The following is a 138,555-nucleotide window of genomic DNA, read 5'->3' on the forward strand; positions in this document are numbered from 1 at the left end:
TGTGTGTGTGAGTGTGAGTGTGTGTGTGAGTGAGAGTATGTGTGTGAGTATGTGTGAGTGTATGCGTGTGTGGTATCTCCATTCTTTGCCCCTGGAAGGGAGCTGTATTTTGTACTTGGCTCGGGCTGTGGCCAAAGGAGCCACGCATGCACTGACTTCAGAGCCTAAGAAAACACAGGGTTTCCCAGCCCTGCTCCCTGCCTGGGACTCAGCCTGCTGCTGTCTGTCCCAGCCCAGCTCTTAATTACACATCATAATTGAGCTGTTAATTTAACTGCTGCTGTCAAGGGGCCACTCGCACATCTCTGCTAACGTCAGAAACGTGTTGCTGAATATGTGCCGATTGCCTAAAGGTTAAATTACCCTTTTCACACCTTTGTCTGGAGTGCATTAGAGTGCTGCTCCTTTGAACAGATGGCAGTCAAGCTCAAAGACAACTGATTCAAACACTCTGGCTCTTCACTAGGGTCCAGCTGCTGGTCAATGTCAGTATTTTCTTTTCCATTGAGGTTTTCAGCTCTGACTGTAGAGGATGCGAGTCCAAAGGAAATTTTGAGACAATATTGAGGAATAGATGGACCAGAATAAACATTGGTTTCTCCAAAATTTCTCCAAAATGCCTGTAGCTGAAGATGAAAACTCTTGGAAACTGGCAAGCTGTCATTGTGGTTGAGTTTGTATGTTTTCCCTTTTTCAGAGTTCATCCCCCCCAAAACCCTCAGATCTTGAGCCTCATTTTTATATATTTTTGCATTGTTTATGTCAACAAAAATCTTGTCTCAGGCATTATATGGTTCTATTATATGTTCTATGGTGTATGGAACAATCAAAGAATCCTACAGAAAACACATATAAAAACACAGTTGTGACAGTGTGCAGAACACTTTAACTGACTATGAGGGATTTTATTGGATATTGTCAGAATCCAATGTGTTCTCTCAGAATCCCAACTGTCAGAAAGAGATTGCATTATGTATGATTATTGTAAAATCCTCAGAGATACTGTAAGACTATATCTCATTTGTCATAACCTATAACAAAATATCTGGGGATGCCACAAGTTCTTATGGGATTCAGTGAAAGCTTCTTATAGGAATTTGCTTCGCATTTATCGAGGATTAGACTCACGCAGAGTCATGTCACAGTTTAGATTGATGCTCTATATCTTGTAACTCTGTGTTAGAGTGGGATGAGAAGTTTACTAGAAACATGTTTCCATTATACAGACACAAGCCCTTTAATCCACCCTCATAACATACAGTAAATGGTAAGTCCCGAGGATACAATGAAAAACTAGCTCATTCTTTAGTTCCCCCCCGTCCCCCCCAACCACCACACACACACACACACACACACACACACACACAAGAAAAAAGGTAGAAAGGCAGAGTTCTTGATTGGGAGAAAGGGTTCTCTTGTTGAACCTGTGTTAGTGTGTCAGGGTGGGTGTTGCTGTCTGACTCGGGAGGCTGGACTCAGAACTGGAGCTCTCAATGCACAGTGCACTCACCGCGTGCTCTCTCGGCCCTCCCTGCACGAGGCGCTCTGTCTGTCTGCCACCTCAGCAGTGACAAGACAAAGGAGGTGTGGGGGCACGATCACTGATAGACGGAGGGGCAGAAATGAGGTGGCACAGATATAGGCTCACATTTGTTTCAGCAACATTCAGCTATAGGTTTCATTAAAAAAAAAAAAGTTGATGATGGTTATGATAAAGATAGTAACAACATTGCAGTAGATAAACAGGATATTTTGAGAAAGAAATTCTTGGATTTTTATGATGACAAGTGGACAGTTTATAAATGTGTCAGTTTAGGCCCCAGTGAGGCCTGCACCCATGCCCTCTTCTACTAAAGCCCTTCCTCAGCTTGCCCAGGACCCCCTTGAGCTTGTTTATTCAGCAGAGGCCAGAGGGCTCACAGAAGGCTGGTATTTCCTGTTGGCCGGGCGCAGAAAGAGAGACATTCCACAGAGGGCCACCTCCGTCTTCCTGTCTCACTCCACGTTTCCTGTCTCGCACTCAATACTGTACCTCTCAGAGGAAGGAACACCTGTCTCACTAAGTGCTGACAAGCAAGCTGTCTTTATCTTCACTGATCTCCTTGTCTCACTGCTGTTCTACACTGTTGCGGCCTCTTTCCAAGCACAAGCAATACTGCAGGAATTACTGCTAATCCTGTTGAAGCCACTACATACCAAGGGTTAGGTCCAGAACATCATATTTCTCCTAGTGCTTTCTATTTACATTTACATTTAGAATTATTTATTTAGCAGCCGCTTTTATCCAAAGCGACATACAAAAGTGCATACAGTAAGTATAGCGACAGTATGGGGACAGGATGTGTACAGTTCCACAATGAGACAGTTCTCAGCTGAGAGCAAGGTCTGTTTGAGGACACAGTACTATCAGATTTGTACAACTACAGCGTATAGGGCAACTAATACGATACACCTTCAAACAGCAAACATCAACAACTTCAAACAGCGCAATGAGTGTCAGGGTAAAGGCGGCGACAAGAAACAATTTAAAAAGCACAGCAATTTACGACAGCACTGATTGGGGGGGGCATATTTCTGTGACGACTGATCTCTGTATTGCTCATCACTTTATTTTTTACCTGCATTGCACTGTACCTGCACTGTGTGGAATTGTTATTGTCATTGACATTTGCTAAACTTTGACTGATCTTGATCTTGAGTGGGCATGGGAGCATCTGCTGTCTGAAGTGTGCGAGCGTGAGAACAGTACTGCTTGCACTGCTAAGCAACAGGTCTGCTTCTGTCAGACGTGACAAAATGCCTCTGCAGTCCGATCCCACACACGAGCCCCAGTCTCAAGTGAGGCATCACTGATATCATGGATTTGTCACAGGGTTGTTGACTTATTTACCATTTCCCGCTTATTCTTGGCCTGTAAGAGAGGGGCAGGCAAACACCTCAGAAGATTCACACTTTTGTTGCATCTGAAACCCTAAACTACATAACTGCGATCAGCTTATTTCAAATGACTGCAGGTGGGCATGCAGTCAAGAGCATTTCCTCATTGAGTGTGACCTAGAAAATCTTCAGGACTGTGACAGGATGCCTACCCTGGTTGGTTATGTGGTTGAGCAGTTGTACTCATTCTATTTCTTTATCCTGGGCTCCCTCTAGTGGTTACTCCGGTGAACTGTCGTATTATTCCAAGCGAGCGTGTGGCAAGCGACACAAGTGATGTGGGAAGAATTGCGAGGAACAGAAGACCAGGAAAGTCAGATAAATAGGGGGTTAAAGATGAGTGTAAAAATGAAAAGAAAGATGCTAAATAAATGGCTTTTTCTGGCTTTACTTCTCTCTCTCTCTATTCTTTTTATTGAAAAATATAACATTTTCAACATGAACAATGAACAATGAAATACATCTTTTCAAAAACAAACAGTCAAAAACAATAGAAAGAGTATGACAACAGTTGTGTAAGGAGGATGGCTTCAGCTGTGTGGTCCTGGACAGTGGTTTACAGAAGGGTCTGCGAGGGTAGCGTGGCAGCCCCTGTCCTTTAGTCCTTACACAGGGAGTACAGCAGCTCTATCTGCTCAGGGTACTCAAAGCCTGGGCTACAGACAAGAAGGGACAATAATACAACAACCACAAACATAAATCAGTGAATCACATTGAACTGCACAATGCACAGCTGTGAAACAGTACTCAGTTCGCACAGGACTAAAATCATTGGCAGCCTTGGTTGTTATTCACACTGGTTTGACATCACTGAGACCCTTGGTTATCATTCACACTGGGTGTCAATTGCACTGGATTAAAATAACAGAGGGCCTGTTGGTTTTTGCCAAAGAAAACTGAGAATGTTGTGGTATGATATGAAAGATGTGAGAGAGATTTCACAGTCACAAAGACTTAAGTTATAGTGGGATAAAATTAATAGCCACAATAGAAAGAGCCTCATGGTGACCCTATGTAATTGAATCCGGTATTAAGAGCACTTAATGCCTCTGTACTTATCATAATCCCATAATGCACCATAATGTCAGATCACTTCCTAGTCAACCCACCGTCCTGGTGTCTCCAGAATCAGGGGGATGTTATCCAGTCGTGGTTCATTCACAATGTCCCGAAACGCCGAAAGCCCAATTTGGCCACGTCCGATGTCCTCATGCCGGTCCAAGTGGCAGCCAAGTTTTCCTATAAAGAGGAGCCAGGCAGGACAACAATCCTGTTTGGAAATTATTAAATATCAGGCTCTGGATTAGCTCAGTAGTTAAGGCGCTTGCCTTGAGCTCAAGCTGAGCTCTATGGCTCGGGTTCAAGCCCAGCCGTGTCATCGGCTGACGATAGCCAGGAACCCACAGCAGCGAAACAATGTGGCTTTGTTCGACTAGGGTTGAGACATAAGACATAAGACAGCTTTATTGTCACTGTTCAGGACAACGAAATTACAGCTGTCCTGAACAATGACAATAAAGCTCTCTTATGTCTTATGTCTCATCCCTGGGTGAGATAGGTAGGTCTGCAACAGTCTCCTCTGCTTCCCACTCTCAGGAGTTATGTACGCTGAATATCTGAATCTGTGCAGTGATGGAGAGAATAAGGAGAACGCAACTCACCTTTGGAGTCGTTGAGGTGCATGGCACGAAGATAGCGCAGCCCCACCACCTGGTCAAACTCATCCAGCATTGATTTCACCCCGCCTTTTGCAGACAAGTCATATCCTGGAGAAAGACAGGGGGAGAGTGCATCATGTTATTTCATAGTTTTGATGTCTTTACTATTATTCTAAAATGCGGAAAATACTAAAAATAAATAAAGAAAAGTGTGTCCAAACTTTTGACTAGTATTGTAAGTGCAAAGAGGTTAGCAAACAGCAAAAAAAAACAAAAAACAGATCAGACCATTCTTTGGTGTGAACATCCCCACTAGACCACCTTGGTCACTCACGCCCCAAATTCACCGGCTGCAAAGGCGTGGCAGGTGTCCAGACACACCCCGACCCGGCTCTGATCCTGCACCCTGTCGATGATGGCCCGCAGCTCGCTGAACTGACCCCCCACTGTGCTGCCCTGCCCGCACATGTTTTCCAGCACTGTCAACAGAAAGAAGAGACATGAAGCACTGGGTCAAAGGGAAAAGGCGATCAAAATGAGACTTTTGGCGGAGTCAGGGTTCATGGGAAGGGATCTAGCGTACCGGTGACGACGGAGGATGTTTGCCGGTGGGCGTGACTGATGGCCTGGGCGATCTTCTCCAGGCACTCCTCTGTGGTAATGGAGCCCAGAGACGCACCCGGGTGCAGGTTAAAATGGCAGAGGCCCAAGGCGCTGCAGCGCGTCAGCTCCTCCACCAGCAAGGCCTGGCTCTTCTCAAACACATCTGGAACAAGGCAGTGTTAGCAGCATGAGTGGTGTAGCTCTCCCAAAATATCCACCTCTGTAAGTGGAGGAGGAGAATGAGAATTCTCCGTCGCCAATGGAGCAGATTTGTTGAGGGACAAAGAGATGATGATGGATTCTTAGGTTTCAGAAGATACAAAACAATTATCCCTCGAATCTATCATTCACATTTCCACCACTAAGTGATAGCGTACCACACAGTGAAACTTCAAATGACAAAGTATTTTCTCCCGTTTTCAATTTGTGTCTCCCATTATTTCAGTGTCTCGCTACTGCTTTATAATTGACACAGTTCTGGATGTGCTTGTGATTTTTTGAGAATGACCTTCCTTAGGAGAGCCGCAGTTCATTAGGTAGGAGCCATGCGGCAATATATGGACTGGATCAAATCCGTTTTCAGCACAGGCATTCCGGAATTTCTCCGCCGCTGTGCTGTTGAGAGGCGGTCTTTTCCAGGAACGCTGGGAGCCCAAGAACATGGCAAAACTGCGCCCTCCCATGGCTAAACAGTCATCTACAGCTTTCCATATTCCACCTGAAAAATAGGGTTAATGCAATGACCATCATGGTATGTTTGTCAGAATGTGTTACTTCTGATGATTACAAAGCCAAGTTTATTACCCTGCTATCAAAGGACTTGTAATGTTTAATATGGGGCAGGGGTGGACAGAAACACTGTCCGAGAGAGGACGACTAAATACAGAAGGGGTCGAGAGGTATCTCAGGGACTACCTGATATGGAGACATGCGCTCCAATATATTTTTTTCCTCTTTTCTTGCTTTTTCTTCCCCTCCTCTTTTCGACCATCTCATCAAGTTCCTCTCCTGCAAGTTCCTCTTTCCCCTCCGCTTCTTTACTCTCTTCCTCCGCCTTCCTTTTCCTCACTCCTTTCTTTTTTGGACCCATGACTCCGTTTCAGTCTGTGGGCAAGAAGACACGGGTAGCTCACATACATTAATATTAAGGTGCATATGTGTGATCGTGAGAAGCAGAAACCAATTCTATTGTTAATTCTTGACAAGGAGCATGACATTTCGACATGAAATCTTTCGGCTTGTTATGAAGCCCTTTGATCGCGCTGCTGGATAAGCACAAGCTGTAGAGAGACTGTATTATCAGCCTACATTGAAGGCTATACTGTGTTGAGCGCTACGAAAAACTAACGTTGCAGACCGCGTTGAAGAAATCCAAGCAGTAAAACACTCCCCTTGCAACGCCCTAAAACGTAGTACTTAGGACCTTCCAACCGTCCAATTAGAGGCAACTGATTCGTTCCAGTCAGTATAAGGTAATATGCTAACGTTATCAAGCTGTGTAGAAAATTCGAAAAGCATTACTGGCTGGTAAGCAAAATCAGACATAATCGAGCCAACCTAACTTCAAGACATTAATACCACTGACTGTTCGGGTAGCATGTTAGCTATTTATCTCGTTCCAAAACGTATCTGTCATTAACTGTAAAATTAACTTTCAATTTTCACAATTTCGGCAATAAGCTACCAAGATAGCTAAGTAGCTAATTTTACTAATAGCCTGCTAACAAGCCGCCCGTCGGTTAGCACAATATCTTGCTTACAAACAGGTAGCAAATACTAACTGATTGCCACTAGAACTGCTAACCTGATGTCTAGCAGCTACCGTTTTAAAACTAGTTTGAGAAGTACTAGGGCCAGCAGGTATCTAACGGACGTCTTGTTGTCAGTGTTGTGTATGTGGCATGCAACGCCCGCTCAAAAACAGCGCCAAGAGTGCTGACTTCATTCAATTCGGAGGTAGAATTTTATCACAGCGCCGCGTGCAGCAATAATGGAAAAAGACAGGTTCTGTGAAGTTCTTCATTAGAACCCAGTGCACTTTTTTTTAGAACCCAATGTACTTAGAAGTGACGGCGTTGATAACCACCAATGAGACCACGAAAGTTGTAGCTAGTTTGTGATTAAATCTGGAGACTTTAAAAGCCAGATGGCAGATAACTGTTACATGAAAAACAATTAAAAGACAGTGCTTGGTCTAAAGTTAACTATACGTTTTTCGAAGGTTAAAGCAACTGTGAAAATTTCAAACCATTGATAAAATGATTCAAATCTCTCTCCCTTACATCTGCCACATTCAACGGATTAACATCATAGGTTGGCTACAGCTACACCAATAAGGACAACCATGCTCAATAACTACTATAGACGGCTTTCATGAGTACATTAACAGATATTAATCATATATAAGTGTGTAAAAATAAGTATGTAAAACTATAACTGTCACACTATAAGCTCATTTGAATTCTGCACTATGTTTTCTTAGAAAACAAAGAAATAGTATAGTGTAAGAAATAGTAAGTATAGTGTGGTCATTAAATTCTAAAGGAATTCTAAAAGTATCGTTTTTTGTTCTAGATATTGCATTTGTTTCATAAAATAATATTAATCAAATCAGTCTCTGTTGTAGTACATGGTATCCAGCTTGTGTAATAACTTTCCACCAATATTATGACATTTAAAAAGAGCGAATTTTTACAATGGCATTTTAGAGTATCTCATGTCATTGATGCTTAATTTAACTATCAGTAGACTTTTAATATTGAAGGTCAAAAAGCTCCCTCGCTGTCTCCCCCTCCCTCCCATCAGAGTTAGCTTGGTGGTTAGACACATACACCGAGCAGCAAAATGGCCGACCGTCAACCAACTGACTTTGTAGCGCTTTAAAAAAAACGAAAAGATTCTGCATATTTGGTTTACATCATCTTATGATATACATAAATTAGAGTTTCTAATGGTATTTTCGTCATTCTATAGTTATTCGCAATTTGGGGAGTACTATTTTGCCTCGAATGCCTCACAAAGCTAGAATTTCGCACTGAAGCACTTTATTTCATATGTAGCTAATTCCTGAGGTGAGTACTTCCAGCAAAGCATTTCGCTAGCGATCTCGGTAGCTTTTTATCTACCTGCCAATTACGACTTTTATCATTGTTACACGGTAACGGTAAGTAATCATGATGTAGTTTTATATATATATATATGCCAGTGTTTGTGACTATTCTCGATGCAACGAATGATCCGTCGACATCGACTGGAAAGGTAGCTAACGTAAGGTAGCTAGGTGGCTAAGCTTAGCTTGCGCGCTAGCTATCTGGCTAGCATTTTCAAAATGGCAAATGCATGCTAGCTAGTGAGCTGACGTTAAGTGTCTTGAGTTTACCTTGCGCGCAGTTGTTTAGCCCTGTTGTGGTTGCGTGCAATGTTTGTTGGCAAAGAGGCTGCGAGCAGCTTGTGAAAAATTACGCGAAGTTAACGTTATCTAGCAAGCTAGCTACACATTGTATGCGTGACCGTACAAACGTACTTTAGCCAGATAGCTGATTAGCTAGCCAGCTAATCTCCCCTGGCAGGTATTCATAGCATTGCTAACCTGCTCGGCTAGCTAACTTAAGACGATGTTTCTGGAGCGGTATCTCTGCCTACATGCATACTAGGTGGTTAGCTTGCTAATGTAGCTAGCGTAATCTCGCTGGGTGTAGCTGCCTACATATGTTTCAGTAGCCACAACAAACGCCAGCTATGTAAATGCATGCTGTTTTACGGTAGCGTTATGACTAACTAGTCAGATTGCTTTGGTCGCAAGGTACCTGTGTAAAAGACTTGCGCGGGTTGGAGAGCTAATCGCTCATAAAGATGAGCTGTGGGGATTAGCCAATACACTCCGGCTTGTCTGGTCAGGCCCCCGAGCTGCTACTCTGACCCGAGGCTTTCAGAAAGACGTTGTTATGGTGTGGGCCGAGGTGTTCCTTCTGGGGGTTGGATTGAATCAGAATGCTGACTGTATCATCACCTACATTATGCAGAAGACTACACAGCAGTCAGTTAGATAGATTTAATCATGTGTGGAAGTAACTAGCTATAAACCGTGATGTTTGTATCGACGTGGTTGTGCAAAGGTGCATCAGTAACTAACTAGCTAGTACCATTGAGAATCCCAAGCATTTTGACAGCATTGCAGACGATTGGATTTGGCTCGTTGGCAAAGGTTAGCGAGCTAACATACTGCAGAACAGTTGTGCCGAGAACTAAAGCAATAACTAAAGCCAGAAAGTAGACGTATAGTTAGCTAAAATGATTTACTCTCCTAACCCTCGCTTTGGATTAGCATTGAAACCAGTATAATAGCAGTCGTACTGGTACAGTGTTAGCTGGCTAGCTAGCTTGCTACGTACCTTGCTGTTGCACACCGTCTCATTTTGCGGAATTTTCTCTTAAGATAGAGCCGCTCTATTTTCACCGGTGCAGCGTGTGCATTGGAGATACAGGTGTGTTCAGTTTAAATGCAAATCAAGAAAGATGGGTTTAGTTACACGCTAATAGCGTGTTAAAATGATCGTTATTTTCATTAGTAGCTATTAGTATTTGATAGCGTTTACACTTAGTGGTTAACTCCATTTATGAGCTGTTCAAGTATGGCACTGTTGCCGTCTGTGCAGTATCGCCGTCTTCAAATGAGTCAGTGCCTCTGCAAATATAATGTAATGTGTGTTTTCCCCTCATGCATTTGAAACTAACAGTAGTATGTTTGGAGGGTACAAGAGCGTGGACATCACAGAGAACCAGGTTAATTGCACAGGGGCAGTCAAGATATCGCGTCACTTGCATTATTGTCTTCAGTGACATGACTGACAGATTTGAGAAGGAGTTCAGAGCCCTAGACCACACAGTACTGCGTTTTCTGGTTTAAACCTTTAAATCCTTTGCAGTAAGCTACTGACACGAAGCTGAGTAAATCACTGCAGGGGAGGACTTGAACTGAAGCGCCTGCACCCGAAAACATTAGATCATATGAGCAATGAAGAAAGAGTTGCTTTACCAGCAACTAATGATAGCTCATTAGTATGAGGTCATCATACAGGTTGGACAGAATATCAAGACACTGCGGAGCATTTGACCTTGTGGTATCTCTCGTCATGTTTTGTTTTTTTTCTTTCTAGAGAGGAGTGTCAGGAAAGGGAACAGCAGTTCATGGAAGACAAGAAAAGGAAGAAAGAAGATAAAAGGAAAAGGGAGGCTTCCCAGAAGGTATGAATATTGGGGTGATTTTCACTACTGATTTCCTTAGCAGGTGATCGAGGGCATAATTATTGACTTGCTTGCGTTTAACTTGTTTGATGATGTTAAGTCAGTCATTACCAGAGCTGTTTATCTGTCTTAACTCTGGGGGGGGGGGGGGGGTCAACCCAACAACCCAACAACCCAACAACCCAAGATCAACAGGTTTGCTGGTCCCTATAACGCAACACATGCCTGCCCCCTCCTCTTGGCCTCCTCACAAAAATGTGTTAATGCACTGTGGTGCGCTGCCACCAGGCTCGTCTGTTGATAACTTGCACTCCACTGAGGATGTAGAGCTGTCGTCTTCCTGTCCACACCATTTCTGTAGCCTCCTCCTCAATCTCAACCATACCAAAATATGCCTCTGTGGATGGCAGTCAAATGAAGGAATACCTACATCTTAAATCAAGATGTAGACACATATTCGCTGTTGAGCTGTTGGATTATGTTTTCAAGTATTTTCTGTTTTACTTTGGATCGGTACCTTCATTCTTCACTTCCAACATGTACTGTATGTGATTCACGCCTCTCATCTGATGACTGACCATCTTGTGTCTCCTTTCAGGTCGCAGAACAAAAAAACAAAGGTAAGCTGTTTATCTGTGTGTGAGTCTGTTGCGTAATTTACTCCCTTGCCAACTACAGTGGGCACGTCTAACTCACCGTTTCTTGCTCACCCTCTCTCTTTTGCCGTTATTTGCACGTCCGTGTCCATGTAGTTTTCTCTGATTTGTTGCGAGTTGTAATGCACACGGTCATATGCCGGGTTATGTATTAATTTTCTCGTCTCTGTCGGCAAAAGCGTTATTTTAATCTCTGCTTAGTGACCTCACTGCTTCAGTATGTGACTTGGTTTTACTTTCCCTTTACCCTTTTACGCAGTGCTTTAAGGCTGCGTGAGTGCAGCGGAAGCGCTCAGCCTTATGGAGTCTCTGTTCTCTGTTATGCACAGTGCCAGAGTTGACCAAGCCTACATCCACCCAGTCACTGGGCACCCCCAGCGCTGTGTCCCCCAACCCTGGCCCTGCTCCCTCTTCCTCCCCCTCCCCTGCCACCGCGGCTGCCGGCGCCCCCCCTCAGGGCGGGAACAATGGTAAGCGCTCGGCGGTGGCCAACGGACAGCCCCCCTCCGGCGCCCAGGCCCCCCAGCGCTACATGCCCCGCGAAGTGCCCCCTCGATTCCGCTGCCAGCAGGACCACAAAGTGCTACTGAAGAGGGGCCAGCCGCCACTGTCCTGCATGCTGCTGGGGGGAGGCAATGGGGGGGGAGGCGCCCCTCTCTCGCAGGGAGACAACCCTGGTGCAACAGCAGCTGCTGCCTCAGGTCAGTAGAGAGAGGGGGAGGGGGCGGGAGAGAGATATACACACACACACACACACACACACACACAGAGGGAGTGTTCACATATAGTGGCCATTGCTAGTGCACCTCTGAATCCAGTATCATTTGTGAACATCAGACCGAGGATCATTGTGGAGAGAAACGGAAAGAGCTTCTTTGACAAAAAAAGGTTTATTCTCCTGATACTGGACTCGGCATTCCGGGCTAGAGATGCTCCTTCATTGATTTACTCTGTTCTCTGTGTACCGTCAGTCGCGTATAGTGACATACTGAGTGTCTACTGTGTTTCCATCTGATTAAAAACTGTACTTTGTTGCTCTGGCAATGCTTCTATTACCCTGGAAGCTGAACTGCAGCCTGCTGGTGGTAGTACTGCCGGTAGTATTAGCTGGTTCTGTTGGATTGGCTTTGGTGATGAGTAATACCTGTTGCTGTGTGCTTTTGGAACAGACCATCTCACAGTAATGTTTATTGACTAGCAGAAGCATTGCTGAACTTATGACAAAGCAGTGAAATGATAAGGACAGATAGCAGTGCCACTTGCAGATAATATGCACAGTTCGGTTCACAAATAAGTGCAAGAGACTAATCTTTTTAATTGCTTCTTGAATCTGATGGAGAAAGTGTGTACTGAGGCCTAGTATGCATACATGTCTCCATTCTGGGATTGTGCAGTTCCTTGCTTCTCTTGTAATGTTAAGCGAACCTGACACAGTGTTACTAAGCTCTATGTGGATGTGATTATCCAGAAACCGTGCTCCTCTGTTTCTAAAATTGCACTCGTGCACACACCCCTCCTCTGTCTCTGAATGTACCGTTTGCAAAGTCTCCAAAAGAAGGGAGAGGAGGTCAGATGAGTAATAGGTGGTTCCTTGTTTGGTTTCCCTCCAGATTCCAGTCCCGGGTCTGCGGGCGCAGCGGCTCCCTCACTGCCCCACTCCTCCTCCTCTTCATCAATCGCTGCTTCTTCTACTACTACTTCTTCAAATTATGCAAATTCCACGTGGGGGGCGGGCTCTGGCAGCCAGCCCCCCTCTCAGGGCTGGGAGAAGGTGATAGTGGATGGGTCTGACCTGGAGGAGTGGCCCAGCATTGCGGGCGGAGCCGGGGCGGGGGCAGGGCCGGGGGACGGGGCGGGCGCCGGGGGGGCGGAGGCCGGCGGGACCCTGAGCAGCAGTGCCTCATGGAGTGACAGACACCTCCAGCAGCAGCAGAAGACGGCGGGGAGTGGAGCGGGGAGGGGCGGCGGCTCCGGCAGCCCGTCCCCGCCTTCCTCCTCCTGTTCGCCCAACGAATGTACGCAGCCCGGCTGCGGCGTGTGGGGCCCCTCGCCCCAAGCTGGCGGCGCAGCCGCGGGGTCCCTGCCCTCCAAATCCAAAGCCCCCCCTCTTGCTGGGACTCCAGACGGTTGTGCTGTTGTCAGCGGTGGGATTCCTGGTGCCAACTTCAACCCCAGCTCCAACCCTTCTGCCTGGCCGGCGCTGGTGCAGGACGGGGCGGCCGGGGCCGGTGCAGCTGCAGCCGAGGGGGCCCTGCCTCCCCTCCCGAACCCGTCATCCCTCAATCACCCTGCCCCTTCTGCCAGTCCAGCCGGTCATCAGCACCAGCTTCACCAAATGCAAGCCAGGGACAGGGATCACCTCTGTGGAGGGTGGGGCGGGGAGGGGCCGGAGCCAGGAACAGGACCAAAAAAAGCAGGGGTGGACGGAAGGACGGAGGACGAAACGGAATGCGGGGGTCCGGGAGGAGGGGACCTGCTGGCGTCCTCGTCCTCCTCCACGGCTTCTTCTTCATCTTCATCTTGGAGAGCCCAGCCTTTCTCCTCAGACCCCAAAACGGGTGCCTCAAGGACTGAGCCATGGGACGGTGCAGTGAGTGGGGGTGCAGCCCCCGGAGAGGGAGGGGATTCCTGGGGTTACGGCAGTCAGGAGGGGAAAGGGGGCGGCGGGGGGGCGGGCGGCAAAGCCTGGGGAGCGGGAAGCGGGGGCAGCTGTAAGCCCCCCGGGGTATCTCAGGGAGCGTGGGGCGGGGGTGGCGGGGCAGAGCTTTCAGTTGGGGACTGGGGCAAGAATGCGGGTGGGGTAGCTGGTGTGGGGGGGGCTAACAATCCGGCTGGGGGAGGCGGCTGCAGCAGCAACAGCAGCAGCAGTGAGGGTAGCGTCGGCAACCCTCCCACCGCCTCCTCTCCGACATCGACGACTATGACAAGAGCTTGGGACAATCAGAAAGGGGTTGGAGACGGAGGAGCTGGGGAGACAGGGGAGTGGAGAGGTCAAGGGAGGGGCGGGGGAGGCGCCTCGTCGTCCAGCGGCGGCGGGCACTCCAAAGCCGGGAGCGGCGCTCACAATCAACACCACGGCCACTCCCACCACCGCTCCTACCAGCCCCCTAACGCTGAAGTGGCCTTACAGAACCTGCTCAGCCGAACTGACCTGGATCCCAGAGTGCTGTCCAACACTGGCTGGGGGCAGACCCAGATCCGGCAGAACGTGGCGTGGGATTTAGAGGGAGGAGGAGGAGGAGGAAGTGGTCGAGGTGGAGGTTCCACCGCGTCGTCGTCCTCTGCCATGAATAACGCAAGCCTCGCTGGCCCGTACTCCGCTGCCACCAATTCGGCAACTACTGATCCATCGGCCTCTTCCCCTCTCCCCGGGGGGACTCCGAATGCCAGCCTGAACTCCAACGCTACCTTGACGACGGCGGCGGTCTGCGCGGGGGAGAGCTGGGAGAGCAACAGCAGCAGCGGCGGCAGTAACGCCTCCCTGCCGGTGCGGGGAGCGCCCCCGTCTGGCTCGAGCATGCGAAATCCTGGCGCTGTCCAATCCGGCCCTTTGGCCTCTGGAGGCGGCGTGGCAGGACTGGGGAACCCGGCTGGTGCGCAGGGAAAGAACTCTGGGGGTTGGGGCGGGACCAGCTCGGTGGAGAGCCAAGGGAAGGGGTGGGGAAGCGAGGGGCAGGACTGGCGGGAGCACGGAGCTGGAGGGTGGGGTGAATTCGGACAACAGGGTACCCCGGCGGGCGGCGGTGGCGGGAGCGGCTGGGGAGTTCAGGATGAGAAAGGGATGGGAGGCTGGAAGGACGCAGGGAGGGAGGGGGGCGGCTGGGGTCAGAGGGCGGGGGGAGACTGGGGAGAGCGCGAGCTTAAGTCCGGAACCGGGGGCTGGGGGGAGGGGAAGGGTAGCAGTGGAGGGGCGGGTGGGGACTCGGACGTGGGTACGTGGGGAAGCTGGGACGACGGGGCCCCCAGGAGAGGCTGGGGGGCGGGAGGGGGAGGAGGGGACTCGGGTGGCAAATCTCACCAGGGCTGGGGCGGCAAACCGCACCAGTCGCAGATACCAAACAGCCAGGCGGCCGGCCTGAAGGCCCCTGTGCAGCAGCAGCAGCAGCAGCAGCAATCACAGCCCCAGCAGCAGCCGGCGCTGGACCCAGGGGCCATGCAAGGGGGCTGGGGAAAGGCGGGGGGTCCTCTCTCCCAGAACCAGAACCAGAACCAGAACCAAAGCTCAGGCTGGACTTCGGGCCCCATACCTCGCGTGCCCAGCGGCCCCGCCGAGGGCCCGGAGCCGAGCGGCTGGGAGGAGCCCTCGCCCCAGTCCATCAGCCGCAAGATGGAGATCGACGACGGCACCTCCGCCTGGGGCGACCCCAGCCACTACAACTACAAGAGCGTCAACCTGTGGGACAAGAACGGCGCCCCCTCTGGCCAGCCGCAGCCGCTGCACGCTCAGGCTCCGTCTCAGCAGCCGCAGCAGCAGCAGGGGCCCGGCCCGGCCCAGCAGCAGCAGCCAGCGGGAAGGCCCGCCCACCAGCACACAGCCCCTGGCAACAGGGACGCGAACCCTGGACAAATGGCCGGCAAGGCCTCTGGGATGGGTAAGTCATGGGGAATGTGTCGTGGGGCTGGACTTGCTTTTTGGGTTATTTATCTGTGGTTGTTTTGACAATATAACAGAACTTATCTGTTGAGTGAGGGAACCCATGCATCTGTCTCTGGTGCTGCACATACAAAGGCCAAAGAAACCATAGGGGACCGATAGGATCTGAAATTGCCTTGTGCTCTTGCCTTCCAGTCATCACCTGGAATGTGGTATCAGAGGTTGTCTGTGAAAGCATAGTACTTAAACAGAAAAAGTCCTGAACAGTTAAAAAAAGTGTACACTTAATGGGAGATTTTCAGATACTTATTGGAGGGTAACAGAAGATAAGCCTCACAGACTGTACGCGTGAATTGAATAATCGTGCATGCATAATCATCCCAAACTGATGTTTTTTCAACGCTGCAGTGTGGGGAAGTGGCGGCACCCCCTCCAGCCCCTCCGTGGATAATGGCACAGCCGCCTGGGGGAAGCCCACCGACACGCCCACCGGCTGGGGCGACCCAGAGGATTCTGGGAAGGCCTCGGGCTGGGGGAACCTCTCCCCCAATCCCATTAAATCTGGTAAGATGTTACACATTCTTAGGTCTGTTTATTTAGTACTGCTGTGTAGCATTATAACCCCTAAAGCGTACCATTGAGGCTATGAGTGAGTCCCAGGTTTGCAAGATATGGAATGACATGACCACCAGTAAATCAAGAGTGCAGTTATTGGCATGGCCAAACTGTACTTATAAAACTATATATGATGAGGTTGTCAGTCCAAAACCACAAATGTATGTTTTGCAGTCTGTTTAGTTGTTAAGTGTAGATTAACTTGAACCCACAATTAACTACCAGCACGGACAGTGTAATTCATCATTAGGTATCTGTTTTTCGTCAGCATTCAGGAGTAACCAGATGGTGTTAAAATCATCTAAAAAGATGATTTTTATAAATAGTTGTTGGTGCTAATAGAGGTGCACACTGATATTTCTCCCATTGTTGGCGTACTGCAGACTGCGTTGGGTAGCCGTGTGGGTAGTGAGCTGTTTTATTGGGTCCCGGGGTCAGAAAGGTTAAGAGCCAGCGGCCTCGCGCCGTTTACACTGCGGCGTGTTGTGCTTGATCCGTCGTGTGCCTCTCCCCGACAGGTTCAAAGTCTATGCAAGACGGCTGGGGCGAGGGGGAGGGCTCGGTCAGCGCGTCCCGCCACTCCAGCTGGGAGGAGGAGGAGGAGGGGCCCGGGGTGTGGAGCAGCACGGGCTCCCAGGGGAGCAGCTCCTCCTACAACTCCGGGGGCTGGGGGCAGGGCCACGGGGGCAAGAAGGGCAGCAACAAGGTACACAGCAATGCGCAGCCTGGGGCTACTGCTGTTTGTGCTGGAGGCTTTTGATTCAATTTTCATTAATTCTATCAATTTACTGTCATTTAGCAGACACTCTGTAAGTTGCTCATTTACCCAGAGCGACATACAAAGGTTACAATTTATTGTCTTTTGACTTTAGCCGTTTATGCAGCTGGATATTAACCCTTTCGCGCGCACCGCCACACAGGTGTGATTAGCCATTTAGCGCGTATGCTAAAGCCGGCACAATTAGAATACTTCATTGGAAAAATTCTAGCTAATTTGAGCTTAGAGGAAACAGCAATTTAACAATTTAGCAAATGTGGCGGTGAAAACCATGAGAAGCTTAATAACGCTAATAAAAACATAACGAACCATGTAACGTAACACGTGCGCCACATAGCGTAAAAATAAGTTACGTATGAAAGGGATAACTGAGGGAATGGTGGGTTAAGTAACTTGCCCAAGGGTACAGCAGCAGTGTCCCAGCAGGCCTGTCTTTTTTTAAACAGTATCAAATTGATTGGTCCTTCAAATCGATCTTGTGCTTGTGTGGGCAGCAGGGTGGCATAGTGGTAAGGAGCAGGGTTCGTAACTGAAAGGTTGCTGGTTTGATTCCCTGCTGGGGCATTTCGGTTGTGCCCTTGGAAAAGGTACTTGACCCACAGTTGCCCCAGTAAGTATCCAGCTGTATAAATGGATAAAATTGTGACCTTGTGAACCTGTGCAAGTTGGTCTGGATAAGGGTGTTTGCTAAATGACAGTAATGTAAATGTAAGGTAATGTGCTGTTTTGCAGCGTCATTTTGTGAACATCCTGTTCTGCTTTTGGGTGGCATTTCAGATCACTCCAATTTGTGTTTTCAGTGAGAACCAAAAGAAGTCACATGTTGTGAATTGTTGAAATGTTTTTATGCCTCCATATGTTTTATCCCCATTTCAACATCTTTTCTGTTTTTCCTTATTGTTATTTGTGTTGAAGAAAAAAATGGTGGTCTGGGGGTAGGTTTGTGCTTGATTGTTGTTCCGTGTTTTATGTCTCTTTCTTAGGGTGCCCTCAAGGGTGGCGGTGGAGATTCCTGGATGAATCCCATGACCAGACAGTTCTCGAGCATGGGGCTGCTGGTAAGCACTGTTAAAGTGTATCAGGGAGTAGCTCTTCCCCATGCGAAGCCTTGCGGATGTGTTTGTAGCCTCCAGATGTGGTGATAATGATGGGAACTGTGCTGCCGTTGCCAGGGCGAGGACCCCAGCGGCAGGCCCTTGGACCTGGCCCCAGGTCCACCCCAGGACAAGAAGCTGGAAGGGGACAAGCGTGGAATGAACCTGAGCGACTACAACGGGGAGATTCGCAAAGGTGGCAGGGGAGGAGGTGGAGGGGCAGTCTTCCGTTCGCCCAGTTCCAAAGATGTGGGGCCTGGTGAGCCAGGGCCTTACTATGACAAGGTAGTGAAAACTAGTCGTCTTTTGGAGTGGGTTGTTAATGTGCAGGCTTAGCCTCCTGTCTGCCTGGTTCAGGCTCACACTGTCTACTCCCTTTTCCTTCCCTCTTCCACCTTTTATACCTTTTCCTCTCTGTTTTCATTTCTGTCATTTCCTTTCATTCTCCCCGTCTCCTCCCACGTATGTCCTCCTTTGGCACTGTTATTCCCTTATTTGGGCCTTGTCTTCTTCAGTTGGCTGTCGCTGTGATCAGCTGACCTTGTCTTTTACCAATCAGAGTGACTGCTTTGAGGAGGAGGGGCCTTGATTTCTGTTCTCTCCACCCCCTGGCTTTAAGCCTTTTCCCATGTACAACCACCCCGCCCCACCTACACAAGTAAGGCTTTATCGGCCTCAGTCTTTCACGGCTTGTCACTCTTTCACCACATCATCCTCAGCAAGTAACTAATCTTACTTTACCCCCTCTTCAGTTCCTTTCCCTCCATCATCACAAGGCAGTAACTCAAGCCCGTTTACCCCCTTGTTTTCATCTCTCTCTCCCTCTTTCGCCATCTCTTTTCCTGCTGATTTTTTTTGTATATCGTTGTGCAGGTATTTTAAGCCTCTCTGACCTTTCTCTTCCTCTGTCAGACGGGTGGCCATGGTGTGTTTGGTAGCAGTGGAGGAATGGCTCAGTCTCGTGGGGTGCACCAGCCTAGTGTGCCACCCATTAACCCGTCCCCAGGGATACGAGCGCAAGTGCCTCATCAGTTCCTGTCACCTCAGGTACTTTCTCACTGTCTCAAAGTCCAAGTTGTGGTAAGGCCTAGGAAGTTTTATGTTACTGTGAGCTGGTTTATAGTACATCTGTTGTGTTACTGTTTATGCATGTTTGAATGTATTCACCTGAGTGTCTGTGCTTAATAATGCGTATTATGCCAAAACCAAAGGTCTGTTTGACACACACACCATTGTCAAGGGAGGACAAGTCAGCTGGTTCAATAACATTGAGAGGGAACATTAAGTGGGATGTAGAATTGCCCTTTAATAGCAATTTCATAGGCACAGGATACACCTTTGGGCCAGAGATGATTAAAAAAACATGAAAATGAAGAAAATACATTGCTTGTTCCAGCTCATAGTAAACAGCAGCTCCATTCTGTAGCTGCTTCTTTCTCTCCTCACACCCTCTGTTCTCCGCATGTCTGCCCCGCTGGTATTCAGCAGCACAGCTCGTTGCCAGAGGGCTTTTTGAAGGAGAGCTGATCTGGGGACGTGAGCTGCAGGTGCTTGCGTTTTGCAGTTAAGGGGTGATAGTTTCAGTAAGTCAGTCCACCCCTTTTCCAGCAGATGGAGCCATTTGTATATAATGCAATCAATGACCTGGCCGCTGACCATGAATGAACGGGCCCCTAAAATGTCATATTAAAAGCAGCATCATATTCCGTTCACTTAAGTCATTTAGCCTGTTCAATACCAGAAACATTACAGTCCTCTAGCTGGGAGCAAACCGTAGTATTGAAGCACTGCACCCAGGGGGGAGGACTGAGTTGGAAAGAAAATTGGCACACATTGATGTGCTGTATATTGAGTAATGTGTTGACCCTTTTCAGTGTAATTCGAGCGCGGTGTTGTGTTGCAGCTGCCGGGCTCCATGCTGAAGCAGATGCCGCCCCCCAGCAGCAACATGGGGGGAGTGGGAGGCGTGGCCGGCGGGGTGTTCCCGCCCCAGCTCTCCCCCCAGCACATCGCCATGCTCAGCAACCTCTACCCTCCTCACATCCAGTTCCAGCTGGTAAATTTCACACGCCCTCCTGCACCCTCGCTTGGGGCAGAACTGCACACCTCTTTCCTCAAGGGCCGGTTTATGCAGCTGATTTTTCACCTTTGCGTACTGCTTGGATGAGCCGTGCTGAACTGCATCATGGACCTTTGAGTCTGTATCACACATACCAGCATGTACTCTGAGCAATTGCATGGTAGTTACATTCTCAGGTTTACTGTCTCCGTCATTGATACTTGTTATTTATGTATGGCTTTGCAGTTAGATAATATGTAACAGTGGTTGAGGTTTGGGACGGCAGTGTAGCATAGTGGTAAGGAGCAGGGCTTGTAACCAAAAGGTTGCCGGTTTGATTCTAGGCAGGGGCACTGCTGCTGTACCCTTGGGCAAGGTACTTAACCCAGAAGTGTCTCGGTGAATATCCAACTGTGTAAATGGATAAAACTGTAGCCTATGTAAGTCTGGATAAGAGCGTCTGCTAAATGACCATAATGTAATGTAATATGTAATGCTTGGAAATATAAATGTAATTCTTAAGATCCACTTACCTGTGTCCCCCCCCCCCACAGGCATGCCAGCTCCTTCTGCAGCAGCAACCGCAGCAGCAGCAGCAGCAGCAGCAGCAGCTCCTGCAGAATCAGAGGAAGTTCCCCCAGAACATACGGCAGCAGCCAGACCCCCAGCAGGTACCACCACCTGCCTTGTGTCTGCTCAGCCTAGCATGCCACGGTGGTGTCACTGATCCGTAACCATCGCCGGCTGTGTCCATAGGCGCCTCACACCCCCCCCTCCCTGCACACCCCCCCCCCCCCCCCCCCCCCAAGTTGAGCCTGATGGCATTAGCTTCATGCTCTGCTTCTCTGTCTCCAGCTGGCCAGGATCATGACAGTTCTTCAGCAGCAGAGGCAGCAGCAGCAGCAGCAGGGTGGAGGTGCGGGCGGGGGCTCAAAGCTGTCCCCCTCTCACTTGGGAGGGGGCGGCCCTAAACCGACAATGGCTGACCCCCTGTCCCATCCTGGCCTGGGTGGCTCCTTGGCTGACCTACATCCAAAAACACAGGCGGGGTACTCTGGTGAGCATCTGTTTCTGCTATCATTTTCGTATACAGTATATTAGCATGGTTGGTTGGATCACTCAGCAGAGGTTGTTGAAAAGCCAAGAACAATATGAATTGTAACAGATCCTGCTAGTAAGAAGTTGAAGTTATGGTTTAGTCATATCAGCCTTTTTACACTTAATACTAAGTGCTTAAATGATGAGCTTTGCAGTTTTTGAAAGTAGCTGTTTTCGTTGCACGCTGCGAGCTGTGTTCTGTGTTGCGGTTTGGGGACATCCGCTGAATGCCTCCTGTCTCTCGCAGGGTTTGGTTCGGGAGTGAACCTGTCCGGCTTGGAGATGGGCTCGATGGCAGGGGCTCCAGCGGGGATGAAGGATGCTGGAGGCCAGCAGTCCCGCTTCAAGTGGATTATGGAGGGGCATTCCCCCGCCCCCTCCCCTCCGGACAGCGCACTTCACAAGAACGGTGAGCGCTGATACGACTCGCTATAAGTAGGGGATTTGTATGCATTAGCAGATGCTGAAAAGCTCAACAAGTTGAAGGGGCATTTGATCATGTAAAGTCCTTAAATTTCTTTTAGCTTCACATTACCCATGCTGCAATATTTTTCTGTCTCAACTTCCTCCCTTCACCCACATTTCCGCTGCTGTCCTTCTCTTTGACCACTTCCTTCCCTCTTTTCCCCTGTCTTTTTCTCCCTCTCTCATTCTGCCTCTCTCTCAGGCCCAATCCCAGCCCCAGTGAAGCTGAGGGGTGGTTCCCCGTACTCCCAGTACGAGCTGCTCGGGGGTGAGGGTTTGGGGATGCCCCCTCAGGGTCCCTCTGACAACTGGCACAGGACGCCTGGCAACAAGATGGGAGCCAAGACCGGTTCCTCCAGCTGGCCACCCGGTAACCAGCTCTCACAGCACAGTAACACACAGTCACACAGTCAGAGTGCACTGTGCAGTACAATTCACACAGCACCACACAGCCGCGCCACACTTTGTAACACAGCTCTCACAGCACCTGCGCAGTAACACACAGAAACGCAGTACTAGCACACTATGCAACGTAATTCACGCAGCACCTGTACAGTAACATACAGCCACACCACACTGTAACACAGCTCTCACAGCACTGGCACAGTAGTGCACAATCACAGCACACTATACAACACAACTCACACAGTAATGCAGTCACACGGCCACGTCATACCGTGCAACACATAACCTTACATTACGTTACGTGTACATCTTATCCAGAGCGACTTCCAGCACATTAGAACATAACTGTACCCATTCAAGTCGAATGAGCAACGGTGTCAGAGCAGGCTAACAGCACTCACAGACCAGTGAGCCTGAGCATAACACAGGAGAAAGTCTGCTGTAATGCCTGCATGTTCAGGACCAGGCGTGACACATTCGAGACTGCAGGGAGAACGGTGAGCTTAGCCGAGCTGAATGGCCTGTTCTCATCTGTAAACTGCTTAAGTTCTTAAGTTCTGGGAGGAGCTCACCCAGTGACCGTCTCAGTTCAGCAGAATGCAGCTCCACAGGGTTTTCAGTGCACCTGAGGCCATATTGAATGTGTTATTTTTTGCTACTGAGGCAGGGGGAAAGAACAATTGCAAAGAAAAAGATCAATTTTCAGTTGAAACCCAGCTACCCTCATCTTTTAGTTGCGGGGAGAGTCATTGTGATTGAATCCGGGTATTGACAGCCCTCCTCTCTAAGGCGGTGGCGTGAGCCATAAGCCTAAGAGTTATAATCTCCCTTGTCCAGTGAATACAAAAAACAAATACAGAATTTAATACAAAGTCTCTGTGTTTTTTTAGTAGACCTCATATTAATGATATGCTGCTGTGAAACTAATAAGAATGGGTCAGGGTCAGTCACTGTTTGTCTGTTTGTGGTGACAGAGTTCCAACCTGGAGTGCCCTGGAAAGGAATTCAGAGTGCTGACCCGGAGTCTGACCCCTACATGACCCCGGGCAGTGTGCTGGGCTCCTCTGCGACGTCCAGCCTCAATGACACTGAGCACCAGTTACTGAGAGACAACACAGGTACTGAACACACACTGCTGACTGATACTCAGCACACGCAGAGCGTAACATCTCTTTTGCTGCACAGCCAATTTTGGGTGCACTGGGTGGGGTGGAATCTCCACTCAGTCTTCTCTACCTGGGGCATCCTGCTAATTCAACGTAAATGAATATGCATTACAGCTCACAGGTTGTAACACGTTGAGTTGAATGGCTTTGTCAAAGGGCGGCGTTGCACAGAAAAAGCAGGTGACACACCCTTTGTCTCTGTTTCAGAGTCCAACCCCGCCCTCAACACCTTGCTGCCTTCACCTGGTGCCTGGCCCTACAGTGCCTCAGACAGCCCCCTCAGCAACGCACACAACTCAGGTAAGTTACACTCATGAAAGTGTCTTTGCTACAAGAACATTCTCAGGGAAATACATTCACTTCACATCACTGTCTTAAAAATGTAAGATTCATTTTCAGGAGCTTTCTCTTTAAATGATAAACACTTTTGTCTGTCTAGTGGTTGACAAGTTGACAGATCCAATATTTTTTCTTAATAATTATCTGCAGATGCTGTCACACAGCTTGTATACATATATTATCCTTTAACAGCTGCATGTTTACTGAAGCCAGTCAACCTAAGTACCATTCAGAGGTGCAGCTAAAAAGTCCAGTTTTTGAATCACAGCACTACAGTCATTTACAAACTGGGAGAGCTGTAGCAAAGTTCTTGCATGCATAATTTTTTATGTTCTTCAGAGAGAATTCCTTTTTGCAGCGAATCTCTGCTGGTACAGTGGGCTCTATACTGTTACAGCTCATTGTAGTCTGAACATTCCTGTTTCGGTTTAACAAATGTGTTCTCTCCATATAAACGGCGGTGTAAAGAATTCAAATTTATTTCTTTTCACTTCAGCAAAGTACAATGAGTACAAGCCCAGCTGGCCTCCCGATCCAATTGGACACAACAAGCTGTGGAAGGCAAATCGGAACAGCTCCCAGCTGCCACGCCCACCGCCTGGACTCACACATCAGAAACAGCCCTCCCTTTCTCCTTGGACAGGGGGAGGCCCCCGATTGGCTAGGGGCTGGGGAGGGTCAGGCAACAGCCAAGAAACAAGATATGGGCCAGGTAATAAGTTACATCCTGTTAGCATGTCCCTCACTGTATGTCTCGGGGATAGCGTTTCTGATGTCGTATTCCCGGGGTTAAAACTTGGTACTGCAAACTGTATTACTACCACATATTCTTAACATATGAACCAGCTTATTTCTTTCTACATTGAAAATTCTAACAAAGTTGAGGGCTGAATATTATAATTTTCTGGATTGTTGTGAACATTCTTGTTAGGGTGTGGTCTAAAACAAAACATTTTACAGTAAACATGGGAAGGCTTACAGCACTAGAACCTGATGAACCTGGTGGAGTGCAGGAGATGAATATCTGGACAAAATATATTAAGTCTGTGATATTACTTGCATTTATGATTTTGCAGCAGACAAAAACTCTCAGATATAAAGCATGTACACTGGCAATATCCTTCAGAATACAGCTGGACTACGTATTGGAGCGATTAGTAGGATGCTATTTGTCACACTGTCTTGTTTTCTTTTATTATCCCCCCCCCCCCCCATTTCTTTCACCCTGACTTTGCATTTGTCAGAAGTATATTTGACTGGCCTCACCACAGCATTGTCTACACTCAAGCAGGGGCGCTGATAAGCGACAGTCCTCCGAGATGCCTTCCCCCAATCCTGACCTCTCTCTTCTCTGAGTGGGTGGATGGAGATGAATGAGCTGTGTGTGTGTGTGTGTGTGTGTCTGTGTGTGTGTGTGTCGGTGAGACTGAGGGGCCTGACGTGTCGTGTGTCCTGTGCAGGGTCTGCGTGGAGTGACGGCGGTGCCTCCAAGGGCAGCTGCTGGCTGGTGCTGAGTAACCTCACTCCGCAGGTGAGGAGAGACAGCGGGGGAAAAGGGGACAGTTCGGTTTGATGTGAGAGCGAAACAGTAAAGAGGCGGGTGGGAGGGACCACAGGAGGGATGCGGGCAGACAAGTATGAACCCAGGAGAGGGAAGGGAAAGCACAGCCCAGCAGACTGATACATGATGTGGGTTAAAATCTTAGTCTAGAAAGGTTCAGCATGTTTCAGTTAGGCCTGCTACACCGTAAATGAGGTATTTGTGGCTCAGTCTTGGGATGTTGTTTATCCATGATAGCCATAGTCATTACGTTATTTGTTTTGATACGCAGTTACATTTAAATGAGGTATGCTCACATATCATGTATTAGATATGTGTCAGTTTGGAATTCATCAGTTTGATAATGAATCGCACAGGAGGGTGTCGAGACATGTTCAATGAACGATTAAATGAATGTCGTGATTTTAATACACTTGGAGCGTGAAAGTGTTTCGTAGGATGTTTATTTCCACCGTTTCGCCTCCATGTTCTGTTTCCCGCAGATTGACGGCTCCACTCTGCGTACCATCTGCGTGCAGCATGGTCCCCTGCTGACCTTTCACCTTGGCCTGACCCAGGGAAGTGCTCTGATTCGCTACAGCTCCCGGCAGGAAGCAGCCAAAGCCCAGAGTGCTCTGCACATGTAAGTCAACAGAGTGCCCTCTTGCTCAGGATACTGTTGTCTAACGTGATGGAGCCTTGTGGACTGTAATATAAGCTTTCACAGCAGTAGACTGTTCAATAGGTGTCATATGTGGTCATAAGGGAGCCATGTGTTTCTGTGCTTTAATGAATGAGGCAACTCCGACCTACAAAAATGTAGTTACCACACTAGCAAGGTTTGCTCTTTGGGGCGAACTTGCACAGTGAGATATTGTAGCCCTTGTCAGTTGCGAGAGCTTCTCTAAGGAAGTGACCCAAGTATTCCATTCCACCTAAAGCTTGATGAGCGCTAAGTGGAGTAAGTTACCAAATTTTAATGTTCAGGTTGTTCAAGTCATTTTGAAAAAAAGAATGGGGTGGTTAGGCTATGTATTGGATGAATTTGCTCATCTAAAAGAAGGGAGTAATCCAGTACACAGATAGGGATGCTGGAGAGGCCAAATTCTAGAAGTAGGGTTGTCGTGATACCCGAACAGTGCAAGCGCAGTACCAGTTTATTACGTTTATACGTCCCTTAGCAGAACTTAACTTTCCGCATAGCATTGAATTCAACATTCTACTCAAGTTCATCATGTCTTTGTGTGAAATGTGATCCTTTGTCACGGCACTGAACTCACCCATAAAAATAAACACAGCTTTTTCAGACTCCCGTCTATTCCAGATACATACAGCCACATAAAGTAGCTAAAATGCGTCTGTTGTGAAGGCACTGCACTCTCAAACAAGCCACCCTTTTAAAAGAGGACATTCCTTTTTAAAATGTTCAAGAACGTGAAACATCCTCATAAAACGTAACTAGGCAGGCAAAACACCGTGAGTGCCAAGACTCACCGTAAGTAGTAGAAGATAAAGCCTTTGACGATCCTCTCTCCATCTGTAAAATGTTCAATTTTTCATCATTTACTGTAACAAAAGGGTGTTGTTACAGAATATTTGTAGTTAATATCATTTGACATTTTTTTAAATGACAGGAATCTGAATCTAATCTGATGTAGCCAACAAGCACAGCCTCACAAATGGCCTGTTACTATTACAGTCACACACATTTTATGTGTTTGTATTGAAGTGGATGAACACAAGTTACACCTGTGAAAATGTAGGTGTAGTTGCACTTTGAACACGTCTTTGTACATGGCTGATACCTGTACCATTGTGCAGCTCTGTCAAGGAGGGCATGCTGATGTTTTTTTCCTGTGCTTAGCCCCCAGCCGTTGAGGAAATTCCGTTCTGTTTCTCCAGGTGTGTACTGGGCAACACCACGATCCTGGCTGAGTTTGTGAGCGAGGAGGAGGTCGCTCGCTATTTTGCACATTCCCAGGCGGGAGGGGGCGGGAGCGGCAGCGGGGGCGGGGCCGTCCCCGGGGCCGGCGGAGGCCAGGGGCCGGCAGGGACGGGCACGGTGGGGGCCGGCAGCGGCGGGAGCACTCCCGGCAGCGAGAGGGAAAGGGAAAGAGCCGCAGCGACAGCAGGAGGCGGAGGAGGAGGAGCAACAGCAGCTGGAGGAAGTAATGGAGGAGGAGCAAGTGTGGCAACCGTGGGGCCTTCCGCCTCCGGCTGGCAAAGCCTGGACAGCACAAGCAGCTCTCCAGACCCCTCCTCAGCCCAAGGACCGGGGCTGAGCATTTTTGCCCAGTGGAGCAGCAATGGGGCCGGGGGAGGGGGAGTGGGTGGAGGTACGGGGAGCGTGGAGCCTGGGCGGCAGGGGCTGTGGGGTGCCATGACCCCGGGGTACCCCAGCAGCAGCCTTTGGGGGGCACCCACCATGGAGGACAGGCACCAGATGGGCAGCCCAGCCGCACTGCTGCCCGGGGACCTGCTGGGAGGGGGGGGGCGACTCCATCTGACTGACAGACACGTACATAAATACACTTACTGACTGACACACAGACACGTGAGGACATAAGCACTCGGACTACACCGGTACACACAAAGGCGCGCTCACATGCTCTGACACACACATTTCATCAACACACAAGGACTTTTCAACTGCGCAAACAGTGAGCAGCACCAGTGTGCACATGCTCTCTCACGTGCGCGTGCACACACACACACACACACACACACACACACACACACACACACACACATACAAACAATACACAAACAAACAACCTCTCCCTTAAATGAAGATTTCAACAGCAAGACTTGAATGAAAGAAAAAAAAAAAGCCAATCAGAATCAAAGACAGGCTCAGCTGGGTGAAATTGAACCTGCAGTAGGACAGAAAAACACACAGACCGATACAAAGAGAGATTTACACTTCGACTCGCGCTGTAAAAACATGGCTTGCATCACGTGGATGGACTGCGTGATATCGGATATATGGTTTTGTTATTGCTCCCATAGAAAGACAGAATCAAACACACACCTCCACACACACTGCTCTGATATTTGACAAGCGAGCCTTGTGTTGTTTTTGTTTTTTTTGTTTTTTTGGGGCAGTAATGCAGTGTCTTTCCCTCAGATGCTGTCCTTTTTTTCCACCTTTCCTAAATCAAGTTCATTGTTCTGACTGTTGTTATTTCTGTTAAATCAATTTCATGAGGTGCCCTCATGTTTCCATGGTCATGAAAGGCTGGTGAGGAAGAAAAAAAATGTTTTGAGCGTGTATGTGTCAGGGAAGGTGAGAGTGGGAATTACGGAGTGAGGTGTGTGTTTATCTGTCGTGCTTCAGAAGGTGAATGAGTATGCGTAAGACAGCAGCCTACAGCAGGTGTGTGTGCTCTGAAAAAAACGTATTCAAGTATGCGTGTTGTATGCATGTTTAAGAAAATTGGCACTAATGAATATTTTTTTCTTTTATGTTTTGTTTTTATCAGCCTTTTGTTTTATTATTGCCTGCATCGCAATAATTAAAGATAATTTTTAAAGTCGCAACCAACTGAAGGCATGTGTAGAGAGAGATGCCAAATTGTATTACACGGAGTTGAGCTGGATGGGTGTTTACGGACACCTTAAAAAGTTACGATTTGTTTTATTTGTTGTTGTTTAAATGTTTTAAATTAAGACAGGCTTTAACACTCCTGTTAAGTTTTTTTTTGTTTTAAGATTTTACAAAGGAAAAGAAATTAATTTAAACAATAAGAACAAGAAGGATAATAAAGGTTGATATATATGTTGTGCTCGTTACGTTGCATTAGATGTTAACAGATTTTGTGTTTGCAATTTAAAACTTGTTTTCTGTTGATATTCAGAGGTGCACGCCCCCTCCCCCTGTTTTGCCACACTTGCACATGTGTTGGTGGCTATGCTAGATTTTCTCTGCTCTCACTCTCACTCTCACTCCACTGTCTGTCTTGTATACTCCCTCTCCTCTGTCTCGCCAGTGCTCTGGCCGGCCTATGCTTTGTCTCCATTCAAAACTCTTTCCAGGTTACCAACTCCTGTTATATCTTCTACTGTCTACAAATGTTCTTTAAATCCAGTGAGCTGCAGCTGACAATTTTTTTTTTTTTGCCCCTAGTACTGTTTCTAGACAGTTTGAAGTAAGACTGATCTGTATTTTGGGGGATTTTAGCACTGCCTACACACAAACACTACTAAAGGGCCAGTGACAGTGTCAATTGACTTCATAGAAAGTATCCATATTGGTTTTCCATGTATTATGTTTTTTTTTTTCCTCCTCTGTCCAAGTGAGGCATTATCTCAGTTGATCATCACAGTCACTGTTATGGGGCTGTTTTTGTTTTTATGGCATTTGTTTGTTTGGTTTTTTTTTTTTTTTTTTGCTATTGCGGCCTTCAAGTGTCTGGTGGGCTACAGTACACGATCTTGTCTTGATTTCCTGTTTTTCCTCTGTCCTGCTTAAATTCTGTTTTGAGAGTTATTTTGGAACTGGTTCTGTGAAGTGCAGAATTTGTTCTCTCAGCCCGTTAGAACTATGGATGTAACCAGAAGTCCACTGTGACACCCAGGATTAGTACCAGGGACCATAGTCGTGAGTGTAAAGTCTGAAAGATGGTACATTTTCTCTGTGGTCGGCATTGTCGTGGACTAACCGAGACACACTGTACTGTAATATCTGGTTTAGGCAGCCGCCAGCTCTTTAAGGTGTGATTTAGTTGCTGGCCTGTGTTAAGGCCGGTTTGCCCACTCCACTCCCTTCAGTCTCATGAGCCAACCTGGACCTGACCAGCACTGCATTGTTGGGAGAGGGGCCTGCAGCTCAGTGCTGGAATGGAATTGAGTGGGTTGGAGGTAGAATAACATGGAACTGAAGCTTTAACAGCAGACGGGGGTTGCCTAGCTCTGGATCTTTAAACTAACAGCTGGATCTTATTGGCCGAACTTCAGTTTTTTTGATATCAGCATTTACATTTTCTACATGTTATTTCCATGAAGCTGTTTTTGTGTTTTTTTTTTTGCTTGTCAGGGATTAGTTTACAGTTGCATAAATATACACATGGACAACATACTAAAGTAACTACTGGAGTTTTTCCTCAGTGTGTGAGGCTTAAGATTTTTTTTATTAAACTGAGGGACATTTTTGTCAAGGCTGTGTAATTATATACATGTACAATGTAATGTAAACAAAATGAATACCTTTGGGGGGTGGGAAGAGGGGGATGGGAGTGCAGTGCAGGCCCCAGTCTCCCCATTCCAAATCTTAAATAAAGAGCTTGTTTTCATTCAAGACTCATGTGGATGTTACTAACTTTCTCATATATTCACTGTTCTTCCATTATATTTACGTTTGGTCTTTTCTGTGTCCTTTGTACCGTTGAGCTCTCCCACCCGACCACTTCTATATGTTCCTTAATTTGATTTGCATTCGGTGCTGTCTGCGTTTATCTGTACACAAACGACGTAAGTCTGCTTCGCTGCTGTGGGTTTGTCTGCACAACGTTGAATGTAAATCAGAGGGAAGCGCTGTGCTATTTCTTTAAGGCAATCCGGGTCTTTTCGGTAGTCCGTGAATTACGTCATCGATGTTGTCAATGGTGCGTTCAGACAGCGACGAGAGGGGGAGACAGATCCTCGGCGAGAGACGGACAATCGCGTAGAAGCTACTCAGGGACAACCAGCAAGCGAGATCAGCCGAAGGAAAAAAGGAAATTTTGGGGTATGAGAGCCGCCAGAATCCGCTCCCATCCTTCTCTTCCCACGGCCCAGTCTGACTGACAACCATCGGATCAGCACCGCCGCGGAACCAGCTCTCAGTAAAACCCTGTATCGGGTAAGTAGCGAAGCGGGAGGACGGAGAAAACCAGGGGGGAAAATATATCGGGTATCGGGTTTTCGTTTCGGGCTCCGCAATGGCAACGGGAGTCATATTCAGAACGTCGGGGGGAGAGAGAGAGGGGGAGGGGGTGTCGATACTGGGGGTTATATAGGGTGCCCCCAGTGCTAGGGTGCGGCTGTGAGAGTAATCGCAAAAAAAAAAAAATACATATACGGAAGGCAAATGGCGAAATGCTTGCAATGATTTGTGTCGGAACGGGACAGCACGAAATTGTTGAAAATCGTGTTGGGTTGCACGGCTATCATCGCCAGCTAGCCAGTTAGATCTACTACCTGCTGCCCCTGGTTCAAGCCAGCAAGCTGCCTAGCTGTACAGCCGACGAGCTGGTGCTATATGGGAAGCCAGACAGCTAACGTTAGAACAGTTGTACCAAGCGAGCTAAGAGACCCTGTTGTTTTAGGTGTTCACTGACGTTGAATTGTAAAATTCATTCGATTTCATTTAAACGCGTTAAGTACATTATTTAATTGAAGCAAGACAACGATAGCAAAGACAGCAATGCCCCTGGTCTATGAGGGGACAAGCTAGCTATTAGGTAGTGCTGTGCATTGGGGTGACGTATGATCAGTAGCTAGCTTGTTAGCTAAACGTTTTACACAATGCTTGTATAATCAGGTTGGTGGTCAGTCAGGTATGTCTAACTTCAAGTTTGTCGCCAGTGAACTGTCCTAAGGCCACAATAATGCTGGATGTAGCAGTGGGTTAGTCTATATACCTAGCTAGCGTGCTAGCAAATAGGCTAACTGTCTTTCGAGCTAGGCAGATGGCTACCCAGCTGGCTATCTTCCTGATGATCTTGTTAGTTGGCCAGTCAGAGATCTGTAAAATGGTCCTCCTCGAAGGGGGAACAGTAGACCTTTTTCGAGCTTTTAGAGAGTCTGTGTTAAGTATTTAAGTCAGTGTTTATGCTAATCTGTTGCTAGGTAGCTAAATTAAATGCTTGTTAGGACTATGCAAGTTAGCTGTGATGGACAATTCAATTGATCACAGGGTGCGGATACTACCGGTCACACTCCAACTTAACTGCACATACAAGCTAGTTTATAAGTTATGTTACTAGTCACATTTCATTAAATTGTATATAGTAGCTGGCTAGCTATAGTTGGGTGCTATTCACAAACTGCTGGTAGAAACGATTTTCTATCAGATATCGTCTGGTATGAAAGACCGTTATGCATTAATATCGGTGGCATTCTTCGTTACACTTTACAATGAGAACAAATTACTTGTGTCATTAACAATCCACGGTGCATATTAAAACCTAACTGGCTTGCTTGGATAGATAACGTTAGCTACGTTTTAGCAGTTCAGTTAGCGAGCTAGCTAAGTTAGCTATCTTGAACGTAGCTGATCTGCACATCACAGCAAAAGTCTTTTTTTCCATTTTACACTGCCTTTTGTACCTAACAACAGCTACATATTTGATCCATGGAGAATTAACACTCCCCCAAGGTAGCTGACTATGCCTCTTGTGATGTTATCGGATATTTCTAGCTGTCCATCAAGTAATGTTAGCTTGCTAGACTAGTATACCGAAGGCGACTAAGCGTTCTTTGTGTGAGAGCCATATGCTACCATCAAGTAGGCCGCTTTTACAATAATAATAATACCTACCTAGTGCACACTACAGCAACGATTTGGTTAATGGTTTAGCTTTAACATCACTGACACATGTAACCTTTGCTTGATGATTATGACAACGAAGCTCGGTTCCGAACAAACCTAAAACGTAATCCTAACAGAGATTAGCTAGCTAGCTAATACAATACAATCCAGGGCAGGAATTGTGATGGCCAGCCAGAAAATAATTCTGTTAGCCATACTGCACGCCGGCTCATTGAAGTGTGAAACCCGGCTGTTCGCCAAAGACTGTATAAGAGTACAAATACGTGAGCTGTAAGACGCGTGTTTACAGCATTAACGAATTGATTAATTAGCTGCGCTGTCTGTTTTACTCCGGGGTCAGTAATGGCAAATGCCTTGGTTAATAGTCCAACCACTCTGTACTATCAAGCAGTGAGTCTGTTCAGAACACCGAACTCTTAATCAGTATAGCTGATTACGGGTAATTGTGACGTTGGTTTATCAAAGACGGGTTAAGGTAACGCTGAGTATGCTGCAGACCCCCTGAAGACGTATTGAATGTGGCATTCTGGTACTTTTCCTAGGTTGGTGTGAATTTGCAGACACTCAGATGCAAACACAACAACCTCAAAATCTGAAAATATTGAGGTTACCACTGTGATAAAGGGGGACGTCGTTTTCATTGTTTTTTTTTTTTTTTTTTTTTACGATAACACGCCATCTTTGTTTTAATTAAAACACCGCATTTATACAGATATAGTAGGTCTCAGAAGTCCCTTTTCATGTCAGTTTGTCCAAACACTTGAAGTCCTGTAATTGCATGTTCTGCTTCTATTCTCTACTTCACTCTTGCGTCAGTCCTTTTTATGTGCAGTTTGGGGTTTTCTAGATCCCCCTTCAGCTGGTTAAAATGTCCATCCAATCCTCTGTCCTTAAATCAGTTTTGAACAGAGCTGTTCATACTCAGAGTGAGCTGATTGCAGGGAGGTCAAGCCTTTCAGCAGTAAGAATTTAATGTGTCTTTGCTTGTCTTTACTGTTTTGCGCCAGTATTCCTAACTTTATGTTTGTGTTTTAATGTATTCACATTTTCCCTTATCCCTCCAGCCCTCTTTTCTTTACTGTGCATCTTCTTGCCCCTCTTCTCTGTGTTTCAAGCCCATTCTTCCACTTGGCAATCTCCCTGTTTGTGAGAGGGTGAAAGCACCGGTGGAAACCGAGTCGGAGCCGATCTGTGATGTTGTCCTGGACGCTGTCCATTGATTGGCTGTTCGGCCCTGTCCTGTCTCGTGTGTGTTTTTTTGCAGTGAGTTCGCAGGCAGAGGCCATGGAGTTGAGGGTGGGGAATAAGTACCGGCTGGGGAGGAAGATCGGGAGCGGCTCTTTTGGAGACATTTACCTGGGTAAGGCCTGATTCTCATCGTTCCCCTTGTTGAAGAGCCTTTCATTTCTTTTTTTCTTTCTCACTTCTCTGCCCTTGGTGTATTCAGTGCATCCTTCTTCCTTGTACCTCAGTTTCTTTTACAGGCACACACACCATTTTGCTTGTACCTAAACTCAGATTTGGGAAGTAGACCGTTTTAAACTAATGTAATTTTTTTTTTTATTTGATTGATACGCCGCTGTGGAAATGAACATGTTGTCCGTCATGCCTTCTGGTCATTGGGTTTTGAGTCTGTGTGTCCGTCTGTTTGCTCCAGGTGCCAACATTGCGACGGGGGAGGAGGTGGCCATCAAGCTGGAATGCGTGAAGACCAAACACCCGCAGTTGCACATCGAGAGCAAGTTTTACAAGATGATGCAGGGAGGAGGTGAGGCAGGATGAGGGAAGCAGGCTGATTAGGGAAGAGCGGCCTCGGTGCCTGGAGAAAAAACGGGGGGTTCACTGAGGTCAGTCCATGGGTGCAGTGCACCCCTAAGCACCTCCATAGCGCCGGGCCTGGGGAAGAGGGGAAACATGTCCTCATACTGCAGTAAATGCTCTGTGCCTCACGCTGACATGACATACATACGCTAAACATAAGAGCCACATGGGTGTTCCGTCGAGGAAATTAAACTGAGGGAAAGCGCCCTGTTGGATGCACTAACATTATTTGTGTAATGCTCATTAACCTTCCTGAGGGTGATGATTGGGTTTATGCTTGTTGTGTTTTTCTGAAAACCTCCATTGGGGTTAATTTGTAACCCCATTTATGGTTGTTAAAAGGTAATGTACTGTGATTATTTTCTGAGAAGAACCTTCAGTGCACTCAGAAAGGAAAAGGAAAGATTTTGATGATGTTTCTTGATGTCAGGCGCCTGCATGTGTAATAGAAAATCTCCACAATTCCAGTGGTGATGTAACAGTCCTTTATTTGCTGCATGCGCCCTTGAATCACTGTGTGTGTCTGTTTTATAGTGGGCATCCCCTCAATAAAGTGGTGTGGGGCGGAGGGGGACTACAATGTGATGGTGATGGAGTTGCTGGGCCCCAGTCTCGAGGACCTCTTCAATTTCTGCTCCCGCAAGTTCAGTTTGAAGACCGTACTCCTGCTGGCTGATCAGATGGTACATCACTCCCTGTCCTCTACACCTCTCTCTTTCACCTGTCTTTGTCCCTCCCTGTCGCTGTTTCCTTAGTTTGGTCCCCACAGCTTTGCCATGTTTGTTCTTCAGAGTGTATTGTCAGCAGTCCTGCATCTTCCTGGTGCAGTTACTCTTTGCCTACAGTTTTTCCTCTCCACGTTGAGCATTCCTGTCCTGTCAGGGCCTCATGTCGTAGCTCTTACACTCATTCACGGTGCAGTTGTGTATTTGCATGTGAATGTATCTCCGCGATTCTAATCCAGGGTTTCATTTCCATTAAGACCGTCAGAATCTCTCCTCCCTTCCCCTGTTAATCCTCTCTTCCTTTCCCTCCCTCCATCTCTCCTCCCCAGATCAGCCGCATCGAGTACATCCACTCTAAGAACTTCATCCACCGCGACGTCAAGCCAGACAATTTCCTAATGGGCCTGGGCAAGAAGGGCAACCTGGTGTACATCATTGACTTTGGGCTGGCTAAGAAGTACCGCGATGCCCGCACCCACCAGCACATCCCCTACAGGGAGAACAAGAACCTGACGGGCACTGCCCGCTACGCCTCTATCAACACCCACCTGGGCATCGGTAAGGGAGGGCGGTGCTTGAGGGGCTGCTGAGTGGGGATGGGCAGAATTCAGCTTCAGATTGATAAGGAACGTGTGACAGCTTAATGCAGAGCATTTTTGGAGAATCCCTATGACCAGCTAAAATGCTGCATGTTTATTTTCCCTTCAGTGACTGTTCGGTCCAAGTGGTAAAAGTTGGGGGAAATGCATAGTTGACACACTTTAGATATGTAGTGAGCACATTTCAGATCCCCACTGATGGTTTTCACATTGAAGTTTGAGATGACTAGGGCTAAATGAAATCTGTTTTACTATTTTGTTTTCCGTTATATATTTTCTCGATTTTACATTTTCTCTTTTAAATCACATTTTATATTTTTGATAAATAATAGATAAGACATGTGAAATTGAAAATTTGAACAAAATGACATAGCACCATTCCGTCTTGTAATACACTGCATGTGTTCATTCCTACAGTCTTAAAGATCTAAATGTAATGTTTCTGTGCGAAATTTGCGGAACAGTAAGCCCCCGATTCATAAAAAATAATCGCAATACTTATGTGCCTTGAATTTTGCTGACAGGGCCGTAATTTTGATTTTCCTTACGGGTTTCTTCAGATATTCTTCTCAACATGATTTGACATACTAGCAAGCTTGCTATGCACTATCTGTGTACAGTAAGTTAACATCTCTGTATCATGGCATTGTGCAGTGCTGTTACTGAGTTACACTTATTCAAGAACCCGTGCTTCACTTCCCTAATGGGGGCAGAGGTGGCTTTGTTAGGGCATTCCGGATTTAGAACATTTGTGGAATTTTTGGAACAATGGTTCCTCAATTTACCATATTCTGCAATGAACCCCAGATTCCACTAGAACCTCTGCATCAGTAGAATTTATTTGGCTAGATGAGGTGGTGGTGTCCTTTCTTGATCCAGGGGATCCACACTCCTGAAGGATGTAGAGATGCTTTCCAGCCTACAATGCACTGATATCTTATTTATGTTGTCCAATCGGTGGCTGACATGTTGTGATGTAAACCCAGATACAGGTGGTTCACAGTGCGTTAAGGCCATACATGTGAGGCCGTGATGGATGATGATGTGATGTGGACAGAGCTTCCAGAGTTCCTGAGCTTTGTATAACTAGTCAGAAGTCCACAATGCAGGTGCAAGACTGCCTAATATTGACCACCTTCCCTCCTCCTGCCCCTCCACAGAGCAATCGAGGCGTGACGACCTGGAGTCTCTGGGCTATGTGCTGATGTACTTCAACCTGGGCTCACTGCCCTGGCAGGGCCTCAAAGCCGCCACCAAGAGGCAGAAGTACGAGAGGATCAGCGAGAAGAAGATGTCCACTCCCATCGAGGTGCTCTGTAAAGGCTACCCCTGTAAGTCATGGCGGGTCTGCTGGTTGCTGTGTGCTGTCCGTTTTTCACCAGCAGTGGCAAATCTTTGCGTGCATGTTCCTCAAGATCGTTGTTTGCTTCCGCATTCATAAAGAAATACTGGGACTTTGTCTTCCTCCCCCTCCCCTCTACGGGCTTCCCTGGCACTGCTTCACTCACGGTCCCTCCCTGCATGCTTCTGTAGGAATGTTTGTAATGTTTAACCATCTCCCCCCTCTCTCCTGTCTCTGCAGCCGAGTTCTCCACCTACCTGAATTTCTGTCGCTCGTTGCGTTTCGACGACAAGCCAGACTACTCATACCTGCGCCAGCTTTTCAGAAACCTCTTCCACAGACAGGGCTTCTCCTACGACTATGTGTTCGACTGGAACATGCTCAAATTCGTAAGTCAGTTACATGGAACAAAGCAAATACTCATTTATCATATAAAGACATAAACCCAGAGTGACAAGCACGCCAAATTTGGCTTTTACACAATTCAGTGCAAAAGAACAATTGGGCATAACTGTACATCTGAAGAGTTAAATTATATATTACTGTTGTAAAGCTGAATAAGTTTTCAAATCGCACAGAATGCACAGTAGGTCATGCGTCCACAGCATAGTGAAAAGTATGTGGTGTATGTGCCACACCTGGGTCAAGTACAAACATTCCTGTTTGGGTGCCTGATTCGTGCGCTGCGGTTTCCAGTCCAGTGAGTGGGTGTTCTCTCTGAAACCCAGGGCGCGAGCAGGACGGCAGAAGATGGTGAGAGGGAGCGGAGGGGCGGGGAGGAGAGGGATGAGCGGATTGTGGGTGGCCCTCGCGGGTCGGCGGCTCGCGCCCTGCCGCCCGGCCCCAACCCCCCAGCCCCAAACAGGGTCAGGAATGGCCCGGAGCCAGCCATCTCCACCCCTGCCTCGCGGGTACAGCAGTCGGGTGAGTGAGGAAGTGGAAGCAGGAAACCGCTGTGGGAGATGTAAAAATATGGATGAGAACGCGGAAGCAAACCCAGTTTCTATCTCCCAGTAGCCCATACGGAGGGCTGCATCCTGGCGCTTCAATAGAATCTGCAGTTACGAAAATAAAGGCTTGATAAATTCTGTATGTTAAAGTGGGTTGCTCAATACTTGCCATACAAGAGCTACGCAAATACATACGGTATGTTTTGGACTCATGCGTTGCCTTGGAGCGGGTGGCAAGCCTGTGGTGTTTTCTTCCCCTCTGTTTGGAGATGAGTGTTCGCATGCGATATACCTGTTGTTAGCGGGACCGTGGTGGGCTAACGTGCACCCCTTTCTCCCCCCCCTCCCCAGGGAACACATCTCCTCGGGCCATCTCTCGCGCGGAGCGGGAGAGGAAGGTGAGCATGAGGCTGCACCGCGGCGCCCCCGCCAACGTTTCCTCCTCCGACCTCACCGCCCGCCACGACCAGTCCCGCATCTCCACGTCACAGGTATGGCACAGCACGCTTGCTGCTCTGAAAGCCAGCCATCTGAAAGTGTTTATACAAGATGGGCAGCCGGTAGTGAAGAAGGTCTCCCAAGTTATATTTCCCCATTGGTGAGACCGGAATAGCATTAAGCGTCACATGCTTTGACTCGAGTTGAGCATAGTACACTGCGTTATTCAGTATGTACGCTGCCTTACACAGTATGTACGCTGTGTTACTCAGTATGTACACTGCACCCAGAGATGTTCCTCCTGTGGGGTGTAAGTGTGGACCGATCTGTTCTATCTCTCTGCAGGTTAGCATGCCATTTGAGCACCTGGGCAAGTGAGCCCTGCCGCTCCTCTCTCTCACCCTCTGGACACAAACAGGTAAGGGGCAGGGGTTCAGGGAATTATAATGTTGAAACTACACAGAAAGGCAATTACTTGAGGCAAACAACAAAAATCTCCTCCACTTAATATTTGGTTCTGACCTCACCCTAAAAGTAGTTATTTTGTTGTGGCACAGTAATCTTGTCAAACAGTATTTGTCAGAACATTCCGCTTAGGAATGTCTTTTGATTATTTCATACTTGTTTGTTGCAGTACATATTATCCTTAAATTAATATTTTCACTTGGAGCTTTATCCATTTATGTGAACCCAGAAAGAGCTATTGTTGCAGTGACTGAGAGCCTCTCAATTTATTAGTTTAGTGGCACTGCAGTGACAGATTATTAATTTCCTTGTTATGTAAAAAAGTCAAGTGAAAACCCAGCTCAGTGTTTGTACAGCTTAGTCTTTTAAGGACAAAGGGACTGTTATCAGGTGCTTGCAGGCTGATTATGGACACAGCATGAAACAACTGTGGGCAGAAATGTATTACAGTTCCTCAAAATAACCGAAGAAGTGTCTCTTTTGAGTGCTCCTCGATAAAGAAATTGCAGTTGTTTGAAATATAAAAGGTGACATCAGAATTAATTTACTATTTTTGTTCCAGTGTCGCCACCATCGCAGGGCTTCAAGAAACAACCTCCCCCCCTCCAGATTTCTTTTTGTTTAAAAAAAAAAAAAATGCCAATGGGACAAAGAAACGCAAGACTGAGAGAAAGGAATAAGGTACAGATACAGTGAAGGAAGGATGAAAAGTTGTTCTCTGACCAAGAGCAAAGGGGGTTTGCCCTCCATCGTGATCCGACAGCCCTCGTCTTAAAGACAAGAGTGACGTCTGAGGAATAAAGGTCTTTGCCCACCTTCAAGTCACAGAGTAACTGGAACTTCCTGCCCCCCCCTACTCTTGTCCACCTGTTGTGGTTTTAGATGACATGACACTGGGGGTGTCGGCATGACCAATTAAGTTCCATTTGCTAAACACAGAACGCAACCCTGAACACATGCAAACACCAGTATAAAAGTGCAAATTCAGATTTAATCAAGCCTTGATTTAGCAGCTTGTTTACATATACATTTGGAAGTACGGTATTACAAAGGACAGTTGTGGATTAAAAAAAAAATTCCACATACATATACCTGTATTTTACGATGCTTCTTTTCATGTATAAATGTATCCGTATGAAAAAGAAGTAAATACACAATTCGTGGTGTACGGATATGGTCGTACAAAGGACACTCTTACAAATCTCAACACAGATGTTGCTTTCTGTGGGCTTGTAAAGACTTAAATTTCTTTTTATATATTTTTTTATTTGCAAGAGCAAAGTGAGTTGGAGAGAGTGTGAGTAACGGAGAGAGATGGACGGAAACGGAAAAGGAAATGAGAAAAGAGGGAGTGACGTAAGTGAATATGAGCCGTTTAGCAGTGAGTGTCGTTGGGGAGGACTGTCAGATGTGAACCTTTCCTGTCTTTTACCAATGTCTTACTGAAATATCTGTTAGTTGCTTTTTGTGCATTTGGTTTTAGCGATGTGTACCAGGCAGGCAGTGACCACAGGCAGAAGTAATGACCAAGAATCAGTCAGGAGAGAGAGAGAGATGGAGAATAAGAGGCATGGATGTGTACCCTCCCCTTTTGGTTTTTCCCCCCTCTCTCTCTCAGTTGGAGCATTCCTGGGTTTTAATAATAGATAGAAAGGAGGGAATTAATGTACACATTTTAAATTTTAACAGAACTGAAACAAAGTTCAGTACCACATCACTCCAGGACTGGGTTTGTGTTTTTGAACCCTGGTTTTTCATAAAATATTTATTAACAGAAGCTGAAATGTACCATTCTGCCTATGATCATGGTTATAATATGTTTGAATGTCTTGATTTTATCATTTGAATTCTGGATTTTTCTTTGGTTGGGCTGGGGGAATGCTGGGGAAGGGGTGTGCTGACATTGGTGTGGAGGATGGGGCATGATGTGGAAAGGATTTTTTTTTTTTTAACATCACTGTAAATATTTTTTTTCCTGTGTAAAGCCAAAATGTGGTTGGTTGTATCAGGTGTTATGTAGAAAAGGAAATTACATAATGTTTTTTTTTTTTTGGTCTTTTTTTTGGGATGGGGTGGGGTGGGATCAGGGCAGATGAAGTAAGTTTAAAAAAATTGAATGAATAGGTGGTTAGCTGTAGTTAAACTGCCAGCTGGGTCCAAGAGTTACCTATTCCTTTCCCCCTTATGTTAAAAAAAACATTTTCTACAGTAACACTAATCTACACCCTCTGGATTAATCGTACATCTTATACAAAGTTTGTACACCTGCAATGACACTTTATCCTAACATTCTTGTCAAATTTACAGTGGTTTACTTATTCAGTGCAGAAAAGCCTTAAAATCCTCTTAAAGTCACCCTTGGTGTTTAGAGAGGAAAACAAAATGTAAGCATGATTATCTCACTCTGAAACCTGAGACTGGTTCCCACCTTTCGTAATATTCCATCATAACAACAGCTGTTTCTTCCTTAGCTTTGACGGTTTTTTCTTTTTTCTTTTTTCAATTTAATTTTTCAGTCTCTCAGCACCGTAATCATTTCTTGGATATTTGTATTTGTCCCGGTTAACCTTGCATGATGTTTACAAACATGCTTTGTTTTCTCCGGTCCTGGCTGATGAAATCCTATTTATTAACTCCTGTGTGTATTTTTATCTCTGGGGTTACTTGTAATTAGTTTTTTTTTTTTCCTGTTCTGTGTTCAGTTACTACTGATTTTATTCCTAGTGGCAAGTGTCAATCACCAGTACTTCTGTTCTTACAGCAGTATTGACTCTTAAACATGGATCTAGATTGACCCGAGGGTTTTCAGTAAGGGGGCTGAGGAGGGTAACTCTAGTAATGGGGAATTTTGTTGGCTCTTAGTAAGTCATCAAACTCTAACCTGTTTTAGTGCACCAAACTGGGTGATATCACTGATTGTGGAAACACCCTCTTCTCATATTTTTTTTAATTATTATTATTATTATTAAAGCGACTCAGTGGCAGTGTAACACTAATTTAGGGAGGGTTGTGGTTGAAGTGGGTGGGTTTTGGGGACTCACTTTATGTATTGTGTACTGATATCTTGTACAGTTCTTTAACACACTTTAACTTTATTTACACCAGTATTTGTGTATATTTTATGAAGTAATGATAATAAAAGGATCCACACACCGTGCATTGTTGTCTGGTGGACTGTCTGTTTTCTGCCCCTCTGTTTCCACAGCTCTCTTCAGTCAATGGATAGCCCTTATTTGTCTTGTATGCATACATCTTGTTCATTGTTCCGTTTGTAAGTTTACTATACATGTCTCCAATAAAAGTGTTCAGATAAACTTTGGTTGAAGGTGACTTTAAACAGCCAGTCATATCACCTACCTGTGATTTTTGAGAACTGTGGCAGCGCGGTGGCTCAGTGGTTAGCACTGTTGCCTCACATCCCAGCCGTCCCAGGTCCCTTCTGTGTGGAGTTTGCATGTTCTCCCCGTGCTTGCGTGGGTTTCCGCCAGGCGCTCCGGTTTCCTCCCACCATCAAAAATACATGCGTGTTAGGGTTAATACTCCTGTCACTGCCCTTGACCAAGGCACTGACAAAAGAACTGGAGTTGGTCCTTGGGCGCTGCACTGTGACTGCCCACTGCTTCGGATGGGTCAAATGCAGAAGACGAATTTCCCCACGGGGATCAATAAAGTGTACCACCACCATAGCAGTTAAGGAGCAGGACTCTTAACTGAAAGGTTGCTGGTTCGATTCCCCACTGGGGCACTGCTACTGTACCCTTGGGCAAGGTACTTAACCCACAATTGCCTCAGTAAATATCCAGCTGTACAAATGAATAACATTGGATGAGAGCATCTGCTAAATGACAATAATGTAATGTAATAAATGGAACTTGCTCCTGGACCACCGCATATTCCAGTTCGCTTCAGGGTCCTTTGATGTCGCTTTATAACAGTGGCTTTGAAACAACTACAGCGCAGGGTCATGAACTGGTCATATAGCACCTTCACCCAGCTGACGGGAGGAGCACTCTAGCCGGTTGCATCATTGGAAAGAAGAGGGGGCCTGGCAGTGCGCTTGCGTAGGAACAAGGCTGGTGATGTAGCCGCTGTAATCCCAGCGGATTCAGTCGGGAGACGGAGAGAGTGGAGGAGGGAGAGAGAGAAATGGACGGGTGGTGCGTTCACCCGCAAAAAGAAGAACCGGATACGACTTAGTACCTACCCGTCAAAATCAAAGAAAATTAGACTGCCGATTAAATGGTAAAACTTTTCATACAATGTGGACACGAATATTGAGTGACTAGGTGCCTATCGTTACGTGCAGCTAGAACGGATTGGAAAGTTGGATTTGTTTTAAATGCCTAGCCTAGGAAACTAGCTGTCTGGCTGGCTATGACTTCTCGGTCACGCAGCTTTGGCCATCGGAATATGAACATGGATGACGGGGAAACGATGTCTTTGTTAATTTAAGAATGATCCGTTATATTGTGTTTAGGATAACTCCAGTCGTTTAAAATAGTTAGCTAGTCCAGGCAGCAGGAGTTTGTGATAAAATCTTGTAACATTACACAGATGGGATTAATCTTGCTAGCTACCTAGCTAGCTAACGTTGCCACATTTAAGGACGAGTTGCTGGCTAGCTGGATCACAACAAAACAGTCTTGCGTTCCAGTTAAAGTTAGTTGTTGAACTATAAATATTTCAAAGAAATAACACTCAAGTAACGTTAGCCACATAAATGACGTGGCAGATATAACTAGTTGACCAGCTAGAGAGGTAACGTTAGTTAGATTTGTTTGTTGAATGACTGGATTCATCCAACACTGAATACGAATAAACTACAAGTTTACGGTCTGCTGCAAAGGTAAGATTCCGGTGTGATACAATTTATTTTTAATGTTAGCTAGCTAGATGGTTACCTAATGTTAGCTACTTGGCAGATTGAGAGACGTCCTATGTCGTTAAATTGACAGATTTTATGGCATTGGTGCTGAAACTGTGATTTAGAATTTTTAACTGCATGTTGTTGGGGGCTTTTTTAACTTTGCTGCCAGATAGCCAGCTTGCTATCTATGTATTAAGGGCCTTTGTGTCTATTCTCTACTATTGCTGTGTTAGCAAAACAGCCCCAAGCTAACAGTTTTACCAGTAAAGTTATATCTAGCTGTATCGAGCTAGTGTTAAATACGTAATATTGCAGTAACGTAGCAACATACATTTCAGTCGATATTTGGTTGTCAGAATGGGTAGTGTAAGTTATCTGACGGACATAACAATAAATGAAATAAGGTAACACACAAATCGAGTCGTGCCTTCCTGTGTTTGTAATAATATCGCCTAGATTTGCTATTTAGCAACACAAGATTCTTATCGTAGCTACAGATTTTACCCCTTAAGTTTCGATTTTATTTTAGGTGCTGAATATATTATTATTATTACACATAATTGATAACATTAGCTTGACACCTGCAATACTCGCAAGTCGTTCATCCTTTTTCGTTTTCAGTAACTACTAATTGTTTTGTCGTGAAGTGTTTATTTGAAAATCAGCATTTCAGTTCAATCATTTTAATTTGTGAACAAGGGGCCATTTATTTTTTGTAATCATTTTAACCACACAATATTATTCTGACATTACTTCAACAGGTTTGTCTTTTGGTGTCTTTGTAAGACGTCTTTTTGCAAGGGTACATCATCTCCCATCGCCTGTTTCTTTCTGTTACCTTCCCAGAAATCAGACTGTCCATCCACCTTTGCATTTACGAATATCTTGGTCTTCCTTTTTGCTTTTCAAATGAAAAACATACGTTCGTTCTACTGTTTTATAAGAGTTTCTTTCTTCCTGAGTAACGCATCCTTGCTGTTATGTACTCTGGATTTTTATATGCTGATCTCTGGCACACAAAAACAGGTCGCCCCTGGGACAGATGAACAATTAGCTGTCTTAGTTAAGCCACATTAAACGCCACGTACAATCCATGCTTTTGAAATAATATCTGGAGCCAGGCTGAGGCTAGCCCTGTGAAAAATATTTGTGTAATAATATTAATAGGGCTTGCAGAGATGGTGGGACATGGCCTCTTGTCGTCCTATAGGGAGATATGGCTTATGTTCTCCTTGTTGGGAGGTGTGCAGTTGTATCACCACAATAAATAACTGGGCATATCCTTCAATGACCGTTTAAGTGCTAAGGAATAGTCACTGCTTCCTGTCATTTTCTGTACACACAGATTTGTCTGTTATTGTTCTTACGTTGTCCCTTTTTTTGCCTGAGACTGGCAGCATGAGTCACCATGGGTTATTTTTAGCATTGCAAAGGGGGTTTATTTTATTTTATCTTATTTATTTGATGAATACCACTGTTATAATGGCCAACATTAATCTGCTCAGACAATGTCATGTGAAATGAACCTACATACAGTTCAGCCAAATTTAAAGAAATCAGGCAAATAAATGAAATACACATTTTTTACAATTACATTTTCGAGACAGTTTGTACTAACAATTGGCTTTTTTTTTTAAATGGAACAATCTTGGAACAAATGGCAGTGCCCTTGTATAACATTTTTGAGTGTTGACTGCTATAAAAATACTATTCATTTGCTCATGTCTGAGCAAATTGAATCTTCGTTCTTTTCTTCTAAGCTCAAGGACAGAGCAAAGCAAGATTCTGTCAGGACCCTTTGAACAGTCATCTCTTTAATGGTGCCTTGCAGCTCTGTGACTAAATGCCACTCTTCAGAGTTGCCTAGGCAGGGTTGTTTTTGTATATTTTAGGTTTGTCTGTGTACTTTGTCTTCTTTCCAGTATTTGGGTCACTATCCTAAGGCTCAAACCTTATAGCTAACATCACATCAACAAAAATGTCTCCTTTTATCCATCTCAAATTCAGTGCATGCCTTCATCTTCATGCCTTCCCAATTCAGCTGAGGTCACTTTATGACCATGGCAAAATATACATTTCGTATTAGCATAGCATGTACATAGCTCACATCCATTTTAGTCACTGTACTTTTATTTATGAAGAAAAACGGTAATCTTTCCAAAAAGGGGACTTGTAAGGTAAACTTAAATGAGTTTTTAGTTAGTTTTTAGTTATGTTTTAATTATTTAGTTATTTATGTTGCTCTGAGAGACATTCAGATTGTGGCATATGACTCCGTATTGAGCTGCCAATACTTGATGGCACACCTCTGTGCTGTGGAATCACCAACAGTCTAAAGGTACTGGGATTAAAAAAAAAAAAAAAAAAAAACCCTGAACCATCAGATTAACTAGATGCTCATTTAAAAAGATTAGGTTTACTTGCCAAGTAGTACAGATTCAAAAAGAGGAGACTGTACATCAGAATCATTTAAATAACCCCTTCTTTCTTCCTCTTAAAAAAAAAAAAAAAAAAATCAAATGTTAATCACAAGCTTCATGCTCATTGTTTAACTCCTTATGCATAATTGCAAGTTGTGAGCCTTTTATCGATGCTGGATATTTGAATAGAACAGCTACATAAGCCCTTTAAAACCAACTGGTTGCACTTCACCATGATGTGAGCTGAAGTGATTCGAGCAGTAAAACCTTACCGATGCTTCTCTCTCATAGATGAGCAGGCTGTGGAGGCGTGACGTGCCGCTGTCAGAGCGGTTAGGGAATGACTCCCCTCCCGGCGTCACCCCGGGACCCCTGCCCTCCGTGCCCCCCGGTGGCCCCAACATCTCCTGGCTGCCGGAGGCCCCCCTGCTCACCCCGGAGCAGCCCATCTTCCTCATGACCACCACTGCCCAGGCCGTATCCGGCTTCTTTGTCTGGACCGCTCTGCTTCTCACCTGTCACCAGGTAAGGGCCAGGGCTTGTGTTTGTTGGGGTGTAAATGGAATTGTAACACATCTCCATAAGTCTGAAACTGTCCACCAAGTTTCAGATGGAACATGTTTGGTCTTTGAATTAACACCTTACTTTCAGTTCAGCATTTTAGACACGATCTGATGAGCTGCCATGGCAACGGGAACTCTTACTCAGCCGTGACATCAGGGAGCAGAGGTTGCCTGGCAACACACATAGTTTATGTGTCTCTGTGTGTGTGGGTTTCACCAATTGTGTGCACAACCTAAGAAAGGCGATATGAGTTCTGTTGTGTAAAACTGAGAGAGACGGAGTGCAAGTTTCAGATGCAACAGAGACACAGTACATAGACACTTTGATCTTCTTACTGTAAATCTTGACAGCACGTCTGATTGGGAAACATACAATATCCCTTTAGTAACTACGTAGCTCTGTTGGATGTCTAATTTTAGTTGAACTGAAGGATGGGTTTTATTGTCATTTTGGGCGGTTCAGTGGGAGCACAGTAAGGCCGTCATAGGCTTGTGGAAATGGAAATGCTTCTGCCAGTCTTCACAAACAGAAGAGGTTTGAGTTTTTGTTAGGCCCGGAGTGATGTGGGTGTCTGTATGAAAGTGTATGGTGCAAATTGCCATGCATTAGCTTGCTCATCCTTGAGCTGCGGAGTCGCAGAGAGAGAATCTAAAGCTTTAACTCTCTGGGGAGAGCTCTACGCGTGAGCGCAGTGTTTCTCCAGACTTGTTCAGAGGCTGTGATTTTACACATACAGTACAAAGGTAAATCCTAGATGTGTGTACTGCAAGAGCACATACCTTTATGGGACACCCACTCCCTGAAAATGGTCATAGAGTACTCTTGGTCACACTCTATTTTACTTTATTGTCATTTTGGTCACTATCAATATGGTAGTATGTTTCACGTTAACATTGCCTATTGCCTTTCTAGATAATTTCTAGGCTCCATGGCCATTTTGTGTTGATTGTAATGGTAATTGTTAGAGAGCAATGTTTTTCACCTGGCGCCTATTGACGATGACTGTCTGTTCTGTACATGTATTGTTATTCCAGTTTTTTCTGTAGTGTGTATGTAATATATCTTGCAATATTAAATCTGTAAGTCTCTCTGAGTATGAGTCTGTCAAATAAGTAAAAAAAATTATATAATAAAAGATGACCCCCATGTTTCCACTGAAGACGGATATGTCATGCATATCTATTCAGCAAATAGCATGAGGGAGCCTTACAATTCTCAGAGCTCTTAGGCTCAGGTGATTGAAAGGCAGCCAGCAAAAATGTGGTTCATTTGTTGTGCCTCACAAATTGTCTGTTCTACTTCTTCCCATGTGCTCTACATTCTCCTGCTCAGCCGTGACTTCACCTTCTTTCCGCGCACTGAATAGTTTGTCTTTGGCGGACTCCTGAAAGTGAATTCATAAACTTGAAGGCACAGTTTTTCCTCTGTGTCTCTGGTGTGGCCACTTTAAGCGTAACGTGAGCTAGCTGTCCTCACTGACACAGTGTGACGATTCCTTTTCTTCCCTCCCCCCCCTTGTAGATCTACATGCACCTGAGGTACTACAGCTCCCCAAATGAGCAGAGGCACATTGTTCGCATTCTCTTCATCGTCCCCATCTACGCCTTCGACTCCTGGCTCAGCCTGCTCTTCTTCACCAACGACCAGTACTACGTCTACTTCGACACCGTCAGGGACTGCTATGAGGGTAAGGCCGCTCTTCGCTTAAACGACTTGCCCGCCAAGCGCGGTCTTAAATGCTTAAGAACGTATGAAATGTTGAAATGATGCTGTTGTCATCTCAAGGCCGTTGCTGCCACTTGAGTTGAAAGGAAAGTTTGACTTGGCTTGCAGGCTAAACCGTGAAGAAAAAGAAAATTACTCTGCTGTGCCTGTCCTTGAAATGGCAAACATGACCCTCTAAGACCCCATGAGAGAATGAAAACACAGCCGTCCCCAAGAAAATATTTCAAATACAGCTGCCTTTTAGTTCCATTAGTGATGGTGGTCAGAGATTCCAGAGAGGCCAGCCAAGCTCCACTTAGAAGCTAGTTTTTGACTGTTTTCCATCCGCTTTGAACCCTGTAGAAGCCTCCCTTCAGTACAGGACCGAGCTTGTCAACTTGGTTGTTTTTCTGTGCTGGACGTTTAGTCTAGTTTTTTTGCTTCTTAGAAAAATAAGTAATATCAACATACCAGCTACTGAAAATGTAAGAATACAGCCGATTTGCTAATTCAGTCCCTGTGTCCAGCAAAGAATGTTTTATTGCACATCTGAAGTATTTAAATCCTTCTTCTGGATATATATGTAACTGAAAAGAACAGGTGTGGCTGTCACTGATAACCGTGTACTAATTCTGTCTTGTTTTGGTCAGTTTAATTAACGGCAGACGGACGGGAAGTTAAATTGATTTTTCTGTTTAATTTGAGAGCATGGGAAAGTACAGTGATAAGGACAGAGCCACCCAGCCCGTTTTAGCTCATTATTAGTGTGTAATCTAGGACGAGACTGCCAATCCTAGGCGCAAAGGGTATCTAAATTCAGTTTGAAATAAGTTTTTAGAAATCCATAAAAAGAAACTCCGTCTAGTTAATTACTTAAATTTTCCATCTTTTATTTGAAGTCTTTTTGTTCTCCTTTTTGTTTTTTTGTGCATTTTTAAGGGTAATAGACATTATTGTGTTGTGTCCTCTTGGTTGACTCATGGGCACCAAGTTAGTTCCCTTGCTTGTATTGGTGTGACCCTTGGGCTTTCCACCAGTGTGCTTGTCATTGTGCATGTAGCCAAGGCAAATCTAGCCAATGGTGGTGACATATTATTTAAAAAAAAAGTAAAGGATGGGTGTAGTGTGGAAAGCTCTACTACCAGCACTGCACATTTCTAAACTGAAACCTGTACTAGCCTATATATACAGTGCCTTGAAAAAGTATTCAGTCTCCAATACTGTTTTCATTTTTTTTTTCAATTTTATTGTCTCAGATTACAGATTTAATTCATATTAAAGTAAGATTCTTTTCCAGCTGGTCTACACAGTATTATACATCATGACGAATCAATAGAAATGTCCAAAACCTTCCAAAAGTTTAGAAAAAAAAAAACGAAAACTTTGAGATTTAAAAAGTAAGCACACTCTTCGTAATTAGCACTTTTATAAGAACATTTCGAAGACACTGAACATACCTCGGAGCTCAGTGCAGTCCATCATACAGAAGTGGAGGAAATATGGAACTACAGCCACACTGCCTTTATGGAAGAGTGGCAGGGAAGAAACCGTTGCTGGAAAAAAAGCACATGCTTGCCCATAACGACTTTGCAAAATGTCACTTGGAAGATACTACAAAGATATGGCAGAGGGTCTTGTGGTGTGATGAGACTAAAGTAGAACTTTTTAGCTCAAACATTAAGCAGTATTTGTGGCGTAAAGCTAATACTGCACATCAGCCAGGAGGCACCATCCCCATAGTGCAATACACTGGTGGTAGCATCATGTTATGGGGGTGCTGTTCAGCAGCAGGGACTGGCAGTCTGGCCAAGATGTATGGGAAGATGAATGCTGCAAAATGCATGGAGATTCTGGGTAAAAACCTACTGCCCTCTGCCAGAAAGTGTAAACTAGTTTGTATTTCAGCAGAACAATGACCCAAAGCATACTGCAAGAGCGACACTGGATTGGCCTAAAATGAAGAAAATTGACGTCCTTGAGTGGCCCAGTCAGAGTCCTGACCTTAACCCCACTGAACATCTGTGGAAAGACCTCAGAATTGCTGTCCATTGCTGCTCTCCAACTAACCTTGAGCAATTTTGCAAGGAGGAATGGGCTAATATTGCTCCATCGCGTTGTGCAAATTTAATAGAGACTTATCCAAAAAGACTGATGGCTGTAATAGCTGCGATAGATGGTTCAACCAAGTACTAAAGAAGGGGGATGAATACTTATTAATTGTTGTCATTTCATTTCTTGATTTTTAAAATTCTTTAATGGTTTTTAAATTTTATTTCTTTTTTGGGCTGCACTGTTGCAGAGTTTGAGTGATTGACAAATTAAAAAAAAAAAATCTAAGTCTAATTAGTCAAAATCTCAGGTTGTGGAAATCATTTGTGGGGGAAAAAGGGGTTGGGGACTGAATGCTTATTCAAGGCACTGTGAGTAATGTAGAGTGCACTGAAGTTCTTTTCTTGTACTGCATGTGCCATATACAGTGCTACATAGGTCTCACTGAGGGCTGAAAGAGAAAAGTACGTGTGCATGTGCACTTTGCAGAAACATTCCTCCGAGTTGTAAATATGGACTCTGTCGGACGCGTCAAACAGATGCACACTCTAATAATAGCGTCGAGAGGGTGCGTGCGTGCGTGCGTGCGTGCGTGTGTGTGTGTGTGTGTGAAGGCAGGGGATCTCTTACAGCTCCAGTGACAGATGGCCTTGTGTCTCCGTTAGGGCAGCCATTTTTGTCCTCTTATTGTTCCAAGGCTTGCTGGGATGGCTGGGATCACGTAAGCCCGTTGCCTAGCAACCATGTGCACGCCACAGCCTAGCAAAGAGGTTTAAAAAAACAACAGTCACATGGATGAACTTATAAATTACTTGGTCATTAGGCACTGACCTACTGTATTCCCACAGCAACAGCAATAATGATCCTAACAGCTTTGATAAAGTATGGGAGTTTCAAGTACTCCTGGAGATGAGATGACCAGTTTATCTGCCCTGCATGCATTAAAGCCACATATTACCATTGAAGTCATCCCCACTTGTGGCTGAGTTAAATATGTGAGATAAATTAAAGCAGAGTGTGTGACCCTGTGAAAGGACCTGGAGCAGTCAGCACAATGTCAGCAGTACAGCATCCTGAGCTCTATACTCTATAGGCTCTGCCCTCTACACTGTACTCTGTGGGCTCTGGCCTGTCCCTTGTGTGCTCTACTGTGTGGACTCTTTGCTCTGCCCTCTGTGAGCTGTAGCCTGTGGGCTCCGTGATCTGTGAGCGGTCTGTGGGCTGTGTGATTTTGTATGTTGTAGTCTATAGTCTGTGGGTGCTGAGCTTGGCCCTCTGTGTGCTGTATTCTATGGTCTCTGTACTCTGCCGTCTGTGAGCTGTAGCCTGTGGGCTCCGTGATCTGTGAGGTCTGTGGGCTCTGTGCTCTGCCATCTGTGAGCTGTAGTCTGTGGGCTCTGTGCTCTGCCATCTGTGAGCTGTAGTCTGTGGGCTCTGTGCTCTGCCATCTGTGAGCTGTAGTCTGTGGGCTCTGTGCTCTGCCGTCTGTGAGCTGTAGTCTGTGGGCTCTGTGCTCTGCCATCTGTGAGCTGTAGTCTGTGGTCTCTGTGTTCTGCCGTCTGTGAGCTGTAGTCTGTGGGCTCTGTGCTCTGCCGTCTGTGAGCTGTAGTCTGTGGTCTCTGTGCTCTGCCGTCTGTGTGCTGTATTCTATGGTCTCTGTGCTTTGCCGTCTGTGTGCTGTATTCTATGGTCTCTGTGCTTTGCCGTCTGTGAGCTGTAGTCTGTGGGCTACGTGATCTGTGAGGTCTGTGGGCTCCGTGCTCTGCCGTCTGTGAGCTGTAGTCTGTGGGCTCTGTGCTCTGCCGTCTGTGAGCTGTAGTCTGTGGGCTCTGTGCTCTGCCGTCTGTGTGCTGTATTCTATGGTCTCTGTGCTTTGCCGTCTGTGAGCTGTAGTCTGTTGTCTCTGTGCTTTAATGGGCTGTGCTCTGCCCTCTCTGTGCTCTTCTCCCCGCTCATTACGTGAGCCACGGCAGGCTGCAGCTGTGGCCCCAGGGCCTTCGCGCTATATATAGAGCTCCGGCTCCCCGCGCTCCCACAGTGCTGAAGGCAGCAGGGGCGCAGGGGACAGTGACAATGCTGCGGCCGTGGAGAGCGGAATGTCCGCGCCAACTGGCAGCGCAGGCGGGCGGTGATGCAATGTGCAAATATGCTAATGACTCATGGTGAAATCCTCCGCGTATTTTTGCCATTTTCAGAGTATCGGTCATAAAATGAGAATATGTGAGAGAGTTGGAAAGTGTATTTTACTTTGCTCACATTTCTTTCAATCACAAGATTTATCTTTTTTTTTTTCAGGGGTAAAATGAGGGGAATAAAAAAGTGGTTCTTATTAGGACTTAAGACTGGAAAACAAGCGCACACACACACATTGAATTTTAAAGTCTTTTAAAGTCTTATAAATCGTGTCATTTCTTTTTATTTGCAGTGTTTTTGTTTTTTTTTCAGTGGTGTGCGCTTTTAGTTTAGTTTTTCTGGAAAGACACCATAAACACAGGGGCTTCATGAGGGTAGAGTGGGCCGGCATGGGTGTTAAACAGAGTTCGGGACTCTAATGAGAGGAGCAGCATGGAGGCTGTGGTCTGGAGATGGAGGACAGAGAGTGATCAGAGTGGTTAAGAGGGAATGAATCGTATGCGTTTCAGTGGGTGTTGATACAGGACATGGCTTGGAATATTCTAGCTGTTACAGTGCAGAGCCAAAAGACCACAATCCTTGTATTTCACTGTGCTGACACAACCAGTCACACCACTCATCTGTATGTATTACAGCCTGTTAGCGGGCCGGTCGACTGCAGTAGGTAAGTGGCACAGATTTAAACAGTAGGTTAATGATTTCCTTGTGCTGGTTGTTTCTGGGAGCAGCATGTCCTTGTGCTCTGTGTGTTCTGTGCCACGACCTTTTCAGTCAGCCAGGTGTGTTTGTTACAGGGCGGTTTTACAGTTTCAGTGTCAAAACAGTGCTGAACAAAGGCATTTTCACAGCAGGGATTGAATAACCAGAAAACCTGGAGCCATTTGGGGTGAACACTGGAAAATGATCCCCTGCCCCCAGGAAAAGGCGGTGGAGGGAATCTCCTCGAGAACAAAGGACTAGAAGCAATGAGAAGCTTGTGTTTGAGTATATTTGTTTGTTTACTGAATACATCCAGAGACTCTCAGGTGGCTAGAGCTCGACGGCTTTCTGATAGTTCTTGAGGAATGGTGGGTTTTATTCTGGAGTCTAGCCACACTGTGTTCACACGCACATACACAAAAGCCATGACGGCACCGCAGTTGCATTTAGCAGTACATAAAATCTGCGTCTTCCGTGGGTCTCATTGTCATAGAAACAGGAAATATGGGAGAAGGCAGCGGCTTCGCTTTTCTGATGAGGTGAGGTTTTCTCCATCACAGAATTCAGGCCCCAGCTCTGCTGCAGACGGCACTCACAGAGCACGTGCTGCAGCCTGGTGACCGTGACAAACTCCTCTCTGTCTCCTTTTCTATCCTGCCCCCCTGCCCCCCCCCCCCCACAGCGTTTGTCATCTACAACTTCCTCAGCTTGTGCTACGAGTACCTGGGAGGGGAGAGCGCCATCATGGCCGAGATCCGAGGGAAGCCCATCGAGTGAGTGTCCCGCCGGAGCGTCCGCTCTGGCTATCTTCCTGTTAGCGTTAGTGTGCTGCGTTCCTCTGACTTCCACTGTTTGCATGTGTTCACTGGTGTGTGTGTGTGTGTGTGTGTGTGTGTGTGTGTGTGTGTGTGTCGGTAGGTGGGTGGTAAGTGTAGCCATTGCTGTGTGTGACTGGTGTTTTCTTCTCCTCCTGCAGGTCCAGCTGTGTTTATGGGACGTGCTGCTTGTGGGGCAAGACTTACTCCATCGGCTTCCTCAGGTTCTGCAAGCAGGTATGGAGCAGGGCTCTGGTTTGTCTCTTTCTGTCTCTCCCTTTCTCTCTTTCCCTCTCTCGCCCCTCTCCCTCTCCCTTTCCCCTTCTGTGTGCCTCACATGGAGTAGAGTGTAATTAAACCTCACAGTCCAGCCAGAGAGTGCACATTAGTTATTACGTTCTCATGTCTGTCACCCAGGCCACCCTGCAGTTCTGTGTGGTGAAGCCCCTGATGGCCATGATCACTGTCATCCTGCAGGCATTCGGAAAATACCGGGACGGCGATTTCAAGTACGTCACTGAGCCTTTGCCTCCTGTTACTCACTCAGTGCTTGTAATGTAATGTATAAATGTCACTTCATTGCATTGGTATTGTCATAGAGGTGTAGTTACTCTGAGGATATACTTTCTTAAGCTTTCATATTGTGTATTGGGCAGCAGTGTCATGTAGTGGTAAGGACCAAGCCTCGTAACTGAAACATTGCTGGTTCGATTCCCCAGTGGGCCACTGCTGCTGTACCCTTGGGCAACGTACTTAGCCCACAATTTCCTCAGTAAATATCCAGCTGTATAAATGGATAGCATAAGAATTATAACCTATGTAAGTTGCTCTGGAGTGTCTGATAAATGTCAGTAATGTAATGTGCGGGAAGTATCACTTAATGTCTTGTGTGGGTGGATATTGAATTGTCCTCTCGGTTTACACGGTGCTGATTCTCCCTCCCTGCCCTCTGCCCCTCAGCGTGGCCAGCGGGTACCTGTACGTCACCATCATATACAACATCTCGGTCAGCCTGTCGCTCTACGCCCTCTTCCTCTTCTACTTCGCCACCCGCGAGCTGCTCGTCCCTTACAGCCCCGTGCTCAAGTTCTTCATGGTCAAGTCTGTCATCTTCCTCTCCTTCTGGCAGGGTGGGTTTGTCCTCAGACACCTGTGCTGACTGTTGGCACCATCATACACACACACACACACACACACATACACCCATGTGTCCAGCACAATCACTTGCAGGTTAATACAGGGATTTCTTGCATTTATTCTACTGTGACTTGTAGCCGATGGAAGAGAAATGTTTGCGCTATTCAACCTTGGGTTAGACGGCAGTACAAACAAGATTAGACATTAAGACAAAGATATTGGGAGAAAAAGGGGGGAAAAAAGCATAAAGAAAGATGACCCTGTGTCTGTCCTCCCCCTAGGAATGCTGCTGGCCATCCTGGAGAAGTGCGGGGCCATCCCGCAGATCAGCTCCGTGGAGGTGTCGGTGGGCGAGGGCACGGTGGCCGCCGGCTACCAGAACTTCATCATCTGCGTGGAGATGTTCTTCGCTGCCCTCGCCCTGCGCCACGCCTTCACCTACAAGGTCTACATGGACAAGAGGCTGGACTCCCAAGGTAAGAGACAGAGGGAGACATTAAGCCAAAGAGGACTGTGGGATGTGCTTTGAGAATGCAGTTGAATGGTTGAGAGAGATGCTGTATGCTCATTGTGTGATGTTTATGTGATGGAGTGAGTGAAAGCTCAACTGGGAGAAATGTGGTCTGAGTCTTAGCCAGACTCTCGGTGTGCATGCTGTGTCTGACTTAAACCTTTATTCTTACATAATTAAAACTGAATTCAGAGTTGAAGAGGGGAAAAACTAACCTGACCAGGTAGTTGCAGTCTAACCTGATAAAATGTCTTACATGATGGGGGCCCAATCCTAGTCCTGAGGAGTGCTGCCGTCGTGCCGGGTTTCCTGGTGCTCTTTGAGTGATTAACAGTCTTCTAGCTAGAAGCAGATGCATTGATTCCATGGGGCTGTGCTGATTTAGTGTAACAGAGAATATCTGTGTGAGATTTTAGAATTGGACATGGAAGAGAATTAGAAAATGGTGTTTGTCTTTCACAAAGCTGTGGGTGTTTTCCTTATATCTTTCTCTTAGATTCAGAAGCCTCCTCCTTGCTAATGCTCACGCCTTTGTTATACTTCTCTCTGAGGCACATTCTCCCCCCCCCCTTTTCCCTTCCTCGTGATTGCCGCCTTTCTGTAATCCCTCCCCTCTTCTTCTTGTGACCTTCTGTTCTCCCTGCCAACTCCCTTGTTTCTTCTCATATCCCTTCTTTCTTTCCATCCTTTCATTCCACACTCTCCCTTGCCCCGAAGTCCTTCCAATCTTGACAATCCATCCCTTTTTTAACTTCTTCGTCTTTCCTCCCCTCTGAATTCCTTGGCTGCACTCTCTCCTCTCTGTTTCTTCTTCTCATTTCTTGAATGTGTTTGTTTCTCCTCCCTCCCATGCTGCGCTGTTAAGGCCCAGTACCTACGTATGGACAGTACGGTAGGTCCTTCGTTGTCTGAATTCTCGCCACCCACTGCTCTCATTGTTCCGTCCGTTCCTCTCATTTTCTGTCTTTTGCTTTATTTCTGCCTCTGCTTCTTTTGTACCTTTTTGGGCTTTTGTGTCTCTGTTGACTTTATTTGATTCCCTGTCTGTGTGAATGTGAGTGTTTGCCCTGTGTGCGCTGTGTTTGTGTGCTTAGAGGTTTTCTCATGCAGGCATACAGCTGTCATTTTCTTTCATTGTCCTTTTCCCATAATTCCCTTATTGATTTTGTTTTGCACACTCATTGTGTGTGGCCCATGCTGTGTCCCCTCCTCCCTCTCTGATTGGCTCCTCTCTGTGCCCCGCCCCTCCTCCCCCCACCAGGCCGCTGTGCCCCCATGAAGAGCATCTCCAGCAGCCTGAAGGAGACCATGAACCCAGGGGACATGGTGCAGGATGCCATCCACAACTTCTCCCCGGCCTACCAGCAGTACACGCAGCAGTCCACCCTGGAGCAGCGGGCGGCCCCGCCCGTCTCACGCAGCCATAGCACCGTCAGCACCCGCGACAACGAGAAGACCCTGCTGCTCAGCTCCGACGACGAGTTCTGAGCCCCGCGGGGCGGACGGGGGGAGGGGGTGGGGAGGGATCAGGGGTGGGCAGGGCAGAGGGACGGAGACGAGACAGTCAGTACATTCTGTAAGGCTCTCTTCAGGACCACGTGTCACAGGTGTACATGGAATACTGTGACACACTGATACTCACAATCAAAACAGGACTTTTGAAAGGGACACATCACAGTACGCAGGCTTGCTACACATACAGACATTGACACATGCTTAAAACTGAAGGACACACATACGCGCCTAGAAGTGCAATCTGGAGGGACTCAATCTGACACATTTTAAACAAGTGCCATAGTTAAGCATTTTGGCACGCCTCAAACTTGTACACACATTATGTAGAGTACAGACCTCTTTGTACGCACTTACTTTATACAGTCGACCTGCTGTCACAGGCAGATAGAAGGAACTCATAGAAACAGCAGCACACAGAAACATGCAGACATTAATTGGAGAGAGGTATGGTGTGACTGTCTACATACACTAGACACACTGCTTCAGAAGGGTACAGCGTAATCGAATTGGGAAAGATACAGTCAAACTTTGATAAGATGGGAGCTCAGATGCGCGCGCGCGCACACACACACACACTCTCTCTCTCTCTCTCTCTCTCACACACACACACACACACACACACACACACACACACACACACACACACAGAGGCACGTGTAGGTACATTGCACATGCACAAGCAGGATATACATAGGAGATGTAACAAAATGCAGACACCCAGACATTTAGGGCAATATGAAGACACAGACGCATGAAACGTGATCAATAGGAGACAGTAAATTATTTCATTTCATTCAACTTCTCTCCACCATGCTGATCTCTTCCTCGAGTACATGCCAAAACAGAATAGGAGTCTTTGTGAGAATGGAATCCTTATATCTAAAGGTTAAGTGTTTTAGTGAGAAAAAGGGTTCTGCTAGTGTGTGGTGAAGCTTTGCTTGGGAAAAAAAAAATGTCACAGGAATTTCTGTTTCACGGTGACTTTCAGATGCACTACAGAATAGATTTCCTTTTCTCCCAGTAGATATTTATTTCCTGTAGTAAATAACGCTTCCCCATTCTTCCTTGTCTGGCTTTAAGAAGCACGACGGGAATGTGTGGGTGTGGAGTGGGGTCATTTGCGTTGTGGTGCTGTTTGTTTATCTGAGGACAGATGAGAGTGGTGTTGTTATGGGAACGTCTGGCAAGGTTGCAGATTAAGAGGAGTCGGCTCCTGGCATGACAGCAGTAGCAGCCCTAAGCAGACAGGATTATAATGGCGTAATTGGGATGTTATATGCATGCTACAGATTAAGCAGGCTTTTGCCAGCACGCCATGCAGTAGATCAGCGCAGTGAACAGACATTAACAACAACGGTCGTGCAAAGTTTATAGGTTATATTTGTACGCAGATATAAACAGGAAGATTTGTTGGAAGATTGGTTTAGATACACGCAGGCATTTTCTGTATGAAGCCTCATTTTAATTATTCACCAACATGTTTTAATGTAAAGCATTAAGGTTACGCATTGTCAGACACTCAAGATGACACAAAAGATCACGCAACATCACACATTGAATTTAAACATCCGATGCCCTTTTTAGACAACGTAGCATTTACAATTATAAGAGGCCACTAGAGGGCAGTAACGAATCTTTTGATGTGGACATGTCTCGCACGCATACCTGTATGATGTGACACGCCACTCATCATACTCTTATCCACATAGCAAAGGGAGTATAGTTATTTAGTTTCCCTCCTTTATGCTTTCCCTCCTCCTTTTTTTTACTGTGACTGAGTGCCAGGTCCATTAAAATTTCCATCAGAGAGTTTGTGTTGTTGTTGGAGTGGTGAAGAGTTGATGCCACACACGGGTCACAGGTTACAGGCAGCTAACAGGTTGAGGGTTTACATTAGAGAAACATGATAACGTGCAACCATTGATTGCGTGCCTGTGTGTGTCCTTTACCTGGGTCAAGGCTCTGCCAGTAGTTGAGTATTTGATCCAAGGATCAGGGTTTTTCGTTTGGTGTAAGATCCGAAGTGGGGAATCAGCACTTACTCCAAACCATAGGCACGCTTCCAGAGACCTGCACTCGGCCCCCACGGGACATTGTTGTGTATATTGTGTATAATATTGAGGCCAGTATAATGTACAACATGGATCTACAGAGGGAACTTAAAAAAAGGAGATGTTTTATGGTACTTATTTTTTTAAGGGTCTTCAAGAGTGATCTTAAGTAGAACTTAACCACCCCTCCCCTCCCCTTGTCCCCAAATGTCTGAGTGGATCTGAAAAAGGACTGTAATTTCCTCACTTCCTGTTCATTTCAGATCTTTATATCCCAGCCTCTGGTTTGTTCTGTTTAATTGTTATGTATAGTTGACAAAATGGGAAACTGTAAATGACGGTTAAAAAAGGAAAAACTGGAATAATATTAATGAGATGATGTCATGCTCAGAGGGAAAAAAAAGCAAATGCTTAAGTTTTGTACCGTTGTTCCGCATTGGCTTTTATTTTTACTGTCGTTGTTTTTCTCCAGCTCTTTGTATATTGACTTAAGGCTTTACAGATTTCTGCTTCTATTTTTGTCTTTGTGATGTTCAGACAAACAAAAGGTTAAGAGTAAAGGAAAATAAATATATAGTTTTGTCCTTAACCAAGAGCTTCTGTGCCTTCATTCATATGTAACCTGTCATACTGGGGGGACGATGGCTTGCAATGGACCTCTGTGATCGCTGGTGATTGGCTCAGGATGAGTGGGAGGCTGTAATTTTTTTGAAACACCACTGTGTTCATGTAGATAGGTTACACAAGTCATAAATGCCATACAGCTGTTCCCCGCGTCTCTTGGTAATGGATAGACTCGTCTGTATTGCCCTTAATACTGTGGGCTTATGTTTATAACTTAACTTTTAACAGTGCACAACTTGACCAACTTGGCTAATGCTAATGCTTTAGTTCCTGTTGTTTTCTACAGTTCATCTCATATACACAACTTCTTTGTGGTTTCAGAGTTAACCTTTGTGCTTCCATTATTTGGATGGAAAAGTTGGCTGCTGTGGTAAATTCTAATAAAGGTACTTTAAATTTAAAGGTACTTAGTTTTGTTCCATGACAGAATATAACCCAAGGTAAGTTTACAGTTGGTCATACCAATCAATCTTAACTTGTAAGGTAAAGCCTGGTAAGAGTCGTGTACTGTGTGTGCTGGGTATGTCTTGACTAAACGTTACATTTATTTCCATCTGACTTCATTTTTAGACAAGTAAAAATTTCAGGCTCCCATTGTATATGTGCTGAGCATGAGGGTTCATGTTTGTCATGAAATACTTTTTGAAGTCATGGTTATCACTTGGTCATTCATGTCATATTCACAGCTCCCCTGGACGCTTTCAGACTCACCTCATTAGAGGCGTGATAGGGCACAGGTGACAAAGTGATTTAACCTCTTGGATGTCAATTCTGGTGAAAATAAAGTAAAACTTAAATTCTCAATGTTCCAAATGTGGTAATGAGGTCTGCAGGCGATGACTGTAGCCGCCTCCTCACAGCTGAACTGCTGGTAAACCAGTTATGACACGGTGTTTGTGACGCAATAGAGCTAGTGGTCTGAGAATAATCAATAAAATTAGAGAACTATAATGTCTCGATCTTGGCAATGCGTTGTGTCTCGTGGTGTCCCAGATGAGCGCGGCTATATTAAACAGGCAGATTGGAAATTACAGACCGTGAAAGCTCTGGTGTGTGAGCAGCAGCAGTGCGCTGACTTTGTCAAAACTTCGGAATGCCGCTGGCACCAAGGCTATTTCTCTATAGGAGGCAGACTGATCCGTTTTTGTGCGTTTTGGCTTCTTTTCAACAGCTTTGACCTTAAAAAGGTTAAATCACCTTTGCCGAATCACGTCACAGACTGAGGTCATGTGGTGCTTATGCAACCGTAATTTCAAGGACTCACAGTCAGGCACAGATGATCAGTGAATCAAATCAATGACAAAAGCATTTCCTCAATACGCACCCAATTATTTTTCTGACATGTAATTTTTAATATTTGCCATGATGATCACTATACATATTGAAAGATAAGTTTACAGTTTACCACAGTTATTTTTTTTAAATGATGAGAGTAGAGACTATCCTTTTCCAGGCAATCCATTTTGCGCATTTTGTTCAATTCTGAAAGCGTACTGAGCAAATTAAATTTGAATGTGACTGATGTGATGGTTTTAGTTCCACCTGGCCTCATTTTCAATTAATGACGTTTGATTACACCATTAGGTAAACACTTATCTGGATTTATGTTTTTGTTAGTTTTGAATGGAATGCATTAATATCCTTGTACTGCAGACTGAACAAGTCTAAACAATGGATTTCACTACCATTATGCCATGACTACACAAACAATTACTAGTAAGATGACAATATTAATGCAGTCATACAAAGCATTTTATGTACAATATATACAACGTTTATTTTAATTATTAATATATAAAATAGACATGATGTACTTTCATTTTACCATAGAAAAAATACATATAATAAATACAAATACGAACTCTTGTTTTCAGAGTATTACAAAACATCCAACACAGTTAGTAAAAATCCCGAACAATTCTTTTGTTGTTAGTTATTCCTAGGGATAGGGCTAAATGTTTTGCGATTTATCGAACTGACTCCCTACAATGCTAAATGGCTAAATACATTTTAAAGAATATCTGAATAAATTACATTCATATTAACATTCAATTGATGTTAATTCTCCAAATCATGTTGGCTTGAAATAGCAGTCACCTTATCGATCGAATTCCACGGCCAGTTTAGCTCCTGCAATTAACAGGTGGATGTTCAGAAAATTCACCTCTTAGAATCTAGCGAACTGTATACACACTGAAGCAAGTACATCAACACAATAAATGAGAAAATCTCGAGCAACTGAAATATCTGAGCATATTTGGACTAATTACAATCATTGGTTAACTGTAACAGGGCCAACACCACTCTGCCTTCGCCACTTTGTCTGCTCTGTCCATCTCGTACACTTCCACTGGCCCCGCTTCCCCTTCTGCCTGTACACACGGCTAACACCCCCCTCCACCACTCGCCCTCCTCCGTCTTCCTTCCGGCCGTTTCTTTTCATTCTCTCTCTCCCTCTCTCTCTCCCCTTCTCTTTCTCTCCACATCTCTCCCTTTGCCTTCTCTTCTACCATCTCCTGCGCTGGCAGCCTGTTACCTCACCCTCATCTCTGAAAGCAATTGAAACATTAGAACATAAATAATGACAATAAGGAGGATCACTCCGGTTTAAATAGAAACGAACCCCTACGTCAAGCCACTATGATTATGTTACAGATATGTATCGCACAAACTTGTATTACAGCAAATTGACTCTCCTCTTGTAGCACATCTACTGATAACATTAATAGTAAATATTACAAAAATAATCACCATTATGACAGACATACGATGGCTCCCTAACCTTTCATACATAGGATTTTGGACTTACATATATCACATTACCGCCCAAGTTAGCTTTGTCATTTGTGTCTTAAATACAAATAAAATAGAAGAACTCTGATAAATGTTGTAAAACATTTTCGTCTTTTTTACAAACATAAAATAATAACATAAAGGAATGTATTAATAAACATTGCATTGGCAGCAGTCTCAGCCTGTGCAGGTTTCACTCCAGTCTATGGATACTGTACTGCAGTGAACAGTGCGACAAGCTTAACTGTCTCACAGCAAAAAAAAAAAAAACCTACTGGCATGTCATTGCAGTCTGAGACACTCCGAGGCTAAGTCATGGAGCTCTTTTTGAAGATGCTGATGCTCAACTCCAAAATGCAAAGTGTATTAACACACACACTGCGGCACATTATTCTCTTTTGCCACAGAGTACAGTACTATAGCATACACAGAGGAGTAAAACCGAACAGTTCAAGACATGTGGTTGTGGTAATGTTATAGCCATAGAGACCTGTACGGAGAAAGTTAAGGCTCCCCATTCTGTCCCGCACACGACACGAGGGGACCTGTGGGCCTGGCTTTGTCCCGGGAATGTGGATGGTCTGTCGTTCTTGTCCATCTGTCTCTACACTCTGTCCCTCTTACGATATCTACTCATAATTCATGCATGGAGGTCTGTTAGCTTGTGTCTGTCCCCTGTGCCCGCTTCCTGCCCCATCTCTCTGACACATCAATGCGCAGTCCTGTTTGTGGCTCTGTCTGTGTCCCTGACTTCAGCAGAAACCCTGCTTTGGGTATCTCTGTACCTGCCATTGTTGAGTGTGTGTTTGTGTGTGTCTGTCTGCAAGCAAACTTGGAAATTTGTCCTACTGTGTGGGTCTGGCTCTCGTCCTGGTCCTGTGCATCTTTTGTGTCTCTGTATGTGTCTGTGTGTGTGTGTGTGTGTGTGTGTGTGTGTGTGTGTGTCTGTCTGTGTGTGTTTGTGTGTGTGTTGTGAGCCAGTCCTAGGAGCTTCCCTGCTCCCTGGGAGTGTGTCCCTGCGGCGGGGTCTTCACGATGGTGATGACGGAGGCGGTGTTGAGGCGGGGGGCGGTGGCCAGGTGGTTGCCGCTCCCGGGCTCCAGTCCCCGCGCGAACCTCTGCAGGGCGGCGAGCCGCGCCCCCAGCCCCTCCAGCTCCCGCCGCATGCCGGCGTTCTCCGCCCCGAGCCGCTCCACCTCCCGCTGCAGCTCCCGCTTCTGCTGCTCCAGGGCCTCGCGCTGCGACACGCGCTTCACCCGGCAGCTGGCCGCGTAGCCCCGGTTCTTCAGCGTGCGCCGCCGCTGCTTCAGCTTCTGCACCTCGTCCCGGGACAGCCCCCGCAGGTGCAAGTTCAGCTCCCGCACCGACAGGGACATCAGCTCACTGTCCGTCAGGATCGGCACGTTCTCCCCGCACTCCCTCTTCACCTGGGGAGAAATCACGGGACGGGGTAGGGGAGGGAGTGGGATTACCAAAAGACCCAAAGCTAATAGTCAGATAGGTGCATTAGCTACATGTTGTTGTTGTTGTGTTTTACATTTTTTCTATGCTTTTGTACATTTACAGGCTCTAAAATTGCATATGCGGCAAGTAATTCAAGATGGGTATTCACTCAAATGTAAGGCTGTGAAACCCTGCGAGCAGAAAAGTGCTACATAATGGTAGCGGCTATAGTATGGGTACACAGTATTAACCAGCACAGTGGAGAAACAAACACTTGCTGATGGAGGAGACAGACCACTAATGCGAATGTATTGAGTGACAAATTACCTTCAGTGCTTTGCTGACTCTGCTGTCTGACGTCATGTTTTGGCTGTGCTCAGGGTGTTGATTAACACAGGTTGACAGAGCTCTGAAAAAAAAAAACACCAGAGAAAGAATAATTACTAAATACCTTACTAGGAACTGGAGTTTGCATTGGAACATCCCTCAGAAGTACAAAAAATATTTAGTCCTTGATCTTCAGAGAATTATATAATTGTGGAGCTTAAGATTCATTAAGATTTGAGTAAATTCATATCAAAATAAGAAAAAAGGTCTAATCGTTTACAATTGTATTTGAGTATTTGACAGTCCTACTTCTCAGGCTTACAACAACACCAAAAATCAAATACAAACAAAACACTGGATTGATTCATTTCAGAACATAAGAAAACTGTTTCAACCACATCCACATTCATTCGTGAGTGCATGGCAATGCAGGGCTGAATTAGTATTTGATAATATACTTCTGTATTGTTAGTATATCACTCTAGATAAAAGTGTCTGAAAATGACTAAATATAATGTAAATAGTGTATATATGTAAATGTACATAGTCATTTTGAAGGGAAAAAAAACAAAATAAAAAATCTCACGGACTTAAGTCAAAAGTAACCTTTTCGTTGATTTCATACAGGATAAAGGTAACTAAACTATACCCAATTGAAAACTGTTTTCACAACCGTTCTTGATGATGTGGACGCAGACATTCAGGAGGCGTGTATAAATGAAAGTTGAAAAAGGGGTTCTGAAAGCTGCTTGTCATTTTGCAGACAGGAACCACATCCTCCACAACCATCCCCTTCTTGCTAAACTCAGGTGGTCCCCTAACCACTTCTCCCCCAAACAAGTACGACAGAGCTGGGCAAAAAATAACACTTTTCGTTTACTGCTGTGATTATTCAGAATTTCAACAGTAAAATAAAGTAGATGGTTAAGCAAAGCATTCAGTTGTAAAATTATTTTTTAGAAATGACAAATGGGTTTTGCCGATCCACCTCTCCGAACCTACGCCATCCTTCCCGAATGCGTGGGTAGTGCGTGTACGTGAACTTTAGGAAGGAGGAACACAACCACGAGGCGCTATTGTAAAACCGTCTGTTACTGTTTCATAAAGTCACAGTGAATCAGCAATACATGGTCTGCCCTGTCCCACTGTCCTATTGACAAAATAGACACGCAAGCTCCGCAAAACATCAGCATTTGCTCAAGTTATGGTACGATTATTCAATCGAGACTAACTGAGACGCTAAAGCAAGTGCTGACAACAAATATTCTCGAATTAATGGACAAATCTACTGTATAACTCTGTCGTCAAGTGAAAATGTAAGCAAACAAGCTAACGTTAGCGAGCAACGTAGTTATCTAACTGAAATGATACAAGTTTACACCCAACGTTAACTTACAGATATTTTTGTCGTCATAACGACTTACAAACTTGTTCATGTGTGTATTCACAGCGTCCAACGACCACGTCAACATTAGCTAACTACTTACAAAAAAGCGAACTGTTGTGTCTGCGATAAATAAGCAGGGAATGGCTTTGAAAATTCCACCTTACCTTGGCAAACAGCAGAGTATTTTCGTCACACGGAAAACAAAAAATCGACACCAATATTATTATTATGTTAGCAGTTATCGAGGTTTATAGCAGGGGGAGCCCGCAAAGCAAACATTTCACATAACGTTTGCTATATTCTCAAGTACCTTAATCAATCAAGGTTTGGTAAAGCAAGGTAGGTTACAGCAGTTATTTGACATTTAAAACTATTATCTATTCCTCCTTTTAAAAACCTAGCACTGTCTATGTTTAGGTTGCGATATACAGGAAACTGGGATACAGACTGGCTTCTGGTTCGTAAACATATAAATCTAAAAAAAAAAAAAAACAGTCCACCCATTTCCTTATACGGAAGGCAAGGCAGCAAGAAAGCTAGCTAACAAGCTAACGTTAGCTGGTTACGTTAGCTAGTAAACACAACCATCGCAACTGCGCTCAGGCTGTCTTCCATCTTACTGGTTTAAATAGCTTCACCGTTTCATAATTATCAGTTGTAGGTGCCACTATAAACTTAATTGGTCCCGCTACGCAGTCTAATCATGTGGAAATTATCGACATATCCGTCATTATCTAACCTAACTGGCTAGTTAGCGAGCTAGCTAGCTACTATTGTCTTAATAAGGGCCGAAAACTCCTGCGTAACCGAATAACAGATATGTGTACCGAGCTAGCTAATATGGCTATCTTATGATCTAGCTGTATCTATAGCGCCCTTAACATGAAGAAAATAGCTTACTTACCGGGTCTTTGCAAATTGTTGGAAATATCTGATGTTCGTGCCCCGTCCGCTTCTTTGTATAGGTCTAAAAATTAAAGATTTGATACAGCTCCACACCTTTCTACGCCGTGCGGCAGCAGCAACAAAATGTCAGTTCGCCTTTCCCGGAATTACTCACCATCGGGATTCTTTCATTCATAAAAAACATAGTTAGAATGACGTCAGCTCTGAGGAATGAGGGCGGAACCTCGACGCCCCCACGCTATATCAGAGAGACAGCTCGGGCCATGCAAAGTACGCTGGAAACAGCGAGACACCATTTTTGTAAGGGTGACAGTTATTTCACAAGGAAGCGTATTACTTTCCGATGTCAGTCATAACCAAGCACGAATAAATTAAGCTAGCTTCACACTTTTTCATTTTACGGCTGTTTACACTGTTGGACAGGCGAATAAGTCGTAGTAGGCTTACAAAATTAGTTTGTACTCACAGCTTCAACTGCTGAGTTGCTTACTTCGATATGCAAGAGGCTTTGTTTTCAAGGGAGCAAAAGCATACTTCCAGGTTCTCCATGGCATGTGGCTTATTGGCAAAACATGGCAGAAAGCTGAACTCCCCATGAAATAGAGAATTAGAGAATATCCTTACACAAATGGTGGTGTTTAAAAGCTCCTGCAAGATCAAAGACAGGATTCTTTGGATATCAGCACCTCTGAAATTTCTCAGCTGTACATGAGGTGAAGAAAATTCACTCTCACTATCTTGTGATAGTAAGATATTTAATTTCTTCAATGTAAAACATAGTTTAATACCTAATGCAGCCCTCATGTATAGTACAGGGAATTATTACACTCCCTCATGAAGGTATTTAATGAAAGGCACAAGAGGTGATTGAAATTACACAAATCAAGTTCCAGCTGTATTCCTCACTGTAATGTTCCTCCATTGAATTCCAGTAAAATCCTATGATTGCAGTTCCACCCCACTCCTAATTAAATGATTCCCAGTTTCAGTCCCACATATTACAATTTAGTATACCTAATATCAGGTGTAACATCTGAAAAATATTTTGATTGTTTCCTTTGCATTCTCCCTTTTTATATGAATCTACTAAAGCCTATAGTTTAGAGGGCAGTTTGAAGTTTGTGGATATTTTCACAATAATTAATGATTTTTTTTATTATTGATTAAATTTTAAATTAATTTTAAAATAACTATGATTATTAAGAGAAAGTATGTGTAAGGAATGTTAAGGAATTTATAGTTTTTATGTTAAATCAACAAACATAATTTGTTTCGTTTGGCAAAGTTATAGTCAACTGTTATTCTTAAACTGGTTTATGTCCCTGTGGATTACAAAACTATCTAATTTCTCATTGTATGAGATAGATCTAGCTAATAGGCAGACAAGCTGTATTCTGGATACTAGAGGGAGACAAGAAGAATTTCCCACAGTATTATTTAAAATGTTAAGATCCAGTTTTATCGAGTTTTTAATTATAACATGACAACATAAAATTTAGTCTAAAATGTGCTCATACATGTCTACATGTAAAATGGCAGTTATTGATTATATATACACTCACTGAGCACTTTATTAGGAACACCTGTACACCTACTTATCCATGCAATTATCTAATCAGGCAATCATGTGGCAGCAGTGCAATGCATAAAATCACGTGGGTCAGGAGCTTCAGTTAATATTCACATCAACCATGAGAATGGGGAAAAAATGTGATCTCAGTGATTTTGACTGTGGCATGATTGTTGGTGCTAGACGGGCTGGTTTGAGTATTTCTGTAACTGCTGATCTCCTGGGATTTTCACGCACAACAGTCTTTAGAGTTTACTCAGAATGGTGCCAAAAACAAAAAACATCCAGTGAGCGACAGTTCTGCGGACGGAAACACCTTGTTGATGAGAGAGGTCAACGGAGCATGGCCAGACTGGTTCGAGCTGACAGAAAAGCTACTCAGATAACCACTCTGTGCAATCGTGGTGAGCAGAAAAGCATCTCGGAATGCACAACATGTCGTGGGCACAGGCTTACCAAAAGGACAGTTGAAGACTGGAAAAATGTAGCGTGGTCTGATGAATTTCGATTTCTGCTAAGGCACACAGATGGTACAGTCAGAATTTGGCACCAGCAGCATGAATCCATGGACGAAAACCACCTTGTGTCAACAGTCCAGCCTCGTAGCGGTGGTGTAATTGTGTGGGGAATGTTTTCTTGGCACACTTTGGGCCTATATACCAATACCAACCAATCATCACTTGAATGCCACAGCCTATTTGAGTATTGTTGCTGACCATGTGCATCCCTTCATGGCCACAATTTATCCATCTTCTAATGGCTACTTTCAGCATGATAATGCAAAATGTCACAAAGCAATAGTCAGCTCAAACTGGTTTCATGAACACGACAATGAGTTCAGTGATCTTCAGTGGCCTTCCCAGTAAACAGATCTGAATCCAATTGAGCACCTTTGGGATGTGGTAGAACGGGAGATTCACAGCATGAATGTGCAGCTGACAAATCTGCAGAAATTGCGTGATGCAATCATGTCAACATGGACCAGAATCTCAAAGGAATGTTTCCGACATCTTGTGGAGCCCATGCCACGAAGAATTGAGGCTGTTTTGAGAGCAAAGGGAGGCCCTACACAGTATTAGTACAGTGTTCCTAATAAAGTGCTCGGTGAGAGTATTTCCAATATATCCTAAATCCCGACATTTAGGATATTCACGAATATCTTCCTTTCTTTTTGGATTTTCTTTTCTATCACAATACACTACAGGACAACTGCGGCAACAGTGCAGGTTTGAATTTGTCTATATAATAACCATTTGCCTCAGATAAAGACAAAAGGACGTTGGAGAGCTATTTCTGCTCACGAGTTATCTGGTGTTGTATGTGTATGTGTTGTAATGCGGTCTATTTGTAGCTTTTCCTGCATAATCAAGGAACAAATTGATTGCGAGTGTTCCTCTTGTACGGCAGATGGAGACATTTCCGGAGTTGCACATGTCTTTCTGCAAGGCAGGCAAGGCTTTCCTTGGTTCAAAGTACTTCCCTACTTCCCATCATCCTTTGCGCGAATAATCCGAGTGACCTCAGCCTGTCGCAGAAGTGGAGCACGCTTCTCCGGTCGCGTTTACGCAAGCCGGCGTGAAATCAGAACACCACGGTAAAAACGCAAGAGGCCGGCTTGCGGCATTAACGCTGCGGTTATTTTAGCACCGGCCATTAGAATCCCTTGTTAACGAAGAGAGATCTTTCTAAATGGCTGGAATCCAGGAGCTGTCTCCCGCTGCAGGCCCTGTTGAGACGCGGGCCCCTGAAGACGAGATCGAAGGAGATGATGAGGACGAGGAGGTAGCCAACGAATGTCTATTTTACTACGTATCTTATTCATTCCTTTTTGTCCTCACAGATGGTTCGCTAGCGTGCCACAGTAGCAAGTAGTAGGTAATATATGGCAAGTAGACTCTTGAAAAGCTTGAGATTTGGATGGAAGCAGTCTAGCCGGCTAGCTACCTAGCATCTAGCATGCTGTTCTTTCTGCAGATGACGACTCATTGTCAACGAGTGTAGCAGGCTATCTTGCGGTTTGCCCAGCGATGCGGTTGCATTGGATAAAATGTCGTCAGTAACTATCTAGTCGTTAAACATTTCGTTGACAGTAGTTCAAGAAACTACATTTTTGATATGCTAGCCTGTACGCTTATTCAGTTGAAAATATGTAGCTAGAGCAGTAGCTGTCAGATGGTTATTTACTCTTTTTAAATGGTCAATAATGGATAATGATAATGGAAGAAGTTTTCGGAGGAAACGTCATGCAGTCCCAGTGTAATTTTAAAAGCACACTCTATAGTCTGGTATTGCGTTTAAAATAACATTCCTAATAACGTTCGAGATGCGTGGGGTTGATTTGGGGGTAATTTTCGAATGATTTGGGGGTAACTTTCGAATTTCCAGAATAGAAAAAAAAACTCAAAACTTTGTCATGTGAACACTCGATGGTGAGGCAGAGACTGAGTTTTAACCCCAGAGATTCAGTGTTAATTTTTACTGTAGCGACTAGGACTACTACTGAACGAACTTGCTTTGTCGCCTGAAACTGTGACCCCCCCGGTTTAAACTACTGGTTGCGCTCATTCACTTCGTTTGTCTTTCGCTCAGCTGGATGAAACACTGACGGAGAGGCTGTGGGGACTGACTGAGATGTTTCCAGAGACACTGCGCTCTGCCGCGGAGGTGTCTGTGCAGTGCTCGCTCTCCGTGGCTAAGAAAATGTACAGGTGAGATTAGAAGTCCCCATTAGTCACAAATGAAATCATTTTGCCCCCATTGACTCTGCTGTAATATCGGTGTGGATTCATGTGCAGTTGGACATCCCTCTGTAGTGCTATAGCAGAAAAATAACGTGTCTCCCTTGTACATTATCTAGAGTGCTGTGTGTGCCTGTGGGGTTTTTCTAATTTTCAGCATGACATGCTTAATGTTTTGTTAAATGAAATGCTCATACATACATGGTTTCTGCTGTACTTCAACTTCAGTGTAAGTGCAGCCTGCTCTGATTGGAGCCATGGACGGTGATTAAAGCATTGTTGGGAGTCCATGCAAAGTCCTCTGAATGTGGTGTCTGATGTGCTTGAACTGTCCCCTGTACACAGCTTTCCCTACCCTGTGTAACCTTCTCTTCCTTCTCTGCGTCTTTCAGCTTCACGCGCTCGGCCCTGTGGGTGGGCACCACCTCTTTTATGATCCTGGTTCTGCCTGTGGTCTTTGAGACAGAAAGGCTGCAGCTGGAGCAGCAGCAGCTACAGCAGCAGCGACAGGTATGTACTGTGAGAAGCATGTCTTTGTTAGGTGGTTAGATAAATGAATAAAAATTTTTTTTTTTTTACAAATTACTTACCCATAATGTGTATTTAAATCAGTCCTGGTTTTGAATTAACTAGGTACTGTGTTAAGATTTGTCTTTCTCTGGATGCACATTAAGCTCTTTCCCAGCCAGAGTAAGGTTTTTAACAATGTGCAATTTTGTGTCATTCTTTAAACAGATACTGTTAGGACCCAACACGGGCATGTCAGGCGGGATGCCAGGGATGATGCCTCCAGCTCCGGGGAAGATATGAGGAGGTCCACCTGTCAGCACAAGGGGTGAGGGAGAACGGAGACAGGGAGGGAGTGAGACAGCACTGGAGGAGGAGAAGAATGGAAGAGAGTGGAAACTGCTGTGGGTCAGCACACAGGGTCACTCCAACGCCAATGGTCGATCTATATGCAGGAGGGCAGTATTTACTTGGACTGCTGAACCTGCCATCATTGAACGATGACCTTCTCCCTCACTGCCTCTGTTACACAACATCCTGCAGAGACTGACTTGTAACCGCTGTCCTTTAACTTTTTTTTTTTTAATAGATATATAAATATGTATGTGTTTCAAGGTATGGGGCTCTGAAGGGGTGATGTTGGGATTGTGTACAAAGTGTGAGGGTGTGCAGAAGGTTTTTTTTTTTTTTTTTTTTTTTTAGGAGTATAAATTTGGTGTTGAAATTTTTGGGCCTGATTGGCATCTTTTGTGCTGTCATGCGTTGAGGAGTATGTCAGTCAAGTATGATGATTATATACAGCAAGCCACCAGAGGAGTGAAGACTGCTTCTGATCAGAATGCATGTTTAGGCGGGGAGGGGTAAAATTCAATCACGTACTGAGATACTGTTTTGCCCCCAATAAATTACTTTGTGATCCGAGCCTTTGAATTACTGTTTCTGAAACTTATCATGTTAGAAACGACCGTATAAAGCTGTCTGTTGTGACAGGTTTGTTATAGCACTTTCCCCTTGTATTATATATTGAAATCGTAACCACATGCATTTTTTCCTTAGCTTCAGGGAGAATGTATGGGTTACTAGCTGAACATTTTTTTTTTTTTCCTTTGCACTCACTCACCTGAGTCTCTCATCTTTGATCCCTGAGAAAAGTCCTCTGTTGCAGTGTTTGACATGACTGCAGGAATTAAAAACATCAGTTGAAATAACAGTGCTCAGTTTTTGTCCTCTTCTTTGTAGCTGTGCTGTATTTAGGTTACATGGAATGCATTTGGTCTAATACAGTCCATCTGAAGTCGAGCATTACTGTGGAAATGTGCTTCACCGCACACTTCACAAAATGTTAATACGGACTTAAGCTCAGCATAGAAAAGTTATGATGATCCTCCGTAAAAAGAGTTAGGTAGTCGCTCAGTGAACAGGGAAATGCCTATGTACAGTATATGTAGTGAAACGGTCAGCATTAAGGGGCTCGCACACAGTGAATAACTTCAATCAGCAAATCGGCAGCAAACTGCGCGAGGGCAATGGTCGAAGGTGGACGTCTCTGATTCCCGCCATTTGCAGCTTTGAGGCTCAGGTAAAATATTTAACGTTAAATATTGAACTTAAATAAATAATATACTTATTATTCTTTATACATAAAATTAGACATTCTAACGATTAGCTAGCTGGGTAGATAACCTTACAGTTTGCCTGACCGGCACGTTGAATAATGTGTGCTGTCAAAGAAGATGGCCGATTCCTACACGACTTGAAATATTTGCAAGCAACAACGATGCTTTACAATGAATTTACATTAACTAATGGCTACATTTCTTAATTCTGGCTGGATAATTTTTTAATCCGTGACCATAATGTTGCTACCTGGCAAGGTGAATAGGCTGCTGGTTAACGTTGTCTCACATTTAGCTTCGCTATCTTGCTAATTGTGTAGGAAAAGTTTTACTCTTTGATTCGCAAATTATTGCCTTGTTTCAATGATAATATAGGAAACAAAGAATGTACAATCAGATGTAAATTGCAAAACGCGTTCTACAATATATGAAGATTTGGGCATATTTTTCATATGTTGACATATTAATTCAACAGCCACGATAGTTTCCGATATTTAGTCTAACTTTTAGTATCTCGCTTTTACTTGTACACGGTCTGTTAAAGTGACCAGATTTGGCATAGATCGTTAACTAATTTTCTCTTTATATCAATTAAAATTTGACAAGCTCACTCGCCAAGTGTAATTACTGTTTTTTTTTTTTTTTCACTGGAAAACAAAACGGAAAAAAACAGCAAGGACATCCATGGAGGACCAAGTAGTAGAGAATGATGCTGGATATCAAGATGATGAGGTAATACTAATACGCTATAGCAAGCGGGCGAACTCCCAGCAATACAAAGCGCCAGGTGTTCAATGAAAGCAATTATTGCAGCTACTGGCTTTGCTCCAGATTAATTATGAAAATGACAGCTAATCATTACTGTTTATGCTGTGATGAGTCATCCTTTCACTGCATGCATTCTGGGGTTTCATTACAGAATTTCCCACCTCTTACTTTTAACCTTGCAACAAATCTCTTGTGTTACTTAACTCTTACGGAAATGGTTTACTGTGGTTCTCATCCCTCAGGAGACTTTTTTCCAAGATATCGACCTTTTACAGAAGCATGGAATTGTGAGTACCTGGGTGCCTAAAATACGCTTTTGTGAAAACATATTGTTTTTTTGACATCAGTGTTTCTATGGTGCTGATCTGTTTCTCCCTCACTCTAGAACGTGGCAGATATCAAAAAGCTGAAGTCTATAGGTATCTGCACGGTGAAGGGGATCCAGATGACCACCCGTCGTGCGCTCTGTAATGTGAAGGGCCTGTCTGAGGCCAAGGTCGACAAAATCAAAGAGGCTGCTGGGAAACTGCTGGTGAGGACAGCCCTTCAGATGCCATGTTGATGGATACCTGTAGTCCACAGTGTTCTGATTTTAAAGTGGGTTTTTACAACTAATCATTTTTTAAATTTTTTAAAATGCTAATTCCCATCACAGATGTTGGTCTTGATACATTTTCTTCACTGCTTATTTGAAACAGCTACTTATAAACTGATAAAGGGGCATCAGCCCTCTGTAACTGGGATAGCTCATTACCTGATGTATGTCCTCTGTGTTTGACTCTGTTCCTTTGTGTTCCTGTTCAAGACCAACGGGTTCTCGACAGCATATGAATATAGCGAGAGAAGAAAACAAGTGTTCCACATCACAACAGGCAGCCTGGAGTTTGAGTTAAGGCACACCCACCCATGCACACACATGTACAGACTCACCCACCTACACACACACACACAACACACACCCACCCACATGCATATAAACACACTCACACACACCCATATACATGTATAAGCACATGCACATACACCCTCCTACGCTCAGTTACATGCACATGCACCAGTACATGTACATGAACACACACATACACGCACTTCCTCACCTGTACATTCAGGTGCTTTTGGTAATCAGGATGTTCTCACAGTGAGTATATTCTAGTGGGTACAAATGGTTTCCTGCTTGGCCTGCCATTTCAAACCTCCTAATAGTATCCTAGAAATGTCTTCATACTACTATTCTGTAACCTGTGCCGCCACAGACTGGATATTTAAAAAATTTATTTCTCCAAAATGTTGTCATGAACTTGCGTTCTTGTGTCATACATACATAGCAATATAACATGTTTTTTTTTTCTTCTGCTCCCACTCTCCGCAGCAAACTCATTGGTGGAGGAATAGAAAGTATGGCCATAACAGAAGCATTTGGCGGTGAGTTTACACATCCATCACTGCCTGGACTATATCTGGATTGTGTTGCTGAAAGTCAGATATTTAATTAGGGAGATATCATTTTCATTGGCTTGACGCCTAGAAGTTGGCCTAGGGCCGTAGTGCTAGATTTGTTGGCCAAACAGACATGTTTATTTATTAAATGCTTTCAGAGTTCAGTTGTTTGACTCAGCATGAAGGGTAAGCCTAGTTAGCAGTATTACGTTTCCATAATTCATGCTTTTTGCTTTCTACACAGAATTCAGGACAGGCAAGACACAGCTCTCTCACACGCTGTGCGGTATGTGGTCAGAGATGAACGAATGCCAACCTTCAGTCACCCTTTTTGCGGTTTGTAATGACGATGGGCCTTCAATTTATTATTTGACATGTTACTCATTGCTGAAGAACAAAGTTATCTCTCTATACCGCTCTCATTCAAGACAAAGATGTGTCTTTTTCCTGTTAGTGGAAGAATGTGATTGGTCCATCCATCTTGTTCTTAAAACAGTGATAACTGGGCTAATGAAATGTGAGAAAATGCAAACATTTAAAGGTACTGTTTTGGTGATTGTAGTGAAGGGCGAGAGCAGTCACCCCACCCGGCCTTGAACCCGGGTCTACGGGGTACCTCTACTGAAGAGGAAGCAGTTTCAAAGCACTCTCCTAATATTAAGATGCCTTACGGTGTCATGTCCATCCAGGCAGTGAAATCAGTGGATCACTGTTTTATTGTTGCGTTCCACACCTCTCTCATGTGATCTGTGCAGTGACGGCTCAGCTCCCAGGAGAGGACGGCTACACAGGAGGGAAGGTCATCTTCATCGACACAGAAAACACTTTGTATCCCTCTCACTGATGCTGTACTTTTCAAAGTTGTGTGCATTTGCACTGTGTCACTCACCAATGTGAAAGGGTATGGTGTCAACATTCCTGTTGGTGTAGACATGCACCTGGGATTAGTGACCTTCTACATGTTGTAAACTTCATAGGTGCTGGGTTTTTTTCCCTATTCATTGGTGAAAAGGTGATATGGTGAAAATAATAACTGGACAACAAATAAATGATGAGGAAAAAATGATGTTATGACTGGAGTGAGGATGTTTGTAGGGGGGAAGGCATGAGGATAATCTCTTTGTTATTCACATCATGTCTGATGAAGTTGTGGCACTCACAGGCACAGTTTCATGGTCCTTAATCGGAGTCTTTCAGCCGGCCAGACAGGCTGAAGGGCATAGCTGACAGGTTCAATGTGGATCAGGACGCAGTACTGGACAATGTGTTATATGCTCGCGCCTACACCAGTAAGGCCCTTCACTTACTTTATCTCTTCTCCCTTTACTTCATCATATCCCGTCATGGTTACTGGCAGAGATATAAGCATTTCCTGCACAAAGCCGTTTTTTTTGCCTATACTGTTTGTGAAGAAATGTATGTAGTCTTTGCCCAAGCTGCTTGCTCACATATTCTAACATGTCCATTTATCTGTACTTGTGGGCTTGCCTGTTTGACAAATGTGTGCTGTGATATCAGGGGCAGGGTTAGGTTTTGAATGTTTATTGTGGGCTAAGGTTCAGCTGTGTTTCCTGTCTCAAGGTGAACATCAGATGGAGCTGTTAGACTTTGTGGCAGCTAAATTCCACGAGGAGGGCGGTGTCTTTAAACTCCTGGTGAGGGCAGATAATCTCTCTTTCTCTCTGTCTCTGTTTAACTACTGTGGGCCTGCTCTATTTCTCAGCATTGTCTCTACAGTGTCTCTCATTCTCACCTTCAGTGTATCTGGCCTTATACCCTTACGCCTCAGCTCTTTCTGTGTCTCTACCTTGTATAGTCTGGATTTGTTTTCTTCTCCATCTCAGTGACTTCCAATCATTCTGTATGTTTTCTTGTCTCCCCCTACCCCTCTCTCTTTCTCTCTCTCCCCCATCAGATCATTGACTCCATCATGGCTCTGTTCAGGGTGGATTTTTCTGGCCGGGGGGAGCTAGCGGAGAGACAGCAGAAGCTGGCACAGATGCTGTCGCGGCTGCAGAAGATATCTGAAGGTCACTTGTAACAGACACATGAACATCTTCAGGCCTAGACCGCCTATGGCCACCTGCTCTCAGGTTCAGCAGAGCTGAAAGGGCCCTCTCATATAGTCCCTCCCATGTACAGTAGTGCCAGAATCACACTTCCATACACAATCATCGAGACTGGGAAAAAATGGGATAACATACGCAAAACATCAGTAGGAGTCATTTATTGTACGCAGACAACTATCATGGTTATAGATTAACCTCACTAGGTATATACCATGAATGATGATATAAGTGTTGAAAATCTGCTCAGTATAGATAGTTAGTTGGTGCAACCCTGATTTGGGGGGCAGAGTTCCTAATTACCACTTTGTTACTTATTTTTCTAAGAAATTGTAGGATAATGTGAATGTGTGGCTTCAGATCAACTCGTGAGTCAAACCAGAAGGTCAAGTAGATGTTCCATGTAAATAATGTTCTGGAGGCAAGGCTGGCAAGCAAGGCTAGCTATCACAGTGCTGTATATAAACAGATAGCTAGATAGCCAACTACAAATGTAGCAGTGTATCAGAATCAAGTCAGGTTTGGTTATTTTGATAACTGACAAGCTAGCAGGCTGTTCATGAACAGCTACCAGCTGTTAGCTTGCTACATTGTACTCTGTCCACAAAGGTTTCTGGAGATCCATATAAAGTTGCGGAATCCCCCTCTTCACTTTCTTGGTTAATTACATCTTTCTCCTGTGTATAGCCTATGGCATAAATTCCCTTTTCAAGCAGCCTGGACACTTGTTCCTTCATTATGTATGTCAATGGGTGTGCTACTAAATTAGATTTTCAGGCCACATGTTTTGTTTTTGCCTGTAACAAGCTAAAAGTCAGCAAACAAGTCTTGCTTTGTAGTTGGTAATTTAAGAGAAAAGTGATCCAAGGGCTTCATTATTTGTTTGGAATGCATGCTAGTGCGTATGTCTACCAGAAGAGATGCAGACAAGAACCCCAAGAACTCCATTGCTAGCTGAAAAATAACATGGACAGAAAGCCAGAAGTGTTTGGGGTGGTGTATCCAGGTGTTCTCGAGAGTTCTGGAGAGACCCCTACCATATGCTAATTAGGCTAAGAGATCCTGAAGTGCTTTTTTTTGGTTCATGGAACATCCCACATCATAGTGTCAGTTTTGGGGAAAGTCACCTGATGTGCAGTCAAAGCTACTTTTTAAAATAAGTTAAGCTTTGCATCCTTTTCTATGCTCACTGAATGTGCCTATTACTGAACAGACTGAAAGATGGTGTAAGCTGATTAATATGTAGTGTATGATACAAAATTAAAATATTTTGCATTGCTGGCCATAAGTATTTCTTGTGTATTTTAATGCTTTGGGTAAAAGGCCTATGGTATAAACAGCATACAAATTTCTTGTACCCAAAGTTCAACAAATTTCTGTGCTGTTTATACCATAGACCTTGCCTTTTAAAACAAGTACGCTTTCTTCCTACATTGAAATCCTGTGTAAAATAATGCATGTTGTTACTCAGATATGACACAGAGTAGCCATAGTGTGTGACATGCAGTATGCATTATGTGTGTGGTTTACCTCACCCAGAGTACAATGTGGCAGTGTTCGTCACCAACCAGATGACGGCAGACCCTGGGGCTGGGATGACGTGAGTGCTCTAAAGGCTGAGAAAATTTGCAGGCACTTCTACTTGATTAAAAAAAGGCAGGCAAAATCTGATTCAAGATCTGATAAGTTTTTTATGGGGCAACTGTTATATCTGCCTCAGGTTTCAAGCAGATCCCAAGAAGCCTATTGGAGGACATATTTTAGCACATGCCTCAACCACACGTATCAGCTTAAGGAAAGGACGGGGAGAGATGAGAATTGCCAAAATATTTGACAGGTATGTTTACGATAATTGCCTGACACGTTAATGCCATACAGCATATTTGACACAGTTATTGGTATGACACCCATATCATTACAGATGTTTTACAGACAGGCACATACATACAGTATCTTACACCTGTATCATTTAACCCTGTTATGTATAGATTTTTCACCATTGCATAACCACTATCACTAATTCTTCCAACTGCATGCATGATTGCATATTTCCTTCATTTGTTATAACACAACATGCATTTTTTCTGTATGAATTGTTACATAGTTTTAGCATTTTTCAGCATTATAAAGGTGTCATGGCAGTGTGTACAGCCCTGGCAGCCCACATGCTTGTCTAACTAATAAAACAGGACCCAAATGGGTGGATGCTGACAGTACATTTTGTGGTCTGAGGGATGTCTCTGCTCCTCTTTTTACCCCTCTGACATATTCTTCACAGCCCTGACATGCCAGAGAATGAAGCTACTTTTGCTATCACTCCAGGAGGAATTGCTGATGCTAAAGAGTGAACAGAAAGCAAGGCCACTGTGGCCTGAGATGAAGGGGATGTGGAGAGCAAGGAAACAATGAAATTTATATATTTCTGTCACAATTTCTCCATATTATTTTAATAGATTAACAGTGTTGTTTTATAAGTGCTGAGTTTAAACATTTCATTTGTAGTTTCTTATATGTATTGCATTCATATTGTTCGTGTATTATTTGTGTGTTTATAATTAAACTGGAGAAAAAAGGAAAGCATGAAATCTAAATGTGAGTTTGTTTGTTGCCTTTTGTTTATATCTTGCATACTGTTCTGCGGTTTAGTCTGTTAGACAAACAGTCTCAGCCTGACGTACATCCGGTGGCAATGCGCTGATACGTCAAAGTGAATACTACGGCACTGGTAATTCTTAAAACTTGCTACGCCGATTTTGCGCGTTGCTCGATCGGTTTACATAAGTAGTTACGACTGACTGCTATTCATACGTTTGTCGACTTAACCGCCATCTTCTCATCACAAAACTGCTGTAACGCTAGACGGGATACCCTAAGAGGATCTAGGCGCAATTAACAGCTTGTTAGTATTAGCTTGTTAGTGAAAATACCAGCCAAGTGCTAATTCATTCGAGTATAAGATAATTCTGAAACTTGTTTCGCTCGATAGTGTAGGTAATTTAACGATTGGAAGAAGGAAAAAAAAACCGGTGGGGAGTCTCAGGGCATTAGCAAGCTAGGTAGCTACTTTGAAAAGTTGGCTAACGTTATAAGGCCTTAGTGTTTTTGTTGTCGTAATTTAGGGATTTTGCAGGAAATGAGGGGGAGTTCATCATATGGAGACAGAGACAGGGACCGAGGACGCGACAGAGGGTAAGGCATCTGTTTGTTAATGGTAATGTAATATTACACGAATGGTTTGATTTGAATGCGCGTTCCCTAGTGACATGTTAGCGGATATTTTTACTGCGATGCGTTTGGTAGTATGTAAATAGCTCGCAAGGTATATAGCTAGCTAATGTAGATGGAAACATAATAGAAAAATAATAGTTGGTTAAAATAGTATGGTGAAGTAAAACGTTATACAGAGTGAGTGACATGATAAGGCGACGTTAAAACAAGAGTACGGCTAGTTAGCTCGAGGCTGCGTCAAATCCAGATTGTTTTTGTCTACGTTGTGCGTGACAAGTTAGCGAGTTACTTTTGCTATCTGTGATTAGCTAACGTTAGCATTCTTTATTATTTGCTTGTTTTGTATTGCTGTAGCCAGTTTATCTAAGTATGTTTGTTCACTAAAATTAACGTTGGGTTTCCTGGTTTCCACTTTCCATCATTAGTGCAGTTAAATTGAAAAGGAGCCCCTTTTTGACAAGTTTTATACATAATAAGGATAAAATCAGTTGAAGAGGATGATAGGATATGTTTATATGCAGTCAGACATACTCTATTTTGAGGTACAGTAACTTTTCAAGAAACAACCTGCGTTTGGTTATAGCTGAAATCATTAAAAAATGAATGTATTTTGGCATCGAACTAGTTGAATATCACATAATAGTGGCCCCTTGAAAATACAAGTAACCACCTGTATTCTTTGAATAAAAGTAACTATATTATAAATGTATAATAAAAATATTTGTATTTATTCTAATCTTAATTCACATATTGTGAAATAATGAAAATGCATTGGAAGAGAGAGAAATCACAGGAAGTGATTTAAAAAATGTAGGCATATTTGTGATGGTCTGTGGATTGTTGCAGTACAGAGTTCTAGGATAGGATTTCTTCCAGCAACTGAAGTTCATATGTATAACTTTAAATAGTTGAAAAACAACAAGTCTTTATGCAAAATAAACGGAATGCTAAAAACTTAAATGGTTACTAGCCTTACCCCTTTTCCTCTGTCATGGCTTGAGTCGTTTGATGTACTTAAACTTGGGGGGTTTTTTTGTTTGTTTTTTTTTTTAATTCCCCAGTCGCCTCTCTCCTAGCCCTCGTTTTGGGTCAAGTCGGGGTGGCCCTCCTCCCAACAAGAAGTTTGGGAACCCAGGGGAGCGCCTACGCAAGAAGAAATGGGACCTAGATGAGCTGCCCAAATTTGAGAAGAACTTTTATAGCGAGCACCCTGAGGTGCAGCGCATGACCCAGGTACACATGGACAGCCTACCAGCATTTTACTGAGGCTTTATGTTATATGGATTCATTCAGCAGGACAGTTACTGAGTATGTTAATGAAAATCACAGACGACAAGAACTGTTGCACAGAGGTACAACAGCAGTGCTGGTAGTCAGAGCTGTGATACTCTGGTTCCAAGCCCAGTTCCTAAAAAAGCCACACTGGCACTGTAGTTAGTCCGATGTGGTTTTTGGCTATCTGGGTAATGTATTTATATGGTCATAAATTCATTGTAGTATTTCATAAGAATAGGACACAAATAAAATATTCAGTTCTGAGTTTTCCAGCAATAATATTGAAAATGTTTTTGTTAAGTCTGTTCCTTTTTTTGTCTGTTCCTTTTTGTTTTCCTTATTTCTCTTGCTGGATTGCATGTAATGGTTATAAATGCTGATTAATGGATTTTCTTTTTAATGTCTTTAGTATGACATTGAGGAGTTTCGCAGGAAGAAGGAGATCACCATCAGGGGGTCAGGCTGCCCCAAGCCAGTCACCAGCTTTCACCAGGCCCAATTCCCCCGTGAGTGTCATGCAGAAATGCACAGATTAGTACTCAAACAACAGACAGGCACGCATGCTGAAAGAGCATGGAACAAGAGCGGCATCTTCCTACTGTTACTACTGAAAACTGTGTTGCTCTTTGAACAGGGGCATTGTGGTTGTCAGTGAATGCAGACATCAGATTCCACAATGCAAGTGAATGTGCTCTTTTCTTCTGTTTCACCATCCCTTAACCCTTATTGTTAAATTTTTCTCAAAAGTCATCACTAAAGCTTGCATTTGGCTCAAACATTTCCATGTAGCTCATGATGCAATTGAATCATTTTACTGACCAGCATATGACTTTTGAATTGTCAAGCTCTGCTGAAAATTGACTACATCATGAATATTGATACCCATTCACATCATGACATTTTCTTCTTCAGAGTATGTGATGGACGTGCTGATGCAGCAGAACTTCAAGGAGCCCACGGCCATCCAGGCCCAGGGCTTCCCTCTGGCGCTGAGCGGGAGGGACATGGTGGGCATTGCCCAGACCGGATCTGGGAAGACCCTCTCGGTAGGGACAGCAGCGAGCCCTACACCCACTGCCACACCAGTAGTTCATTTAGGCATTCTCAGACAGACAGTGTAAGCCCAGAATCAAGGCAGCTGTGCTGAAAATAAGGGGTTCTTATGCACAGGCAGCTGGAGAGGAAGTTCACTGTCCTAGAACTGATGTAAAGTTTCAGCATGGGGGAGAAAGAGAGGAACACATAAGGAAAGAGACATACTCTCAGACTTTTCTATAGCTGGTATAACAGTGCATTTCTTTACTCATCCATCCGGTTTCACTCATGTCTTGTACTCCTGGGCCTTTCCTCTCATCAGCTGTGATACTTGTTCTTGTTCTGGATCTTTAATTGACACCAATGCCCTTTCCTTCTCTATGTCACAGTATCTTCTGCCTGCTATAGTGCATATCAACCACCAGCCATACCTGGAACGAGGAGATGGACCCATTGTGAGTACTTAGCACAGTTAAATAACACAGTTTCTCGTATTTGTACATGGACACAATGCAGCTAAGATGTATAATGTGTAGTACTGCTGAAGAACACTAGGGATCTTCAGTTTTGACATTGACTATCTGTTGTCGAGGCCCTGTCTTGTGGATAGATATCTGCGGTCTGTGTGCATACGCTGTGAGTGATGGCTCTGCATATGTTCAAAGCCCTGTCTCTCCCTCTGCTCAGTGCCTGGTCCTGGCTCCAACCAGAGAGTTGGCCCAGCAAGTGCAGCAAGTGGCATTCGACTATGGCAAGTCCTCCCGCATCAAGAGCACCTGTGTGTACGGGGGGGCACCCAAGGGGCCTCAGATACGTGACCTGGAGAGAGGTGAGGGGCTATGGTGGGGACGGACCTGTAAAAAGTACTTGGAACACATTCTATAAATGCCTTAAGCGCTTTTGGTATTGTGGCAGGCATTTTGTTGCTGTGGGGCTGTGAGTCTATCTGCAGTGGTCATGTAGTTGTAGAACAGAGAGAGGATTAGTTATCTGTGTGCTCTGCTTTTAGGGAAATGACAGCAAAAAACTTCCTGGTTCCTCATAACAGATTTGATTATCACTGTGGTTGTTCAGCCTCCCGTGCAGGCTGGTTATGGGTGTGCCGCATGCTGTGCATTGAGGTGTAAATGAAAAGGCGAAGGCCTTTTGTGCCTACGAAGACAGTGAAGTGCAGCAAAATTCATACAGTCCTCTCTGGCCATATGTCACCCCACCACAGGAGTGGAGATCTGCATAGCCACGCCCGGCCGTCTTATAGACTTCCTGGAGGCGGGCAAGACCAACCTGCGGCGCTGCACCTACCTGGTGCTGGATGAAGCCGACCGCATGCTGGACATGGGTTTCGAGCCGCAGATCCGCAAGATTGTGGACCAGATCCGGGTAAGAGGGAGATGTGGAGATATGTCTGTGCCGCAGTGATAGTGCTTGCAGTACGTCGGTACTGATAAATGACACTGCTCCCCCCTGCAGCCTGACCGGCAAACACTGATGTGGAGCGCCACCTGGCCCAAGGAGGTGCGCCAGCTGGCCGAGGACTTCCTGCGGGACTACGTGCAGATCAACGTCGGCGCCCTGGAGCTCAGCGCCAACCACAACATCCTGCAGATCGTCGACGTCTGCATGGAGAGCGAGAAGGACAACAAGTGAGGCCCGCAGCCGTGTTTGGAGTCAGCCGTTTGGTTGTGGCTGGGAATGAAAGCCCTCTTTTGTGTCAAATGCAGAGTCTGGCTGTGCACGCATGCCACATGTCTCTCTATCGCCCCCTGTCTCTCCAGGCTGATCCAGCTGATGGAGGAGATCATGGCCGAGAAGGAGAACAAGACCATTATCTTTGTGGAGACCAAGAAGCGCTGTGACGAGCTCACCCGCAGGATGAGGCGAGATGGGTGAGAGACAGATGCGCACGCACACGGGCACGCACACACAGGTCTTGTGGGAACACCTCAACAATTGAATTGGAAGTCAGTTTCAGTTCTTGTGCCTGAGCACATGTATTGAAATGCTTATCTAAGGATACAAGCAGGAAACTGCATTGAGAATTAAATCCTGTAACCATTTCCCGGGTGGGGTTGGATGGAAGGTGATGCTTTATCTCTAACTGTAGGCCTAGACAGAGGAAAGTTTGTCCTGTTACCTTCATGCTCTGACCCACTATTGAGGTCAAAGGTCAAATGTGAAGGTCACAGAAGCTCCTACAGTAGCTCTCTTTCTTCCCCTTATCCGTCCTGTTGTTTTGCCTTTCAGGTGGCCAGCAATGTGTATCCATGGTGACAAGAGCCAGCCAGAGAGAGACTGGGTACTGACAGGTCAGGTGACATTTCCTGCTGTTGCGTGTCATCTTTAATATTTAGGTTTGATGATGAGAGGGTGGTTTTGTGGCATCTGAGTGAGACTTTTGTTTAATGACAGTACTTACCACTTTTTAAGGTAGCGCAGAATTTCTTCAGTTACTTTACTCTGCACCTTTTCTCCCTCCATCTGCCTCCTCCTAACGCCCTCCTCCTCCTTTATTTCAGAGTTCCGCAGTGGCAAAGCGCCCATTCTCATTGCCACTGACGTGGCATCCCGTGGTCTGGGTAGGTCTCCAGTACAGTACTGTCAACACGCACACTCGCACGTGTCTGCACACAGTACACACAGACATGCAGACACACACACACACACACACACCCGTAAGGGGCTATCAGCGTGAAAATAACCTGACACAACACTTTTTACCAGCAATTCTGCATTTATGAGTGCGAAAAGGTACATTTACGCAAGTTCTTGGCTTTACATTTACCTGAACCAAGTAGACTGTGCTCACTCACTGATCAGATTGGTTAATAGCGTCTGAACTAAATGCCTTGACCTACTAGGCATAGGCATCTGTTGCAAATGTGGTGGGTAAATGAATGTCCTTGATGCGACTGTGCCTTAGTAAGTATTTGAAGGACATCAGACTTTTATCACTTGATGTAAATTTTGAGTACACCTCAACCTTGTGCAAGAGATTTTATGAGGCATTTTGAAAGTCTGGTTTGGTCTATTTTTTGTTGCCTTTTCAGTTTGGTATAGGAGAATTACATGTTAATTACATAAATGTGTAAGGTTGGAAAAGGGCTCTTAATGTGGCATCTTGGATCTGTAAGAAACCTATAGGCCAGTGCCTGACTAACAAAGCCCAACAAAATATGAATAAAGTAGTCTATCAGAATAATTTATTGGCTTTAGCAGTGAAGAATTGTGTCTGCATGCTTTCTATATCATTGTCAGGTAGAGCAGGTTACAAAAAGCATCAGAAAAACAAAAAGAGAGCGTGATGCAGCCCAAATCTGATGATCACTTTTTAACCTATTTTTTCTGTTTATTTTTTTTATTCTGTTTTTTGTTTTTGTATTTTTTTTCTTTGTTTTGTTTTGTTTTTTTTTTTTTTTTTTGTTTGGTTTGTTTCCAAGTCTCTCTTCCGGCACTAGAAGCAAACAGGCCCACGGGAGCCTGCAGCCGGACCTAGGCATGACTAATCCAAGCCCGAGTTGCGGAGAGAAACAGGGGAGATGGCCCGATTTATCAGTCCCAGACACAGCCATCTCTCCGAAAACCCAAAACAAGGCCCTGAAATAAGGGCCTCCTTCTTCCAGGAAACGGGCTGCCTGGGCTTCCTGGGAGTCCAAATTTGAAACGGGGGTGAGGGGGTGCACTGAGAGGGGCCAAGAGAGGGGGCATTGTTGGGGGGGTGGGGGGTGGGGCCTGCCCGACGCTCGCTGTGGTAACGCACAACACTTGCAGCGCAGTCCAAGCGTGCTCCATCTTGTTTTCAGCAAATTTTTGTAGTTTAGTTTCTGCAGGCATCAGTGGAAATGTTCAGCATACTCTTTTTTTTCCTTTTAGAAAGGAGATCAGTTTGCTTTCCTCCTTTTTAATTATTAGTCAACTCTCATCTCTCCCTGTCTGAAACTAGATAGGATTTCATTAGACATGCATTTCAGAGGAGATCATGGTAATTGCACTTTCAGTATCATTTTAAGAAGACGCATGGTTTTAAAGTGGAAATAGCAACTTTGGTATGTATTGTTGGATTTTAACATAACTGTACAACTTACTGTATATGTGTTTGCTGAAAGTGTGCCAGATAGCCTGTCATTGTGGCATAGTGTCTTAAAAGGCAGTTGCCATTTACCAGTCAGTAAGGAAGAGTTGAAAGTTATCAGACCTGAGTTCACAGCGCATTGAGGCCCCCCCCTCTGAGCTGCCCCTGTGGCCCCCGATTGGAGCCTCCCTGACACCCCCGCCCCCCTCCTGTGGCTGGGCCGGCCTCTCCCCCTGCAAGCGTCATGTCTGGTCCTGGCTGGCAGGAGTCCTGGCCTGCTGGAGTCTCTTGCGTGTTCTATTACTGTTTCCCCTAAATCTGTACTCTTCGCTCCTCTCTGACTCTCTCTGCCCGTTTCCCCTAAATCTATACTCCTTCACTCTTCTCTGTCGGACTCTCCTTGTCTCCATCTGTCAGTCTTTCTCTCCCTGTGGCATTCAGACCCCCTCAGCTTTTTCCCACCTTCTATTCTCACTTTAATGCTCCCCCTTCCTGACTCTGTCTCTTTTCCTCGTATGCCGAATGCTTCTTTGTGTGCATCATGCCGAGACAACCAAAACCAATGGCAAACGATCTTCGCCCCGTCAAATGACTGTCCCCAACGAACTTTTCAACTTTGCAACCCTACTTCCGTAGCCCCACTGCGGATGTCAGCCTTTTAAGCCCCCAAGTCAACACCGCCGCCCCATTGTCTGTTTCTTGTTACTGCTGCTAAACCTTCCCTAAGCCGGGCTCTCAGGCACGCTGCCAGTCTCTGGGGAGTACCTGGGGGACAGTGGCAATTCTGCTTCTCTGGGTCACTGTCCTCTGTCTCAGTCGTGGCAATGTGGCAGTTGTACAGTGTGTGGGTTCTCATGAAAAAAGACACCTGCACAAAAAAAAACCAAGAAATCCCTTGTCAACTTCAGTGTCCCCTCAGCAATGTCCTACATAGGTTTTTTTTATTTTACATTTTAATTTGCTTAATTTGCTTGATTATCGAAGGTGAGAGAGTTCTTCAGGTCCCCCTTCAGGGCTTCATGGATAAACATCCATGTTCATTAAGTGCTTTTGTGAGGTCGGCAAAGGGTTAGCCTTCTGAGCCAATGGAAAGGAAGGATTTCCTGCACTGGTTACTGTCATTGATCCCTGCTTGGAGGGCTGCATATTTGCCTCTCCTTTGTCCTGTGAGTGGAGATAAGACAGGCAAGAGAGCAGAGGATGCTGTGTGTGACAGTCATTGTATTTACCGTCAGAATATGTTAGTGTTACACAAGTTTGCTGAAAGACCCGAACTGTTTCTTCATTGAGGTTTACCGGGTCAGTTTTAGATTGCTTAGTGTGAACGGACCTAAACTTTCTACATTTTTCCTCCACCTCTGGTTCTCAAACCCCCCCTACTGTAGCTTCCCTGTTACTACTGAGTGTCTGACACCAGCAAGCTCTCCTCCAGAAAAACTAAGAAGAGTCTGTCCTTTGCTGTGGGGGGAAAAAAAGCCCCAGACAGATGAGGAGAGCCAATAAGAGCTTGGTGTTGGATCCAGTCCCCTGCAGTATGTCCATGTCCTGCAACTCGGGGAGAGAGTGAGTTCTACCGCAGTCTGGAGTTGTGGGTGTTTGCATGGGGCGGGGAGGATCGATTTTTTTCCCCTCCCTCCCCAGCCACTCCAAATGACCCAGGACTGATCAGGGGGGGACAGAGGGCGCTAACCTTGTAAAACGTCACTAAAACAGGGTAAGTACCTCAACCCCCCCCTCCCCTCCTCCCCACATTTCATCTACTTCATTTAATACACGCAGACTGAAATCCAGTGGATTGTGATGCTGGGTACTGTTGCAGGACAGGCTAATGTTTGAGAATCAGTAATATGTTCTCTGTCTTTGTCCCCCCTCAGTCTTCTGCCAGATATCTGGGTGTTTGTTTTTTTTTAAAAATTGCCCCCCTCCTTTCCCCATCAAAATCAATAGGGAAAAAGAGACACTTATTAAGTGCAGCAGTGTTGTCAGAGCCCCTGTTCTTTGTAATGAGAAACAGACTTGGTTTTGTTTTCGAATGAAAAAGAAAGCAAAATTTAAGCTTGACAGACAATGAAGTCCAAATTGTTTCCTACACCCCTGTCCCGCTGACCTTCAAACCCTCAAAAAAACCCCTGCAAAATACTGCCTGTCCTTTTCTGTATTCTATCGAGAATTTGTCTTGGCAATGCATGCAAAAAAAATACCCTGAGCCTGAACTCCAGAATTTCTTTCATTTGGAATTAGAAGTTTAATATGTTGTACTCAAACCCTTTTACAGTATCTTTGTATTACAGGAACAAGAGAAAAATAACTGCAGTGCCAATCTAACATTTTCACCCCCAACCAGATTGTTCCAGCCATTGTTCCCTGATTTTTCTCCTCCCCCTTAATGTTTGGCTGGGTTTGCTAGCCCCTTATTCAGGTTCTGTTGCTGTGTTTTTCTTTGTAATTGAACAAGTCTTGGAGAGTGGGTTAAATTAAGACATAGTAAACTTGGGTGCCCTGATTCAGTCTCTTAAGGAACTTGCCTGAACGCAAATTACCTATTCAGTGCAGTTGTGCTATGTCAGGGTGTCATGCAAGGACTTGGTGCAGTGACCCAGCCATTTAGCGCATGCAGAAAGGAGAGTATACAAGTGTGTTAACAAGCCAAATTGGACGTATTGCATAAAATATGTATCATTTTTATTGAAATACTGTATGTATACAATTAGCGTAGGCTATCGGTGGACAGGTAAGTAGTGTCAAGGTTGTGTTTTAGGAGTGCAGTTGTGTGCCTTTTAAAAACTAGAATTGCAAAATAATTACAGACAATTTACAGTTTCATTTGAATAATTTCAAAGCCAGGCTGCTTGTTGTAGCCATAGTCCTCACGGCCTCCCTACGGCAGCCTGTCCTGTTCTCACTCGTCTCTCTCTCTTCTTCCCCCCCCTCATTCAAAATAACATTCCACTCAATCCTCTACTCACCTAAAGACGTGGAGGATGTTAAGTTTGTCATCAACTACGACTACCCCAACTCCTCAGAGGACTACGTGCACAGGATCGGCCGTACGGCCCGCAGCACCAACAAGGGCACGGCCTACACCTTCTTCACCCCGGGGAACCTGCGCCAGGCCCGCGACCTGGTCCGGGTTCTGGAGGAGGCCCGGCAGGCCATCAACCCCAAGCTGCTGCAGCTGGTGGACTCCGGCCGCGGAGGAGGAGGGGGTGAGTGAAAGAGCTTTGTGGAAAAAACTCAGGGGGTTAGCGAAAAATAATGAGATCCGCTGCAGGTGGTGCTCATGCCTGCTGTAGGCCGGCAGGCCACGGCAGGGCACGCGTTCTCCTCTCCCGACTTGCTTTGCTCCGTCTCCCTGCCTCTGAGCTGCTCTCTTTGTGCTGTATGGAAGCCTCTCTCTCTGTCACTGCCGTGCCTTTAACAGCCTCCATCTCCGTTTCATCCCCAGGTGGCAGGTCCCGTTACCGCGGCAGCGGCTCCAACTCCAACAACCCCAACCTGATGTACCAGGAGGAGTGCGAGCGGCGCATGCGCACCGTGGGCGGGGCCAGCAAGGACAGCCGCGGCGGCAGCGGCGGGGGTGGAGGCAGCAGCGGGGGCAGCAGCTTCAGCCGGGACAGCAGGGGTGGAGGGGGCAGCCGGGACGGGGACAGGTCCTCGTCCTCCTCCTCGTACAGGGACCGCAGTGGCAGGGACAGCCGGAGCGGAGGCAGTTACGGGACCGCGGCAAACTCCACCTCCTCTTTCGGGGGCATGGGAGAGCAGTACCAGGCCTACAGCGGGGCCGGCGGTGCCCAGTATAACTCCAGGGGCGGGCCCCAGGCAGGGGCCAGCGCGCCTGGAGGTAGCAGCGGGGTCCAGGAGCAGGCAGTCCAGCAGCAGGGACAGTTTGGGAATTTAGGCGGTAGACCCGGCCAGCCCCCTCCACCTCCAGCGGGACCCCAGCCCCTGATGGCACAGCAGTTCACCCCACCTCAACCCATGATGGGGTTCATGGGACAGGGCCCCTACCAGTTTGCACCTCCACCTCCTCCCCCCCCTCCTCCCCCTAGGAAATAAAGGCAGTTGTGTACCTTCTTCCCTAGCAATAGGTGCATTGATCAGTTAAACAGAAAAGGCCCCCCAACCCTTTTTTATAGCCATGAAATTGTACCCATGCTACCCTTTCTTTCCAGGGTTTGAAGGTAGGGAACTGTTGGTATTTTGTCAAGGGACGGAGGAGATTGTATTAGCGTTTCAACTTGGTAAGGTTTTGGGAAGGCTAAAAGTAACAGTCCTGCCTTTGTAAATGAAAGTAAATGTGGTGTAACTGAAGATGTCCTTCTTTCTCCAGGCATCAGCTTTCCCTTCACCTTGGTGCTAACAGCACCAACATGGCCATAACGGTAGCTGACATTAGCACACAGTAAAGTATATACAGTGGCAAAACCACAATTTGTGAGTATCAGTTGGCATAGGTAACAAAATTGGTAAGGGTAAGACTCGGTTGGTTTATTTAATTGTGTAAAGCATTCAGTTGGCTGATAGTATTTTTTTGAAAAGTAAATTAATATCTTACAGATTAAGGTGAAATTAGAAAAACTATATTGGGAAATGAGCTAAAATGTTTTTCATGAAAAGGTCTAGTTTGACCAAAGATAAGAGAATTCAGTATCGTGCTTCTGTGAATTAAAAAGACCTGTTTCTTCATTTATGTTAGAACTGTCCTTGAGTAAGTCCATTTTCTTCAGTACAGGTTTTGTGCATAGTTCAGTCAGTTGTACCACCAGACTAGATGTGATTTGTCAGTGATGTCTTTCTGTATAATTTCTTCTCACCTTTGCTTTCAGAAACACAGCACCATTATTATTTCTCATTTGCGCTGTTTTATTATGCAAACTTTTTTTTCTATAACATGTATACCTTTGCTGTAGCTTATTTATTTTTTTGTGCATTGGGGTCATTTGAGGTAGGTTCTATGATTTCTCATCCTTGTGTCCATTTCCTCAGCTTGTTCCTGTTGGCTGCATTGGGAATTAAACTGGTGGGTAATTTCTCAACTACCAGGTTAATGTGATTTTGTACATTGGAAATTCTGCGCTCCCCTGCTTATTAGGGAACCGGCGATTGTAGCAGCCCTCTAGGCTGAAGTTTCCCTTCATCTAGCACTTGTGAAGACAAAACCAAGTGTATCCAACAGATTGTGACTGTTCAAAATGAAACCAGGGAACACACCAGTACAGGGGGTGCTAAAAATGTATGATTGGAATTTTACCATTTTGCAAATTTTCCATTTACATACTAACTCCAGTGTTACTACTTTCGGGCCCTGTGCTTGTTCTTTGCATGTCCTTCAAACCGACCCTTGAATGGACTTGATAATTAACTCAAAATTCTCCCCACCTCCCTGGAAGGATTGTGTATTCACTAGAAAAATGCAAATTAGTCAAATGACATTAGATGAAGTTTGTGTAAAGGAAATTTGTGTTCACTTTTTTATACTCTGTGGTTTTGTTTTTCAGGATTTAAATAAAGATTAATCATTTTTGATGCAAGAGGTGTTTTGTGTATAATTAACTGAAGTCACATGGTTAGTTTCATGATCAAATAGTAATATATTCTGGTTGTTTCTGTGTGCATTCACCTTGGGAATAAACTAGTCCATTACTATTAATTTTGTTTAGCCTAAGCTTACCTCTGTAGTGGAAGCATAAGATTCCTAGCAGGTTTGACTTAGATCAAGTAACAACACACAAACCATGTCTTAAACCCCAAGAAAAAGAATATCTTTATTTCCCCTTAAATACATATTTGCACTCCACGTTTTCCCGTTCCCCTCCATGTATTATTTTTTTGGCAAATGTACATAATTGCAATAAGGACAGTATTTACAGAGTCAGCTGGAGACGATGGGGAGCTGCTGCTATACATGAGGCAGCTGGGCTCGATCTGCACATGCTGATCAAATCTACTCGATTCACACCTTGGAGGCACGTGTGTGGGAGAGTAAATGTTTCATCCTCGACTGCAGGATGGACTTTTTTAATGTGACGACCCAGGTGTTCTAGGCTAGGAAGGATTCAGTAGTAGTACTAGTAAAATGTAATGCTGAATTTTAACAAGTTCCCCCCACTCCCCCTGCCCAAGGGAGGGGAAATGACTTTGCTTTGAAGCTCTGCTTTCATCATCATCTGGCTTGACGTGTACAGAGCCATGTATCGGACAGCATGTATCACACTGTGTGCATCGAGCTCTTCCCTCCGGACGACTGTTGTGAGTTTTAGCTGCCCAGTTGAAAGGCCCCCGTGACCTGGCTCTCTTCAAATGAACTTCACAGGATCTCGATGACTGCTGGACTCAAAACTCGCAAACGGAAAAAAAATGACAAAAACTAGATATGTACATAATAGATCAAATAATGAAACTGAACTCGTCAGAATAGGCACATACGGCAGATTAAATAAGATTTCAGTGTTGACAACATGGATGAAGCACTGGATGTGTTTCTGTTAGTGTAAGACAACTAATGAGGCAGAACATAGAAAAGCTCAGGGATGAAAGGGTGTGGGGGGGGGGGGGGGTGAATCACTGCAAATCAAAAAGAATGTGGATGGAGGATTGGTTCAGCACAAAAAGGGCAAAGAGAAAGTAGCAGACTGGCATTTAGACAGCGATAAAGACAGACGGTCACATTGTTAAATTGATGGTATGTCAAAATGGAAACAAGTAACAATAGGTGGATGTTGTATTAATCTCAACAAACAAAAAATACTTTAAACATCAGGTTAGACACCCTATTACACACTGCCGGTCAGACCCCACCACTCCATCTCATGTAATTAGGAAACATTTGGTCACCAATCTGTGTCTTTCATTGATTATAAAATAATACAATACTTTGTACTATACTATTACAGAGCACAGTATAGTGTACAACATTTGCAGTCACTCAGGTTCAATTTAAAAGGCCTGGCTTGTTCCCTAAATTCATTTAAATGGTTTCATTTGAACTGACATAAACAAAAAAACAGCATATATCAGGGAAGAGGTGCAGGTGTTTGATTTTCATCACAAACTATTGCAATAAATACAAAAAAAAAACCTCGCTGAATTAAAATTAGTGGGCCGCTAAAGGAGGGGAGACCGTGTGTGTAAAATGAGACAGGTGGATGGGGCAGGACATGTAGGAAGCAGATGGTCATGTGACAGGAAGTTGGTCCATTCTGCTAAAGCTTCCCCCAGGTGTCCGGAGGGGGGAACTGTTCTACATCACCAGTTTCATCGTGCGTTTCTTCCCCCAGTGTGAACGTAAGCTTGTATCGCAACCGCATCTTTTCCTGAGACAGGGAACGGCACACAGTGACAATCCAGTCTAAAAGAGTTCAAGTGTTTTGTGTGGCATTTTCTCAGAAGGAATGCTGAAAATGCTTACTAGCAATTCATTTTAGGTGCAAACTGATTAAAAACTAGTTGGAATAACATGAATAGAACAGGGTGCATAACATGTGGTAAAATAAGTGACAGTGAGTGTCCCTGCAAGTGTGGCACTATATTAGTATGCATGACAGTGTACTAGTAAGTATGTAAAGTGCATGAGTTTGTGTGTGTGCAAGCATACAGTTATGTTAGTATCAATGAGTGCACAGGGATCCGTATGTATGAAAGTGTATGGCTGAATCCTGTGTACGACAACATAAGAGTGTGTTATACACTTTATTTTGTTCAGTTCTTCCACAGTCCAGGATTGCGTATAGTTGTATCTGCATCACCAGCAGGATCAGTGTCGAACAGGGTAGTGTGTCTGTGTCTGTGTGTTTGACAGGATCAGTGTCTGTGTGTAGAGCAGCGTGTAGTTGTGTCTGTGCGTTTGACAGGATTAGTGTCTGTATGTAACAAGATGCAGTTGTAACTGCGTTGGATTAGACAGGAATGCAGTACCTTGTGAGGGTTGGCCAGCAGCAGGACCTGAGTGATGGCAGCAGGGGGCAGGATGGGGTTGAAAGCTGGGAGCTCTGTCCCCGATGGGGGCTGCAGCTTCACCTTCATCACCTGTGGCAGGAAACAGGGAGAAAGAAGGACGGAGAATAATGTAGGGCAGAAATGCAATCGCATTCAAAAGAAAATAGAAAAAAAAGATCTTAGCTCTGAAGTAAATGCAGGGTTGACGTCACAAAACAGAGAGGAGGAGTGGAACAGATGAGAAGGTTAGCATCTACAGTACCAGTCAAAAGTTTGGACACACCTACTCACAGAAGCATTTTTCCTTATCTTTACTTTTTCCCACATTCTAGAAAAATAGTAAAGACATCAAAACTATGAAATAACACTAATGGAATTATGCAGTGACCAAAAAAGTCTTAAACAAATCAAAACTCAAAATTCTTCAAAGTAGCCAAAAAAATGTTTTAATAATTTTCATCAACTTCACTATTTATATTTATCAAAGAGACACATTTCAAGTATTTAAGCATGTCAAGCATAAAGTCAAAAAAGACTTTGAATATATGTTTCCCATTATCTTAATCAGGTGTGACCAAACGTTTGACTGGTACTTCACCTATATATGACTCAGTAGAGGATGTAGATGCTGGTCATGGACATGCTGTAGGAGGGGGAGGAGAGAGGTGTATGAGCAGGTGGAGGGCCTTACCTTGGGAACAGCAGACTGGAAGCGGATGTTGGTGACAGGGACAGGGGCAGAGGAAAGCATGGAGATGACAACAACCAGAACGTCCGGACGAGACGGGGGACAGTCCCGGGCGAAGTGGAACAGCACCCGCAAACTGTGCCTGTCAAACACAGTCACCGGCAACAGGCTACCTGTGCAGAGGGAGAGACACAGCCTTCATTATATGCACAGGTGGCTCTGACTTCAGTGAATATTGCAGAATTCAGCGCCTTCAGCACCATCTTCACCGAAACTGAACACACTCTTACTGGGCTTAATGGATTCCAGAGGCACAGTCACGTTAGCCAGAGAGATTTCGGTTGGGGGTGTGGGAACAGGGGACGTCCCTAGGCTGGGCTGGGAGTTGAGAGTCCCCGGTGGCTCGGCAGAGAAGGCCGGGAGGATTGGGCTAGGATTAGTGCTGGACTTGTGCTGGAGATCCCGCAGTGTGGGCTTGGACTGAGGCTGCTGCTTGTCCCTGAAAGGAGGAGACAGTAGCTACGTTTACATGCGCACATTTTTTTCCATTCGGAATGAGATCATGATGGTTCCAAACAAACTGCTTACATGAAAGCGATTGGATAGTCTACATGTCACAAGTATACAATCAGAAGAGATACTCTAGCCAACTAACGTTAGTTCTAGAGCGGACGGGTGGCTACACTATACCTACTACTTTGGGTTGGTTTATAGGATATTGAATAGAAACAGCAACCTCTGACTTTAACCTGAAAAGTATCCGGAAAATTGAATACAAAAATCTAGCCTACAACCATAATCCAAATGTACGAGTACTGTGTGTGAGGTGGGAGGGGGAGGTGACTTGTTTTCCTCGGAGACAGAACTCTCCGGTGTCTTAGGTGAGCTGAGCCAAACATCAACACTGTATTGGGCTGCGGTAGCCAGCAGCCGTTGTCCCATAATTTCCTCCATTATGCCAAAAAATGGAAGGTTGGTAAGGGCTGCACCACTTTTGTTTTGGTCAGATTTTGCCTTACAATACCCACTCTTCAGCCCCTTCCAGCGGTTCCTAATTTGGTCAATAGACCTGTTTACCCCTGCTTCATTAAGCTTCTCCCAAACTTGCTTGAACAGCTCGTTGTTGCAGGATTTGCGCCCATCTAGTTGCTCGACTATTCTTAATTCTTTGACAATGTTTAGCATAAGCGTGGTCTCCGTTGTCGACCAATTTTTCGCACTGGCCGCCATGTTTTTTAACTCGGTCATGCGTGGTAAAACATCAATACATCACTACTTCGCGTAATGAACATGCGCAGAAAGTCCCAAGTGCAGAAGGCATTCCGATTGAGCATCTACATGGCTAATATTTTCCTATCAAACGGAATATCAGATATCTACACCACCTCTCTAAATCCGATTGAATTCTCGATCGGATTGGGGTATTTCATTCCGATCGAGGTGTTTACACGAGGCATTTTCATTCCGATTGAGCTTGAATCCGATTATTAATAACGGAATATTAGGCTCCATGTAAACGCACCTAGTGTGAATGCTCTGTTATAACACGCATGTAATCGGGTTGGTGGTGAAACACACATTGCCAACAAGTACAAGGGTTCTCAAATGACTTATCTACAGCTTGCTGTGAATGTATTCACTCCACCATTGCTGCACAGTGCTCTTTATAATAAGTATATCAGAATTTTACATACATTTATAATAATGATGCTTTGTAAATCATAAACCGTACGGTCTATTATTGCATGTCATGTGACCTGCGTGTAGCGCTGAGGCAGGACATACTGTAATTGTGTGAGTGATGAGCAGAAGCACGTGTGATGTGTGGCTGCGCGGCGCCACGGTTACCATTTGACCTGCTGACTCTCCGGGGGCAGGGACTGCTGCAGCAGCGTCTTCCCCAGCAGGTCCAGCTCCTCCAAGGCCTTGCTCCCGGCTGGGGCTCCGCTGGGCGGGGCCGGGGAGGGCGTGGTCACCGCTGGCCTCAACACCGCGGCAGGGACTGCCGGAGCGTCTGTGTCCACGCTCTCAGAGGACTGACACAGACGTGCAGACAGAGCTGAGTCTCGCGGGTCGCACTGAATAAGTCTCCGGCTCAAATCCTCTAATTTGCTATTACAAAAAATACTGCTCAAGGACATGCATCCACTACTGGCAGACTGATTCCCCACTGTAGACTGTTTAGACTGTATTAGACTGTTTGCCCACTATATGCACTTTTGTACGTCGCTTTGGGTGAAAGCGTCTGCTAAATGAATAAATGTAAATGTAAATGTAAATGATTCCAAAGTGTTGTACATTACAGGCACTTAGCAGATGCTCTTATCCAGAGTGACTTACATAGATTACAATTTTTACATGTTATCCATTCATACAGTTGGACATTTACTGTGGTATTTGTGGGTTAAGTTCCTTGCCCAAGGGTACAGCAGCAGTGCCTCAGTGGGGAATCAAAACCAGCATCCTTTCGATTATGAGCCCTGTTCCATACCACTATGCCACACTGCTGCCCACTGCTGTACATACTGTAAACTCCATGGTCTTGGAATAAGCTCCAAAGACAGGTCAAATTAAATTCTTTCAGTATGAAAGTGTCGAAGTGTTTTAACCACAGTGTTGTGACTGAGGAGTGCACATGTTCATTCTGCATATTGATAACAAAATGTGCACATGCAGATTCATAAAAAATGTTCCTGGGCAAAGCCTCCTCTTGCTGCAGACACACCTGGCCAATCTAAGTCAATAATAACTTGGTGGTAAAAAGCTGACAGGTCTCATAACACATTTTTGTTTGAGTGAAAGGCAGTTTCTGTGGAGAGTCTCTATATGTATGCACTCAAGAGAGGGATATCTACTGTATGGTTATTGTGTATTAGTGAAGAGACCTTTCTGCAGAAAAAAAAAATGTTTTTTGAGGGGCTCATATTTTTTTTATCATTGAGCACCTAGCATACCTATCACGAACAAGATGACAAGTTCTCAGCTTACACAGTACTTTGGATTTCAGCTCTCAACTGTGGACTTATATGTACGATATGTATTATTACTATGCAATAACCTATCAAATGGCAGATTCTGATTGGTATATTCTCGCATGTGTGAGTGTGTCCCATTCTCACCTGAAAGGCGTTCCAGGCAGAGGAGTCCCCAGCGTTTGAGGCTGAGCTGGAGCTGGCGGCGACCTCATTCAGACCTGTGAGAGCGAGATACATATGAAGGAGGAGGAGATGCTGTGACCGTCAAACAGAGACAAGGTCTCAGAGTAATCCCCTGAAATTTTGAGGTTAGCGTGTGTGCTCTCACCTAACGACATGAGCTCGTCGTCCAGAAGGCTGATTCCAACCTCGGGGAAGGGGGCCTGCGGACCAAGGTCCTTGGAGGGGAATTCTGGGTAAGAGGGTGCCGCTGGAGGCGAGGTGTCCAACCCTGTCAGGTCTAAGAGGGCCGTGCTGTTTCCTGAAGAGAAAGGAAGCCAGCTGTGTCGGCTGCTGCTTCAAACCCTGTTCCTATTTGTCCATCAGACATCAGACGTCCACTCCAGCTGCCACCTCCTCTCACCTGTGATCTTGGGCGTGGTGGTGCTGTCCCCGTTCACCTCCTCCCCCTTCACCAGCTGCCGGTACAGGTTGATGACCTGCGTCAGGCTGTCGTTGGCCTGCAGGATCTCCGCTGCCGTGGTAACGAGAGACAAGGTAATGAAGGCGCTCTGTATCCGCTTACCACAACCCGCCCTGTGTGCTCACCACCCTATATCACTTCTCACAGCCGCTGAAAGCAGGGCAAAGAGGCAAACGTAGTGTAATCGTCTGATGTTCTCACCCAGAGCCTCGTCATTGTCCTCTGTGTCACTGGCCAATCTGAACAGTGTGGGCCTCATCTTCTCACAGCGCTGGTACAGATCCTACACACACACACACACACACACACACACACACACACACACACACAAACAAAATTCACAAAGATTAAAGAGAAACTAAAGTACATTTCATAGCTTTCATAGCACATTAGCTCTTCTCCCTTTGTTACCATCACAGTCATAGTGCATACACATATTAACACTCTCACAGTGCGTTATTAGTGTACTGTCATGTCCAGTGTCAGTGCCACCAAGTCAGGTGTTGATGTACTGCATTGACTGTAAGTGAAATACTGGTGTAAAGACTGAGTAACACGGTGGTGTATTATCTCTCAATTATGTATTATCTCTCAATGAAGTGTTGGCATCAGAATGTTTTAATAATTTTTCTATTAATTCTCAGTGGAGTACAGATGTGCTACATCAGAATCAGAATGTACATGTACAGTATAAACTCAGTGAAGCATTGGTGTACCGTCAGAATATTCATATATTTTATTAACTCACAGTAAAATACTCATGCACAATCACAACGTACATGTACTGTGTTAACTCTCAGTGAAGTGTAGGTGTACAGTACATTCAGAGAGTACATAAAGTATTGGCTCTTTCTCAGTTCTGTGCCGCTGTGTGGTCTTAACGTGGAGGTACTACATTCACCGTTATTCACAGCAATACCGGTATACGTGCCCGACAGCACAGACCTTGATGAGCTCTTCGTTGCTTTGGGAGCAGTTCTCCTTTTTGTATTCGCCCAGTAGCTGCGTCAGCAGGCGAACACTCTCCTTCACTTCCTGTATGGCGTTGACTCGCTTTGACACCTTCTCCATGCGTTTCTGGTCCTGAGGGAGTGAGGGGGCAGAGGCATGCTGACACTGACACACACAGACAGACTTCCACAAGCAAGTGGAGTTTGCTGGCTTTCAACTGTCACTAGCATAGCCACACAGAGGACAGAACCACACAGATACAGGTACAAATACAGGTACAGGTACAGAGAGACACAGTGCACTCAAAGACTTACTGCTTTAGAATAACACGCTGAATCATTTGAATAACAGGTATGACAGGAAACTTCAACTTTGTAAAGTGCACAAAGGAAATAACTCATCTGCACCCTGGGGTACACACACACACACACACACACACACACACACACACGCACTCACGCGCACTCACTCACCTCCTGGACCATCTCCTTAATGAGTTTGTTGGCTGCTCTCAGGTCTTCAGGGTGAGAACTATTCAGCAGGCGAGATAACATCTACAAAGAGACAAGGAAATAAGAAGGGATTGGGGGAAAGGAACAGTAGGGAAATCCGTAATAGATCATTTGAAAGAGAAAGACAGAGGCAGGTTGGTGTGAAACTATTAAATATCTCCAAAATACATCATGAATTAAACATCCCTTTCTCTTTCACATCCCTTTACCTTTGACTTCTCCTCATCCTCAAAGATGGCATTTTTGGGTCTGGGGGGTGGTGGTGGGAGGGGTTTGTCATCAGGGAGAACTGGATCCTGCTTGACAATGCCTGGGGAAAAAAAAAGAAAAAGAAATCAGAGATAAGGGAATACATCTCCTGCCCCCAGACAGCAGTAATAGTAATGGCATTTCTTTATCATAATAAGCATCACCCTAGTAGCGAAACTGCATTTTAGCAAAATGTTTCTTTCCTTCACATGTCATTAGAATCACAGCAGGGTCTGCTGCTGCGTGATTTTGCTCACCCTGTTTCTTAAGCATCTGGTAGGCGTCAGAGATCTTGGTTTCATCTGGCAACCCTATGGTCCAGCTGTACATCACCTCCAGCACCTTCTTCTTCACTGGCTCTGGGGCTCGAGTCCCCAGGTACTGAGAGAGAGAAGAGAGAGCGAGATCTTCAGACTGGCACACTGACCAATGTATCACATACCACCACACAAGTATAACCGGATCAGCAGTATTGCATAGTAGTAAGGAGCAGGGCTTGTAAACAAAAGGTTACTTGTTCAATTCCCCACTGGGACACTACTGTTGTACCCTTGGGCAAGGCACTTAACCCAGAATTGCCTCAGTAAATATCCAGCTGTATTGAATGGATGACATGTAAAAAGTGTAAGCTATGTAAGTCATAATAATATACTGTAATGTAATGGATCGCCCACAAAAACATGTACAGAAACATGTGGTAAAGTATCAATCAGTTCAGTACCTTGGGAGACACCACCTTGATGAGTTCATTGAGGAAGCGAAATTTGCCAACCTCACTGTGAAACCTCTTCCCACAGTTTTTCATGCAAGTCTCCAGCACCTGGTGATACACAGCACACTACTGATGCAAAAATGCCATGGACATAACCTTACAGTGTAACAGAATACAGCACAACTAATTATGCAGGACAACTTCTTGGAAAATCTCAAGCTGTATCACTGTGACAATGTGCACCTTTAATGAAAACACTGTCTTTTCTGTAGGTACACAGAGCTAGAGGACAACACTAATCATTAATATTAGCTGCATTAATCATTTCTGCGTCTGAGTATTAAGTACATACACATACCAGGCATAATCACAGAGCAACATACAGTACATGCACAAGGTTGTCATTACCCAAGCCACATGGATTCTTTCATACCATTCAAAAAAAACACATACACTAACATCACTGATCCCTAAATCTGCCAGAAAGGTAATGTACATAGAGACCTGGACTAGTGGTTGCAGTTTCAAAACCCCCTTGGTGAGAGCACTGTGGTTGTACCCCTTGGCAATGTGCTTAAGCTGAATTTCTTTGGTGAAATATCCAGCTGCATTGGGTATTTATTAACTTCGAGTCACCCTGGGCAGAGGCTTGCAAAGTAAATGAACGGTGTGAAGAAATGTAATGTGATCTCAGTGATCTGCTGTATTCCCTCCCCTCACCGTGAGAGCTTGCATGGCCTCCCATTCTTGCGGTGACTGGATCTTGTGGGCTAGAAGCCTGGTGGCCAGCTGAGGCCTTCAAAAACAACAGCAAAGCAATCAGAGACTGTTCACTTAACATGTACTTTGAGGGCAAGACACAATAAACAGTGACACATACAAGTAAACTTAATGTGTCACCACTGCACGCTTCATGTTATTCAGACCTGGACACAAAAGTAACCAGATCATTGACATCTTTCAAACAACTTTTTTTTTTTACACAGATTTTTGCAGACACAAATCATCTTTACTGTTCGATGACACCGGTGGATAAAGTCACTCTGATGCTAAAAACAGAGACATCTGAGTAAACAGGCAAAGTGTGGCAAGATTGTCTGCCATCCCTTATGTGAATCTGCTCACCCTTCCGCTTCATTGTTGAGCTGTTCACAGAAGGCTCGGATACTGTCCCAGTCTGCCTCTTTGTTCAGAGGGTTGGTGGCTTTGTCTGTACAGACAGATAATGCAATCAGCCATGTAATCAACACAGTGACTATTATGGAAGTAATCAATATTGAAATTATTCAATTGTTCTTGCAAATACAGTTCTTTACAGGGGATTGCTTGTTTCATGCACCTAATAAAACAGATGAGGGTACAACATCCATAGTTACACAAGTATGGTTTCCAATATGTTTTCCGTTCATTCATGAAACTGTTTACACTGAATAATTGGAAATCTTACTGCCTCAAGGCATGGTTAGTTACGACAGATGTTCAGACACTGTATTAAATACTACTGTCCTAGTTTGTGGATGCATCGCCTTTTGAGATGGGAACCAAAATTCGAATATGTGCAACAGTGAGATAACAACTGTTCAGAACAGTTGAATAGCTACCGTATTCCAAGACTATACAGTGGACATCTCGCCAAGGCAAACAGAATAGCTTCCGATAGGGCGAAATACTGTCGCAACGTGTGTGCAAGCTGCAGTTTCTCGTAAGATGGGACGCTACAACCAATGTTTTCATCCACATCTGATGATACTGAGGGGTGTGCAAAAGCTCCATGGCCAAAGTTTCCACAGTCCATTTCACTATTTCGATTGTTTGACAAATGATAACAATCGTAACAGTTTTCACCCGCTTGTAGATATAAGCACAAAGCATCCTAGTTTCAGTGACAAAACCACTTCGAATCTCGGTTTCATAGCCGGGTAAGTGGGTGAAGTTCAAACTGCCATGTCTACAAAGATATGACCACTAGCTAGCTAGATGATTGTGTTCTATTGTGTTAAAACGGGGTTAGATAACTGACATTAAAATAAAGATGACGTCTATCAAAATTCCCCAAGAGACCCTTTACAGACGCCGTTTTGTTAGTTAGCTGGCTAGTTAACGAGCTAACTAGCTAGTTAGTTGACATGAGCCATCTGGATAGCCTGCTATCTGGCTGACTGGTCGACTGACTTAACTCTGCCACAAGTGACTCCTCCCCAATTTCCACATTGACACATCCAGCTAGCTAGCTCACCAACATTAGCTTTAATTTGCACCTGCCTCGACCACCGGCCATATTAACAGGAGACTGTAATCACCTGCACTACCCATCAGTTTAGGAAAGCAGCTAACGTTAACTTAGCATGTCAAGGCACAATTCGCTTTTAATGGCAGGGTGAGGTCTGTTTGCTAAACTGCTCCTTTGCTAGACTGTAGTTCACAACATTTTTCTGATGTTGCCAACAATCTCGAATCGCGACCATCGTATTACATCCCTCATACTTCTGAAACTACCACCCCCTACTGCATCTCTTTCTTCTCTAGAGTTCCTGACTCTAACATATGTCAATGGATCTCTATTAGCTCCGTATGACTCACTGATGCGAGACTCCAAGCTATCCTCCTCTGGCGGCGCCGCCATCTTTCTGGGGGATTCCGTGATCGTGCCAGTCGAGTCTCGCGATGTATGGACCCGCTGTTCTCGCGCGATCGTTTCGTCAGGCTTTGCTCATTTTGGGAGGATCCAGTGAACCAGAGTGAACGTATAGGGTCCTCGCTGTTATGTTGTCAAGGATACGAGTCGGGGGTCTGCTTAATAAGTACAGTTCATGGTACTCAAACCGGACGCGTGAGCCTGCACAACTTAATTAACACTTCTCTGTAAACGGAGCACTGGTTGGCGTGGATTCTTTTTAGGTGTTTGTTAATATCAATGCAATTGTTTTCAATACTTGTAAACGGAAATAATCTGTAATGATTATAACTGTAATGTTGCCACTCACGCAGCAGACACCGAGAGATCGTTTGGACAGCAGTTTTACTGCTCGGGCACTCGGGCCGTTATTCATCTGGCTGCGGTCCACGCCAAGAACCGTTTCTCACTCACAAAACCAACAGAGAGAGAGAGAGAGAGAGAGAGAGAGAGAGAGACGTCTTTTCAGTGCAATTCTTGATAACCTGGGGGTCCCCGCCCCCGGCTGCTCCGCCAACCCTCCGCAGTGCATGACAGACACAACATTCCATGCACTGCGGCGACGGGCAGAGAGCAGGGTAATGGCCAGACTGGACCGTGCAAACACCACACAATGCACGCAACACCAAGCAACACACAGGTCATTACATTAGGCTACTATATTACCATTTTCAGTATATCTTTTACGTATCGCGAACTGAACTCTGCATTGTAGTCACCGTATGTGGATTTTCTTTATCAGAGACTCTTGACTGACCCGTATTATAAGAAGACGTTGATTATTATTTTGTGTGAAAGCAGATAGCCTGAAAAATACCTTTGCTGCCCCAATAATATTTGTCAGTAATTGTGCTTACAATTATGAATTGTACACCACCTACAGTCGAGGTGGACTGAGAACATTTTTTTAAATAAAGAGCTTTGATCAAGTGACATTGAAAGTGTCACTCTTGATTTCTGTTCACCACTTCAGTGTTAACGGATGGTTTAATCTTCAGGTCTACTCAGGAAGGCAGGGAAGTGCAGAAGGGGCATTGTAGGTGGGGACAGGGATCCAACTTATATAATTGTGCTCTCTTCTTCTGAAAATTCTTCTGAAAATTCCTGAAAATTACTCAGGTGTTGCCACTGACCTTGTGTTCCAAATTCAAAGAGCAGGACAAGCAACAAAACTCCAATCAGCTTTTCACCCAGGTCATAGTCCAGAAACTGCTCTTATGGAACTTATAGTTGATATGCTCTCTGCCCTCTTTCTGAGGCTTTATCTCTCCACTTGTTTCCTTGTTCTTTCAGACTAAAGTTGACCATCATCCTTCTAAATCTCAAAACTGTTGCTGGTTGAGCAGGGGTTTTACACTTTTCGTTCATGTCAAACCTATAATACAGATTTTGGTTTGTGCTGGTCAAAGAGGTTTCCTCTGGTCTCACCACACTGAAATATATGGTGCGCCACAAGATATTCATTAGCATATAGTTTTGTGTCACACATTTTTCCCCTTGATGAGATTGTTCAGAAGCATGGAGTCAGTTTCCATTATTATAAAGATGAATTTGTCTAAGAGAAGGAAAGAAGAAGGAAACTGGAGCTTCTTTCTTTCCCTCCCCTGGCAGGAAAAAAAAAAACTCTTGAGACCCTAAATGAACAAAAGACAGAAGCACGTAAGTGAAGTTATAGTTACAGCATGAGACACTATCCCATATTAGGTTGAACCACTGATGCAGCATCTTTTGGCACAGCACTGACTGCCAGCTAGTAAGTCCCTTTAGGGCAATGCTGCGGTACAAACGGACACTAATGCCAAGTTTTTGTCACCAGATCTGCAGAAACTTAGAACCACTTGGTGACACGCACAGCCTATAAGGTTGCCAGCTAGTTATGCCATCAAAACATGCAATTTATGCATGTAGCTTTAAAAGGTAGCAGAAATTCACTAATAAAAGAGAAAATAAGCTTCGTTTCTTTCTGAATTCCCATAGTCCTGTCCCGACCGAAATGGCTTTACAAATAGCGACTTTTTGGAAATCTGGCAGTTTTCCTCTCTGAAGACTTGGCAACAATGGATACACACACGCCGCATTCGTTGCGAGTGATGTGTGGACGGGTCACGGGTGACACACAATCACATCCGATTGGAAAGCTTACATAGATGGTAGTGCAGCGGACTGTTATGATGAGACTGTGCATTTTTCTTCACTTACAACTTTAGTTGTAATGCGAAGATATAAGGGTTTGTAGGGAAAGGGAAAACAGATGTGTGTGAAACAACCGCCTCTGGATCTATTAGCCAGCTGCATTACAAATTAGAGAGCTCATGCACGACCAGCATACCAGCGGAACCAAATCAAATGGACTGTACTCAGCAATAGCAACAATCCTATCAAGAACTGTGTTTTTTCAGTAAAATACTTTCCACTACATTGTCTGTCTAACTAGTCATGTTCAGTCCAAGGGGGAGTTAACGGAGTTGAAACGTGCGTTTAATGTAGTTTGCACACTTTGGCACATTGGTTGAATTAGCCAGATAACTCTTGGCTAGCTAGGAAATGTTACTTTTCTTCTACCAATTACAACCAACGTTATATGCCCACAGAGTAGCGTGGATAGCTATGTGGGTTTTTCAGTGTATATTGGCTTGCAGGGCGAGAGCTACGTTCAAGGTGATTGGCTGGCAAAACTGACTTAAAAATACCAATTTGGCGAGTTTCATTTATAGCGTTATCTGCCTTACTGAGTATATGTTTCGTTTTTTTTTAATCGATGAATTAAGCGTTAAATCCATTCACTGTGAATGAAGCAACTTTTAACGTTAACTACATAGCTAGGTAGTGCAGCTATTGTGGAATATTCCGGTTGTCGGTGGGGTAGCTAGCTAACGTGAGTTATCTGTCCAGTCGATACACGTTAGGCTGGAGACGGGTGTTGCCTAATATGAGGCACGGCAGAAGATAGCTCACATTTTAAGAACAGGATAATTTTGATTTCGTTCAGCCACTCATTCAATATGTGGGGATATTACGGATGTAGCTAGCTAGCTAATTTAGATAGTTAGCTCGCTTGATTAAAAAACGATTTGTTTTGGAACATGGGGTCGTTGAAGGCTTTGCAAGAATGGTGTCGGATACAGTGCGAGAACTACAACGATGTGGAAATAAAGAATATGTCAACGTCCTTCAGAGATGGTCTGGCGTTTTGTGCCATTATTCACAGACACAGACCGGACTTGATGTAAGTACCTATTAAACCAAGTTATTATTTTTTTCTGCGAACTTTGTTCAGTCACCTCTCCCCCTTCTCGGTAACGCCGGTTTGGGCCACCCATCCACGGGATCTATTTGAGTGTCTTAGCGGAACTGGGGCCAAGTCAGGCGGAGTAGAAATGTTGGCAGTTGTCGGCGAGTGATGCAAGTGTCATGTTTCAATTTTGTGTCGGTTCCCCCGGGTGTTTCACACTTTATTAAGTTATGTTTGACTAGCAGTTTTGTTACAAAGTTTGAATTAAGTGTTACTAACGCTAGTTACAATGATCAGAATTGTAATTTTCGTTGTCGGCCAGCTTGCTGGTGTGGTCCTGATAGTTGATTCTGCCTGATAAGTCTAGAAACAGTAGAAAATAAATGTCATTAGCAACAAATCAGTGTCGCTACAGATAATTTTATTGCCACAGTGACGCGTAGATCTAGCTATGTAGCAAACGTGTTTTTCAAGTTGTTTAAAAACGTATCGATACGTACTATTGCGTGCAATTTAGTTAGCAAATAATGAAGCAGTCCAACTCGATAGCTGATGAACGAAGTTAGCTAGCTAATTAGGGTAACAAAGCTGGCTAGCTGCTGTGGTCTAAACGGCGTCTTGCGAGATACGCAAAGATGTTCAGATGGCATAGCCAGCCAGCTACATAACCAGCTAGATGCATTCAAACGGATTGATGTTCCCAGTTATTTCACACTGTTAGAGAGCTACAGACGTCTAATAAGATTGCATTAACAAGACTAGTTCCACATTGCTTGTATTTGGTTACGATGTGGAATTGCACTCCATCTCACAACTGTGTCCCGCAGCCTCACCAATTCAGTCGGAATTTCCGGATCAAGGTCACGCAGCCTTGGGTATTTTGAGGGTGAAACCGTTCGTTTTTTGTTTTGAAATGTCTTGTTTCATATAACATTTGTAGTTTTAGTCTGTTATTATGTGTGTGTGTGAGTATCTGACGGACAACAGCACGAGGGGAATGTCAATAGGATTCTCATTCAAGCATGAGCTAACCTTGTATTTTTGCAAGATCATATTTCCCCCCTGTTCATAATATTGTTGATGTGGAAAATGCAGGTGCCAGTGTATAGGTCTGTATTCAGAGAGGGTGTGTCCCAACACTCCTGTCAGGTCCTGTTCTATGTCGTATGTTGACAAAGGGATAATTATTTGATTGTCAGGTTTACACTTACCTGGATTACAAATAAACTTTAGATTGAGTAGCTTGAGCTGGTAAAGTACTGTTGGTGTGACAAATTTTGGCCTTTAGCTCGAACTCGGCTAGCTCTGCTGTTGGTTCATATTGCCAGTAGGATACACAGTGTTTGCAAAGGTCCTGGAAACGCCACACGACCGGTGTGGAGAGTAAGCGGATTTGATATGTTTCTCCAGGCATTTTACGTAAGCCGTTTTTAAGCAAACTTGGCTTTGAATGAAGGCTTTATTATTGTGCCTCTGTGCACCACTCAGCCCTATGCCCGGCTGCCCCTGCTACACACACACACACACACACACACACACACACACACACACACCCACCCCTGGAGGGAGAAGGTGGGAGCCACTGTGTTGTGTCTGATGTGTGCTGACAGTTCTGGTCTCTGCTGTAATAACACACACCTCGCCCTGTGTACACAGCACGCACTCTCTGAGCTTACCAAGGGGGCTTTGCTGTGCTGCACTCACATTTGCTGCGTTTACATGACAGGATTGTTGCTATGATGGCACACTGCAAGGCAGATTGGAAATCCTTGAGGCGGAGGAGGAGAACAAATGACATAAGAATGCTTACATACTCATAGTTATTCAGTGTAACAGCAGTATCACTCAGTTATTGAATGCATAACCTCATAATCCTATCAGAAATATAGACAGACGTGATCCATGTAAAAACATACATCAGCTGTGTATATGTTATGGAGTAATGTTTGCCTAATGACAACGCAGCTTTGCTGTATGTGCCTGCAGGTGTGAGTGTGTGTGAGTCTGTGACTCTTCCTGTAGGTTTTGTCATAGTCGCATGACGCTCAGCAAGGTGTGAGTCAGTGTGAGAGAGGGTGTGTGCACTGCACCGTTTTAGCCTTTGTGTGTGTGTGTATGAGTATGTGTGTGTGTGTGTGTGTGGGGGGGGGGGGGGGGGGGGGAGCGAGAACTGCAGTGTATCTGAGTCTCAGCCAACCCATTTCAACACTGCAGAGCTTCGTCCTCAGGCTCATCCAGACAGACAGTCACTTTAATCTGCAGCTGGGGACTCAGCCTGTCACTGTGGATTTCTGTCTAATTCTGCTCTGACACACAGCCCTGAGTGCATACTGGCGCACACCAAAGGTCTCTTACCCGCAGTCTGAGGCGTGAACTGTAATCCAGGGAACAGCCAATCCCTTCTTCCAACACAGACCGCCAGCATTGCCCTGGGGAATTTTACACCAGAAAGGACCTGTACTCATCTAATTTATCACCTGTACTGTCAGGGTTGCAGATGTGTGCACTGAAATCAGCTGAAACTTCACCTCTGGTTTAATACTAAACTCATATTTTTCTTTGTGCAAGTAATATTTTTTAAAGGTCATGCAGTAGATTGAGACACTGCTTTTTTCCTGAAGTTATGCTCAGTCAGGCTATGTTTGTCCAGGTCGCTTCTCACTGTGTTGCTGTTTTTGTAGCTCTCTCATCCTACCTCTTGCTTTGTCCTGTTCCTTTTCTCTCATTTGCCACTTAAATGTGTCTTTTTCTCTCTTCCCTTTCACACTTTCACTTCCCCTCCTCCCCACGCATTTTCTTTCTCACACCGTGTTCGTCGTAGCCCTCGCGCCCTCACTCCTTTTCCCCACTCTGTGTTTCTTTACTTTTCTTTCTCTCCATGTCTCCTGCATCCTCATAGTCTCTCCCTTTTTCTGTCTGGCTCCCTCTCGCTCTTTTTTCCCCTGTGTCACGGGTAGCCCCATCGAAACCGCAGCGCTGTATTTTCTGAGCGTCTTAAATTCCGACTCTCACAAAAGACCCCAAACCCCAACGCTAGAAGCCCAAGAGTCAGCACTATTCAAGCAGGCCAGCTCATGTGGTTCATAAAGACGTGGTGATTTGGACGAAGATGAACACGCAGGCAAGCCTGCTGAATCATACAGGATCAGCATTTGCTCACATTCTCTTTGTATTTCGCCAAAACTGTTAGTGAGCTGTTTAAAAAAAAAAAAAACAGCAGGGATCGCTGTATTTGGGGACCGAAGAAGTTGCACAACAGCTTGAGTCAGTCCAGGTTTTGCCAGCTGTAGCACTGTTGAGGGTTAAAGCCCCCACAGCCAGGAGAGGGACATGCTTGTTGCATTATTTTAAGTGCATTTGTAGGCATGGGAGTTAGATTAGTACAACAGAGCTTTGTTTGTGCTGCTTCACTGGTCAGTTTTTCTAACTTGAACTGGAGCAGAGGCCTTTTCTGTGTCTTTACCTCATCCATTTTCAAACGTAATGGTGTTGATCTATGAGCAAATAGGGCTAACAAGTAAAAAGGGAACCATCAAAGAAACATACAGGTATTACCCTACTTCTCAATATTTGGCCTGTGAAGATATGCAGAAACAGATTTACATTACAAATTATGCTTGACCTTATTATTCACACACTTCTCTGAATCTAATGGAATTGTTGTCTGAGTTGAAACACTGATTTTAGATGTTTATCCATTGGATTAAATGTTCTTGTTTATTTTACCTTTTTCTTCCAGAGACTTTGATTCGCTCTCCAAAGACAATGTCTATGAAAACAACCGTCTGGTGAGTCCTGTACTTCAGTTTATAATTACAATTTTGGTTAATGATAGGTGGTACGGAAGTAGTAATTGGTTGTAGACATAGTAGTGACTTCATAGCTGTAAGTACCATGTTGGACCAGAGCCATGGTATGATCCAAAGGTAAGGGAGGGAAAGAGATAACATTCTGGTGTTATTGTAGAGACTCTACCTCCTGCACACTTCCAGTTTTTGTTGGTGTGTGTTTGTGATTCTGTCCACTGTGAAGGAAAAGGCATCAGCACAACATTGGATAAGGTGTGTCTTTGGATATAGTGTGCCAAGTAAGTCTCAGTCTGGGGCTGTTTCCACTGGAACGGATTGACCTAAATGGCATGACCAAGCACATGATGCTGTGTTTGCCTGGTCAGTCGGGGTTGTGTGTGTGTGTGTGTGTGTATGTGCGTGTGTGTGCGCGCGTGTGCGCGTTTGTGCGTGTGTGTGTGTGTGTACGAGCGAGACAGAGAGACTGTATGACTGTATGAGTGTGTATGTGTATATGTGTGTGTGCGTGTGTGCGTGTGTGCGTGTGTGCGTGTGTGCGTGTGTGCGTGTGTGCGTGTGTGTGTGTGTGTGTGTGTGTGTGTGTGCGTGTGTGTGCGCCTGTTTACTGGTCCCTGCTGGAGACTGATACGGAAAGGGGGTGAAGGATAGAAAGAGGCAGGGCAAGCAGGAGAGACAGAGAGAGGAAAGTTTGGACAAGAGTGAGACACAATAGCCTGGGGATAGCTGCTGTAGCTCCCATTAGCATTTAAGCCCAAGCTGCGGATGTTTGTGTTTGTTTTGCATCTGGACTGATTGAACTTAATCTCATATCTGTATGGGTACTCTGTGCTCAGTTACAGTGGTATAAATCAATATTGGCACCATTTAAATGATAGATCTGTGAGGTTATTTTCATTGGTTTCATTAATTATTATCAACAGTGGTGGCAGCTATTTCTCTATACATTTGTCAGTCTTGATTCAAGATTAAAGCAGGCATTATATATAACAGTATAATCCTTTAAATTATTAATGTGTGTTTATCAGTGCTGTTGCCACTGCTGCTGATATTGATCAGTCAGTGCTGGGCTGTATGAAACTGTGTTTGAACAATAGCCTGACTGTCATCAGAGTTTATTTAAATTCATGGTTTACTGGGCATTTGTGTACAAAAAGTTTTTTGGCAGACTCCAGTCATGTCTGCAGACCACAGCGGCATATTTTTTTAATATTTGCATATTCAGGGTTTTCATTTGTGAAAGGAATTTTTCATGGCTGCAGCAGAGAGTAAGAGTTAGGGAAGTGGACTTGTAACTAGAATGCTGCTGGTTCAAAATCCAGGTAGGACATTTCTGCTCTACCCTAGAGCAGTTTTTCTCAGCTCAGGCTTTTGGGGGCACACCCTGTATGCCGGCTTTCTTTCCCACTGGGCTGTCAGTTGTTTATCAGATTTAAACTGTTCACTGAATACTGGCCTTTATTTGGCATGTCTACATCCTGTCTGCTTTCACCACCGGTCTATGTGGACAAAAAGCTGCAGGTATATGTGTGTAAACATGAAGTTTCTTCTAGAGTACATTTTTGTTTATGTCTGCCCCTTGAACACATTTGGAGCCACAGAATCATTTAAGGTTAATTCGTTGCTCAGTTGCCCCATTTAAAAATGAATTGCTTTAGATTAGTAAACCTGTGTATAATGTATTAAAGCTGTTCAAATGATTAGAAATAACTTGGAACCTGTAGGAAGAAATTCTTGTCCAGAAACCAGTAACTCCAGTAAAGACCAATAGCCAATATTAAACTGCTGCCAAATCCAGATAAGTATCCAATGAATGACTCAGTTGGAAAGATAACCTGCAAACACAGTAAGCCTCCAGGGCTGGACTACAGCAAACGGTGTCCTTGCACAGGGTACATAGCCTGGACAGCTGTTCTGAATATCACGCTGCATAAGTGGATAAAAATCTAAAAATAAAAGCTATAGAAGGCTACTTTGGGAAAGGCATCTGTTCAAATAAGTGATGTAATGTAGTATCCGCACAAACATGTTTAAACAGGCTTTACTGATTTCACACTAGCAGATACCACTCTTTCATGAGACACGGACATTAATAACAGCAAGCACGCACACAAAATAGCAGCAGAGCCCGTATCTGTCTCTCTCTGTCACTGGCTGTGCCTCTGCCTGCTTCTCTGGAGAGGCCTGTGTCTCACATTTTAAATAGGAGAAAGAACAATGAGAGTGTCATTGTGACTGTCACATGAGGACACTTGCTCAATCTGAAGTGCTGGAAAAAAAGTGCAATTTGCACCGTGTAGCCACATGTATAGGTATTATTGCTTTGTTCCTTCTTCACTTTCCTAGCACAGATTCACTGACATCTCTTCTGTGAAATGACTTCCTTCTTTCACATTCAGCAAAATGAACTCCAAACAGTTTGAAAGAGAAGTGCACTGACTGTGCTGAACTTTATCCGTGTCTCTTCACCCCCATCCCCACCACTCTGCAGGCGTTTGAGACTGCCGAGTCGGAGCTGGGCATCCCAGCCCTGCTGGACCCCGAGGATATGGTGTCCATGAAAGTGCCTGATCGCCTGAGCATCATCACTTACGTCTCCCAGTACTACAACTACTTCACCAACAAGTCTCAGGGTATGGATGCAGAAACGCATGCACGCACGCAACACACAGCCAACACTTGCCTTGTTTCAGATCTGCAGCGCAGCACAGGGTACATGCACTGTACTGCAACGGACTCCAGTCACCAACACTTCTTACTGACACTGTTGTTGGATTTGTGCTTCTCTGCTGTGCACAATGCTCTGCAGATACGGTGCTATGTGGTTTCTCAGTACAGTGGTTAACAACTCAAGAAGAGAGAGCTGACTTGGGCCCGACAGGATATGATGGTAGAGATAGGGCTCAGGACGGGTATTATTTTGGGTTATTTGTGTGCTGTTACGCCTGCCTACCCCGGTTCAAGAACAAATGCTGACAACATCTGCAAGGGGAATTGCCAACTGAATGTAATTCTGTTTTGTGCGGGTGTAAGAAAAACAACAAGGTGGCACGAGGCAAACCTCCCAATCCAAGATAGCCGAGGTGAATTTGCTGACTCACCCGACTCTTGGGATCTCCTCGAGGGCCAACTGCCCTCTGGGCTCCACAGCCACCGGAGCCACAGTGGTGGTGTGTTCAGTTTAGTTTGATTTTTATTAAAAAAAACAAAAAAACAAACTGAGGCAATCGTCCAACTCGGCTCCAGGGAACTGATGAGAGGCGGTGACTCCAAAATACAGGTTAGCGAGTTCCCACGACAATGAACATTGTCATACAAAACGATCCAGCACTAAGGCTGTTGTGGACCAAAACAAACACTATTTACTGACTTCCAGCAAGTAACAAATAGTTGTTATTTACAACGACTGTGATCGTTGTAGCCCCTACAAACGTTGGGTAAAGGGCTCGTTACAAAAAGAGAGTTTGCATCTCTTGTTCCTCCACCAAAACAATAGTCATCTCTGTGAGAGTCCGGTTCAAATTTACCTCCATGGACTTTCTGGATTTTCTCTCCAGAGTCTGCAATGACACTGTCTCTTCCTGCTTTACGTGATATACGCCAGCTCAGACTTGCATGGTGCTGTTTTTGTACAAATGCAGCTAGCCACTTTCCTTGCCTGGTACAAAGTTCTTAACCTGCCACCGCAAAATACTAAACCAGCCAACTGTCTAAAAAAAAAGATGTAGCTAGACAAAACAGCAAAACACAGGCCTATACTTCAGTAGAAAACACAAAAACAAGACAATCCTCACTCCTGCACCCGTCGTTATACAAACCGTAATGAGTGGATGCACTTATGTTTTATTGTGCTGGAAGTCACCCTGGATAAGAGTGTCTGCTAAACGCATGTGATGTAATTTAATGTAATGTAATGATAAAACATGCAGTAAAAAATCGTTATATGAGGGACATTAACCAAAACCCGGAAACATATCCTGGGCCCGAGCCTGCATTTGTCATTACTATGTATCTCTGCCTTGGGCCATTTTTGATTTCTTTGTTTTTTTTTTTTTTTGCCTACAACTACCTTCACACACCTACACACACACCCACACCCAAGCATATACTTCTCTTACTTTTACTTACACTGGTAGGTTAGTCTGTGACAGTGTCTACATGAAATCATAAATTAAAATAGGCATCAGTTGAAACAGTTGGAACTCGAAAGTCTAGTTATCATTTCATATCATCTTCATGTCATGCCACTGCAGCATGTGATTTTGAGGGGTATCAGCACAGCTTGTTGACAAAATACATGGGAGAGTTAACTGTGGTAGTGAACCAGATCTGCAAAACATCAGTTTGGAAGTTTGTTTCAGTTGATATCGTCAGCTAACTTATCCAGCCCAATGATTATCATTAAGTGAAGGACGGATTGGATGACCGCCACTGGTAGGACGAGATGTTTTTCCTTTTAAGCTGCTGAGTTTTATGTGGATATTGTGTTTTCATTCTGGGGTGGCTGTCTCATTTTTATTCTTATTCTCTCAGTTATGTGCTTAATGCAGTTCATGCTACCTCACACTGCTATACGACTAGAGCAAGGTAGCTGTCGAGCTAATTTTACGGGTAGAAATATGTACTGTGATTACCTACTAACTGCTTCTGCAGCCTCACAGTAGCTATTTTTCCCTACTACTGTACAGTTTTCACTGTCATTCACATAAACATATTACAATGATAATCAGGACCATGTATGTACGTTTACATGATTTCAGGCTTGAGTTGGGCAGTAAAATAGAGAGTTGTCTTTGGGTTTGGGTTTGGTTCAGGATATCCTTTCTCTGGCTTGGGTCAGTGTCGGACTTACAGTTCACACCCAATCCATGCTTAACTGCTTAGCACATACTAATTGGGGAAATAACTGAAGAACAGGTATTTCATATTATAATACCCACACTGGACAGTATAGTTAATTACCAAGTTCAGACTTACACCTGTTTTGAACTCTTTGCATGTGTGTAATTAATGGGGTAGAAAAACTATGAGGAAAAAGACAAGATAAAGAAGGAGAGAAGAAGCTGGAACAAGATATACACTAGTCCTGTCTGGAAAATGTATTTATCGGTTCTGATATGTGTTATCTGTCCTTCCTTTTCAGCCAACCCTCCCTGCATGAAGAGGCCGAGTGGTACAGGTCACACAGAACCTGCAGTGAAGAGACCTGTTGCCCCTGACAACGAGTCCAGGGTACGAAGGGGGAGGGGCTGTAATTGCTGCATGCATGCTAACATATATTTAGCTTTCGTCTGTCCTGAATAATTACGGCTCTGTTTTGGTGTGGAACCTGGCTATTTGTGTGTGCATGAGTTGCTTGTCTTTGATACATTAACGCAGGTAGGGTAGTTTGTGTTAAGAGCAGTTGACACAGGAAGGTCCACCTGTCAAAGTATTTGCTCAACATTATAACGTCTAGTAAACCTGTCCTAGGATGTGTTGACTGGCTCCTGACCTTAGGAGACGTTTTGATTTGGTACGGTGTCATATGGTATTTCTTTCCTATTCAAAGTGATATGTGATTCCCACTGTAGAGGTACAGAATTTGCAAAGAGGATGAGGGTGTATTAATATTATGTTATGGTTTAAGACTGATGTTGTGTATGGCAGAGTATGAACTAAGCTAGCAGTAGTTTTGGGGTGTATTGTCATAGACAGGGAACTTACTCCAGTTGTAGTGAGGCTAACATGGTAGGCTACAGATTTTCACCTGTGAATAGAGACTGAAAGAAGTAGTGTTCTACATAAAAGCCGTCATGTCCTTTGTAGCAGAAGCATGGAGTTAGTTTGGTGTCTTGTGCATGTGGGGTTGGGGGGGAGCACTAGACGGAGTCTGCAAAGACAGCTTGTACATCCTGTCTCTCCCTTCTCCCACTTGCCCCCACCCCCTTCCTGCTTCTTTCCCTTCTTCAGACGGAAACACACACCTCTCCCTCTTCCTCTCTCTCGCCTTTGATCTCCCCCGCTCTCTCTGATCCTGTGCCTAGACAATAGGATTTGGGGATAGGGGGGGTCAAGTCAGTTAGGTCAGTATTACTAATGCAATTTTTCTAACAGGCACTTTTCCATAATGTTGTATGTTGTATGGAGTTGCTTCTGCTAACCTCTGTTGATTACATGACACAGTTCTTTCGCTAATATTAATACCCTTGTAATATTTATGATTTTTTGTCTATCCAATGACATTTTACTGACGAGCAGGATCGTAAGTAACAGACTCATAAATAGAGAAATCAGACAGTCCAGCAAGTCTCGATCCTGACTATTTGATCTCCCTCCCCTCCACCCCCCACCCCAACTTTCTCCACATCCCCCCTTGCCCCCCCCACCAATGCCCCCGCTGCTGGTGTTAGCTGACCCTTCCTGCGCAGACCGGTGCAGATGACCACCCCAAACGCAACACCTTGAGTAGCACCTGCGCAGCCTGTCAGAAACACGTTCACCTGGTGCAGAGGTTTCTGGTTGATGGCAAACTGTACCACCGCAACTGCTTCAGGTAATATACCGTGACCAAATGGCAGGAATATTCCTGAAGCGTGCTCTCCACAGGGTCTACATTGGGTGACTAAGAGCAGTGTAGCACAATCTGTCAGAAATGTGTTTCTTTACAGAACCAAGTGTTTCTGGAGTAAAACAATGCTGAAATTGCACTGATGAGACACCTGTCTAGGGAAAGCCTTCAGGATGTATGCATTGGCATGGTAACTAAGAGATCAATTTCAAAATTTGTACTGTTCGCTCGCTGGTTTGCCATCAATATCTGTGCTGTGACTGAAGATGAGTAAATCTGTTTTTCGCCGAGTTAAATATCTACTCATTAGATGCATTTGCGCTGTGTAGGCATGGTTGTGGTGCAGATAGCTGCAATGATTAACTCTCCAGCCAGAATGGTTTTATGATGTCATTGCAAAACATTTATTATTCATGCAATAACATTTAGAGAGCGCCTATGACAATATTGCTTTTTGACCTATTAAAACTGCCTATCTGTAGGATCGTTACAGCGGTGCCATAGTCACCTTACTGCTTTTTTCTGTCTGCTGTCCATTCGTCTCTCAGATGTAGGGAGTGCAGCAGCACCCTCTTACCTGGCTCTTACAAAATAGGAGCTGAGGCCGGCTCCCTGGTCTGCACTCACCACTTTGCCAGGTCCTTCTCAGGCAGTCAAAATGGCCGACCAGATCTCAGCAGACTCACGGGATCAACGGTGATGAAAGGGGGAAGGCCCCCGCCGCCTGAGACTCCGCCCACTGTGAGGGGCGAGGAGAAGACCCCCGTGCAGGACGGGACGGGCGACGAACGCTCCATCCCTCGCTCGGCTGAAAAGCCAGACGTGGCGGACACAGAGAGGGATGTGGATGGGGGTACAGAAAGGGAGGAAACGGAAAGGGAGATGGAGGCCACAGAAAAGGAGAGGGAGGAGACGGAAAGAGAGAGGGATGGGAGTAAAGACAGGGAGGTGAAAGAGACAGAGGAGGAAGGAAGCCAAGAGAGGGAGGACAAACTTCAGCCACCCTCACCTCCAAATCCCTTTGAGGACAGTGATGAAGAGGAGGAGAAAGAAGAAGCTCAGTCGGACGAGAATTCCGCCAATGGCCTGCCTTCCACACCAGCCGTTCATTTGGGAGGTACTGGCCGGCCAGTGCCTGCCCCCCGACGGGTAATTGACCCTTCCCCTCCTCCTCGCCCAGTGCCAAGGGTCCGCCCACCCAAAGCGACAGACAGCTCTACGCTGAATGGTGAGTGAGAAGGGCAACAAGTTAGAACTGTGCTTTCATTTCCTCAAGTGATGTGCTAAAAAAGGTCATGGAGGAAAGACTGCTCTGCTGAAAATAATTTGTACCCCCTCCCCTTTTTTTTTTCCATCTTCCGCAGGGGATCCTGGTGATACGTACCGACCTGCTCCGAGACCTAGAGAGAGGTCCCACTCTCCAGGGAGGTGAGGGTCATTAGCAAGTTTTAATGAAAGGGAATGTAAATTGCTTTGTATGGCTACACCCTAGTCCAGCGTTAGCCTGTAGCCCCTATCCCCTTGCAGTGAGTGACACCCTGTCAGGTTTTGCTGACATCTCAGATGAGGGCCACACAAGTGAAAAGGACTTAACCTCATGGAGGTATTAAAATGCATAATAGGACACACTTCCCCATTCACTCCAATCTCCTAAACCAACATGTGCTTCGGCAGCTGCATTGGCCTTCGCCATTGTCGCCCACATGCTTTATTACAAGAATAAAGTGAGAAAACCATAACCTGTCTTTAAAACCTTTAATAGCCCATGGTGCGGTAAATAATGTCAATATATACAGTGTACATTATCACCTGCATGCACAGCAAAGTAGATATGAGAGTTCAGTGTTCTCAATTTCTGAACTAATGATGTATAAAAACCAGAAGCATTTATAAATTTAGCTATTCTTATTTGCAAATAAATGGTACAAATTTGGCAATCGCTCTGTAAATTCTGAACGATATAAATGTCATGTAACAGTACAATACTGTTTTAATAGTTCATTCATATATCATTCATTTGATATTAATCTATATTTATATTTTTTTGTATTATCGCTCAAGCATAAGCATCTAAATATAGCCTCTTTGATTTACACATACTATACATTTGTATACTCGTACTCGTATATTTGTGTCACTCATATTTTAGCAAATTTAAGTTGGATGAAAACCGGGCAGTGGACACTTATTGTGAAATGGATCTGCACAGGCTTGACAGCATTGAGCCAGCGCTAGATGTAATGCAGAGCTCTGTAGGCTGTGCTCTTTATCTGGAATTCATTCCCTAAGCTTTGGGATGTCCTTGAATCTGGCAGATTCGCACGGGCTGGGGGAGGTGTGAGGGCCGGATTGGAATGCAGTCATCCCATCGTGATGGATCCTGTTCAGTGCAGGAGTCATCTCACTCACTCATGTCATGTAGTTGGTGTGTGTATACGCCTGTGTCTGTGCGCGTGGTTCTCCATCAGAGAAGAGGCAGGTCTAGACTTAATCATGCGTGTGGTAATTTCCCTTCCCTCATTTGCGTGTGTGTGTGTCTCACTCCTGTGAATGTCTCCCCATCTCTCTCTGCCAGCTCCAGCCTGCCCAGTGAAACGCACAAATCCAAAGACCCTCCCTGGTTGGCCCTTGTCCAGTCAGAGCCCAGGAAAAAACCAGCCCCGCCCCCTCCTACCGATATCGCTGCCCCGCCGCGTTCTGGCTCCGTGCCTTCTCTCAGGGGCGAGGGGTCTAGGCCGGCTACCCCTCCGCAGCCCAGCAATCCCTTTGAGGAGGATGATGAGGAGGGGGAGGAGGGGGAGGAGGGGGAGGAAGAGCCAGGAGAGGGCGCTGAGTCAGTTGGAATGCTGGCGCCGCCCTCTGTGGTGACCAGCCACCCCTGGTATGGAATCACTCAAGCAGCTGAGGCAGCCGGCGGGAACAGTCCCTCTCAAACACCCAGCGCAGTCAGTGCAGGCGGCTCGGCCAATAGGGTCAGCCCGCGGAGTAAGAAACGGCCCGCCCCCAGAGCCCCACGGGCCTCTCCCACAGGTCAGTGTGCCAACCTCCATTATCAGTCAATGGTGACTTTGCTCATTTCATCTGATAGTGATTATCCACTCTTTATGTCTTGTTGGTTAATGTCCAGCTGAAGTGCCTTTTTTTTACAAAGTAGGCAGACATTTCAGCTTGGTGATGATTGTTGATTATTGTGTTTTTTTTTTTTCTCTCCCACTCACTGTCCTTCCCATCTTCCTCTCCTCTTGGTTTTATTGGCTGCTCTGTCTACCCAGCTCTTCCTCACTCTCAGCCTTCCTCTACCTCTCCCTCCCCAGCTCTTAGCACAGAAAGCCTCTCCTCCTCCTCAGACCACGGCTCATCCAAGTCTCCGCCGGGTGGCCAGATCGCCGATCAGGACCATCCTTTCACCAAGAGCATCTCCGAGCCGTCAATCAGTGAGCCCGCTCAGTCCTCCGCCAATCACAAGCCTCATGTGTCTCCTAGCCCCTCCCCAACGCCCCCGCCAGCCAATACCAGTTCAGCTCCAGCCACTCCACAGTCCGTTCGGAGCTCTGGGTTAAAGGCTGCTCGGCCCCCGCCTCCCAGACCTCCATCCACCCCAAGCCCCCTTGCAAAAACGGGAGCTCCTCCCCCACCCCCTCCCACCAATAAGGTAAGGGAACAGCTCTCTACTGAGATAAGGCTTGCTACACGTTGATGATATAAAACTATAGCCCTAATAATGTTACAGTAATACACAGTGTGGAAGGTAAGGAATTACAGGGGGATGTGACTGTTGTAACAATACAGCTGAGACACAGTTTAAAAACATGTTGCAAGGAAGGGAAAAGAAGGACAAATACAGAATGATACTAGTTTGACCATGAAATGATTCATATTTGGGCTGAAAATGTGTGTCATTTTTGCAGGATATTGACATTCTTTGCATATAATGTTGAGCACTAACGTCTGAAAGAGTACAGAGTAAAATAAAGTGGCAAAGTTATATTGCAGTAAAATATATTTCAGTAGGAGTTGTAACGTAGGCCCCGCACATAGGCTGTAACAGTAACAGCAAAAAAGAAGAAAGACTGTGAAGAGCATTTCTGGATGGTAATTTCTCCATGGTGTTACATAAGCAGGGTGCAGGTTTAAGGCTAACCACAAATCTCTCTGTTCCTCCTGCTAGCGGACATGTAAAGAGAACCCCTTCAACCGAAAAGCCTCGCCCTCCTACATCTCCCCTAAATCCAGGCCTCCCAAGGGCCCCCGCCCAGCCCGACCCCCAGCCCCTGGACACGGATTCCCCCTCATCAAGAGGAAGGTGAGGGTCAAGCACTGGAAGCTTCTGGAGTCCAGATCAACCTCATAGAGAGGTTATTTTTACGGTAACCAGTAATCAGCTCTTCAGTCAATGAGGAAGTGTGTTCATGCTCGGTCATGTGATTGCCTGCTTTTGAGAGCGTCTGTTCACCTGGGAGCAAACTGTTTCTGTACTGGACAGTCAGAGTGATGGACACAGGGTATGTTAGGCTGGGTGCGTCTACCAATCATGGGGGCACGTTTGACCATGTGACCATCTGGTTCCACGTCCAGGTTCAGTCAGATCAGTACATCCCGGCAGAGGAAATCCATGTGGAGATGGGAGAGCTGGAGAGGCAGCTGGACGAGCTGGAGCAGAGAGGGGTGGAGCTGGAGAAGAGGCTGAGAGACTGCCAGAACGGTGAGAGGGAACATGGTTACTAGACTGCCAAAAGGGTGAGACGGGTGTGGTTACTGATAGGCTGCTAAAAGGGTGAGAGTGGGGTGTGGTAACTGATAGGCTGCTAAAAGGGTGAGACGAGTGTGGTTACTGATAGGCTGCTAAAAGGGTGAGACGGGTGTGGTTACTGATAGGCTGCTAAAAGGGTGAGACGGGTGTGGTTACTGATAGGCTGCTAAAAGGGTGAGACGGGTGTGGTTACTGATAGGCTGCCAAAAGGGTGAGACGGGTGTGGTTACTGATAGGCTGCCAAAAGGGTGAGACGGGTGTGGTTACTGATAGGCTGCTAAAAGGGTGAGACGGGTGTGGTTACTGATAGGCTGCCAAAAGGGTGAGACGGGTGTGGTTACTGATAGGCTGCCAAAAGGGTGAGAGTGGAGTGTGGTTACTGATAGGCTGCCAAAAGGGTGAGAGGGGGTGTGGTTACTGAGAGACAGAATGGTGAGAGGTGTGGTGACAGCAGGGGTCAGTAAGTATGTGGTCATGTCCGAAGATGCAGTGAAATATCTACTATTGATGTATCATTTTCATTTGAATTGCTTTCACACGTTTGGGCTGTAAGGCGTGTATTTTTGTTTTAGATGTATTGAACATATGCAATAATGGTTAGAAACAGTAGCATTGCTGATGTTCTCACTTGTTTTTTGTTTTGTTGTGTTTTTACTGTTAGTACTGCTTGAAATGAAACATTTTAACTTATTTATGTACAGGTACTTTTGAGTCCTTATTAAAAATTCAGGGCAATGTTTTAAAATTTTAAAGATGTGCTCCGTTGTTTGAATGTCAGTTGCTGAACATGACAGAGGCTCCTCTGACCCCACACTGCTGGCCCCGTTAGCCCACGTAAATGTGCTGATGAGAAGGCTGTGTGGCTTTCGCGTGCGCGGTGTAGTCAGAGGTGTGGCTGTGCTGTGTTTCAGACGAGGAGGAGGAGCACATGCTGGTGGACTGGTTCACTCTGATCCACGAGAAACACATGCTGGTGCGCAGGGAGGCCGAGCTGGTCTACACGTGAGTGCGCTGACTACCGAGCCGCCACAAACATTCATAACAGGGCAGGGCTGTTCAACACGCGTTGCTGTCTGCCTCTGAGGAAGTCCGCATGTTGTGCAGCAAAGTCTTTACGGAACGGAGCTAACCTACGCAAGTGAGCGACTGCCCACAGAGCCCATGACTGCTGTTGCAGTACAGAGCAGGACAGAGCTGATTTACATACGTACACTGTATTCTTTGGGTGTTCCATCCTGTTCTAAATGGCCCTCAGTGTCCGAGACGCAGTGTAGGAACGTCTGAGTTTAGAGTAGAGGGGGGGTGTGTGTTTGTGTGAGAGAGGATGTAGCGCGTGTGGCGTCACGTGCAGTTGTGTGTTTTTGTTTGCTCCTCCAGGGCCAAGCAGCAGAATCTGGAGGAGAGACAAGCAGACGTGGAATATGAACTGAGGTGTCTCCTCAACAAGCCAGGTGACTGAACATGCCTTTACTCACTGCAGTCAGTCACAGAACGCACATTTACTCACAGTGAACAGCCGCGATCGATGTCGTGCCATAATCAGTGACGGAACGCATACTTACGCCTAGTCAGTTTTTCTGAGCATTCGTCCTCACGTCACACGCGTTCAATCAAAGGCACAGACGTGTCTTCATAAAAGAAGGCCATAGCTTAGAGTGCCTGTCTCTTCCTCTCTCAGAGAAAGAGTGGAGTGAGGAGGACCGCAGCAGGGAGCAGGAGCTGATGGCAGAGCTGGTCACCATCATCGAGCAGAGGAACCAAATCATCAACAGCATGGATCAGGACAGGCAAAGGTAATCAATCACCGTTCTCTAAAATCAATCATCAGTGAAGTCACTCCGAATCTTCCCCAGTGTAGGACAGAGCAGACAGTGTTCTCTCTGCCAGCTGTAATCAGTACTATTGATAGCAATCTACTGGTATGTTGTTAGTTACGATTTTACTCATAATCTGAACTGTGCATATCTCAGGGAGGAGGAGGAAGACAAGCTGTTGGAGGCCATGCTCAAGAGGAAAGGTGAGATGACTGTTCCTCTCTTGGCTGCTTTATTTTCGCCCCTTTCTCTGTCAGTCTGTCCCTTTTTCTCATTTACAGTCTCTTCTGAAATCCTTTTGAAATCGCCTTATCGCTGTCTCTCACATTGTCTCTTGGTTTGCCAGTTCTCAAATTCAAGTTCAAATTCAAATAACGTTATTTTAGCATTAGAGAGTCTGGCGCAGCATATGTGAAATATATGACACAGTGAAAAAGAAAATGAATATCTCCCCCTCCCTCTCTGCAGATTTCCACAAGGAGACAGACGGTGAACAGAAGAAGAAGGGGGGGAAGTTTAAGCCCATGAAGGTGCTGAAAATGCTGAGCCCCAAGAATGAGGGGGGCAAGAGCAAGAGCCCCCGCAAGGAGAAGAGCTGAGAGAGAGAGAGAGAGACACTGTGTGGGCGTGTTCCCTGAGGGAGGGTGACTGTCAGGAGCGAACAGGTCTCTCACCGCACATCTCATCATCACAGAGGGGCCCGCAGGAAACAAGGTGGTGTGTGGGAGGAGTGGAGAAGAGAGGGAAGGCAATATGACTGAAAAAAATAAAGACCATATCCTGTTGAAGGCTCACGCCATGCAACTCAAATCCCACTCCGCCTTTATATCCAAAAAATACAGCCACACGTGTGTAATGTATATATTTTAAATGGCCTTTGTGAAGAAGACTGTAAACACAAAACTAAAAAACCAAAATAACATGAGTTTAGAGTACTAATAACTATGGCCGAGTAAGCGGTGGCAAGAAAGAACAAATGTATTTATTCTGTGCTGTTCAAACTGCTCTAATACCTTTTTGATTATACAGTACAAGCTCCAAACCCAAGCATTCTTAGTTGCCTGTAAGAAGCATTCTAATAGTAGAAATGAACCACATCTATGGATTTATCAGTCCGCAGGGTCTTAGCACAAGAGTAGCACTTGAATATAGCTCACTCTGATTTTGACAACATGCTTACTCCATAACCTTAATTGTTCTGCTTTGTATCATACTGCAGGAAGTAAGGCTGTAGAGCAAATGCAGGAGGTGTTTTATAGTGGTTCCTGTGGCAGCGAGATACCCACTAGTAAGGACTGTGTGTTGGTCATCAAATTTAAAGCTATAGAACTGCAGTACGATTATGAACACAAGGAAGGGGCACCGGGTTCGTAAAGGGGTTGTGAAACGAAACATGGGGCGTGCGATGCGATTTACGTTTCCAAGAACACAAACCAAACTGCCCAAGGAGCAGAGAGACAGTGGAATGGGAACAGAGAAAATAAAAAAAGAAAATGGTTATTTAATGTTATTTAATTATTGCTACAAGGTTGAACTCGCAAAAACACTGGCAATCTTATTTATTGTTTTGATAATTTAAAAGGGCTGCATAAGGAATTACAGTTTGCCGTTGAGACATATAGTGACAATTGGTGACGGTCTGGGCTCTGCCTGCCACAGCTTTACAGAAATCTTCGTTCAACTCAGATGTTTTCAGCTAAAACTTGCGTGGCATTTTCAAGTGAGCTTTTTATGTTGCTGAAAATATTAAAGGCTTCGAGAACTTGAAAGGAGAGCTCATATTTGGCTAATTTAATTTTGCATTGAGGTGGTTCAGTGTACAGTGGTGATGGAGTAAGTGTCAGTTATCATTGGCAGTAGTCCTCTATAACCAAAAATGTCTCTTACCTACAAACAGCTAACCTAAAATGTTTGTTCAGTTACGTGGTTGCAAAGAAAAGTGTTTGATGATCTAAAACTGAAAATTCAGAGTTAGTTTACCATATTAATATGGTAAAGATACTAACTGAAAGGTTGAGTCTGCAAATGCTATCAGTTATGCAATGTTATTTTTTAAAATTGGTTTTAAAAAGCCTTTTTCTGTTTTACCTTGACATGTTGTCTTAATTTTTTTTATCTGTCTCTATGCCTTAAAATAGGTAGAAAAAGAATCAACCCATAGAAACAAATGGTTTTAAATGAGTGTGTTTTTAAGAGTGCCATTATTTAATTGTGTTTTTGAGTGAGCCTTTCTCTGTACACCTCAGTCCACTGCTACATCTTCCTCTCACACGGTTTCTATTTTAGCATCAGTTAGTCTCTTTTTCTGTTACTGTACACACTCGTCTTTATTTCTGTGACTCTCCCCATTTTGTACTTGTGTGTCAGTCCTTGCATAAGTCTGTCCATTTATACACCTGTTATTCTGTGTACCTGTCTGCCTATTTAACAGAAACAAAGGGCTTTTCTAGAGCCGCAGAAATGTTAAACACTGACTATACAAAAAAGCAAACATCAAAATATGGAAGATCAAGAGGAATAAACTGAATTAATTAAACTAAACAATATTTGTTCCTGTGCATTTTGTTCTGCATGTTTATAGCATCTTTTATGTGTTGGACTTTACACTGGTAATGGTATGACTCTCAGTATTTGAAAAGGAAACTGCAATATAGTATACGCTCACTGAGCACTTTATTAGGAACACCTGTACACCTACTTATTCATTCAATTATCAAATCAGCCAATTGTGTGGCAGCAGTGCAATGCATAAAATCATGCAGATATGGGTCAGGAGCTTCGGTTAATGTTCACATCAACCATCAGAATGGGGGGAAAAAATGTGATCTGAGTGATTTCGACCATGGCATAATTGTTGGTGCCAGACGGGCTGGTTTGAGTATTTCTGTAACTGCTGGTCTCCTGGGATTTTCATGCACAACAGTCTTCAGAGTTTACTCAGAATGGTGGCAAAAACAAAAAACATCCAGTGAGCGACAGTTCTGCGGACGGAAACGCCTTGTTGATGAGAGAGGTCAACAGAGAATGGCCAGACTGGTTTGAGCTGACAGAAAAGCTACTCAGATAACCACTCTGTGCAATCGTGGTGAGCAGAAAAGCATCTCGGAATGCACAACATGTCGAACCTTGAGGCGGGTGGGCTACAACAGCAGAAAACCACATCGGGTTCCACTTCTGTCAGTCAAGAACAGAAAGCTGAGGCTGCAGTGGGCACAGGCTCACCAAAACTGGACAGTTGAAAACTGGAAAAACGTAGCCTGGTCTGATGAATCTCAATTTCTGCTGAGGCAAACAGCTGCACCAGCAGCATGAATCCATGGATGAAACCTGCCTTGTGTCAACAATCCAGCCTGGTGGTGGTGATGTAGTGGTGTGGGGAATGTTTTCTTGGCACAGTTTGGGCCTATTTACCAATACCGATCAATCATCACTTGAATGCCACAGTCTATTTGAGTATTGTTGCTGACCATGTGCATCCCTTCATGGCCACAATTTACCCATCTTCTAATGGCTACTTCCAGCATGATAATATGTACATCTTTATTTAAAAAATCTCACCTACAAATTCCTAAATACATACATTGATAAATACATGTAGTCATCATGTTACCAACATAAATATATTTTTTAAACTATACCTGTATTCTTAAAAGTTGTACAAAAAGTATGAAATGGTTTTACACAGGAGCAGTAACCAAACTGGTAAATAAGCTGAGGCCATAAACTTAGTTGGGACATCAATAACTCTGAACATACTTACAGATGCATTTCATGTTCACAGTATGTGGTCTGGGAGTTGAACATTTTTGCATTGCTGCACCAAGACCAAAATGAAAATCGCTGGGCTTGTTCTAAAACAACTACTTTGTATGTTTCTTCTTTGAACCAGTACAGTTCTTCTGTAACTGATAAAGCTAATATATGATTACCATTCTACAATTTTTCAGCTTGCTTTTCACTAAATTGTCTGTTAAAGACATGAACAAAGCGCCTGAAAGTGGAGATTATATGGATGGCACCACCATAGTGCAATCCACAGATGTCAGTCCAGGTTAACGTGCAGAGGCAGGGTATCAGCAGTTGAAGCACACAGATTTAATTGGCTACAGTGCCACTATGTCAGTCATTGCCTTGGTGACAACCCCCTTCTCTCCATCTCAGTCACCATGTTTTCACTGAGAGCCTTGTCAATCAGTTCAAGCTCCCGGATTTTCTAAATGGGGAAAAAGATGAATGTTAATGTGACTCTTCTACAAACCATTGTCTTTATTAGTTTCAGCTAAGTTACTACAAGTATTACATATTTCAGTCTTTCTGTACTAACAGCAGTACGATATGATGTCCATGAGTTTTGTGGTGTGCCACAGTTGTAATTTCATTGTGCATGATTGTATTCATGTGTGCAACTAATTTTCTGTCTTCCAGATATGTATCCAGTATGATGACACTTTCTGTAAAATCACTGTACCAGTGAGGAAGTGGGTACATCTCAGGGCGAAGCGTTATCTTTAAAATCTCAGCTAATGTTGGAATCTGTATAGCAATGATCTTCATTACCTGAATATGTTATCAACTAGATGAGAGTGGCCTTGTGGTTAGAGTGTCTGCCTTGACTCTGAAAGGTTGGGTTAGCCTCCAGCCAAACCGTAACACAGACTTTCAAAATTATGCCCACTGCGCCTCTAATTGGCACTCTGGATTAAAAGTGAAGGACTGTGGCAAACGGCCCTGTGGTAAACTACAGTCATGTCCAGGGAGTGAACTTGTGCATCTGCCAGTTTAGGTCCACCTGAGTATTTACCTGTGAGATCTCCACACTGATGATGTTTTGGTACGCCTTCCCCCTTCCCAGAGCTGACATCTCCTCTAAAAAGTCCACTCTGTCTTTTATCTCATCCAGAACTGAAAGAGAGGCATTGAGCGTTAGTGGGAAAGAGGGCAATTTAGAGTGTGCTGAGTGGGAAAGGTTTGGAGAGCCGAACATGACGGACACCAGATCAAAGATGAAAGAGCGAAGACATAGCTTTCTTCCTCAAACTTACCCTCTTGGAACCTGTCCTCCTTTGGCTCTCCCTTCTCATGTGGAATTTCCTGTGGCTGGCTGGGGTTTGGCTGCTTTTTCCCTTCAGCCAAAATATTCTGCAACCTCATCTTCTCCTTCTCCAGATCCCCTGTGAGAGAGTGAAATAATGATCTTCAATATGCGTGATATTATTCTTTCTGCCAGTATCAAACTTGAGTGAGTTGGCCCTTCATGTCTGCCTGTCTGTGGCTGAAACTGCCTATTATATTAAATGCTCAGAAAAAAAAAGTTTATAGAAAAAAAAAAACCTTACGTGCTGCACTGGGGCGGAACCTCTCTCTTTTGTAGTTATCCCCAGAACGACACATTTCAGCAGTGCGTCTCTGTGGTCTGGCTGTCAAGCCAGCTCCACTGACTACCTGTCGCGTTGGGGTTGACGATGTGGGGTTGCAGACCAAGGGAAGAGCTCCCCCTCCTGGGGTAACGGCAGAAGACAGAAGAAGAAATTGTTTGCCTTCACCTTACCGAGGCTAAATGCAAATTCAGGCAATACAAATGACTACAGTAAACACATTCTAAGCATACACTCTGAGTAGACGCAGGGGTACTGTGAGATACTAAGTACTCACTCATGATCTCATTGTTGATTTGTCTCTGCTGGAAATTCGTGAGTTTTGACTCATGCATCATCACTGCAAGATCAGAACAAAAGCATTACTTTGAAAGTTATGCTTCGCAATAGGCATGCCACTGAACCTTTTTTAAGGCTCCGTTGTAAACACAATTTGAAACAAAGCATACAGTAAACAGGATATTGACCATTATGTAATAATTACTTGGAAAAATAGAACGGATATGGCGGACATTCCTTCTTAATCCGCTGTGATCACTACCCAATTAAAATTCTTACATGTCTACAACTGGCTTCTTCTACTCAGTAAAGACACACAAACGGAAACATACACTTAATCAAATCCTGTGTTTCCTTGCTGTATTGAGGCACGCGGGGGGAGTTCCACAGCCCTCCGCGTGGCTCATCTTTCATACTGTCTCCACTGGCAGATCCCTCCATCTGAGATGCAGACAGAAAAACGGGGACAGGGAGCCGCAGATGGGGCCGGGCAGTTAAGGAGATATTTACAGACACAATGGAGAATATTCACCGAGGCATCGTTGTTCAAAATGAACTAAGGCTGAAGCAGAAATAATCTCAAGCGGAAATAATGACAGACGCAAAAATGGGCGACATTAGTTTACATTGCCATTTTTTCCTGTATGTTTTTCCGTTACATGGGTGTAGCTCGAAGGGATAAAGCACTCATTTCAAACGATCGATCAAACATTATGTTGTATTAATCTAGTCATCTAAGTATGTAGCTAACTTTTTATGCATGTCATAAAGTTAGCTAGATTACTTTAATACAATGTTAAAATTGACGCAGACAGATTGATATAAACTTTAAGGCGGCAATATTATGAACATATAGCACTAGCTACATATTAGGTTCACAAAATGAGGTAAGATATCGTAGCATAACGTTATCTTTTTAGCTTCAGCTTTCTTTAGCTTTTACTTGTGTACTTCAGGAATCACCTTAAGAGATCTTACATAGTAGGCCTACTTAACTTCATTCGAAAAACACGGGAAATAGGGTTTCATATCTTTCCATTTGCAAGTGGGAATATGACATGCACTCAGAATAGACTTTACTCAGCCATTAACGGTCTAGATGAAATTAATGCAAGTAACAAAATAAATACCCAACGCTAGCCTCATCTAGTAACGTTAGCGGGCTGCTGTTATACTTAAAATGATTATAACTAGCGAGCCCACATAGCTAACAGAACATAACACAAAGTTGTTTTTGAAGAAAAATACCTGTAACTAGATATCTCAGTTAGCAAGCTAATTTACTACTTACCACGAGCTTGTTTCACAGAAATTCACAGTTACAGGCCCACTGAGTGTTTAGACAACGTTATCTCAGACACAACAGGCTGCCATGACAACAACACAACTTTGCACCATGGCAACAGAACGGGTTGAATGATAGATATGTAATTACTAGATCAGCATGGCCATTACAACTTGGGAAGCAATACATGAGAGACCTATCCGGCGCCACTTTAGATGGATAAAATCTTCAGAGGTCTTCTATTGTGGAAGCAAATGCAATTTTCATTTACATTTACATTTATTCATTTGGCAGACGCTTTTATCCAACGCGACTTACAAGTGAGGTAGAGCGCAACACAAGCGGAAAACAACAACAAAAAACCCAGTCAATTTCACCATAAGGAGTCAATTTCATTAATGGCTCTGGAATATCAAGAACCCTTTGTGTGTTTCCAGTAAGAACGCTAACGCGGCCAGGTATCTGAGTGGCATTCTACTCCGAGCTATGCATTTCATACCTAGCCGGAAGTCAAAAAGTGAAAGGAAGGAATTTAGCGGGAGAGCGTGTTTGAATTTGAGTCAACAGTACCAGACATTTACATCTCACTTGAGTGTTAAAGATTATATACACAGATATGTCTGATAACGAAGACAAGTAAGTATGTCGCTAATCAAACCTAACAAATTTGTCCTGCAGGAATACGACGCTTCCGAGACCGATGATCTCGCTGGCTAGATAGATCAGGCCCGGCACTTTGAACTGTGTATTTAGTCGAGCTAATACTGTTAGCAGCACATCTCTCTAGTTGATTGTACGCACTTATAGTCATATAGATTAATATTACGCTAAAAAGTAAGGATCTTTTTTGTTTGTTTGAAGTTGTTGAAGTTTGCTGTTTGAAGGTGTATCGTATTAGTCGCCCTATACGCTGTAGTTATACAAGTCTGATAGTACTGTGTCCTCAAACAGACCTTGCTCTCAGCTGAGAACTGTCTCATTGTGGAACTGTACACATCCTGTCCCCGTACGGTCGCTATACTTACTGTATGCACTTTTGTAAGTCTGCTAAATAAATAAATGTAAATGTAAAGACACCTATAGTTCTAAAAACTATTATGGCTGTAAATGATAGACTATTACATGAGCGTCATGTTTTTGCTTATCAATATATTTCTACTACAACATTATACGTAATGCCAGAAAACGTCAAAGAGTTGATATTTCACAGAGTTGCGCAGGATGATTTACAGATTAAATTTCTGTCAAAGGGTAATATGTCTATGAAGACACACCTGGATGTAATCTAGCAAGCTACCACTATGCTTATTTATTAAAATCACATGTGCACAACTTGTTTCTCAGTTTTGACGATGGGGATTTTGATGATGTTGAAGAAGATGACGGACTAGATGACCTAGAAAATGTTGAAGATGTGAGTTCTGGCAGGGAAGCGCTTACCCTTGGTCTATATCTTACTTCCTGTTTCCACATATTCCCTACATATGGATGGGCTGTTCTGTCTTGTTGGGCATCAGATGTGGCCATTGTTTGAACTTTACTTGAGCTAGAATACATCTATACCAATACTGCACTCAAAACTAATGTAATTTAATCTGGTTATTTCCTCTTAAACTTCGTTGGGTCTCTCTGTAACTGCCCCACTACTTTCCTCATTTCACAATCGAAAAACCCTTCTCCTTGTCCTGACCCGTTTCAGGAGGATGCCGAAAATGTGCAGATCCTGCCGGCGGGAGAGGGACAGCAACCAAATCAGAAAAGAATCACCACGCCCTACATGACTAAGTACGAGAGAGCCAGAGTGCTGGGAACCCGCGCTCTGCAGATAGCGTGAGTACACTCCTGTATGTTCATGTGAATGTCTCAGTCCTTTGCCATTTTTACATGCAGTTCAGAGGTAGCCTGCGTTTCAGATATGCATTGAGGCAGTTTCAGTAGCGTATTTTGTCCGTACCTTTCCAGCAAGTATGCAGATTTTGCTCTCGCTGTTTTAATTGTTCTCATTACTTTATCTGTAGAATGTGTGCCCCTGTGATGGTGGAGCTGGAGGGAGAAACAGACCCTCTGCAAATTGCCATGAAAGAACTCAAGTTAGTACCTTATTGTGTTAACATGTTCTTGTCTGGACCATTTGTAAGGTTTGATTTTTATGGTAATGTAGAACAGTGTTCCCACATTATAAGCAAAGCTTCAACCCTGCTTGCTGTCTGTGTGTGATGATCAGCTGTTGACCAGGCTGTTTCTGCATTTTCAGAGGCAGGAAGATCCCCATTATCATCAGGAGGTACCTGCCTGATGGCAGCTATGAGGACTGGGGCTGCGATGAGCTCATCGTCACTGACTGAGCCCAGCTGGCCAGAGCCGAGCAATAACTGAACCAAACCGGAATCAGCTGGAACCAGCTGGGACCAACTGGAACCAAGCTTAGGGAGAACACTGAGCCAAACCAAACTGACCCAGCTCCACTGGAACTCCTCTGCCTGTTAGAGAGAGATCGGTGTAATAAAGCACACACCGAGCCGTTTTTCTCTGTGACACAACAGCTGCTGGTGCTGTGATTATATTATTTTGTGCGTAAGTTACATATTCCCTGTGGCAAACATTAAAAAAAAAATCAGTTTTACAATCATGACAGTGTGGTGCTGGTTGTGTTAAACTCATAAAATTGTGATAATTGTGGTTGTTTTGCAGCCTCAATAGGGAGGTAAATGTCAAGGTGAAATGGGAGGGGAAAAAAGGTGATTTCTTAGGTTGAAGGTTAATCAGAACATAATTGGAGCTTTAATGAAGTATATTCAGAAATGTACTTTGTTCTTCTTAGTGTGAGTAAACATTTTAGAAATAAGAAATAATTTCATTGAGGTTTATAAATATATCTATATAGATTTTAATAACTTTAGAGTTTGCTGTTTTTTGTAAGATGCTTTTGGAGCAGGAGTATCATTATGTTTGCTTATCTAAATGAGGGACAAACTACTTTTTTCCTTTAATGGTTTAAAGGCTTTGCTTTCTGACTGTCTGACTGATAAGCATAGACTCTGTATATTGTAGTAACCATTAGCTGTTCGCTCTCCCACCTATCATTTCACTGGTTTCCTGTGTGAGAAACTGTATCTAGGTCTGGTTTAAAAGCTCAGATAAACTCCAATCTAATGAGATCTCCTTGCCCAGCCTACAAACATTGCCCTTCTAGGGGGGCTCATACCTTATCTTTGAAGGCTGCGTTGACCATAAACATACTCTGACTGTCAATTGTACATTTTTAAATGGCATTAAATAGGCCAACAGGGACATTGACAGTCGGTGTCCGTGGAGAATTTGACCTTTTTCTCTTTGATTGTGTTGAAACTGTACATTTAGAGTAGGTGCAGTACATTTAGACTGTACTTACTTACTAAATTCAGATTTTACAGAAGTGTAAAAACCTGTCTTGGGAGTTTACCCCTGACTAGTCTGAGTGAGTGCCAGAAGATGGGGAGATCTGAAAGGTATGCTGTACAGGCGCTCAGTCTGCTGAATTGCTTCCTTTTATTACCTCATCCCAGCTGTGTTGCTGTTTCCTGGGAGGCCTGTGACTCATTTCAGACAGAAAGTCAGTACTTCACAATCACTTCAGCTCCACAATGCCTACAGGTGATACTGTTCACAGTACCTATCAACATGCTCCAACCACACCACCTCTGCCTATAGGGAAGTAACCCATCACCCTGCATACCATGCGTTCAGTTGTGTCCCAATGCGTAAAAAACACAGTAACAAGGCATTCTGGGTTTTTTGGAGCCACTGTTTTATTAAAAAAAAAAACAAGATGATCACACATAGCTGTCAAATACTTATTTTCTCTGTAATGGTGTTTAAACTTCCTATGATTGAAAAGTTTCTAGACTTGTTTTTTCCTTCCTACTTTTAAATATGTTTCATTTTGATATGACTGACATGAGAGCATAACATACAGTACAAGTCACATGTTTGGACACACTTTTCTCTCTTTATTTTTTACCATTTTCCACATTTCAGAATAATAGTAAAGACATCAAAACTAAATCAAAGCTATCTTATATTTTATATTCTTCAAAATAGCTTATATATATCTATATATATAGGAAAGGAATACATACATATGCATCAACATCACAGTTTATATTTGTCTAAGAAAAAAATTCAAGCATTTCAGCATAAGCCTTTAGATCAAAATGTCTAAAGGCACGTTTCCCATTATCTTAATCGGGTATGTCCAAACTTTTGACCACTGTATGTAGACACAGAGGCACAAAGAAACACAATATGAACTGTTCGGCTCTGGAAGTCCCCTTCGTTTCTCTCACAGCCAGGCAGGTAGTTATAGTAAAAGTATGCCAGCCTCTCTCTCCTCTCTCAGGCACAAAACAGTCAGTTCTTTGTGTTTTTGTGGAAGTGGGTGGCATTTCCAAGGGAACAGGAAACCATGAAGGACATGAGAGGGGAGAGACAAAAGGGGCTGGGAGATGGGCTGATCAGAAGTTGTTCCCCCAATTAAGAGAGCTTTTGTTTGGGTGGCAATGATACCTCAGGTCCTGGCTTTATCTAGGCCCTGTTGCATTCCGATATCCATCATCCGAAAAGGGAAGACAAAGTTGGGTCGGTGCAGGGTTTACTTTAATCGGGACGGAGCTACAAAACTGAAGTATGTCGGGTGAAAATCAACATTGTCACATCTGCTGACATATAGTCTGTGCATATCTGTAACGTATTATCAACCATGCAGTGGTCTCTATAAGTGGTGATAAGTAAAATAACTGAGAACTGAAGATCCCCATTTAATGAGGGTAATACACAACACAGGTCTTTGTAGATGTGCATGAGGTTCTATGGTAGTTGGTATTTCTCTGGCAGTGACATACATTGATTTATAGATATTTTTGTTTATGGTATAACTCAGCTTTTCCTCTTGTTTTTTACACTACACATGACCTCATTTCACCTGTGGGTGCCTCCCTCCCTCCAGTTTTGATGGAATGTTTTTAATCCCATTACTTCCCAAATCTTTGTGTGTGTGTGTGTGTGTGTGTGTGTGTGTGTGTGTGTGTGTGTGTGTGTGTGTGTGTGTGTGTGTGTGTGTGAGTGGAAGAGAGAGGCAGAAACAATGTATGTATGTGTAAAAGTTCCTTTGTATCATGGTAGAACTACAGATTAGGCAGTCTTACCTTACGGCCTCATGGTCTCTGCCCTGTCCTTCATCCCCATTCTCATTCTCAATAGTTCTCTTTGTCTTGCCAAGTAATACACAGCCGATTAAATAGCGGGAATTAGGAGTAAGACTTACCCTAACACATACAGTACATATACATTCACATATACACACACAAATCAACCTGCTTAGGAACAGAGTATAGTTATAGTGGCTTTGTTGTAGTCTGTAGGATACCGAATACTGTGATGTTTAAAGTTACCAGTTCTATAATGTGCTGTAATGCATTTAATGCATTGTCTGCACACTTACATCTGCTTTTACAAGACAAACTGTCAATTTTCAAATTCTCTAGAGTGAGTCCTGATGGAGGGCACTTGCCTGTGTGGAGTCTGTACATTCCTTGTTAGAATATTTTCTGTGTTTCCTGTCTTCTCAATGAAGTTCATATGGGTTCCTATTTTCCCACATGTATGTCCTAGATAAGAGGTCATTAGTTACTGACTGAAAGCTCAACTTCACTTTACTGTATTACTGGGAACTACACAGACAAGCCCTAATTAGCATAGCCTGAAGTCCCATTAGTGATCATTAACAATTATGCATTTTTATTATAGATGAAAACAGTAAAATTTTGTGGAGTGTGGTGCATTCGTGACATCCTGTTAGCCTTTGATTTATTCATTGAATACCATGCAGCATTAGTCCTGGCAGGATTAAAATCTATTTTCAAAACCACAACTTTTACAAAACCAGATAGAATACATATTTATTTAGTTAGGAAGGAGTTAGCGTTCCTATGTCTCAACTGATATGCAAATTTTTTCTTTAACCCAACCAGGGGACAGAAGCATGAAAAAACTAAAAAGACAGTCAGGTGTGCAGCACAGAACTGCTCCCCAAGGATAAAGGACAGTCTCAGAAAGTATAAATAATTTGTTTTAATACATAACATTTAAAAAACAATTACAGGAAGTGTGACATTTTGTGTTGGAAAAAGAAGCATAATGAATGTCAGGAATGTAAAATACAGTGTTCAAAAATATCAAAAAATTGTACCAGACAGAAAAAAGATAATATCATAAAAATATATAAATCACAAATAAGAAACCCATGATATTTCACATTGTTACTGGGAAGGGTGGGAAGAGGGAGAAGAGGGCTTTTTGTCCCGTGTTTCTGTGAGAGAGGGACAGTTCCATGTTTCAAACATGGCAGCAGATGTAAACACAAGCCTTTGTTAAGTATCATAGATTTTTTACATGTTTTCTCTATTCTTCAGTATACTTTCCTGTGCATCAGGAAAGTGCTTGGTAATCACTTCTACACGTTGTAGCTTCACGTAATACCGGTATATTCTAAGAACGATTTTGGCAACTTCTCCATAACAAGCTTTCAGAGCCTATTGCAGCTCTTTTGGCTTGCCCAATGATATATTTTAGTCGTTAGAAATACAAATCCTATAATTTGTCAGAAGACCAGGAAACAAGAGGACAGATTTATTGGCAATCAGACACACTTGGTTTAGTACCTATGTACACTTCAAAACAATCATTGTTTCTGTACTTGAGAAAAGAGAGTT

At 44.5% G+C, this 138,555-nt stretch overlaps 12 protein-coding genes across 16 annotated transcripts; 8 read left to right on the plus strand and 4 right to left on the minus strand.

Moving 5' to 3' along the window:
• Nucleotides 1-3,463: 3,463 nt before the first annotated feature.
• On the minus strand, nt 3,464-9,622 carry si:ch211-141o9.10 (probable endonuclease 4). 3 transcript variants are annotated; one of them, XM_036548911.1, is made up of 8 exons: nt 9,590-9,622; nt 6,114-6,302; nt 5,707-5,916; nt 5,179-5,361; nt 4,943-5,074; nt 4,599-4,703; nt 4,047-4,176; nt 3,464-3,593 (listed from the first exon to the last, which is right to left on the minus strand). In XM_036548911.1, exons 2-8 carry the CDS (start codon nt 6,286-6,288, stop codon nt 3,536-3,538), a joined length of 993 nt encoding a protein of 330 aa, XP_036404804.1. In that variant the 5' UTR covers nt 6,289-6,302; nt 9,590-9,622; the 3' UTR covers nt 3,464-3,535. The 3 variants fall into 3 exon arrangements, with proteins under 3 accessions (XP_036404804.1, XP_036404790.1, XP_036404798.1); XM_036548897.1 differs by lacking the exon at nt 9,590-9,622 and adding an exon at nt 7,003-7,085; XM_036548905.1 differs by lacking the exon at nt 9,590-9,622 and having other exon boundaries at nt 6,114-6,425.
• tnrc6b (trinucleotide repeat containing adaptor 6B) lies at nt 6,634-30,490 on the plus strand. 2 transcript variants are annotated; one of them, XM_036548886.1, is made up of 21 exons: nt 6,634-6,725; nt 10,355-10,442; nt 11,041-11,062; nt 11,428-11,799; nt 12,709-15,690; nt 16,101-16,256; nt 16,826-17,013; nt 18,069-18,143; nt 18,258-18,464; nt 19,092-19,226; nt 20,083-20,235; nt 20,793-20,909; nt 21,094-21,295; nt 21,584-21,745; nt 22,004-22,171; nt 23,181-23,324; nt 23,580-23,672; nt 24,208-24,423; nt 25,172-25,242; nt 25,755-25,894; nt 27,154-30,490. In XM_036548886.1, exons 2-21 carry the CDS (start codon nt 10,386-10,388, stop codon nt 27,788-27,790), a joined length of 6,297 nt encoding a protein of 2,098 aa, XP_036404779.1. In that variant the 5' UTR covers nt 6,634-6,725; nt 10,355-10,385; the 3' UTR covers nt 27,791-30,490. The 2 variants fall into 2 exon arrangements, with proteins under 2 accessions (XP_036404779.1, XP_036404769.1); XM_036548876.1 differs by lacking the exon at nt 6,634-6,725 and adding an exon at nt 8,044-8,269.
• Nucleotides 30,491-30,846: 356 nt separating this feature from the next.
• Nucleotides 30,847-42,380, plus strand: csnk1e (casein kinase 1, epsilon). Its single transcript, XM_036527403.1, has 11 exons — nt 30,847-31,090; nt 34,047-34,142; nt 34,440-34,550; nt 35,138-35,286; nt 35,658-35,886; nt 37,088-37,258; nt 37,510-37,658; nt 37,998-38,193; nt 38,571-38,710; nt 39,003-39,075; nt 39,685-42,380. The coding sequence occupies exons 2-10, from the start codon at nt 34,067-34,069 to the stop codon at nt 39,033-39,035; spliced, it is 1,254 nt and encodes a 417-aa protein (XP_036383296.1). The 5' UTR covers nt 30,847-31,090; nt 34,047-34,066; the 3' UTR covers nt 39,036-39,075; nt 39,685-42,380.
• An 865-nt stretch (nt 42,381-43,245) lies between these two features.
• Nucleotides 43,246-58,106, plus strand: tmem184ba (transmembrane protein 184ba). Its single transcript, XM_036541022.1, has 9 exons — nt 43,246-43,364; nt 46,701-46,934; nt 48,495-48,660; nt 54,241-54,331; nt 54,535-54,610; nt 54,791-54,882; nt 55,334-55,503; nt 55,792-55,986; nt 57,283-58,106. Exons 1-9 carry the CDS (start codon nt 43,362-43,364, stop codon nt 57,507-57,509), a joined length of 1,254 nt encoding a protein of 417 aa, XP_036396915.1. The 5' UTR covers nt 43,246-43,361; the 3' UTR covers nt 57,510-58,106.
• Nucleotides 58,107-62,129: 4,023 nt separating this feature from the next.
• maff (v-maf avian musculoaponeurotic fibrosarcoma oncogene homolog F) lies at nt 62,130-67,234 on the minus strand. The gene is made up of 3 exons (XM_036551468.1): nt 67,066-67,234; nt 64,775-64,856; nt 62,130-64,431 (listed from the first exon to the last, which is right to left on the minus strand). Exons 2-3 carry the CDS (start codon nt 64,808-64,810, stop codon nt 63,988-63,990), a joined length of 480 nt encoding a protein of 159 aa, XP_036407361.1. The 5' UTR covers nt 64,811-64,856; nt 67,066-67,234; the 3' UTR covers nt 62,130-63,987.
• Nucleotides 67,235-70,151: 2,917 nt separating this feature from the next.
• Nucleotides 70,152-72,499, plus strand: tomm22 (translocase of outer mitochondrial membrane 22 homolog (yeast)). The gene is made up of 4 exons (XM_036543488.1): nt 70,152-70,419; nt 71,227-71,345; nt 71,768-71,885; nt 72,111-72,499. The coding sequence occupies exons 1-4, from the start codon at nt 70,327-70,329 to the stop codon at nt 72,183-72,185; spliced, it is 405 nt and encodes a 134-aa protein (XP_036399381.1). The 5' UTR covers nt 70,152-70,326; the 3' UTR covers nt 72,186-72,499.
• Nucleotides 72,500-74,164: 1,665 nt separating this feature from the next.
• dmc1 (DNA meiotic recombinase 1) lies at nt 74,165-80,117 on the plus strand. The gene is made up of 13 exons (XM_036541781.1): nt 74,165-74,230; nt 74,509-74,553; nt 74,652-74,798; nt 75,072-75,154; nt 75,636-75,688; nt 75,948-75,989; nt 76,459-76,531; nt 76,901-76,992; nt 77,285-77,358; nt 77,619-77,733; nt 79,309-79,369; nt 79,490-79,606; nt 80,048-80,117. Exons 1-13 carry the CDS (start codon nt 74,183-74,185, stop codon nt 80,115-80,117), a joined length of 1,020 nt encoding a protein of 339 aa, XP_036397674.1. The 5' UTR covers nt 74,165-74,182.
• Nucleotides 80,118-80,571: 454 nt separating this feature from the next.
• LOC118772110 (probable ATP-dependent RNA helicase DDX17) lies at nt 80,572-91,634 on the plus strand. 2 transcript variants are annotated; one of them, XM_036520413.1, is made up of 13 exons: nt 80,572-80,958; nt 82,059-82,230; nt 82,682-82,778; nt 83,185-83,318; nt 83,697-83,762; nt 83,995-84,136; nt 84,527-84,687; nt 84,778-84,950; nt 85,083-85,193; nt 85,552-85,613; nt 85,824-85,883; nt 90,349-90,582; nt 90,822-91,634. In XM_036520413.1, the coding sequence occupies exons 1-13, from the start codon at nt 80,903-80,905 to the stop codon at nt 91,430-91,432; spliced, it is 2,079 nt and encodes a 692-aa protein (XP_036376306.1). In that variant the 5' UTR covers nt 80,572-80,902; the 3' UTR covers nt 91,433-91,634. The 2 variants fall into 2 exon arrangements, with proteins under 2 accessions (XP_036376306.1, XP_036376389.1); XM_036520496.1 differs by having other exon boundaries at nt 82,074-82,230.
• A 2,294-nt stretch (nt 91,635-93,928) lies between these two features.
• LOC118778566 (ADP-ribosylation factor-binding protein GGA1-like) lies at nt 93,929-104,683 on the minus strand. Its single transcript, XM_036530166.1, has 17 exons — nt 104,622-104,683; nt 103,167-103,251; nt 102,762-102,837; nt 102,051-102,149; nt 101,587-101,710; nt 101,290-101,390; nt 101,042-101,122; nt 100,563-100,700; nt 99,819-99,900; nt 99,558-99,668; nt 99,303-99,455; nt 99,119-99,192; nt 97,848-98,035; nt 96,290-96,498; nt 96,003-96,172; nt 95,291-95,401; nt 93,929-94,689 (listed from the first exon to the last, which is right to left on the minus strand). The coding sequence occupies exons 1-17, from the start codon at nt 104,662-104,664 to the stop codon at nt 94,579-94,581; spliced, it is 1,956 nt and encodes a 651-aa protein (XP_036386059.1). The 5' UTR covers nt 104,665-104,683; the 3' UTR covers nt 93,929-94,578.
• A 2,868-nt stretch (nt 104,684-107,551) lies between these two features.
• On the plus strand, nt 107,552-127,351 carry micall1a (MICAL-like 1a). Its single transcript, XM_036539616.1, has 16 exons — nt 107,552-107,941; nt 111,687-111,735; nt 114,245-114,386; nt 116,897-116,985; nt 118,146-118,288; nt 118,852-119,531; nt 119,668-119,731; nt 120,879-121,333; nt 121,576-121,955; nt 122,472-122,606; nt 122,879-123,005; nt 123,965-124,055; nt 124,431-124,504; nt 124,732-124,846; nt 125,024-125,070; nt 125,336-127,351. The coding sequence occupies exons 1-16, from the start codon at nt 107,799-107,801 to the stop codon at nt 125,464-125,466; spliced, it is 2,865 nt and encodes a 954-aa protein (XP_036395509.1). The 5' UTR covers nt 107,552-107,798; the 3' UTR covers nt 125,467-127,351.
• Nucleotides 127,352-128,990: 1,639 nt separating this feature from the next.
• On the minus strand, nt 128,991-131,885 carry c1h22orf23 (chromosome 1 C22orf23 homolog). The gene is made up of 7 exons (XM_036523347.1): nt 131,813-131,885; nt 130,854-130,962; nt 130,520-130,582; nt 130,204-130,365; nt 129,910-130,038; nt 129,669-129,769; nt 128,991-129,080 (listed from the first exon to the last, which is right to left on the minus strand). The coding sequence occupies exons 2-7, from the start codon at nt 130,960-130,962 to the stop codon at nt 128,991-128,993; spliced, it is 654 nt and encodes a 217-aa protein (XP_036379240.1). The 5' UTR covers nt 131,813-131,885.
• A 457-nt stretch (nt 131,886-132,342) lies between these two features.
• LOC118791298 (DNA-directed RNA polymerases I, II, and III subunit RPABC2-like) lies at nt 132,343-134,319 on the plus strand. Its single transcript, XM_036548610.1, has 5 exons — nt 132,343-132,442; nt 133,151-133,220; nt 133,506-133,636; nt 133,825-133,896; nt 134,061-134,319. Exons 1-5 carry the CDS (start codon nt 132,423-132,425, stop codon nt 134,149-134,151), a joined length of 384 nt encoding a protein of 127 aa, XP_036404503.1. The 5' UTR covers nt 132,343-132,422; the 3' UTR covers nt 134,152-134,319.
• Nucleotides 134,320-138,555: the final 4,236 nt, after the last annotated feature.

Source organism: Megalops cyprinoides, chromosome 1 (genome assembly GCF_013368585.1).
Source record: "Megalops cyprinoides isolate fMegCyp1 chromosome 1, fMegCyp1.pri, whole genome shotgun sequence".
In the NCBI taxonomy this organism is placed as follows: Eukaryota; Metazoa; Chordata; class Actinopteri; order Elopiformes; family Megalopidae; genus Megalops; species Megalops cyprinoides.

Coding starts and splice junctions, on each gene's coding strand:
- si:ch211-141o9.10 (XM_036548911.1), bottom strand. CDS start 6,288: ATGGGTCCAAAAAAGAAAGGAGTGAGGAAAAGGAAGGCGGAGGAAGAG. Junction 4,704..4,942: donor CTGCCACGCCTTTGCAGCCG/GTGAATTTGGGG, acceptor GTCTTTCTCCAG/GATATGACTTGTCTGCAAAA. Junction 3,594..4,046: donor ATTCTGGAGACACCAGGACG/GTGGGTTGACTA, acceptor TCTTGTCTGTAG/CCCAGGCTTTGAGTACCCTG.
- tnrc6b (XM_036548886.1), top strand. CDS start 10,386: ATGGAAGACAAGAAAAGGAAGAAAGAAGATAAAAGGAAAAGGGAGGCT. Junction 11,800..12,708: donor AACAGCAGCTGCTGCCTCAG/GTCAGTAGAGAG, acceptor GTTTCCCTCCAG/ATTCCAGTCCCGGGTCTGCG. Junction 18,465..19,091: donor CAGGGCCTTACTATGACAAG/GTAGTGAAAACT, acceptor TTCCTCTGTCAG/ACGGGTGGCCATGGTGTGTT.
- csnk1e (XM_036527403.1), top strand. CDS start 34,067: ATGGAGTTGAGGGTGGGGAATAAGTACCGGCTGGGGAGGAAGATCGGG. Junction 34,551..35,137: donor CAAGATGATGCAGGGAGGAG/GTGAGGCAGGAT, acceptor TCTGTTTTATAG/TGGGCATCCCCTCAATAAAG. Junction 38,711..39,002: donor CCCGCATCTCCACGTCACAG/GTATGGCACAGC, acceptor ATCTCTCTGCAG/GTTAGCATGCCATTTGAGCA.
- tmem184ba (XM_036541022.1), top strand. Junction 54,332..54,534: donor ATCCGAGGGAAGCCCATCGA/GTGAGTGTCCCG, acceptor CTCCTCCTGCAG/GTCCAGCTGTGTTTATGGGA. Junction 54,883..55,333: donor TACCGGGACGGCGATTTCAA/GTACGTCACTGA, acceptor TCTGCCCCTCAG/CGTGGCCAGCGGGTACCTGT.
- maff (XM_036551468.1), bottom strand. CDS start 64,810: ATGACGTCAGACAGCAGAGTCAGCAAAGCACTGAAG. Junction 64,432..64,774: donor GAGTCAGCAAAGCACTGAAG/GTAATTTGTCAC, acceptor ATTTCTCCCCAG/GTGAAGAGGGAGTGCGGGGA.
- tomm22 (XM_036543488.1), top strand. CDS start 70,327: ATGGCTGGAATCCAGGAGCTGTCTCCCGCTGCAGGCCCTGTTGAGACG. Junction 70,420..71,226: donor GAGATGATGAGGACGAGGAG/GTAGCCAACGAA, acceptor TCTTTCGCTCAG/CTGGATGAAACACTGACGGA. Junction 71,346..71,767: donor GTGGCTAAGAAAATGTACAG/GTGAGATTAGAA, acceptor TGCGTCTTTCAG/CTTCACGCGCTCGGCCCTGT.
- dmc1 (XM_036541781.1), top strand. CDS start 74,183: ATGGAGGACCAAGTAGTAGAGAATGATGCTGGATATCAAGATGATGAG. Junction 74,231..74,508: donor CTGGATATCAAGATGATGAG/GTAATACTAATA, acceptor CTCATCCCTCAG/GAGACTTTTTTCCAAGATAT. Junction 79,607..80,047: donor ATTGCCAAAATATTTGACAG/GTATGTTTACGA, acceptor TATTCTTCACAG/CCCTGACATGCCAGAGAATG.
- LOC118772110 (XM_036520413.1), top strand. CDS start 80,903: ATGAGGGGGAGTTCATCATATGGAGACAGAGACAGGGACCGAGGACGC. Junction 82,231..82,681: donor AGGTGCAGCGCATGACCCAG/GTACACATGGAC, acceptor TAATGTCTTTAG/TATGACATTGAGGAGTTTCG. Junction 82,779..83,184: donor TCACCAGGCCCAATTCCCCC/GTGAGTGTCATG, acceptor TTTCTTCTTCAG/AGTATGTGATGGACGTGCTG.
- LOC118778566 (XM_036530166.1), bottom strand. CDS start 104,664: ATGGCGGCGCCGCCAGAGGAGGATAGCTTGGAGTCTCGCATCA. Junction 102,150..102,761: donor AGGCCATGCAAGCTCTCACG/GTGAGGGGAGGG, acceptor GTGTATCACCAG/GTGCTGGAGACTTGCATGAA. Junction 96,173..96,289: donor TCTGGAATCCATTAAGCCCA/GTAAGAGTGTGT, acceptor CCCTCTGCACAG/GTAGCCTGTTGCCGGTGACT.
- micall1a (XM_036539616.1), top strand. CDS start 107,799: ATGGGGTCGTTGAAGGCTTTGCAAGAATGGTGTCGGATACAGTGCGAG. Junction 111,736..114,244: donor TCTATGAAAACAACCGTCTG/GTGAGTCCTGTA, acceptor ACCACTCTGCAG/GCGTTTGAGACTGCCGAGTC. Junction 124,056..124,430: donor GAGGCCGAGCTGGTCTACAC/GTGAGTGCGCTG, acceptor TTGCTCCTCCAG/GGCCAAGCAGCAGAATCTGG.
- c1h22orf23 (XM_036523347.1), bottom strand. CDS start 130,962: ATGGAGGGATCTGCCAGTGGAGACAGTATGAAAGATGAGCCACGCGGA. Junction 130,039..130,203: donor GTTCCGCCCCAGTGCAGCAC/GTAAGGTTTTTT, acceptor ACTCTCTCACAG/GGGATCTGGAGAAGGAGAAG. Junction 129,770..129,909: donor GGAGGACAGGTTCCAAGAGG/GTAAGTTTGAGG, acceptor CCTCTCTTTCAG/TTCTGGATGAGATAAAAGAC.
- LOC118791298 (XM_036548610.1), top strand. CDS start 132,423: ATGTCTGATAACGAAGACAA. Junction 133,637..133,824: donor ACCCGCGCTCTGCAGATAGC/GTGAGTACACTC, acceptor CTTTATCTGTAG/AATGTGTGCCCCTGTGATGG. Junction 133,897..134,060: donor ATTGCCATGAAAGAACTCAA/GTTAGTACCTTA, acceptor CTGCATTTTCAG/AGGCAGGAAGATCCCCATTA.